The sequence below is a fragment of the Enoplosus armatus genome, chromosome 20, assembly GCF_043641665.1.
Source record: "Enoplosus armatus isolate fEnoArm2 chromosome 20, fEnoArm2.hap1, whole genome shotgun sequence".
NCBI lineage: Eukaryota > Metazoa > Chordata > Actinopteri > Centrarchiformes > Enoplosidae > Enoplosus > Enoplosus armatus.
Window position 1 is genome coordinate 4,789,028 of NC_092199.1, and position 144,179 is coordinate 4,933,206.

The 144,179-nt window shown below is 42.0% G+C and overlaps 2 protein-coding genes across 2 annotated transcripts; both read right to left on the bottom strand.

The window, feature by feature from the left end:
- Positions 1-13,982: 13,982 nt before the first annotated feature.
- cdc42ep4b (CDC42 effector protein (Rho GTPase binding) 4b) lies at positions 13,983-33,272 on the bottom strand. Its single transcript, XM_070926849.1, has 2 exons — positions 33,157-33,272; positions 13,983-18,067 (listed from the first exon to the last, which is right to left on the bottom strand). The coding sequence occupies exon 2, from the start codon at positions 17,876-17,878 to the stop codon at positions 16,868-16,870; it is 1,011 nt and encodes a 336-aa protein (XP_070782950.1). The 5' UTR covers positions 17,879-18,067; positions 33,157-33,272; the 3' UTR covers positions 13,983-16,867.
- Positions 33,273-38,845: 5,573 nt separating this feature from the next.
- Positions 38,846-111,375, bottom strand: sdk2b (sidekick cell adhesion molecule 2b). The gene is made up of 44 exons (XM_070926696.1): positions 111,296-111,375; positions 99,230-99,336; positions 96,780-96,927; positions 87,267-87,400; positions 84,693-84,804; positions 83,616-83,806; positions 82,327-82,410; positions 82,002-82,196; positions 79,913-80,029; positions 79,425-79,592; positions 78,878-78,980; positions 76,539-76,715; positions 75,327-75,463; positions 74,418-74,565; positions 73,084-73,224; positions 72,223-72,404; positions 71,522-71,637; positions 70,208-70,403; positions 69,700-69,798; positions 68,090-68,281; positions 66,503-66,624; positions 66,189-66,298; positions 65,028-65,178; positions 64,628-64,865; positions 63,657-63,772; positions 63,272-63,461; positions 62,954-63,052; positions 62,136-62,330; positions 61,174-61,375; positions 60,629-60,732; positions 59,639-59,709; positions 58,875-59,007; positions 58,157-58,213; positions 57,376-57,477; positions 56,231-56,346; positions 55,651-55,837; positions 54,070-54,207; positions 53,458-53,619; positions 53,245-53,370; positions 52,145-52,309; positions 51,858-51,998; positions 49,824-49,962; positions 44,915-45,044; positions 38,846-39,280 (listed from the first exon to the last, which is right to left on the bottom strand). The coding sequence occupies exons 1-44, from the start codon at positions 111,373-111,375 to the stop codon at positions 38,846-38,848; spliced, it is 6,456 nt and encodes a 2,151-aa protein (XP_070782797.1).
- Between the last annotated feature and the right edge of the window lie 32,804 nt (positions 111,376-144,179).

Genomic DNA, 144,179 nt, shown 5'->3' on the forward strand with positions numbered 1-144,179 from the left:
CGGTCTGAGAGCTCAGCAGTCCTAGTCTGAACCGGACCTGTGTACAAAAACGTAATCGTAATCACAGCGGCTGCACAGGAAATAAATCACATTGTCTTCTCTTGTCCTTAGAAGGTCTGCAGATGGGGAACTGTTGCATAAGTGTTGCCTGTATGAGGGAGGTGCTGCTGCGCTGTTTATTTGGTGTAGTTTATTAGCCGTGACTCGCTGCTATCCTGGCATCCTGTCCAGCCTGGCAGCCCAGTGCCCCCTGTCTGCTAAGGCAAACAAAGAGCTGCTATGTGTCACATGCACAGTTAAATTGTCTCACCAATCCAAACCCCCACTATGCTCCTATCTGCCAATGCTGAGCAGAGAAAATGATGAGCCCACCCGGCACTCTCCCACCTTGCAAATTGATGTCATGCCACCATCCTACTGTGGCTGTTATTGTGTTAGTCTGCAGAATCTAATAACTGCAAGTCACTTCAGTGTGTACACATGTTCAGTTCATTGAAACAGCTATGACGAAACGTAGATTTACCACATTACTCCTCCTCCCCGCCATCCCCTTGTCTGCATACGAGAATCCTGTGGGAGTGACTGCTATGAGCATTAGGGCTAAGAAGAGGCTGTAAGAACTTTTTGGAAAATTCTCTCTGTAGGATGGAAAGGGAGGAAAGTGGAGGGCATCCGTCCGGCTGGAGTGGGCTGATGAACTTGTGAACTTGAAGGGAGGGCGAGAATAGGAAGGCAGGGGTGAAAATGCTGAGAGAGGATAAGAAGGGGAAAGAATATGAGGCAGGTAGAGAGGTCAGAAAAACAAGAACTGTGTGAGAAAGAAGTAGGAATACGATCATATAAATAAGAGGATGTAGGTAGCAAATTGTCCGCTTGAGAGAAGGCCAAATATTAGATGAGAGGGCTCAAGTCACTGTCAGAGCACTGTATCCTGTCAAAGGCATGTGTCAGGCGCTCCCTGTTGCCCCCTGTATTTCATATGTGGGAATGAGTGGAACACTGTTCCCTTTGTCTGCTGCCCCCCTTGTAGCTTTTGGACTATTTCAGACACTGTAGGTGATGTAGGCAGGCCATCTCTGGGGCTAAGGCTCACGGCAAGGGTGCTGACTCATGCCTGACAAGTTGTGGCTGAGAAGAATGACCGGCTGCTTTTGTTGTCTGAACATTTTGGCATCGGACATTATGTAAGGAGTTAAAGGAGGGCAAACAGAGACAGCAGAGGATATCAATAGGAAGTATATACATTAGGAAAGAAGAAAGAGAGCACAGAGAAAGAAAAATGAATTAAAGAGTTGGGGAGATGTAAAGACAAACACAGAGGTTGGATTTGGGAGTTACCTGATCTTGAGTTACCTGGTCTATCATTAGAGCAGTAATGAGGAGCAGACAGGCCAGCAGCTCAGAGAGGGAACGCTACTTTCCCACAAAGGCAAACATTATTTGAAAGTCCTAAGTGGATAGTGACATGATGGCAAGAAACTTTGATGCATGCAATTCAAATGTCTCTGTCCCCTAATTAAAATGAGGTGATTTATCTGCACTTAGCAAATCCACGTGAACATAAACTCCCATCCTGCTCCTGACTGGGATTAAGATAAAAGGCAGCAGTTTTTGTTTTGCAGATTATTGTTGCTTTTAAGGGTGAATTATATTTATCCTCATCAGTGTTTCCAAACTGATGTTCAGCATGATAGTTAAAACAGAAGCAAACTGAGCAGGAACTAATCTCATAATCTCTTCCAAGAGAGTTATAGCTATATTAGAAATACAAATGCATTACTGAAGGCTCACGGCATGCATGGCCTCTGTATTCTGGCCTTGTTGTTGCTGTTCAAGCCAAGTTCAAAAGTAAAAAAAAAAAAAGCAGAATAACAAGGACAAAGAGAAAGTTTGCTTCTTAAAATCTCATTTCCTGGCTCGAAAGCTTGCAAATTCCTCAACTGTGCACATAAAACAAAAGAAAGGAAGTCACACGGCATCCTGAACTTCACTGTATATACTCACATACTGCACAGCATATGGCTCTTACACTTTTACCTCACACATGCACAGTTATATATGAATGTTTTGTTTCCTGAATTGCAGTTGAAGCTACAGTTCCGCTTTAGGCATTTAGCCAAAGCTTAATTGGATCTCTTCAGTGTTTCAGTGGTGTATGACTACTTGCCTTTAGGTTGTTGAAGATGTATATTTATACTAGTGCTTCTTAGTTTTGTAGGCTGTAGGATAACAAGAATGGAATTTATAAGTCAAATTCTTGCTTCGTTGAGTGCATTTTATCGTTATGAGGTAGATGACTTATGAAGTCAGACATCTGGAAGCCTGATATGATTGAAATTAAACTTTCTAGAAAAGTGAGATTTGGCCTTAAAAAACCCCACAGAGACTTAAACTTTCCCTACAGACTGACTGCTGCTCAGTCAATGACAACTCCATAACGTTTAACTTTGTGTTCTCCCTGTTTTATGAGCGGTCTCAAATCATTAAGCCTCAAGCTGTTGTCATGCATTAGAGTGCCTCTTTTCTGATGAAGTGTTATGAGACTAAAAATAAGTACAGTAGATGTTTTTATTTGAAACCGCCGACAGGGGAATGGAAACTTTGCATAGAGGAGATTGCTTCCAAATCTGCCTGATGTGTGTGTTTGTGTTTGAAATGAGAGAGGGAGAGTGAGCGAAAGAGAGAGAGAGAGAGAGAGAGAGAGAGAGAGAGAGAGAGAGAGAGAGCAGCTATTTTCTGGACATCTTAAAGAGGAAGGTGTTGCCCTTGTGACCTGGCATATACTAATGTCAGTCAATATAGCAGACACACCCAGTTACTTTAAATGCCAACAAGTGACTGTTTCTACTAAAAACTCAACATTACAACTGTTGGTTTGAATAGAATAACATTTTTGTGAAACAAAACATTTGAAGTTGAAAAAATGTTGTTGAAGCTGCTTCTTCTTTTGCGTCCAACATTGATAGCTTTAGGAATGCTGCTGGCCTTTATTGGTGCCAGTTCTGGTAACATCCAAAGCATCTGAAGCATGCCAGGCTGGGTGGGCTCGCCATTTATAAATACACCCCTCTAAACATGTCCGAAATTCACTGTGTGGTTTTTACAGCCACGAGGTCCACAGCTCAAATAATATGAAGAGGAGGCCCACGTGTATTTGCATTCATCATGTGCTTGTATGTGCATGTGTCAGGGCAGCCAGTCAACAAGATATCAGACAGGTCACCGCTACAGTAAGAGTCCTCATAATTTACACTCCCTGGCTGCATATTTATAACCAGTGAGAAGCTCTCCTGGATTCATGCAAATATGCTTCACATGCAAACACATTATTCAGTTGGAGTGCAGGATGTGTTGATGCAGTCACAGGTCACATCTACGCCTTAGCTGGAACAACTCAATCAATTTAAAGGAAAGGTTCAGGGTTTTTTTTCACATCTATCTTAATACAACACTCACATGCCATGTGTACCTTGAAAGAGTCATTCCTCCCGTCCATACTGGCTGTGAAGTGACACCTGTATAGACTTCACTGTGAAACATGTGGGACAAAGTCATTTCGTGCAAAAATGAATCTCAAAGTTTAGCTGAAGCTAATATAATGCTTCAGTCTGAGATTCAGACAGATTTGTTGTCATTGTAGAGTAAGGCAGCTGCTTTTTACAAAGTCGACAAACAGCCTTATCTTTGTTGGTAATTTTGCCATCAATGACATAGAACCCAAAATACTTCCAAGTACAGAAAGAAGTTGTGATCCTTATTCCATTTCACGTGACTACAGGGCAAGTAATTACATGTATAGTTCCAATTAATAAAAGACAATAAAATCAAGTTTAATAGACCTAAGGATGCTGCTCCCAGGGTATCATAGTATCTGTTAATTACTTACTGTCTTACTCTACATTCTCTTTAGACTGCCTTTGAGTAACTGAAAAGGGGCATTAATTAGGCTGCATTTAATGCACATAGAGGCAAGTTTTCTTGTAAAAAAATTAAGTAGATTTTTTGAAAGAATTCAGTGTAAGAAGACAAATATGCAAATAAATCCATACGGTCAAGGGCGTACAATAAATACTGTAGGGTTATAAGTTCCAAGCTAGTAAGTTTCACTGCTCTGCTCCAAAATAGCTGCTCAGTTTCCAAGCCAAGACATCAGCGGCCTCTTGACCTTCTGCAGCGCTGCTAGGAATGTGCAGAGGTGTAGATTTAAGGCTTCTGAGTTCGTCTGAGCAACACCTCTCTCAGGTCTGTCAAGTACAATTGCAAAACCTGTTCGGCACGCATTACTCATTTGTGACTTGTGATGGTGTTGCTGTGTGAGTGGAAACTTGACATAACGTAGATTGCAGTCGGTATTGTTCTGTGTGTGTGTGTGTGTGTGTGTGTGTATGTGTGTGTGTGTAGTGAAGCGCAGAGTGAAAAATGGGCAGTGTCAGGCTGTTTTCTGCAACGCTCACACCCTATCCATCTGACAGTTCTGTGATGAAGTCAGACATTTTTAGAAGCAAGGAGGGAAACGACAAGACAGAAGGTGAATTTCTGCCATTAGTCTTACTGTAGCTGAGGTTGTCAGCTCAACAGTCATGCAAAACAAGGAGCTGCTTGGTGCGATTCTTATAGTATAATCTTCTTAAAAAAAAAAGATTTTCAGTAGTTTTTTAACTCATAAGAGAAATTGTTTTCACATGTATTTGGTTTTTGCCTTCTTGATGGAGGATACATGCGGTGCCCATGTAAATAAACCCTTTACTTAAAGTGGAGTTGTGGGATTCCACTGTGTGTGGTCCTCATGCAGACGTCTTCGCCACTTGCATGCTTGACAAAAAGGTTCCAGGAAATGAGAAGGATTGAGGTTGATTGTCATGCTCTGTATCACTCCTTATTCATACCACCATGTTACTCTGGTTAATCAATTTTAAATGCTGTCACGCATAAGTGTTGCCATAAGTAGAACTGTCAGCCTTTTAAGGCAGGACCAGTGACTGTGCTCCTTCCAGGCATTCGAGGACTTTGCTGTCCGTCCTCTCTTCTAGTTCCTCAGCAAATGTCCTCACTCATCCACACATCAGAATCAGAATCAGAAATACTTTATTGATCCCCGGGGGGAAATTGTACTTGCCTGTAAGACTTCCTGTTCCTGCACCAACTTTCCAGTGTCCAAACGTTTTCAACTTAGGGACGGCCCTTTTTCCATTGCTCGGGAAAACCATCCAAAGAGCCAGCAGTCATCTGGTGATGCATGACCGAGGAGGCCAGCCGGAGGTTTGTGAATGGCTGGCTTAATGGCTCATTAATCTGCCAGTGGCTGTGACCGCTGTCAGTCAACATGGGGCCTGCTTGGTTTTGCTAGGGCTAAGTAAATGTTAGGGCATATGAATCAAGTCTATAAACGGTCACAAATGCTCTTTTTTCAAGTTTCTAATACAAGCTAATAAAAAGAAACTACAAAAGAAGGCGACGTCAGAAAGAATTCATTACCTTTCACATAACACTTCTTGCCTTTTATTTATATTGTTTGTCTTAGCTCATAGGTCTCTGTAGTGTTTTAGTATCAGCATTTCAAATCTAAAGCCATAATGTGGCGAAGGCAGAACAGTAAATTCAGTCCTGATGATGGTCCACCCTTTAGATGGAATGACATTTGGAGCAAACCCAGTGATTCAGCACTGCATCCTACAGGAAATCCCTATGAGTAGCAATGAAGACCAAATTCTCAGGCAGAGCTCCAAAATGCAGAGGCAGGTAACAGATGTGTGAGATTAACCAGCGAGACTCGAGAATTTCAATATGCCTCATTCTTACTGTCTTGTGTCTACAGGGTAGCGATGGTGAAATGGAGATAGTGGCCTTTTAGGCTATTATCTCGGCAATTTGATTTAGTCTATACAGCCCTTGACCTTTCACCTGAATCGTTATTCCGGCGACAGTCTGTCTCGCACATCACTCTCAGTCTTTAAACTACAGACCACTTTACCTTCACATCTCACTTGTAGTTTTGCAGAAAATGACTCATTTTTTAACCATTACAATTTTTGTTTGATAATGTTGGACCAGAACAACAACTAAACCACCCTTCAACATAGACAAAAGGTTTTTAAAGCTATGGTGTATCACAGCAGTCGTGAGCTGGCATTAATCAACAAATCAGGACACTGGATGCAGGATGAGGAGGATATCAGGCTCTTGAGTCCACAGGGCTGAAGAAAGTCCTGCAGCTTTGGCTGAAACCGTAGACCACCTCCTCGGGAAATGTTCAACCACACACATACATACATACTCTTGCACATCTGGTAAAAAATAAACACTAGAGGGAAAAGGGAGGTGCAGATGATGGAGTAGTGAAGTATCCGTCCAGTCCATTTCCTCCTCTGTGTTTCGTTGTGAAATCCCTCCCAGCCCCACCCCAGCTTTTTCATTCAGAGGGAGAGAATGTGCAGGGCACGCCTGCGTTTTCTGTAAATATCTTGGGTCTCCTCTCTGCCATGTCCTCCCAGGGCAAAGATGGAGCCAAGCCGTGTGCCCCCCCCCTCCCTTCCTCCCTTCCTCCCGTCCTCCCGCCAAGCATCCTCATGGGGAAGGAAGCTGACCCTCTCCACCCTGTAAGAGGTTAAATCCCAGAGGGGGGAAAGAGAAGGGTGTCGGCCTGGACCCTTCGACTGACAGCAGGAAACACTAGGAGGAAACTGAAAGGAACTGTGCGTCTGTTTTTCAATAGTAACGGACAGGATGTGTAATGTCAGAGTGGTGTTGTGAAGCGATGGCATGTCAGGGCTCTGTAACCTTACAATCTGCGAAAACACCCACTGTCTAATCACTTCATACCTTTCACTACGAGTGTTTTTAACTCTTTTATTCTCTTTTTTTCTTACAGATTGTTGATTCCAAAATTTAACCCCCCCCCAAAAAAATCTCTCCAAAACACAACGCTTAAAACTAAGAACTATTCTTTCAATTAAAAGCCAAGAAGCGATATTTGTCTTTCAGAAATACCAAGGCTGCTTGATCGTGATGAATACAAAAGGCTTTACACTGTATTGTTTACTCAAACAGGGGCTACAGCCCGGCCTTTATATCCAACATACCAGTGCGCACCACATTACCAAGTGCCATTATTATAATCACATCCAGCACTACTCCATGCATTCCAGAGCAGACCAGCATCCAAGGCCACACTGTACAATATACTTCTTCTGAGCCCTGCTGTTCTTTGGATTCAGTCCAAGCAAAGAAGCTGTCAGCAGTTTTCATACGTGTCCATCACCTCTCATCAATTAAAAGGCAGACACAGGACATTGCATTCAAAAGTATCCTGAAGCTCATGCATCCTGATACAGACTTGATAGCAAGACACAAATAATCTTGAGACATTTAATCATGTTTGAATGAATGTCGATGTTGTTACATTATAGTCAGGTGGGTTGCATATAATTCAAAATTACTATTTTTACTTACATTTGGGTTACCTTTTTATGTGACAAGATTAAGAGGCAGTCGGTATATGGGGGTAAAAATCCAACACATTTTGTCTCCCATGTCTGTTTATGAATCTTCTGTACTGTTTTGTTGCTTGTAACTGTCAAGAGGGTGATTTATGTGTGATTTGTCTGATATCTTTGCATAAGTAGGCCTTTAAGTTGGGTCCAGAAGGTGGGTGTTTTAAATTTGCTCACTCCCAATATCCCAAGTATGAAGAAAAGGTAAAAACAGGAGTTCAACAATTAATTGTGCCACCTGGACAAACGTCCAGTCTGATTTAAAATATTCTTGCCTGGTTTCTCGTTGGTTTGAGGGTTTCCAGAGCTTGAAGTCCACTCAAAAGAACCAGAGCTAGAGAAAAGGCTTCGTCCAGGCACTCAAACCTACACAACGGGGCCATTTCCGAACTTCTGTTATTCCAGAGTCCTCCACTAAAAGCCCTTAATGTGCGGCTGTTATCCCTTCACTTAAATATGCTTTGCTCAGCTGAAAATGACTGACATGGCCTGACAAAAAAAAAAAAAAAAACACGCCAGACTCATTAATTATAATTTATGAGTACCAGACCTTGGACCTTGACTTGATGGATAATTTCAAACAGCTTTCAAAGTCAACCTATATGTCGATGGAGGTTTTAAACAGAACAGTTTCAGCATCAAATATTGACAAGAGTCTTGAAACCTTTTGACAAGCAGAGGGAACAACTGTAGCTGTATCCTCCTCTGTGAAACATCTCTCATGTAGTCAGTCATTGTTTGTATGTCGTTTGCACTAAGCTCAGTCACAACTCGACGTACACTCGCACACTTAGGGGCTGGCTTCATTATGCACTCATCTTGGTTTGTTTGACCACTCTCTCATTTGAAAAGATTAATTGGCTGGCTCAGCCCGACTAAACTAAATATTTAAGTGTTTGAGGTGCATGTGGTTGGCTTCAGACCCCTCGGTGATGGTCTGTACTTGAACCTGGTTTGTTATTCTCAGCCCACGCTGCAATCACACCCTCTGCATGGCAACTCCCCATCATGTCCACATATAGAATAATATGAGAAAATCACATGCATATTACTGTATCACATGCGGGCTCAGGGAAGCACAACGTGAGCCAAAGATAACTGACCGACACAAGATCAAGTCATTCTAGTTTGTTATTTCTATGTAATTTTCTTTCTTTTTTTACTGCTTTTAATGTGCACAATTCCCCTTTACTGCTCGCTTGCAAATGCAATTCTGTCAAGGATTAAATAGTAGATTAGTAGGAATACACGCCTGCTCAGACTAAACAAAGGAAGACGTTATTGTTGATGAGTCTGGGAAAGATTTTCACTGTTCGTTCAAGGTGCATTTAAGTGATGCTACATTAAAGGCCTCCTCAAGAATCACTCTGGAAACACATGAACTGTAATCCTAAACCTCCGAAATGACAAACCACCAAGATCCAAATTCAGGTTATAGTCAGTCATTGCCAAGCCGCTGAGAAGAGTAACAGTCTACATGTGCTGATGCATGTAAAGATGAGGACTGTATAAATGTACAACATTTAAAAAAGAGAATTCAATTGATGTAATATCTGTCACACCCATGGAAGTATACATGCAAAATCAGTGATTTTTCTTGTTAAACAGCTCATTGTTTGTAATCCATTAAGTCCTTCTCAGCTTTTGATTTCACACGTGATTGATTATGTGAAATAAATACCAATCTGCGTGTGTCTAATTTTCAAGCTAACATTATAACAGAAGAACTTGATCAGCCGAGATGACCTCCACGATAGAAGAATCTATCGGCAAGCACCTTGAAGCAATTATTTAATCATAAATGGCTGTCACTTATCAAGACATTGAGGAGAAAATATGTCAGCCTCAAATTTTGCTTGTTCTTGTGCTTTTGCTCCAAGAAAAGCAAAAGAATGTGTCAGATGAAGAAAAAAAAAACTTCAGGAATGCCAACAACATTTGGTTTTGAAAGGTTTGTTCTTACAGTTTGAGAACATGAGTGTTTTCACAAAGACGTTCCAGGTCACGTAAAGTTAGTGCAACAATGATCTGTGGGAATAATAGCGCCAGGTGTAACAGCTGACACAATAATGTTCCAAACTACAATCTCTGATGCTTTGATGGGTTAATCACAGCAATCACACCATCGAAGAAAGTATAATGTTGGGTTGGAATGAGCAGGGTAGAAAGTGAACTCTGGGTAGAGAGCATATTATAAGCTATATGCTTTTATCACTCTTTCTTCCCGGCAGCTGCAGAAAGTAAGATGAACAAAAATTACACGTGCACGCGTACATGTATAGTATCATGTTTTAGATGCCATAAGAAAAAAACACTAGCTCCATCTACTGGTCATAAATAGACATTGTATATACAATGAAGTACACGTGTAGAACAAATTGCAGCATCACCTGAAATCTTTTTTTTTTTTTGTCTGTGCATTCAAACCTTGGCGTTAAAACATTTTACAGTGAGAAAGTAAAAAAAATCAAAGCATGTGTATACAGACATAAAAAAGCAATTTAAATACAAATTTCAATAGTTACTGGTATTAAATTATATGTGTCCACAATTACAACCTCAAAAATATAAACAAAACTCTGTTAATACATTGGTCTCAACAAAAGCTGCATTTCTCAAGATTCACAAATGTGGTAGTTATGGCTCGTCTGACATGGCTTACAGGTCAGTTCTCAAAGATACACAAAATGGTCTATGGTAAGCAAGTCAAGCTACACCCTTTTTCTGGGTTTATGTATTTATTTATTTATTTGATAGGGACAGAGCATGTTAATGAACATCAGTATAATAATACAAGATGTAAACACACAGGAGTTAGCAAGAATGCTAATTTACACCCATAGTCCCTATAGGCAGGTAACAGAAGCAGAACCATTACAAGTGACAACATGCAAATACAAGTATACAATACACAAGTAGAAAAAAGCAGTGTAAGTAAGTATGTAAGTAAGTGTATTGTGCAACATGTGCAATATGTGAAGGCCAAATCCTTTATTGAAATCACATTGTAGTTAATCTCTATGATAGTTATTACTTAATGATTGCTCTGCATTGTTAAAATAAAGTAAACCTACTGAACCCTACTGTACAGGCTCAGTGCTCCCTCCCTGTCACCGAACCGTTATTATTATTATTAAGAGCAAGAAGTAGATTTCTGCTGCCTTCAACAAAAGAATAAAGAAGCCTCATCGAAAAGCTCTGTCCTCAATAAGAAAACTTTATTATCCAACAACACACAGATTAAAAACTGTAGAACAGCATTTCAAGAAAGACTTGATGGAAGAAAATAAGCAGCTTGCACGATCTTACGTTCCCAGAGTTGATTAATCCAGACATTCAACGGATACATTAGACATCACACTGTATAGTAGATGGAGAACATCAAACAAGAGGGAAAGCAGGGTAAATATTTACAGCTTAACACACAGACTTTTTTTCTTTTTTCAGCAGGATATTTCATCTCACTGGCAAGAACACAGACTGTCCCACGTGGTCGCTCCAGTGAGTCACCATTCTGATCCAGCTATTTGTCCTCCTCCAGACTGAAACAAAGAAGAGACATTACTGAAAGCACAATTTAGAAATCCTCTTAGCACTGCATGCAAATACATTCTGTATGCTTTTTTCTGTATTGTGTAAATGACAAGCCATAAGGGTAGGATATTAGTGTTATTGGCGATTAGGAAACATTTGGTGGCTTTCATTTTGGAGGATATAGACGGGGAAAAAAATCATGTTATTCATGATTCTGGCAATGCGTAAAACAAAATAAGGGTCACTATTTCTGGAGCGCTAATGAGAAGTAACAAAAATAACAGTAGTATTCTGACCCAAATATACATTATTCTATATATATATGTATTTTACATTGATGTATCTTACAGTAACACACTTTTATGCTTATATATTTTGAATGTAAAACAGAATTGTAAAGAAAAAACACTAGAAGGTTGTACTTGAGTGCAAATAGGGATTTGGAGTTGGCTTTCTCTAGCTCACTTACATTTTCTCCGACTCCCGGGATATATCTGTAAAGACACAGAAACCTTCATAGAAAAATGTTTGTATTATGATGCAGGTCTTTTTACATTTCCCAGAACACTTTCACATTATGGAGGCTGTGTTTTGTTTTTATATTAGGTGACAATGAGGATTGAAAACCCATGAATAGTTTGTCCTACAGACCTGTCTGATGGATCAGCTTGAGCTCTGTGTATTTGCAGAATATCCCTTTTGCCAACATCAAACCAGCAAGCGGCAGGAACAAAACAGCCTGATGTGAATAACGCCATTCAAAGTGAAAAGAGGGCATGTTTGGAAGAAAAGTAAACTGAAATCCTTCATAAATATGGCAATGGATGCAGTATGGACACCAGGGAAAGTGGACTAGACTTAAGACCACCATCTGTTGCCATGATGTAATATTGCAGGATAATTATCGGATCGTGGATTACGTACAAACCCAGGCTATTTATAAATGAGTAAACTATATATGATTACACATGAAGATAACAAGTCTGTTGAAAATGTTTACATCATGCGTGGCATCTATCTGAAAGAAAACATTATTGGTGCATATGACAGCAGCAGAACAGTTTAATCTAAGCCCCTAAACTTTAGGCCAAGGACACGTGAATATATCCTCACCAGCAAATTGGGTCAGCAGAAAAATAATCCAGGAATTTAACTTGCATCAACATAAAAGTGACACTAGATGGCGATAGTAGCCCACCTATGAACAAGTATTTCCACAAGTTTGAGTCCTTGAGTACTGAAACCAAAAAGTTTTGTAATTAAGGTCACTTTTTTTATGGCTTGTATATAAAAGCTTTAGAGTGTTTTGCCAAAGCTCTCTGTTTTAATAGGTCTACATATAATCTGCCAAACCTGCTGCCAGTGAGGGCAACTAGACTAGCATTGCTTTAGGACAGTGGAAGAAGTATTCAGATCCTTTATTTACCACACTGTGAAAATACTCCACTACAAATCAAAGTCCTGCATTCTTACTTAAGTTAAAAGTATGTTAGTATTATTAGCAAAATTTACTTAAAGTATCAAAAGTAAAAGTTCTCATTATGCAGGAAAAAAAGGCCCCTGTTAGTGTTTATTATATATAATATATATGTTTCTGGATTAACATTACTGCTGCATTCATTTGTATGTTGTTTAAACTACAGTGATGCATTGTCTTCTATAAGATCAGCATGTGTTTGTAGCGTCACTGTCCTGTGAGAATCACGCATCTCTGAAAACCTTAAACTTTTCACGAGCTCAGAATAACAGCACTGTTTTCAGCTTTGTGACGATGCATGTTCCAGCTAATCCAAGGAGGATTTTAAGTAGTTTATTTAGTTTAAGAAGTAGGAGACTTCTCTCAACCCATAAAGGAACACGTAATCCTTCTGTTTATCAGAAAGATTCAAATTAAAAATCACCAAATTTGGAGATATGTGGTTTTCACTGGACAAGGAAGGGCATGAAAAGCTGTATGTGTTCATGTGGCCTGTCGTAAAACGTAGGCTAATATTTTCCTCTGCAATTTAGTTTAAAGTATCAAGTAGAGTAAAATGGAAAAACACAAGTGAAGCACAAGTACCTCTAAATGAAGGGGATGACTTCAGTCTGTGCAGACTTGCTCTTCAGAAATGACCCAAACAAAGCTCAGGCTCAGATTTTTCCTCTGGGTCTCTAATTCAAGTTGGTATTTTAACACTTCAGCTACTATTCTGAGACCTGAGATCATGAGGCTCTTCACAATATTCTCACATACTAATGTCCACCTGTCCTGAACACACAATGCTAGCTCAGACCCAGTAACAACACATATACGCAAGTTATACGTGGGAATAATGATGAGAATACTGTATGTCATCACGTCCAGATGGCCATCAAATTGGATTTATGCTTGAAGAAAAAGAAGAGAAAAAAGCTGTGATGTCTTCCATCTGTACAGTTAATACTCTTCTCTCGATTCATTAATGCACCATTTAAGCTGTTTCACAAAATGAAGTGGATCATATAAAAAAGTAAACATGCAGTCTTTAAAACCTGCATGTCAAGAAACACATGGTATGTCTGAGCGTTTTAAACATCTTCATGTTTTGTCAACCGAGCTCTAAAGCCTGTTAAGATCAATGTCAGGCTGGAGGGTTCTAATTAGCTAACAAGACTCATCCTGCCCGTAATGTGGAATATGTTAAACAGGTTTTATCTTTCATTTCAGGGTTATTTATGAAGAATAATCCACTCCAAGTGGGTGTTTGTTAAACTGTAGATGTGGCTGGAACTTTTTCAGCGGCTCCCTCAGTAAAAATTCTTGGGTCTACTTGAAGGTCAGATTTCAATGAATGTTCTGCCTATTTTGGAGACAGAATGTGAATAAACTTGCAAAAAAGAAAAGAAAAAAAGAGTGAAAATGTGGCAGGCTCCTGCAGTGACAGACTTATAGAGATGAAACAAAAACAGCTGAGCCATAGTTAAAGATTACCAGCTTTCTCTTTTATTGAAAAATATAGCTGTTATTTCAAAGAAAGGAAAGTGAGGAAGGTAAATATATTAATATACTGTAAAACCAGAATGAGGAATAGGAAAAGAAAACAGTACATACTTGGCATAACACTACAGCCACTGAAGAGAAAAAAAGAGAAAAACATTCTACAGCTGAACTTTGAGCCAGTTGTTTTTCGCAGTCCTTATCTTTTTTTGCCACTCACCAAACCACATCTGTCAGGGCACGGAAAACTTTTAAGCAGACCTGAGGCAGAAAGTATTTGCAAATTCCTTTTATATGGTTTATTCTGGCCTACTTAGGAGTTTCCCACAGAGAAACACGACAAATGCCAGAAAGTTAAGACAATTACAAGAAAGTATTTCAGCGTAATTTAGTATACTTTTCCAAAATTCTCTATTTACTTCTTCTAAACTCCACTAAGATTTTAAATCTTACTTGCAAATACAATTTGGCCACAAATGTGCTATTTAGTGTTAAAGCCACTAACATTCCTCTGGTTCTCACGCTATTACCACATAGTCACACTGCTGATAACAAAGATTGTTTTCTGTAATCATCGATGGCACAAAATACATTTACAATACTTGATTAAAACAACGGCAGATGAGGAGTGTTTTCGTTCTTTTCTAAAGTGTCCATTTCTTAGTGATGCACATGAAGGATTGCAGCTGCTCAAACAATCCACAAACCACATATTTCACAATGGATCAAAAGAAGCAAAAGTCATCTTAAAATTTGGGCCATTTACATCAAAATATGGTCTGATTCAACTCATACTGCATATCTACACATAAGTAAAAAATAAACAAAATCCAACATCCTGCTAACATTACCCAATAATATGGTTAAAACATACTTGGCGATTTCCTCCAGATTGCTTTTAATTTCAGAACTTCTAGCAACCTGTTCATGTAGATATGGTTCCAAAACATTACAACAACACAAGGCAGAATGGCACAGCATCCTGATTATATGTACACACCCCTGCATCAGGAAATTCAAAGCTCCCATTTGTCAAATGTGGCAATTAGTTTTCTAACAGAAAATAAAAAAAGGGCAGGCATTAATCATGGATACCGGAAAGGAAAGTCCACCTCTTTCTGCCTTATTCATGACTGAATGTAACCTGGAGGAGCCTACTGAGTGAGCCAGCATTGTAAAACCAACTAACACAAAAAAAGCCAAAGAGAAACAGCCCACCTGTCTGTTCCTAACCCTGCTGTTCCTGGAGCAGTTCCAGCTGGTTGGGGGCCAATAATCCAGCACATTTAATGAGTAGACTGGGAAAGGCCAGACGATTGGTTGATTTAATCATCTGTTCCTACTGTGTGATTCGGGTTGTATAGAGGAGGTGAATATTATCACTTGTGGAAAATATCTGCCTCTCTCACTACCCCGAGACGTACCTGATGCCCATCTATTAAGTAGCTGTGCTCTAGTAACACTTTGTACATGTTTTTACATCCTTTCTCTGCCCTTAGGGACAAGTCTGAACACATGTCTGGAGAGAGGAGATGTGTTTTAGATAGAGCCTTAACTGTTCATTTTGATATAACCATTTTTCTACTGCAGTAACTCCCTTTCAAACGTCTTTTATGTCTCTCTGCTGACCTGCTGATCCTACCAACCTCAGTAATGATGTGGAATGAGATGTGACGACAAGGAAATACACATAATTAGCCACAATCACCACTTCTGTCCTGGACGTACAGGACACAGAACACATACAAAAGGCCTCTTCTTTTTTTTTTTTGACAATTCACATTTTTACATTTTTACAAACAGAAGTCATTGTCAACTAATACAGCATTACCATGACAGTGATAGCACGAGTGATGTGATTTAGACAATTTTATGTCTACTTGAGTCATACAATTAAGTGCCATGTAGCAAACCTCTGTGGAATTTAAAGAAGCTGGCTCACTCTGTAGTACCATTAAGACGTTTTTGTAAGAAATTAAACTTATCAGAAAAACCCAAAATCAAAACTTTTAAGACCTCGCAGTGCACATTAAGAATGACCCATCCCTTATGAAAATGAATGAATAAATACCACAGCTGTCTGTGAATGTAAAGAATTAAGACCTTGCCACGGAGAGACAGCGGCATCAAACTCAAACACAACAGGCTCTACAACAGTAGACCAACTTCCAGATACTGTATGTACATAAAATTAAAAATATTTCAAAAAAAAAAAAAGCAGAAATAAATCCTTTAAGTCAGACGTGGACAAAAGCAACAACTACTTTATCTATTTAGTGGCTATGCCAAAACATTGTCATTGGCAAATGAAGCTCCATGATCACTCCCACACACAGCTATCTTTCACTTCTTGTCCTTTCCCTCTTCCTCGGTCAGAATCTGTAGTGCACCTCCACATCAAGTTTGTGACCTCACATATCCTTCGCTGTGATTGACAGCTGGGTTACAGTTCTCTAACCTTATGGTCACCCTTTTCTTCTTACAATGAAAGCTTGCTGTTTTTTTTCTTCTTCGTTAATGCACCTTTGAGGAGGACAAGGTCAGGACACCGGGGCCAGTATTATTTGAAAATGGAGAATTTCCCAACAATAATGAGTTCAGAACTTGATGTTGCAAAACCCTCTAGCAATCCACTTTGTGAACCAGTCTGCACTCGGCTCACATCTCCTTGCTGCATCACAGTGAATAAGGCTTAATTGGTTTCATTTATGATGTTGAACAAAGTGTGTAGAGATTAGATTGATCTACAAGAAGCTTAAAGCAGATGTGGCCCTGCCTCTAAATCCCTCCCCTGCCTGCCTCACAGCTTTCGATAGCCTCCCAATGCGTGGTCTTCTCCATTAGTGTCCTTCGAGACTGTTCAGGGCAGTGATACCAGTTTAGCCTAAACTCTAATCTCATCATCATCATCATCATCATCCATGAAGGTGAAATCTCTGTCATCCTCCCCACGTGGCGAACTATACTTCGCACTGTCCGTGTCGCCGTCATGGATGTGGTACTGAGGTTTCTCCTCAGTGACTGAGCTGGAGCTGGACACAGAGCAGCTATCCAGGTTGTGGTGGTTGTTCCTGGTGTGTAGCTCCGGAGTGTAGGGATCCACCGTGGCCTCCTGCTGGTACATGCTGCGAGGTGGCCTTGCAGGGGCCTGCTCCTCCGCATCATCATCATCTATATGGGGAATGAGGGAGGGTGATGCACGGCCCTCGCTACCCTTGCCTTCTTCGTAGCCGAGGTCGTCCTCCTCCCAGCCTTTCTTTTCCATCACGCTCAAGATGTCCCCGAGCATGGAGGGCCCCAAGTCAATGTGGAAGGACATCATAGACTCTGCGTGCCTCATTCCGCCTCCCTTAGGCATGGATGGAGGCAAATCTGTGAGTTCGCCGAAATTACGCTCGTCGAACTCCGCATCCAATGTTGCCATCGCTGCTGCTCCATTTACCGGCTTGGTTTCAATCTCCGTCAGCTTCTTCATGGGGCTTGAGGAAACGCTTGTTGGCAGTTGGTGTCCTCTGTTGGTATCCTCGTCGTTTAGGTAAGGAAGGGATATGGCATTTTTCACAAAGTTGGAGGAGCCACCAGAAGACCCCATCATATTGTACTCATACTTGTCCCCCCGATTTACTGACTGAGAGCGCTTGCTGCTTCTGAAGGTGCGGGACAGCAGCCCTGGTTTGGTGCCTGGGGAGCCCTGCTTTGTTTCTGGATCCCTGGGAGGTTCGCCTGATCTGGTGCTAAGAAATGAAGTGTCCCCAAAGGCATCTCCACCCCTGCCAACATGCATGGTGTGGCGGAAGTCCCCCAATGGAGCGCTGATCATCTCTGCGGTCAGGTCAGCCCTAGACCGTCGCTTCGACTGGTTAGAGTTGTTCACCAGCTGCTTGAGAATAGGCATGATGGCAGTCTGTGACTTATAATCCACAAAAAGAAATGAAACTAGGTTCTGCAGGAGTTCAGGAGAGTTCCTTCCAGACTTCTTTGGCAAGTGTACGTGATGTTGTCAAAGAAAGTATAATTCAAGGTGTTTAATTTGTGCAGCCATTCTGCTCCTCCAGCTCTGGTTTCATCTTACCGTTGGATCAGCCTATGAATAAGAATAGAGATCATTAAAGCCATATCAGTACTTATGTAAACCAAACCAAGCTATTCGCCTTGGCAGGCAATGTGGAAACATACAATTAATTAACCGACACAATTTTATTCAGATGAAAATGTAAAACTTTAAATGCTTCTCTCAAGAGCTATGTCTATTCATTTCTCATCACCCACTATCACATAACTCGCTCTGTCCTTAACTTCATCAAGTATGGAAACTTTTGTTGCCAGAGCCTCCTAATGAAGCCTCACTAGAGTGGTTCTAAACTAGCAATAGCTTTTATATGCAAAAGTCTGTAAGGGCATTATGTAATTGTGAAGAAAAGCCTCTGGTACAAAGTTCCCAGCAACTTCACCCTCACTTAAAACCAGTAATAATACCCACTGAAGTTCACCTTGGCAAAATAAGTTCCCATTCAAATGTGTCGGTGCAATTCTTCTGCTGCATTTTTTAGCTCTTTCTAATAATCCTTAATAGGCTGCTGTCGCATTCAGTTTTTCAAGTGGATACAGCGTCCACTGTAACTGCTGTGCTTTAGTTCCCATTTAGGCCCCAGACTGTTACATAACCAGGAAGACACAGGATACTGAGAGCCGGAGCAGTTCAAGCTGGCAGGAATAAAAGAATGAAAAAGAAAAAAAGAATGAATTGGAACAGAATTTCCTCAGCACGGATCAACTTACAGCACAGATCAGAAAGTCCAGATCTGCTATGTTTCCACCGCTCGTGTTTTTCTCTCAATTTTCTCAAAGTTCTTTAGCCTTGAAGGCGACATTCGAGCACCTCCAACTGAATATTTTGCACCGTCTATCATTTTATCTGTTTTTCACTGAACGCACATCAATGGGCAACTCCCAGCAAATCTGTCTATCAGCTCTGGGGATGGCCAAGTCATAGATTAAAGGCTTTTTTTATGTGAGGAAAGCAGGCTGTTCTTGATATAACGCAGGTCACTTTGATCCTGTACTTGCACTGATTATCTTCGACTCAATAAGCAGATAATATGGCTCATTTCAGCACTTAGACCAAACTGTCCTTAAGTCACCAGTGACTCAGCCTTGAAACATGATCTTCAAACAGAATCTGGCGGAGAAGAGGTTTAAACACCCACTTCTGTGCTAGCTACGGTCCACTAGCTCCATGTGTTACTGATATTAACAAGGGTTCCAATTGTTTTAGCCAGACAGCAATCCCATCATTCTCAGTGTTTTCAAACTGTAGCTGAAGCCCACGCTCTAGGCCTGTATGTGTATCCCACTGTGAATGAATGGGGGCTTCACTCAACAATATTCCAAAGCAACGTCATCCATGCAAACATTTGCATCTCTGACAAGAACCCATTCAATTGGAAAGGCAACTGTAGCACTAGAGGGAACAGAGGGGGGTTTGATAGATGATAAAAGCTGGTGCTGTTTTTTTGTCCGCTCCTCTTTCAAAAGAGAGATCATCCCCAAAGGGAACTGAATTCTATCCACTGCCAAGGTTTTTATCATCTACATTCAACAACTTCATTCAAGATTTCATCAGTAGTTGTGGCGGTGCTAATGGGAGTGCACTGTACCCACAACTGATGGCACAAAAGAAGGCCTAACAAATAGCAAATGCATTAACAAAAAGGTACTTGAAAAGCTTATTTTCAAGTTCTATTATAAAAGCCATACCAAGTTCAAGTTCACACCCTTATATGTGACAACCGGAATGGGCTCACTGTTACGAAAGCTATTCAAACAGCAACTGAATGCCAAATTATAAGATTATAGCTTTGAGAAAACAAAAGCCAACGAAGTCCCTCTGAGCAGCCTCATAGTTGTTAGATTAATAAAAGTATGATCTATCATTAGCAAACCCTTTATTACTTCAAGCCTTGTGCAGTAGCCAATTGGTATCTGCTGCACAAAAGGCTGCTGAATGTGTGACTGGCCACTCAAGACAACTCATCAACTGATATGTTCCTCCCCGCTGCCCATAGTTTTGTATTTCTCTATGGCAACATCAGAGCAGAACAGTGGCTACCAAGCGAACTTCCTGTCTCTAAGCCGGCCGGAGACAGAGAGAGAGAGACAGATTTTATCCCCTACATGGAGAGATCAGCTCATTCGGATGGATTAGCCCTTCCTGGTGGCCACATGCAGGGCAATAAAACAATCGTCCCAGTGCTATAGCTAAACGGGAATGCCTTTGATGTGCCTTGTCATTCGAAGACATTCAACCTTAGCATAAAATATGTCAGTGGGTGCTCAAATATCAAAAGGTGCAAACCTCACACCTTAAGCCATTCTAGGAAACAGCCCATTTTAGGTCTTTTGGGGCCCCTTTCGTGTTTGATGACGAATTGTTTTAAACCCCCCCAGGATCATCAAGACCCCATTATTGTGGGCATGACAAAAGATAAAGTACAGTCTGCAGGCAGTCCTGTCATATTCTGTTCTAGCCTTTCAGTACTTTTTAAAATATCAATCATGAAGAATGGCAGTGTCAAGTGCATTCTACTGTTACAAAATAACACCACAGAGAGGGATTTAATGTTCTGCATATAAAACTGTAGCTGTGTTAAAAGTTCTTTCACATAAACAGGGAGCATGTTTGCATCTTTTCTCAGTTGTTTTGGGAAATCTATCTATGTTGTTAGGTATTGAGGTTAACTTTAGCTCCTTCAGACCACGGCAAATTCCTTGTAATGTATGTTACTTGGCAATAAACAGTTTCTGATTCTGATTCTGATTCTAATGTTTCATTTTAAATGCAATGTCTGATATTATTCTAGTTAATAGAAAATGTTAAATACAAAACACATTTACATACAGTGCAATCTTGGAAGGAAAGTCTCCTCCTATGTTTAGGCGATTCATTGATTAGTTCTTACCACTAGAAAAAAATAACCATATAGAAACAATTGTAGAGGGGGTGTTGAGGCAGAGTGGAATATGTTTGTGCTTCAATGCTTTCCAATCATGTGTGAATCTAATATCTCAACCTTTTGGACTTTTTCCTCTTCATGTTATTATTACTATTACTGGTAGTTTTTGCATAGAAAGAAAGGACTGAGTGGACTATTCCACCATTTTACTTTGCTGTATTTATGTTTTCCTTTATATATTCATTTTTGAAGGCAGGGAAAATATGGATCGGAATGGATATATGCTGGTGTCTGTTTGAACGTAGGGAGGAAAAAAAAAAAATATATATATATATAATAATATATATATATGACTTACTCATAAATAAATTAAAGTTCATTCACTACAGTGTCTAGACAAACAGAAAACATATAATCATAGCTCTGTGTTTGCTCATACATTGCACCGAAGTCAACTTGGTGACCAGGGATTCCAGTCTGGCCTGTATGGCTCGTAAAATTACATAGCACTCTTTTTACAGGACATAGCTACCAATATAGACACAACACACATATAGCTGAACATGTTTGTGTTAGAGCACTAAGTATCCCCAAAGAGGTAATAAGTATGATCTTGTTTGTTTTAGTTGAGAGTTATTGCCTCAGTCATTGTGCCAGCCAGTGACGAAGCCTTTATGTAACCGAGCACTCAAAGTGCCACATGACTCCAGCTCAAACTGAGGCAAGTGGTGACAGGGCCATGAATGATTAAGAGCATCTTATGTCGCTGGCAGACTCTGATGCGCGCAGAATGACATCATAACAACCACCATGCTCATCAGCGTTCAGTCTCACTCTTGTAATCCTGTGGATCACAGGCGCCATACAGTCCTCAGCTATCCCATGCCACTTTCTCTCCTTCCACCCAATGAGCAGGGGAAAGAGGCTTTGGCTGCTTATCCAATCACAGCTCGACTAATGTCAAGTTAAACCAACAGGCACACACTGGCTGCGATCGTCGGTTCTGGTTTTATTTTTGACTGCGTTACATTTTTAAAAAGGGAGACAGAAAAAGATTCTATCATTTATTCACAAGGTGGAAGCCTCCATGGAAGAGCTACAAGGAGTCACATAAAGCGTTGTCACACAGCAGTTATGAGACCCCAACTATTGTCCGGCAGATTACCTTGATTTCTATAAAATATAAAAAGGGGAATATCATTTTAAAAAATGTGCTTCCCAGTTCCTACCAATGACAATGGAGAGCTTATGTATTGACCCAAAAATGTTGTCAATAACAAAATAATCTTGTCATATGAAGTCAGTAAATGGTACAGAACATGCAAGAGTAACAACACTGCCTGTCATACTCTGAGCTTGTATTTTTTAGCAGTCACTTTGTGATTTTAAATACAATAAGTGTATTTTTACACAAAACTCTGGCCTCGTCTAGCTTTAAGTCCTCAGTCTAACCCATTTTTGAAGATATAATGTTGAACACAGAGACAGCAGTAAGAAAACCTCTGCTTTGTTTACCCTTGAACTATCCAGAATCTCCACCATTGTTCAATCCTATTGTCAGCAACATTGATATGCAAATGAATATGCGAGTCAGCCAACGCCATCTATGACATTGCTAATCAATTAATCAATGGAGCTGCATAAGAATGGAAAGTTCTTAACTCTGACAAAGAAGGTCGGCAAACTTCATTTGCGCCTACTTTGTGAGGCCCATAACCTCCAGCCCAAACATCTGATTCCCACGGGGGGAGAGGAGGCTGACAGTGTCAAAAGCACTGAAATACCAACATGATGTTTGTCCATCAGTAGTACACACAATTCATTACATATCTGCTAGGATGTAATATATACATCATAATATATTATCTATAAATTTAATTTTATCTACAATTATTATATTATTATTATTATTCTCAGTGTCTAAGCACAAAACTGTTATATAAATACAGACAAAACTATTACTATTAAAATGCTAGAAATGTGCTAAAAAATTAAGGAGATGGGAGACCTCATCAACTATGTATGAATGTGATTTCGCCTAACATCACGTAGCTGTAGCCTTGGTGTGAGCTCATTAGCAAAGCCTCCATCTCACCTCACTGTGTTTTTCCACGCGCCTCAAATTTCCCTCCAGTCCAACGTCTACTTATTGTCCCGAACACACCGCACGGATAATTATGAAGAAATACTGTTTATGCAGCATATGAACACAGCATTGTTTCACATAACACACCTGAAAAGTGAAACAGCGGGAGCGTCTAAATGTGTGTGACTGATACAGTAACATAAGACATTTGATGTGAGTATCTGCAACAGTGTGCTGACCTGTTACCGACACATAACACTGTGCAGTAACCTATTCTTTGCTCTTCTGTGCTACTGCCTGCTACAGAAGTAACCAGTTCTTCCTGTCCAACTTCATATCTTGTCACACAGCTCCAAGGCTAACCCTGTATGACAAATGGCAAAAATATCTTGAACAGACACAGAACAGACAACAAAGAGAAAATTCAGAAAGAGAGGGTGCACGGTCTCACCAGCCATGTGTCGAGGAACATGCATATTTCACACAGGTGAAACTCGGGCTATTACAAAGTAGGATCCCACTGTAAACAGATCCAACGCATGTAAACACCCCTGGAGTGCTCTCCGCGCAAACAGTAAAGGCTGGACTTTAGACTGTTGCTCCTTCTTTACTGACCAGAGACAAATTATGACGAATAATACTCAAAAGGCAAAACACATAACTGGAACAACTGAACACTTTTAAAATGACACTGCATTTAAATGTCCACGGGGTTCTGGAGCTGCCTAATGTCCCATAATAGTCACAACGGCCAGCTTTGTTTTGCTAGTTAATTCAACATTTGAGCTAATTGAAAAAAAGATTGTGGTGTTTTTGAGCAGTAGTTGTTTTGCAGAGCATGTTAAAACACTAAATTCAGCATAAAAATGAATTCTTGATATCGGAAGTCTTAAGAAGTCCTTGCTTTTTCCAGCATCTCCAGCCACACCTCACAGTCCTCCTCAGCTGGGTATATTATCATTAATCAATTATTATATATAGTTTTATTATATTGGTTGAAGGCTTCTAGAGTATTTGTAGAAATGCGTTCCACATGTTTATTCGACCTTAAGGATGAACAGTATGGTTTTGGTGAGAACGGTTGGATGTAAACAAAACCTTATTTGATTGAAATGAAACCTCCTCAGGGCCTGTTTAATACCTTAATTAGCAAAATGTTCAGTGTCAACAGACTTGTCCTCACATAACACATGGAACACATAAACTCTGCACCCTAAAGCGCCAAGGAGTTACAGCAAAACATCAGTTTGTCCTCAATAATATGCAAACATGCTAACGACCTAATTAGAGGGTACATGTGTAAAAATAAAGTTATATCATGTGGGACGCATTATGTCACATTATGCCCTGCAAACATGTGTAATACTAGCCGGTTCTAGCCACTATGAATCAAGGCCTTCATATCTTTTGACAAATGGGCAATGGTTTACATCTTACATCAGCTTAAAGGTAATCTGAAACATGTCTGGATTCAGACAGAGGTGAAGAGTTCTGATCGCCCTGTTGTTGAGTGCTTTATCTGCAGAAAAGTGCTGGCAACATGGCGAACACTCATCACGTTCATGTAAAAAGGCTTTGGGAGCTTCAAACAGCTGGGCCGGGAAAATATACCTACATCAGCAGGACTGTTGCCCAAATACTACAGGCCCTCTGTGTGTGTGTCCATGTCAGTGTGTAAATTGTAGTCTATCAGCCTCCAGGGCCCCAATGCCGCACAGGCAGAAACAAAACCACAAGAGGATTAAGGGCAGCGTGTTCAACGTGAGCAAATAAAACCAGCATGCCTGAGCCGGCCCTCTGCACTGTGTGACAGGAGCTCAGGACAGCAAACACCACACCTCTGTCCGCTCAAAACACACAAGCAAACCAACCTCCCAGCCAGCCTTCCTCTGACTCCAAATCATCTTCTATTGCTTTTGGTGTGTTGCGCAGTAACGCAATCACCACGTGACCATGTTCACCATTTTTTTTAATCTCTCCAAATCCTGATATCCAGAACAGAGGACGGGCTTCCAAATGATTTCTCTGTGTTTCCAGTCTAGCTGGCCTTTTCTAAAGCTGTTACTGCATAGCTGGATGAAGCGTTTGGTCGGATACTGGGGGGAGGCTGCCATGCTGTGCTTCAGCCAAAGGGGGAAAAGAAAAACAGATAACAAGCGTGTTCCTTGATTATAAAATAAGCCATTGAACAAAACAAATCTCCCGAGAGTTTGTTTCGGGGAAAAATGCTCCTCTTGATGTATGAATAATATCCTAAGTAAAAATGTGAAGGGGCACAACATTTCCCATGTGAAGCAACAATACCACAGGGACTTTCGCAAAAAAGGAAAGGCACAGATGGAGGCACTGAAGAGAAACACACCCTCAAAGGGGCGGTGGAGGGTGTCACCACATTGGATTCACTCAGTCATGCCAGCACGGTGACAGACGTTCTTTCACAATGTCCTGCATGAAATGTACCCAAACCCTCATTACGCCTACAGTGGAGGGATTGTGCGGTACTGTGTGTGTGAGTGCATGCACATGAGAGTACATGTCTAATTAATCTCTGAAATCTGCCCCATCAGTCTCTGACAAACAGACAGCATTCACGCCTGGTACCAGAGGGCAGGATCTGAGCCAAGCGCTTGAATTAACCGTCCAATAGTTGCTGGACGACAAAACAAAGCAGAATTTCTACTGAGGATTGTACTACAAGAGACAGAGAGGGAATACAAAATGCCCAGTTACAGCCAGGATGCCAATGTCACAGTTGGCTTGAATTATAGTTAATAAGTTCAAATTGTTTACTGGCCATATTGGCTGCTAGTTCTCCAAAGGAGGAGGGTCAGAAGCACTGACAAGTTACTCAGAATGAGACCTCGGGGAAACAGAACATGCCAAATCACCACAATGATAAGCCAATGCCAGTGAGACAATCTTTAAACTCTGGAAAAACAGGACACATACAATCACACACACGTACAAACTTCTCCAGAAAAGAAATCAGTAGGAGGGATCGCAGTGTGACTGGAAGACAAGTTTCTGCACTGTGTCAACTTCTCAACGGCTCCTGGCCTTTTTTTTTTTTTTTTTTTTTATCAGCAGCCTCCCCACTGAAGCCAAACACACAAATCGGCTATAAAGGCCTCAGGCACTGAGCCCTGACTGACAACATGAGTTAATAAACCCCCATGGTGTTAACTTTAATGACACCAACGGCAGACAACAAAACACAAACTGACAAAAGAGAACACACAGGCCCACAAACACGGCCACTTCAACCTGATAATAGAAACTCACAACAGTTGACAAGCTGAACAATCCCATAACAGGGCTGAGATAAAGACTGCAGCTCCTGCCCTCCTAAAGCACATTATTATTGCTTGATTTACCTACATCCACTGTGAAACAGTTAGTGCTGAGGACATACACACTTGCTGTGAGTGAGTGAGTGTGTGTGTGTGCAAGTTCTCCCTAAAGTGACTCTTTAGGAATGTCCAGCTCAGCACACATGGATTGATTGCATTTCAGCAGCTCGGCTCATTGAGACATAGTTGATCAGTGTGCATGCTATGATCTAATATGGGCTAAATATGAGCATGGCAGCTATTCATATCATTAAAGTCAAATAAGATGTAAGACTAGTACTGACACAGTTAGTCAATGAATAACTTTTGATAATCAAGTAATTGTGTAAAGCAAACACATCAGACATTTACGGCTTCTTGAATGTGAGGGATTTCAGTTTTTTTTCTGTTTAATATTGTTAATTGAATATATGTGGGTGTTGGAGAGTGGGTCAGACAAAACAAGCTATTTGAAGATGTCACCTTGAGGGTAAAATTAATTGGAAAACTATCGATAAAGAAAAGACTGACTACAAAATAAAATACCAAAGGCCTGGGTACATCAGACATCTTAAAAGCCACAACATTATATAACACATGGCTCTTCTAAAACTTGTAGATCTGTTGGCCAGATGAGAAAAGTCCCAAATCTTTCAGGAATCACCACCTGATTATGTCAGGAAAGTCTTTGAAGTATCATCAGTGTCATCTTACCTCAATCCATCTGTCTTTGATTTGGTTTACTTAAAAATAGCTGTCCCGTTTGGCAAGTTACTTTGACTTGGCAATCAAGAAACAACTTTGATTTCCTGGAAACTTGAGTCTGCAAGCATGATGTTTTCATTAGGGGAGCGCATTCAGATACTCTGTTGTGGCTGTGCTAACGTGTATGACCTATGTGTGTGTGTGAACAATAAGTTTGAAGTCCATCAACGGTTCGCATTCAAACTGCCGTATATTGGTTCAAGGGTCATCAGGGAGAGTTGGCCTCTCTTCGCTGAGTCATACAGCATACGGCTCAAAAACAAACACACACACACACACACACACACACACACACACACCCTGTTGGTTCCCAAATGGCAGACACAATTTCTCTGTAACTGAGGAACCAGCAATGTCACACAAAGTACAATAGAGGACACAGAAAAAACAACAACAAAGCAGTACGGAGGAAGACAGGAACCAAACCCTTTTGGCACACCCAAACCACGCACATGCACCTATAAAAGGAAAACAGATAAAAGTATGAACATGCACACACAAAAAAACCCCACACAAGATGGGGCTCAAAGGTGACCCAAATGAACAACACCCACCATTTGCAGTGATTCTCGTTCATTTAATACAAAGAGGCCTGAGATGCGTATCTATCAAGGTATTGTAACTTTTCACTATTGTCCATTCACAGCACTGGATTGCTGACCTGAAAATGTCCTCTAGAGGCTTGTGGCAGGAAGAAATGTGAGTCTTTATTCATAAGGAAACCAGCAATTCTCACAGGATCATCAGACAACCACGATAAGGGCCCACAATAGCTCATGTGACTGTTCCCATCTCCTGAACTAGTTTCCCGGCATGAATTTGTCATCTAGTGGGCACAGAGGTGACCACGGTTACGCCAACAGCCGTCCTTTGTCTTTTCAGTACGCTTGAGAGATAAACCACCTGTTTCTGTGTCCAGAGAGAGCCGCAAAACAATGAGGGCTCACTGGACTGTAAACAGGCCAAAGCCTGGACCCCAACGGCCAGCTGCACGTCACCAGTAATGTGTGTTTTCAGTATATGACCCAGCCGTTGTCCAGTCAACATGTACTGCACAGCCGTGACCCTGCTGTTAAAAGCAATATTGTGTCAGTGACTAACTGAGGAGGGAGACTTAAGCATTTACCACATATGATTGCATTAACTGTGTATTGAAGCCAGCATTAGTGCTGCTACAGATGACAGGCTAATGGAGTACTGGTTGCACTTGGACGTTGGATTTTAATAGAAATGTGCTACAAAGAAAGGCAGGTTCACTGAGTTTCTTATCAGACTGTGTAATTTACACAGTTCAGCTGATAAACCTGCTATACACATGCACCGACTGCTGGGTTAATAACAGCTTCAAACCGTGTGTGTGCAACTAAAGACTGTATAATTAATTCTGTTACATGGGGAGATTTAACAACAATTTATGCTGCTCAAGAGGTAACTTTCAATGGTTTTCTAAGAAAGCACCTTTTTGTATTTTAAGGAAATCCTGATATCTGTCAACTTCAGTCATATTCTCATATCTTTTGGCTTTTATGTCTATTGGTCATGGTAACATTTTTATCATATTCGGTGGGGTCTACCATAAACAAGAACAAGTTCGACCAGGGCAAGGAGGGCAGGCTTCCTACAGCTTTCCAAAAAACTAGTGTGTTCTGTGACTCTAAAGGGAGCTTTCCAAGTCTGGAAAGATAACCCTGGTGGTGTTATTATGGTTATCTCAGCTTGGGCTTGGAGACTACAAACTTAGAACAGAAAGCCTGCAGCACAAACTGTGGCTGTGGAGTATCCTTGTAGCTGTGGGGATTCATTTCTTTTGGGAGGGGGGGGGGGGGGGCTGTAAGAGGCTTGTGATCCCTGTGAGCCATTCAAAGTCTGATTTTCCAAATCTCTACAGGTGGAGAGTAAAACGTTATGGAATAACAATATATGAGAATATATGAGGTTTACCAGATTTTCACTTTAAATCAGCGCCACTGATGTCAGCATACCACCAGGACCTCGTCTGCAAGATCTAAAAGGTGTGACACATGTTCCAAAATATGTTTGTGTGATCACGTACTGTAATAAGTTAGGATTCCAGAGGATGTGAGTTGGACAGGTGTGCCAGTCGATGACGGATGCTGTTCTGTGGTGTCCTTGTACAAAACAGAAACCACAGAGGATTCTTGGCAACTTTTGCAACGTGAGAACAACCCACCAAGCTGGCCATGTTCAGCTTCAATGGAACTGCCTTTTACCTCAGACATGATAATTATCCAAACTGGTTTTACAGCTTTAAACAATGCAATTCAGAGCACAAACAATAACAGGTGCTGAAAGAGTGGCAAAGATGTGCTATAAAAACACAGTAAATATTTGATAGTATTATATAATGTTATTTTGAAACACATGTTTAGGATCTGTGGACTCAAACTGTCGCTGGTGTTTTCAAGAAGGGAGTGAAATGATGTTATCAGCAATAATTCCTGCTCAACTGGTTATTTTTCTCCACAATGGTTCACCGACAGTAACCAACACAGGCACAGATCTGAGCCATTAAGTGTCAGGTGAAAAAGAGAGAGTTGGCCCCTTTTCCTGGGAACAGCCGTGATATGTTGTTGTTAAATGGGAGTTACCCAGCCTTGCACCAAATCTTGAATGTCGCTTTTCAGGGGGTTTGGCCCAAAACAGCTGACGTAGTTTTGACCCCTGAAACAACACTTAAATTGTGTGGTTCCAAAATAAATCATAACATACCTTTTCTGGAGAACAATAATGAACATAATGGTTGACGTAGTGGTTCCCTACCAAGGGGCCGCAAGATGATGAACAGGATAGGATAACAGCAAAAACATATTTTTTCTACATCAAATTATGTTTCTTTTTTTTAGGTTATCCTCAACAATATGCGTTTTTTCTTGTGTATTACTGGATAATTTAATCTCTAAAAACTATTCACATAAAACGCTCTGGTCATATCCCAAAAATCGCTTTGTTTAAAGGCACCACAAGCCATAAACGTTAGGAACCACAGGACTAAAAAATGGTATTTTTATAGGGAACCTCTATTTTACAGATACTGATTGGTGGACTTCTGGTTAATTTGTCTCCCCTGTTTTCGAAGTTTAAAGTTAAATATATTCCTGAAGACAATGACGTTGGATTTCGCTTCCACATAAACTCTGTTCAAAGTTTAACTCAAACACCATGATTTCTCTTCAAAGTTCAAAGGCCTCGCTGCTGTCTTTTCAGGCGGGGTGAATCCTGTAATTGTCTGAGACAAAACAACTCTCCTCGGGGAGCTCAACATAAGCCTTGCTGCTTTCCAGTATCAACAGCCGAAAAAATTACACATCCGTCACCTTTGAAGTGATTAATACTCCACAGAAATTGGGAAGCTTCCACAGCTTCGCAGCTCTGGTGTGTGTCCCTGAAACACTTCCAATAACGTAATATTTCAGTGAGTGATATTTTACTACATATTACAGCTGCCATTCTGAATTTGACTCAAAGTTTTATTTATTCATTTATAGTGACGACTATAAAATGACCTTTTTCCATAGGCAAATTACCCTCTTTGTGCTGTTTCTGTTCACACCACAATCATTTTCCCATCGAAAATCAGGTCTAATCCTCCCAAAACACGACAACAAACAATAATACATATTGTTGGTTTTCCCCAACTATATGACCTTTTGTGCAGGCCATGTAATTGTAACAAAGAAATACAGAGGACCAAATGTCAAGACATTCTCCTATCATTCACTGCTGATCTCCTATGAAGCATGGGATAAAGGTGGGTGGATTACTGAGGCCGCGAACAATTTGCTGAGGCATTTTCGAAGGCATGGGAAGCAACAAGAACATGCAATACACTGTAAGTTATCACATCTGACTCCACTTAACTAATTCGGATTTCTTCTCTCACATAAATGACAGCAAAAGGTTTATACTCCATACATTAACCCTTCACATAATATGGAATCCAGACGCAAATAAAATACTGACTCAGTGTTGACTCACAAGGAAATTAGTTGCCTTCCACTTTAACTAACTGCATGTGAAACTGCCTGAAGTTAGTGTTTTCATGGGAAACAGAGTGCAAATGAGTCTAACTGCCTCTCCCCAACCCCCACTCCTCTTCCCAGTATAAAACTGTAATGACCTCAGCACAGTCAGAGTCGGGCAGGTAGCCAGCTTCCTCACTACGCAGCAGCGGTATCCTCCAGAGCAAACTGAAATAGCCTCCATTGCAAAAAAAAGCACAGTCAGAGATGACACACACACATGCTCCCCTCCCCTCTGACTCTGCAGCGCAACACAATAGATCTTGATGGAGAGATATCTGCCTGGCAGCTCTGGAGAAGCCCATACAATAAGGATCTGAAAGGCCTGAAGTGTGTGTGTGTGTGTGTGTGATAATTCATCACTTTTGTCACTGGAAAAGATACAAGCAGAGCCTGACCTTGGCCTAAATCTCTCCGGTCAACCTCAAGGTGCACATTGAAGCATTTTGTTTCCAATTTCCTAATTTCTCTTAGTCACAGAGCTACCAATACAGTGTTGGGTAAACGATTTATCAAGCAAAATGACGAATACCAACCGACCTTAGGGCTGTCGTTAGGGGTGTGTTTGTGCGTGTGTGAGCGTAGGAGGAGGTCAGAGGGCAACAGTCGTACAAAGACAACACCAAAGCCAAGCCCATTAGTCAATATGTCCTCCTACTTCTGTCCAGACTGGCGGTTTACTGACGATGAGCGTGGAATAATGAATCTTAACGTTATAAAAAGGGCCTGCAGACTTTATGGTCAGTGTAGTTAAAGTCAAGCAAACACACTATACGGCCTCCAATCAGAGGGTGATGAATGAGGCCGGGCAGGTATACAGACTCCGTTGCAATCCTGGAGTAAATTACCCAGTTCATCAGGCATGATGACCACAAGAGGCAAGTGCCAGGTCTGTGAACACAAACAGGAACAACTCGCTAATGACACGGGAAGGTGGACACGTTTGGGGAGTGAGGGATGAGGGGAATGCAGCCGTGCAGTTTGTTGAGCTGTAGATTTTTAGCTATTTGACTGCTTTGTTTTCCCACAGCTGAGTATCAATGTTACATAACTCTCAGTGAAGAGAACTGATGCTTCTGAGTCCATCTGCCCGCTCTGATTAAACCATATCCTCCCTGTAGCTGAAAATAGTTATTCAGGACACTTAATTTAGACTCTGCAACCTGCTTCCACTATTGGGTATCTATGAACTGAATACGTATGTAATATGTGAGTCCAGAGGTCTGTGGACCCTTGGAGACTCCTAATGGGGATCCCAAATGTGGAACAGTTTACTTTCACTGTTATTTAACCCAGTTAATGACTCCTTTCATCGGCTTATTGAGGTTTTGGCCTGGCCTCTGAAACAGATAATTATGTAGTTTCACAATCAATTATACAATAGCAGAACTCCTTACAAAATGGGTGCTGTGTGCCCAAATTTAAATCGGGTAAGTAATCTAACACTTCTATATTTGGAGATCACTTGACATTAAGAAGAAAAGTTTGAGGAGCTCTGCACAACTTCATGGCCATGATCCAGACTGAATGCATGACTAAAATCTATTACAACAGCGGACCAAAAAGCAAAGTTTCTACTGATTAAAAAGATAAAGCAAGCCATGTACTTGTATAAAAAAAAACTGTAAAGAAAGAAAGAAATTGTAAAGCACATTTTTGAGGATATTTCCTGAAGTGAAGCGGTGACTTTCACAATGTTATGGCAGGACTTTTTCTTTTCTAGTCTTCACCAGGCAAGAGGGGGCTCACTGATGTCCCTCCAAGGGGACAGCCAAGAGCTGATTGTCCACAAGCAGATTTGACATTCAAATGAGATGCAGATTTCACACCGTTGGCCTTACTTCAACCTACGTCTCTTCCCTGACCCCACAGAGCCGTCTGGAAACTATGTTAGACACACTAATAATCACTGAAAGTCGTCACCCGCAGAAGTAGTAATACAGCCGCACATTACAGCTCCCTCAACTCTAAAACAACAGTCACACATGAAGAAACCTTACCTCTCTTTACGGTCCCAGAGGGGGCAAGTTTCAGGTTATATTCCGCTCAACTCTTCCGTAAACACGAGACAACAGCAGAAGTCGAGAAGCGTCTGTGTCACTACTATTCTGGTCAGTTTCCTCAGCGGGAGAGTTGCGGCAGGACAGTCCCCTTGTTGGTGCTCCAATGTCCGTTTAGTTTGCATCTGTGTGGCGCACAAAGCGGGCCTCCCCCTCCTCCTCTCCTCCCCTCCTCCTCCCCTCATGTGCCGGAGAGCACCACCTCCTGCTGCGGTTTAAAGGGACAGAGCCCCATTTATTCACAACATAACAAAAGGCAGAACTTCAACTTGGTGGGGCTCCCATCCCCAAGCCATCAGTCCAGGACTAATGGCGATGAAATAAGATCTTCAAAGGGTTCAGTGAAAAACACACAGCGGTAGGAAACGTTGGACGTTTAAAGGAATAGTTCGATATTTTACAAAATGTGCTTATTCACTTTTATTTCTTGATGAGTTACATGAGAAGATCAATACCACTCTTCTGTTACCGTAGGCTAAATATGAAGCTACAGCCAGGAGGTGGTTAGCTTAGCTTAGCATAAAGACTGGAAACAGAGGGAAACAGCTAGCCTAGGTTGGACGTTTCCTTTAACTCCTGGGGACTTGCTTTCTAAACTGATTGTTTCATATTTTGAAGTTAGCATTTGAACCAGCAGAAGTTGATCAGCAGGACTGAACTCTTTTCACTGTGTTTCACGTTAAACCCAGTGTTGTTGCTTTATTACATCTTCTGAAATAATTGGTAGACCTGCAATAGTGAACTTGTATGCCTCTATCTTGTATGCTGTACAATAGCCATTCGGTTTCTTTCTTAAATAATGGTAGATTTGATAATACTTTAATAACACTTTAGAAATTTGCACTAAAAGTAGGTAATAAGTTATAAGGAAATTACCAATAAAACAACTCCTTCTTTCTCACGCATGCAACGCCACACAAATACAAACTTTTACATAGTATCAGCATGTAATAACTGTAATAGTACATTCTGCTTACTGCGTATTTATTCAAAATACTCACTAAATATTAGAAATGTGCTGTCTGAGCATGAGCAGAGTCCATAAAATTCAGCAGGAATTAATGTTCTTCCCACTTATGATTTGTAGCATTAGGGCAAATGTACTGCAAAGTAGCCCATTACTATAATTAAAGGGCCAGATGTATTGATTTATAATATTACTAACTCATAATAGCCAGGAAGGTAATTAGGGCGGTCTTGGTGCCCTTTACTCCAATTATTTTTGACAATTTCCAGATTACATTAATGACTGCCTTTAATTTCACACACACAAAGCAAATTTACAACCTTTGGTGCACAACACATTCAGGTTATGCAGAAATGTGCTTGAGCCTGTGTGGTTGCAACAGTCATCTGGTCCTCAGGTGTGAACTTTAACTCTTGTTACGCCACTGACACCCACCTGTAAATATCATCAGGTCTTAAATTATTGCATGATGGACCAATTAGTGGTGCAGAGTTTTATGGGAAGCTCTGTTTGGGTCCTTCAGAACTTTTGGGGGAACAGTGAGGGTATGCAGGAACACAAAACTTTGATGGTGCATTACCCTGAAGCGGGCCCCCTATTCAATTATTGCTTCCTTGTGTGGCTTTGTGTTATATGTTATATAATGCATACAGCCTGGAAAGGCTACAGTAAGAAACTGAGACAAGAGGGACTCTCTTTCCTAGTGGAAAGCTGTCAACTGGACAAACCAACAGGGGTAAAAATAATTGTGACCAAATATGACTTCATCCAACAATTTCAGCAATTTATGTCACAATGTTCAGTCGCCTCAGATCCCTAAGTAGATCTTGCTTGAACCATACCCTGTGGAAAACTAGTGTCCATCCAAACTGCAAGAAGAGTGAGTGAGGCTGGCTGTGGCAAAGGGACTTACCAAAATGGCTATGGTCATTTTTGTGCTCTCCCATAATGCACATTAAGTCAGAAACCAATTTAAGCATCCACCAAACAGTACATTAGGAAGGCATTCATGAAAGGCACTCAGGGAACATCCCCGTTCTCAAATTAGTATCCTTTCTCCAACTGCCAGTATATTCCCTTCAAACCCCCAAACCACCCTCAGTGAAGCTCACAAATGAGGCAATTAAATTCAGGGTTTCAAACTCCTTTGAACTACACCTTCTGTCTGAATCCTTTAATATTCCAACTGTGGGTTCTCAAAGCTCATCAGGGCTATTTAGTACCTTGGGCTCCCTTTTTAACAGGGACCACCAGCTCACTCTTTTCTGTCATTCATTTCCTGAGGGAGAGCGAAAGAGAGACAGAGGGAAATGAACATTTCAGCAAGTGAAATACCTCCTGTCTGTGATCCTTTTGTCGGAGGGAAATTTCCCATGTGTTTTCAAAAAAGAGATTAGCGCTCTGGACGCGCTCGCTCCAATTCCCTGTTCTGTCCTATCCCATCTAATCTCCTCTCTTCTCATGCCTATGTGTTTAGTAGGTTAGCCCTGGATCAAGTTGACTGTGATCCAATTAGAATCCAACACATCTGACACTGTACATGTGCTTCTTTCATGCAAGGGTCTGTCTGTAAGTTCAGTTTCTTCAAATTCAAACCCATTGCTTATGCCTTAAATACATATAAGTATCACTTTATGTGCAGTGTGATGGGTCTAAAGGACCAACTGAGGCACTTTAGTCGACCAAGGAACAGATGATGAGCTAATGAAATGTGGGAGCACAGATGAAGATGAAAAAGTAAGAAGGGGACATTTGTAACCAGTTAACAGGATTTCGCAGCATCTACACTGATCCAATTTATTGCTGCCAAGAGTTAGACTAAGGTTAGGTGGAATTTCATCAACAGATCCTGCATGTGTTTGCACACAGCATTTATACATAGAGCATTGTTGGCAGTATGTACACTCTCACATTTGTGTATGTTTTTGATGTTTTTATGATATGTCATTAAAAGGTAAGGTGCTTTGTGTGACATGATACAAACCTGGGAATTTAATACGTGCACTGTTGTACCTGAAAATACTAATTAAAGCCCTGTTCAGACTGAAAATAGCCCTTCGTCAAAAGAAAGCAAGGGGTTGCATTGGTGTGTTGCTACAGGTATCACAGAGAAGAACCAGGATGTCCAGTTTGAGCAAATTTGAAGGCTCCATGAATTTGAGGGCTCATCAGATGCAACACCACTGCTCTCCTGTGATATTATACTTCTTTGAGGCAGGATTTTACAACTCCTAAAATGTATCATGGCAGTCTCAACAATTATGAGTTAAACAGAATGAGCACAATGCCATACGCTACAAAGACCATAAAATACACATGATGCATTAACTCTGTTGCAGATAAGAGGTTGCTGAGCTTCTAATGTTCCAAACAGTGCTTATGTAGGCCTACTTTTGTACTGAACTCAACAAAACAGTTAAAATCAGCAACAGACTGAACTTGCTTGAGCTGAATTTAACAGCTATCTTGCCGTAGATACTTACTAAGTTTGATTTAGTTCAGCGTTGGATTTCACCTGTTGATAGCACCACTAGACAGATGTACTGTACGTGATCAGGTTGAATCATGGTTTATTATTTTCCCCACAGTATTTCTGTTGACATTCTCTCATTTAGAGGCCGTGTAGGTTGTGGCAAAAGTTGATTTCTGGATGACTGCCTGTTCTTTGACATGAAAGAGGAAACTGTATTTTGAAAGCTATTGTCAGTCTGAATGTAGCTTTAGACTGGGCTGCAATAGTCATATGATTTGAATTTACCCATCAGCACTTATAAAAGTGTAAATTTTCATTTCCATGTTTCCTCTCCGCCCATCTCCCCTGTACAGTTTGCAATTGAGCACCAGAAGCGCTAACATTCAAAAATAATTTATTTCAGAAATGTACTGTGATCATATATTCATTCAGATTCTGCATGATAAGCTTTTGTTGCGTACAATGAAATCACCCCACAGAGAAAAAAAGAGTAGATGACATTTTTTTTCCGTTTTTTTGAACTATGGAAACTAGGAACACACCACTGAGTCTTCACTATAGCGTTATGAGTGCGCCTGGCAGGAGGCTGGACGGTGCCAGCCCTCTGTGGCGTTACTCCAGGCAGGTTTACAGTTTGCTGCAGGACAATCTCTTTATAACCAGACACACAGTGAATGATCTGTAAAGCTTACGCACGAGTAGTGTAATCACACGCACACAAACACATGCACGCGTGCACGCGCATTAGCATTTGGGACAGCACAGTCCCAACACACACACCTGAATATTACAGAGTGGTTGATTACACAAAAGGGAAAGAGGTGAGGGGATTCAATGACATCATCTCTTGGCGCAGGCCCAGCGCTGCCCCGTGATAGTGATCAGTGACCGAGAAGAGTTATACCAGCAGGGAAGGAAACAAGAAAAAAAAAACCTATTTGTTTCTTATCAAAATCACACTGTTACTATTTTAGCAGAACCAGCAGCTGTGCCCACATGTGAGTGTCCCAGACTACTTCAGACAGTTTTGACACTCTTAGGTTGGATTCCAAAGCATCTCAGTAGACATATGCAGAATGAGACTGATGTGTGCATATGTGAGCCAGCAAAGGGTGAAAAAATATGGGTTGTGTATGCAAATTTATTCACAGCCCACATCCGTCAGGATTAAAAGATGGCTCTCGTACCGCGAGGCCAGCCATTACGACGCCACAGTCAAGGGCACCGTCAGCAGTTCAGGAACAATTGGTGCCAGATATCATAAATAAGTGTTTCTCTATCAAGGCATCTTTGATCCACTGTAACACACTCACAAAAAGACTTAAACACTTTCACTTTAACAGATATACACTCATTTCATATATCTGCAGGATCCTTCAGGCACAGCACAGTCGTTGACATTTGACCTGCCATGGCCAAATGTTGTCAGACTTTTCTATGTAATTATGTGCTATAGGCCATAGAGTTGTTTCCGTGGAAACGCACGATTGTTTCGGCAATGTCTGCTTAAAACTCTCCCGGCCAACACACTGAAATGTGTTCGATTTGGCATGAATTCCACATCCACGTCTGTCCTTTAACATTTCTGTTTTTTTTGTTTTTACATCCAGTTCATCCAGTCCAAACAGACGTTTGTACTTTCACTTCCACAGTATGGCTCCACCATATTGTTATTTCAGTCTCCATCAATGCAGACTCTGCATTGACTTGATTTTGTCTTCTAGGTACATCTACTATATATATATATATATATTTATATGTGTGTGTGTTTTCAAAGATTCTTGTGACTTTGTACAGAATCAATTAGATTACCATTTGAATGTATTCAAAGAAAAGTAACAAAAAGAGGAGGAAATAAAGTCATGCAAATAGTTCAACTAGCAAAATAAAAGTGAAAAGATGTTGCAGACAATTTTATCAACTGCTGAGAGAAATTAAAGTCTACACTGGCACACTTCCACACATTAAACAATAAAAGAAATGCTCAGAAGAGTCCCATAATGTTGTTCCGCTCATATCCAGGCTGACAAATAAAAAATAATACGTAAAAAAAAAGAGAAAAAGAAAAATAATGAAAAAGGGCAAAAGGCGTAAATGAATTGATTGAGTTGACTGCGCGTTGCTTTGTTTTCCGTCAACACAAGTTGGGTTGATATTTCCAGAAATTTGTATGTCCATTTCAGCATTTTTCACACAAAGGAAGAGAAGCCAGCGATTGGGGCCCGCGAGCCAGGGGCTAGGCTGCTGGGGGGCCTGTAGAGGGTGCTGTGCTGGCTGGGGGGGTTGGAGCTCTGCTGGGAGGGGGTGGGAGTCCGACTACCTTTGGGCCTGAACAGGCTGCCTTGGCCCTGGGGCTGGCCCTGGGGCTGGCCCTGGGCTTGCTGAGGCTGGGGGCTAGGTGAACTGAGCTGGGGTGGCAGTGGAGGTAGAGGAGGCAGCGGAGGCGGGGCGCAGTGATCCGGGTCGCCTGACTCGGACTCAGTGTAGCTGTAGGCCTGTGCCCGGGATATGCCTTTCTGTTGGCGGCGCCAGGAGTTGTAGTAAGTGGGGTCGCTTATGTAGTGGTTGACGAAGGAGTGGGTCTTCTGTCGGTTAGGATCCACCTCGTACTCGCTGTCGCTGCCCTGTGAGAGAAAGAAAATAAAGAAGAGACATTGATTTATGGAGTTAGCATGGGACGACTCTGCAGTGTTTCCATGTGGAGAAGTTAGAGATGCTGAGGCTATAAATGTAAATGAACATGAAGTTATTGAATTATTCTGAGCAAATTCATCAATTCACAATCATCCGTCTAACCAACACACACATGCACACACACTGACATTTACAACACTGCACAGGAACACATGGACACCAAAAATGGTCAAAGCATGATTATGGAAGGATGACTTGTTACTGAAGCGTGCATTGTAAACGGACCATCAACACAAGATGGCAAAGGTCAATTTATGTTCAAGACTTAAACCAATCAGTCACTGGATCAAACTACATGTTCAGGATCTAAGATCTTTGTAGCCACACCACGCCAGCAAGACGGGGTTTGGTGTTGTGTATAACAGTGTACCACATAAAACCTTGAATGGGAATCTGAGGGAGAAGATTGGATGGGGACTAGCAGTAGGAACCAGTCACCTATCAGGCTAAAAACATTCAAAGCAGGCAGCCACAGGAACCTCACCAAATGCAGTGGAAGTGTATGTAGGCCACCTGTCCCATATGAAAACACCAGCGCCTCCTATGGGTGAACAAAACAATGGGTTTTACAGTACATCACCATAACAGAATGATTAAAATGGCCCAGTCATGATGATGATAATATCATAGATATGTTATACATATATAGATCCTTTGTGCCATTCTGTGTGAATGGTGTGAAAAGCTAAAAAATAAAAAGCAACATAAGTCGTGCAGTGCATTCTCATACATAGAAAGTGTGATTTTAGGAAGTAGAATTATTTTTTCGTCATTCTTTAAGTCAGTTTGAATTCCATGCAAGCCATCTGTTAAGAAATGACAATAATCCTCAGCACATTCTCCACACTGACCCTCCACCTTGCTGCAGGCTGGGCTAGAAACGCTATTGTATTCATGTCAAGTAACATTCCATGTGTCAAACTAAAAGCAATGTGATCATTGGACACTTAGTGGGGATTGCTCATGGTCAACTAATTGCCACGAATGCAAGATGCCAATTGGCTAGCTAGCCTGTGATTAATCACCTGGCCACAATGAACTAATGCACAGTGGACTTTGCCAAAGTCGTCACTGGATCATTTCCCAAAGAAGCCGCTTGGAGTTTTAGGCACATTAAAAAAGTAAAGCAACAAAGGCCTGTTCTTTTCAGAGCGGTGCACAGCAGAGATGGTGCTGATAATTGTGACTGTCTCAGGGGTCTTTGCTCTCTCTCACCCCACATATTATCATGTTCAATCTTCTCACACAGAAACATGGCTGTTGGCACGCACTCGAAGGATACACTCCAGAGCACAGCTCTCATGCTGGATATTGCACAGCACATATGTGATACATATGGCAGTAGGCTCAGATTTCCCGGAGCCTCAACATGGTCCGTGTCTCCTATGCCAAACCCCTATACGAAGGCTTTTCTTTTTTAGTTGTCAGCAGAGTTTATAAACAGACAATGCTTGTGTTGAATTAAAGAAATAAATCCAGCTTTTTTGATCCTCTTTGGTTCTAAACAAAGGAACCTGATCCCCTCCCCCCACTCTTATTTTTCCATAAAGTAATCAAAGGCAGACATTGTGCACAGAAAAGTTTGGTTCTTTTATATTGTTGTTCCTCTCAATAAGGAGAGAAGGGGTGTGAGATGCATCAGCGGTTGTGTGTTTGTTGTCCATTTGTAATATTGTCACCTAGTCGTAAACACTTGAGGCCAACCAGTGTTGGAAAGCATTCCAGTCATGCCAGTGTGTTTAGCAACACAACACAATAGCAAGATCCATTCACAGTGGACCAAAAAGACATACTGAGCCACTTCAAGTGATATTACCTCACTCTAAAAGAATTAACACTGCATTGAGAGATGAAACACCACTCCAATTGTGTGTGTGTGTGTGTGTGTGTGTGTGTGTGTGTGTGTGTGTGTGTGTGGTAGTGGGAAAGAGCGAGTGCAGACCAAGTGTTGACACAGTGAATTGTGTCCTACTCCTACCCACCTTGGCTTGGTGTGCGCAACAGATGTTCTGACTCTTGAAATGTTCTGCCTATAATACAGCACTCCAATCTGTCCTCCTTTTGCTTTTGGTTCATCACCAGTCTTTAACAGAAATAACTCAAGGATCCAATTGACAATTTGCCTCTGGGGCAACGCGGCCCGTGAAACAGCTCCTTACTTCAACTCATTACAAGCTAATTACTAGAGCTGAATGCTGAGAAAGAAGCAGACTTAAGGCATGAAATGCAGCATTGCACCTCAGCCTCAAGGGAACCACCATCACCTTATTTATGCAAGGATACGTGAAAGACAGACACATACCAGCCTGCCAGTGACAATTATTAAACATTTTTTCATCATTATGATGTTAAATTAGGCAGAGAAAGAGATTAAGGAATCTATCCAATTAACTGGTGAAACCTCGTGACAGTAGTTTATGTTATCATCAGCATAATAAAGTTGCCCTGTGTTCCTGTTTACAATTGCTAACAACGTAGGAGGGAGAACAATGGGGGAGAGGGAAAAATGTGACAATGGCTTTGTATCAAATACAGGCCAAAATTACGGCAAGGTGTTCAGACAATCTATCTCAAAGAACTTTGACCTTTGACCTCACTAAGAGTTACCTTGTCATGTTGGCGCTTAACCTAATCTTGTTTTTATCTATATTCTATATAGCACCTTATGATTAAAAATGCTCTGTAAATAACTTTTACTTTCCTATGGTTTATATAATGGCCTGAAAGTGAAACAAAAATCTCCTCGCAAGCATGGTCACCCCCCCCCCACACCCCCCCCACCACCACCAAAATGAATTCATACCCCAATACCACAGAGTGGGTCAGTCCTTTGTCCTCTAGTTATGGATTATTGCAAAGAGGTGGAGGAGAAAAGGGGGTCTGTCTATGTCACTCTCATTGATGAAGTGAACACAGCAGGGGTCCCCAGAGACAAAGACAATAACAGTATATGTGGGGCTGGAGGGGGATTAAAATGTCCGGAGACATTCATAGTGTATACATTTTTGCGTTTTTTAGCAATTTCTGTGTAGAAAAAAAAAAGATTAGAGTGGAGGAAAAAAAACGAATGGGAAGATGGTCTCCTTAGCAGCTCCAATCCCTCTCACTACTATAATGTATGTTGCTTTGTCTGAACAACTATAATCAAGGGATTTGAGATTTTGTTGAGCATTAGTGCCGTCTCAGGCCGGTGGACTCTCACTTTAATGAGAGTGATGGGAGCATGTGCTTACACTGTGTGTCCCTACTTATTATAATGCTTTTCTGTAATTTGTCACCCATCTGTCTGTAGTTCAATGGAATGTATGAGTCTAGTTTTCATCTCACGCTTCCTCCTTTCACTGGCCATTTCTGGTCTCCCTCCACTCTCCTCTGTCACGTACAGACGCCATAAAATTATTAAGATTAAAATACAATTTATTTGTGTAATAAATGTCCCTGTTGGTTGTGGGTTATGACATCATGCTTCATATTGGGCCAGTCAAAACAACGATCCAAACATTACAGACTGTATTCTCGGTTGAGCCTCAGCCAAAAAAGCTACAGTAACCACAGAGACATGGAGTGGGAGGGTGGAGAAAGAAAGAGATAGACAGAGGCAGAAAGGAAAGACGGGAGAGAAAGCATGCAAGGGGACATTTCATTTCTCTCCCACGGAATACCACTCTGCCGAGAAAGCATAATCTACAATCCATCTCTGACTCAGAGATGAGGTCATCTGTCTTCGACCGGTTTCGGCCTTAAATGACACACAAAGACAGCGTCACAGAGACAACCTTGGAAAATGAGAAAGCCTATACTCTAAAGGAAAAAAAGTCAATAGGGCTCTACCTGCAGGGGAGCAGAGCAGTAATGGTGGCCTTGTTGCCTTGCCAAGTCAATGTTAGCTTCCTCCAAATCCCCTCTTGAGGAGGAGTACAATAGTCAACTTATACCTGCTGGTAGAGGCCCGGGGGATTAAAGAGGACAGACAGCACAATGTCATACTGATAGCTCAGAGTTATCCGCTCAATAAAACTTCAAAGAGCATTCCTGGATTTCTCCGAAGCACCATTGGGTGCTGATACGGTGGCCTGTCAGGGGCATGGCAGAGGAGCCCTGGGGTAACAGGCAGGGCTCTGTGTGTTTTAGCCCATCAAAGCCAACATCAGCCCCTCGAAAGTGCAGTGTGGCAGCAGGCAGGCGTCGTCATCTCAGGCTGAGGGGGCAGTTACTGCATTAGGGCCATGACAATACACAAGTGCGAACGGTAGATGTGTCAGACGGGTGATGAAATGACGAAATGATTCATTTGAGGGGATGTTATCGTGCTGCGACAGGTCCTGTCCGTAGCGATTCATTGTAGGGAGATTTTCATTTGATCTGGAAATAGGACTTAGGTCCCGATAAGGCCAGGTGGGGAGAGATTTCTGGCTTGCGGAATTCACACTAGGGATGTATCTAGCTGAGAGATGTTCCAAGATAATTTGAGAAATGTCTAGAGTAAAGCATTCCTAGATGAAAGAAGGCACTGAAAGCAAGGGAATTCAGGACCCCCCCCCCCCCCGACGCTTTCATCTGACTTGGATCAAAACCAGACTGCAAACCGCAAGATGGTTCACCCAAACCACAGAGAGCCGGGGAGGGAGGTCACATAAACAAAAACAGAAACAACATATATGCATTTAAGACATAGGGGAAGAAACAAAGTCAGGAAATCAGAGACATGAGGGTGGGCGGAACGCAGACTGATCAATGGAAAGATAGAGAGACAGAGAGAAAGTCGCACCTTATCGATTAGACTCACTTAGTGGGCAAAAGCTGTTTGGCTAAGCACAAAGCAAACACCACAAGTCAGACATTCTAGCAGTAGTTGTTAGGCATCTACCTGACAGTGTCTGCTCAAAGGGAAATTCAAAAGAGATTCAAAACTATGATTTTTTTTTTTTTTACAGCTCTCAACGCTAATGAGGCTAGAAGAAGAGCCAGGGAAAAAAACAAACACAGTATTCTAGTTTTCCTCTGAGCTGATTTTTACTGACTCTGACCTGACTTGCTGAAAACTCAGTCGGAAACTTTGATAGGCTGCCTGGCTGGAGCGGCAACTTCCAATACGTAACTAGCACTAAAATAAATTTTGCAGAGCGCATCTGCCCTCGCCGTCTTACATAACAAGTGCTGTGGCTGAGTGCAGTGGCCTGGATCACAGGTGGATGTTTGCAGAGTGACATTCTCCACAGGTCACTGCCTGGTCTAAAAACTGCTTTGCCGGCAGCGAGCAGAGTCATTAATCTCTCATCTATCCCTGTGCATTACTGTGGCTATATCTTATGACCTCTGCGGGCCGAATGCATTCAGGTGAACGACAGAGAAAAGACAGCATGTGGACACTATGAACTGACACAAAACGTTGTACAGCCGACAATGCAAAGCTGAATTCCTGAGGAATTCAAGGAGATGACAGTGTGCACACATAGACAGGTACAAACATATAACAAATACACACTTAATGCAGAAAGAGAGTGGACATTTTACATACAGAGAAGACACAAGATATAGTATAAAAAAAGGAGTTGTTACTGCACCTGTGAGTCTGAGATTTCGGAGGGTTTTTCAGTCAGACTGCTGCTCTCTGCAGGGATCAGGTCATTGTACTTTGTGCTGACATCCTCGTCTGAATAGTTAAGACTGCCTGGACTGGGTCTAGGGGGAGACCTGGGCAAAGGATAAAGACAGACTATCAGAATAATTCAGTTGGTTGTTTCGTCGTTTTTGCTAATCAAAGTCATTGCTGTGATCTGGGAACGCGCTGACACAAAAAAAGTCAGATGGGCCAGAAATCATTAGGTCAAATGATCAGACGGATTTGAAACAAACCCCCCTGGTGAGACAAGGGAAGAGAAAACAAAGGTAAACTGTGAAATTATTACCAAACTGTCCGGTATAATGAAATTATTACAGACATTTCTGGTGTGCTCACCTCCAGGTTCAGATATTCTGTCTAAACTGCTTATGGAGCGTCCCTGTCGCCTAGCGACCTAGGACTCTAGCATGGACCCTTTGATGAACATCATCCCATCACCCTCTCCCATGTTTTCTTTCTGTCTCTACTGTCTTTTCTACTGTTTACCTTGTGATTGTTGCAGTGAAAGATAAAAGAGTTGCCACTGTGACAACTTTCCAGAGTTGTAAAATCCTGTCTCTTAGTATTACAAACCGCCGTGCAGTGTTTTGGCGTGTGAGAAGCCTTCAAATTCACAGATCTGTCACTCAAACCGGACTTCCTGGTTTCAGGACGGCTGCTAACCACTCCTGTTTCTCCATCGCACTTTGTTGTATTGATGTTCCCGTGTTCCTAGGTGAGTACAATACTATCATGGCCAATAGAAACTATGACCGAATTTGAACGAAGTTGTAGAAATCATTGTTTAAAATTCACTGAGCCGTCTTTGTTGAACTCAGACATCCTGTTAAAGCCGTTTCTGATAAACAAGCAAATCAAGCCATGCAGTGAGTCCTTCATTCTCACTTACGTCTGAGACACTACAGAAAGCGCTTCCTTTCAAGTTCACATAATATATCACTGTCTGTGTGTGCAGAAGTGCAGCTTGATGAGAATCATGGGACACTCATGAGATGGCTGCCTTCAGCCAGTCTCTCCTGGAATGAATAATTCCCCCTGATTCAGTCCTCACTGTGGGCTGTGGAATGTCAAACCACTGGGCCCTTGTGACTAAATAATAAACTGAACTCTTGCAGCACTCGCGGGGTCATCAAATAACTGGCAGCCTCAGGCTTTGCTCTAGATGATACATGAATGATGGTGCAGATTAAACCGTCAGCGGCATGCTGCGGCGATCAAATATGTAATTCAAAAGTAGGTTTAAAGAGTGAAAGTGATGGGGCTGAGCAAAGCGAAGATCCTTAAAGGCAGTGTGAAGGGAGAGTGGGGTCGAGGAGAGGTGTTGAGTGAACCTCAAAGCTGAAAGAAAGAAGGAACGAGGAAAAAGGAGGGCAGAGAAAGATGAAATACTGGAAAAACATCTCCTAAAATGGTGTGCTCTAGTCAGGGGTTCTTTAAGTAAATATGAGAGGAAAAAAAGCTCTTGGTGCCTGAGCTCCTCCGTACTTTCCACTGTCCCCGGTCCTGCTAAACAAACACCCATCTGTTTCTGCTGATTGGTGCTGGTTTGGCTGAGACTACTGGGACATACTGACTCCTGTTGACTTTCCAGACCATAGTGTCAGCCGCCAGTGGTGCTGCTGCATCACACACACACACACACACACGCAAACACACACACACACACACACACACACACACACACACACACACACACACACACAGGCGCTTTACACGTCGAAACCACGTTTGCATTTTTCCAAATAAATATATTTTGAAAGCATTTCAAAAATGTTGTGGGTAAATTCCAGCAGTTTTCACAAGGGGTGGTATTTTGAGTGTGGTGTGGACAAAGTGGAAAACTCCACAGGGAAATCTCATACTAAGCTGTAATTCAATTACGCTCCATGAGTTATATTAAACTAGATTAGAGTTAATTCACTTGAGTGGAGGAGTGAAACGTGTACAGTAGAACTACTTATATAACAGTTTTGCTAATTTGTCTGACATCTCTGTGTATGTGCATGTTTGAGGATGTTAAAGAGAGCTCAAGTGTCTCAGTCTGTGCAGACATATTATATGACTGACAACTTACAATGCTGGGAACTCCTTTTCTGATAAAGAATGGAAGAATGAGAGCTGCAGTACTCACTACTAAGAATAACTACTAAGAAAACTCCTGGAGTAAGCTAGTAAGTGAGTAACGCTCAGTTTTCATGCATTACGGAAAGCAATTAAAATAAACCACATAATATCACACATTAGAGCTGCAATGAATAATCATTCTCATTATCAAATAATATCCTGATTTTCTCTTCACAGATTTACTTTACTAGTAGTCAATTGCTTGTTTTGTGCGATTGTTTCTCTTTATGGTTAAAATTGGACTTTTGTACCTACAACTTTTAAAACATGATGAATTGGGGGTTATGAATGCAGTAATGATCTAATTAATGACGTAAATTAATGGCAATAAAGCATATAAAACTTTGACATTCATAGTTGTTGAGTAATTTTCTATCTATTGACTAATTGATTAATTGACTTGAATTGATTGTTTATTGTAAAACACATTTCTGAATACTTTGAAGTGATTGACCAAGCTAACGGGTGCCAGATCGTCTTTGTAGCAAGATAAAAAAAACAAATGATTAACAGTGTTTACAAGCCGTCTTTGACCCAGCTCTGCCGTAACATTTTCCAACATCCTTCCATAACACTTGACACGACATTTTACAGGTCAATAAAATCACTATCCCCCCAGAGATACAATTTTTGTAAGATGCCGTCTAACTTAGAAAAATATTACAACAAAGTCTTAACCACAGCTCTGAATTCCTATCTGCACTTATTCCCAAAAGGACTCTTCACGGTAACCTTTACCAACTCAGCATTCCTCAGCAGTCTTGCAGCGAGCCCCCTTATAACAAAGAGCTGGAGCCCATGTGAAGAAATGCTATTGAGAGCCCACTGGGACATTATGATAAACTGCCTGTTTAAAAACATTGAGGAAGCTCAGCCCACTTTCACCTCTTCTCTTTGACTCTCATACGCCGCTGAGTGAGGCGTAAATTATTTATCAGCTCTCTCACTTGGATAGAGAAGGGTCCACTTAATCCTCTCGCAACAAAATTCAGTTCAGCAGTGCGTCGGGTAAGAAATGGGAACCAGGGGGTGAAATCAAATCTGCCCCCGGTCTTTACTCATTATCAGGCTCTCCTCCTGCTACAATCGCCTGTAGGGTCTCATTAACATGTCTGAAGTGTTCAAGAGCTTTGTCACTCAAGAGTGTTTAAAACCATGTTAATCTACACTGAATTACTTCACCAAGACCTCCTTACACCCCAAACCAGTGTGTCAAAGTACGTTTGAAACTACTGAAAGAGAATGATACAAAGCCACACAGGAATGATGCTGTTAATCCACTCCTCTTTATCAAGACAGCAGTAAAACATTGATCTTCTGGATGTTGAACCTCGACCCGAAACACATTTGGACTCCTGCGTGTGAATCCGAGCAGGAGTTTGTGCGCCGTCAGAGTGGATTTGGACCCCTAAAGTCTTACATAAACCGTAGGGCCACATAATACCTAAATTGTTTCTTTTTTTTTTTTTACCAGAATCAGCGATGTGTCTGTAAGTGTTACTATTCTACTATCCTTAGCAATCATTTTAACCTCCTGACAGTGCTAAAAAGGTGTATTGACAAATTAAGGCAGTCACCAAAAGTGAACTGCATCGACTTCCCTGTGAACGCATTCCCTGGTGATTGAATTTACTGTCAAGCATATTGGCCCTTCTGTTAAACTCTCCACACAGAAAATATCCATCCAAAATCAACCGTAAATGGCATTTGCTGTCTGACACAGCTCTGAATTAGAATGAATACAGCGGGATTAAGAATGTGTTTGATTTCGGATCCTGGTATCAGACAGAGGACTTCATCCTGTCTTTGGTACTTTGAGACCGGAGATCAAGATGTGGCATTAATCTATAATCGGAGGCTCAGGTGTTGGGATTTGGATTCCTCCGCTATGGGAGTTCAAAGACAGCTGATTCTGTAAGTACATCTGTGCATTCTTTCACTTCAAGCCGGAGACATAATGGGAAGCTGCCTGGAAGCTCCTCAAAGACCTGGACCCGCTTTGATCTGTCCTCAAGGCCACACTCACATGCACACATACAAATGTACATACCCAGTCAAATTTCTCATTCACATTCCCATACACCAAAACTATGTACTCTTCACAATATGGACATGCAGACTCATGCACATGTGCACACACAGGGGAGTGCACCTGTCTCCTCCGGATCACATCGCCCAGTCAGTAACACTGAACACTATGATATCCATATGTACAGTCACTGCTCCCACAAACCTTTCCACTGTCCTCAACGACATGGCTGCAGCTGTCTCTAAATCCACTTCTCACCTAAACAGGTACTAATGGTCCGATGCAGAGCATACAGTCGGATCCAAAATTGGACTTGTAACTCCAATTCCCTGCAGCGTTCTTAGCACATGTGTCAGTCAGAGTGATTGGTTTTAAACAAGTTCATGGTCTCAGCATGCCGCACGTCTTACAGCAGGGATTCACTGAAATACAGAAGCTCATTAAAAGAGAATCCGTAAGTGTGTCAGTTTATATGCTGCTTTTAAATAGCAGGGAGAGTGGATTTAAGTCCAAGTTGTCAGGAGGAGAGTGTTTTTTTTCCCCCACAGAGCTTAAAATGTTTTCAGGCATGAGGTTAAGTTTCCGTGGATAACCCAATTATTTTACCATATGGTTATTTAAATTACGCTTCTAGTTTAAATATCCTCTGCACTTCAAATGTTCTGGTAGATAAGCTGTCTGTGCGTGGATCACTGACCTGGTGTAGACGCCGTTCTTCCGGCAGAAAGAGTTTTTCACAGACAGCCGTCGGTTGTTGAGTTCCAGAGCGGGGAACCGGCCTTCATCCAGGCTGACCATGTCTCCGTGGGTCAGGGCGTTACAGTTGGAGTTGTTACCTGGACACACGTACAGAGACACTGTGTGACCACAGGCCAGACGGACAGCCAGGTTAGTGTCTGGGAGGGTGAGTGGAACTGATCGAGTGAGTGAACATAATCAGGAATTAAAGGATGCTGTTGCTAAATGTAAACATGGACGGATGAATGAGTGAATCGGAGAGATGTTGTTATGTCTTTTGGGGAAGGTCTCAAGTCCTCATAAGGAAATGATGTGCCAATTGCATGTCTTTCAGGTCTTCAGAAGCTGACCATTAAAATAACATGGCATTAGGACATTTTCCTTTCAAAGCTGTGTATAGTGTTAATTAAGTTTACGCAAGTCCAAGTAAACTAATTTTGTGACTTAAAGCGATCGTTGATCATTTTGGGAAATATGCTTATTCACCTTCTTGCTGAGCGTTAGATGAAATTATCAATACCACATAAGATGTCAGCTTTGCTTACCATAAAGACTGGAAACAGGGGGAACAGCTAGCCTGGGGTGTTAATTAGTGAGTTTTAAAGATGCTGGTAGGTGGATTTTGTTACTTTCAGACAGAGCAAAGCTAGCTGTTTCTCCCTGTTTCTGGTCTTTGTTTGCTAAGCTAACAGGCTGCTGGCTGTAGCCTTATGACAGCAGACAGACTCAAGAGTCGTATTGATCTTCTCATCTCACTCTCAGCAAGGAAGCCAATAAACCTATTAACTATAATGTTGAACTATTCTTTTAAGAATGACTCAACTCCATGTCTCAAGTCTTATGTCAACAGCTTTGTTCCTTATGCTGTATGTCCTCATGACAACACACACTGGCAAAGGAAGGGGACTTTCACAATGAGGTCAATAATACAAAAATGTGAAGAAGAAATTAATAAAAAATGTGAAGAAATAATACAATACAGTGTTTCAGGTTAGACAGTACATTAAACACAGAATAGAGACATTTTATGTGCATTCCTTTAGAATATAACATCACAAATTCAAGAGTACAAATGACACATGTATATACAAACTCATAGAAAGGCATGTACAAAATACTTCAGAATATGATAAATGAGGGTGCCTCTCTGTGTAAACACTGTCTGTGGATCACACATGAATGGGCAATAACATAGCTATTTTGCATCGACTGCATGTGTCCCTCATGATTAATCAGACAGCAAACACTATAAACTGAGAGTGACAGACTTGCCATGCTCCTCTATTGTAGATTAATGTCTGGAGGGGCCGTTGCTCGCCATGTTACAGGTTAAAAACACTTTAAGTCATCCTAAGACTTATGGGGGAGGCCAGGACCTCCGTGGTTGCTCCAGGGCTACTTGAGGTCAATTGGTGGTTACGCAAACACACAGAAAAAGAAAAACCACTGGGTAGGTCCAGTGGCCTGGGCCAGATTCCTAGAGGGGGATATGGAGGCTTTTGAGAGCGTCTTTGTGCTGGAGTGAGAAGGAACCTCTTGTTTTTCATCTGTCAGTCAGAAAGATGGGCAGTGACCCGCAGGGACCCCCTCCCCTCCCCTGCCTGGCAGCTAAACAGCCATGGCAGAAGTGCTGAGCTGAGGAAAATACCCGCTGATGTCAGAGCTGCACTGAATGGACAACTATGCCCCCTACTCCTGCTTCCCTACTTCTCTCCTTCTCCGCCTCTTTGTTCCCCTGCTACTCAGTCAATTATCTGATTCATTCAAAATTAGAACATAGCGCTCTCTCAAAAACGTTCCCTCAAGTTCACTGCTCAGTATTTGAAAACTGCAAATCATTAAATCCACTTATACAGTCTTATGAAGAAAAAGTGTTAACAAAAAGTCAGGTCATCAGATTCGTGGCCCTCCCTGCCATTGGGTAGGAAGCAAGGTACAAGGCTTTTAATAATAGTTAAATGCTGTATTTAATAGTGCCATCGTGTGCACTCACCTGATTCAGACTTCTTGGCATACTTCTTGCTCTGTCCTCTGATAATGAGGATGAAAACCAGCAGCAGAATGAAGATGAGCCCCACCAAAGCCACCACAACCAGGAACCACCATTCCTCGTAGAAAGGAGCCACTTTCTGGGCTGGATAAAACACAAAAAATTGGAATTCACAGTTGTTAAAAACAACTGGCTGTAATTCTATGATACCTGAATGGCCTTAGGAAATTCAATTTAGTTGGAAAATTAATGTAATTCAAATTTCTATAAACAAATACATGAAAACTCACCAGATATAGAAGGAGAGGGTAGACTCGGGGAGCCGTAGCCATAGTCGTTCACACCAATTACCCTGAAGTCATAACTGACCCCTTGCTTCAGGATATCCATATTGAATGTATGTGATGTCACTTCCTTGGGGATGTCCTTGATTAGGATATCCCACAATCCCTCATCTGTAATGGAGGTTTAGTTGCAGTTTTAGGTCAGAGGAGACAACAAAACATTTGAACAATGTCAATATGTCTTTGTTAACAGGTTGTTTGTTTGTTTGATATAAGGCTCTGGTCTGGCTGGCAGCTCCCAGGCTAATTCATAATTCCTACAAATATTACACAATCCATCAATTTCACTGCTCACGTAAAAATTACAGCAACCAAATCTACATCATAAATAGTGGTGCAGCCATATTTCAAATGAAGCAATGTTAGATGGCTCACTGTTGCGTTGGAAATCCTGCCAGAGACCATTTATTACACATTGCTGCTTGTAAACATCACTGTAAGTTTGACTCTTTTAATGAGGTACGCAAACATAAACAAGCACCAGAGTTCATCTGTCATGTAGCTGAACTTTGGCAAAAGTTAGAACAGCCAATGTAATTTGATTTGACAACAAAAACAAGTCATCAAAGTTATATGATACTGCAGAGGGTTATGGCCCTTGGCATATGGATAAGAGAAGATGAGGGGGAAGGGGTGTGTGTGAGGTTGGTTTAACCGCCTCCATCACCCCCTGGACATTAACCTACGCTATATATTATCATCAACAGTGCTGCTAATCCTCCTTAAAATCTAGGACCAAGTTTTTCACTCAAAAGTGGTGAAACCCCCCCCCCCCCCCCGTGAGTCACCTACATCCATCACTATCTTAACCCTGGCAGGGCCTGTCCATCACCACTGAAACTAGATGCCAATTGTCTCAGCGGCAGTGCCACGATCAATAACCCATTAAAATACCAGTGACACAGACACTGGGGCAGCAGATGTTGACACTTTACACCACTTTCCTTAATCAAACCATCAAGGGGGCTAACATAAGGCAAGGTTTACAAATCCATGACTAAAGTGGTGATCATCTGGACGTGTCTTTATGCAGCTGAGGCACACACCTGAAGGTCTAGCCTCGATCACGTAGCGCGTGATGGGAGCACGTCCTGGGTCCCCGCTGGTCCAGTGGATGGTCAGGGCTGAACCATAACGTGTGATAAAGGGTTCTCCAGGGGATCCTGGGGCTCCTGAAAAAGAATAACAAAGTGTTGAAGTGAAGCTATTAAAATGAAGAATTAAAAACATTCTCGATAGACAAACATCACAGCCACTACCTTCTCCCGGGCCGGTGGTGATGTTGGCCTCCACCTCTGGCCCGTAGATGAAGGTCTTGGCCCGGATGCGGAAGTTGTAGGTGATGCCGTCAGCCAGGTCTCTGAGCTTCAACCAGAGGGGGCCGCTCCCCTTCACGTCCACCGTCACTGTCTTACTGACGCCTGGGGGGGAGGGGGAGTGAAGACAGTCGGCACAGGCCACTGAGGACTCTAGACAAACAAACCACATTTAGAGCAGGTCTTACACAGGCCAGGCAATGTGGGAGCACACTCAACACAGGAAAACACACACACACAGAGTAATGGAATTAGTAGTGGGAAATATGTTTGCATTTTGGCACTGTAGTCACGTATCATTTGTGATGATAGTAGATATGTAAAAGGTTGCAATGACATACAAGCATTAAGGTCAAGGTGGTTGGATGGTTAGCTTACAGCCCAAAAAATGCACACCACAAGATTTTGACCAGGTTGAGTTAAAATGATCTAAACAAAAGTCAAATTCTATACAAGTATAATCCTAATAGATCTTGTAGTGTGCATGAAGCTTTTATACAAGCCAGGAGCCATTTTGAGCAGAGAAAAGTGTAATGGGTAAGGATGAGATCTTACCATCTACCGGCGTGCAGGGTTCGTAGACCAAACGGTAGCCCTCAATTATGCCATTAGGGAAGGTGGGTTCGCCCCAGGACACATTGACCGAGGTGGTGGTCAGCTCACTGAAGTGGATGAAGCTGGGAGCACTCGGAGCTGGAACACACAGAGGTCAAAGGTCAATAGACGCATGGAAAAGAGTCAATACATTATGGTAAGGGATTTTGGAGGTTTTCCAGTGACAAATCTTTGGACATGTGGTGGTAAAAATGTGTGCAAATGTGTGTGGGAGGCCATGTAAACTAAAATTCTGTTTGCGGGAGAGAGGGCTCATTAAAGAGCCTATAATAGAGTTTAGCTACAGCTAAAAGATAACCGTGTGACTGAGGGTCAGCATCACAGATTTATATTTGTGAATTAGCCTACATAATATATGCAAATACTTTAATTAAAATTTAAAGCTGTACAGAAGGAGACAGATTTTCCATAAAGGACATTAAGTACATGTTTTGAGAATTGAAACAAACTTCTGTGAATGATAATTTACATTTCGTGAAATACCTCATGGAACTGGCTTTTAACTCGCTTGCGGTAATGTCAACAAGAAAACTTGTGAAGGTCACCCCCCACAGGCAAACAAAATAATAGGTGTGGAAATAAATGTAATGAAATATTACAGATGTCTTAGCAAAGTCTACATCTGCAGATCTAAACTGCTGCTGCAACTTCTCTCACTGCAGATCCAGGACAGCACTTCTGAAAACTTGTAGAGCAAGAGTTGAGACGCTTGCAGGAGACAAAGCCCCTTTGTCTTCTAAAAAGACAGGATAACTATCTCCACGGTGCGCCTCCCTCCTCCCCCATCCAGCTTGTCATCTGCTTCCTCCTCTCATGACAGTGACCCATTAGGGAAACCAAGAAGCGGTGAACATCTTCTTTTACTTCCTTTTTACTGGGCCAAGTTACAATATTAAAATGCAGCGACATTGTAAAAATGGCTCCTTTTACACAGGGGTTTAAGACAGAAAGAGAGACAGAAAGAGAGAGAGAAAGAAAGATGGGTAAGGGGCATGGGGGAGGTTTGTGTGCCTGCAGACAGAAAGCTTGCTCAAAGAATTTTCACACCATCTACTTTTCAGACAAAACAGGAGATTCAGCAAATGAGTTCAGAGTGGGTTTGCTGATTAGGAACTTATGCTCAGTGTGTGGTTCCGCTAACATCGTTTGGCATGCTGACAGCAACGATTAGCATCATCTTCACAACAAATTCTTTCCCCATGGTTGACTCATCCACTTTGAGAAAACTCTCAGGGTTCTCCAAACTAACATCATCAGCACCACCAACAGCACATAAATATGACAAATGAATGAACATGGCTGTACGTGCTGTAATTTATCTGCTTTAGTCATGTCACCCCGTTACCTCATTTGTCTTCAGCTTGTCTTCCATTTCTCAGTACCTCTCCATCATGTGTTCGTACATCACATACAGAAATATTTGTTTTACTTTATTGCTTGATTGCAGTAGTTCTGACTGTTGCACTCATTCATGATGAATAAAGAATTTGCATATTTATTGGTATCTAGTTGTTGACATACCTGCTTGCTGAGTGCGTCCCCTCGTCGGTGGGCTGCGGGGTCCGTCCCCGGCTGCATTAAAGGGAGCTACACTGATCATATAGGTGGTGTAACCAGTCAGGTTCTTCAGCTTCACCCCTCCTTCAGGCATGAACAAAGTCCGCAGTCGCTCTGTCTCATTCTTACGCTGGAACTCCCAAAAGTAAACCTACATGGATTAAGAGAGGCATTAATAAATATTAATGTATGTCTACAGATGCTGTTCAGGGAATACAGATACTTCTGCTATAAAACTCCATTTCAAACTCCCTCAAGGGAAAGCAATTTCATTTTATTCCCTGTAAATGTTTTCTTGAGCAGCAGACTAAACCTTTCATTGAAAGCCCCGCTGGAAAACAATGTTCGCTAAAAGTGTAAAAATGTGCATTTAATGGTGATTAACATCAAATAGGTGTAGTCTCTCGTGAACCACAAAACATTTAACAGTTTATATAAAGATAAAAGCAGGAGACGATATTGTTGCCTTATTGAGAAGTAAGACCACAAAAGGTGGTAATCCTGGGCCCAATATGGCACATGGTTTTGAGAGTAGGACTCTGACCTTGTAGCCCTGGATGTCTCCATTCTGTGCATCCACAGGGGGAGGGTCCCATGTCACGTCCAGCTGTGTGGCTGTTGCGGACTGAATAGCCACATTCTGGGGTGGAGCTGTAGGAACTGTTGATATAAATGAACCATACATTAAAAGACAAGAATGTTTTTTCTTTGTTATGTTTAGTTTCTGGTATCTTTACCATACTCATTGTGTTGACAGGCAGCATTACAGCTTAAAGCAGACAACTGCTCAAGCTAAACAGAACAGCCCTGAGATTTAAGAAAGACACCTGGGGCCGTATTCACTCGCTCCTAACTTAGCCTAAAACTTTCTAACACGGAGTCCTATCTTAGGAGTGATTCAGGAAAATTCTCAGAGCAACTCTGAGCAAGGAAGGGACAGAAACTTTTACCTTAGTGAGGGGGCGTGGTTGGCCCTGTTGCTAGGTATGACAGTCTTTTAAACGGTGTGATTGGTTGATCAAACAAAAATGAGGAAATAAAAGCGCACTCTCAGTGAAATCCATAGGCCTAATGTATGTAAATAAACCAGTGAACCAGCATTGGAAGCACTGTTGCATTTTCCCAGTTGCCAAATATCTTTGTGTTGTGATCCCTTTCATTTCTGGCGTTACAGCATTATTGCGTTGGGTGGGAGATGTGAGCGCATCTCTAATGAGATCATCCACAAACATGTCCCTGCACGAGCTAATCTGTAGTGTTTCATTAATTTATCGTCATTCTTTCTTTCTTTCTGCCATTTTCTCCTCTGCTTAAGAAGCCTCTTAAAAGTCCTCTTCCCTACTCCCAACAGTTTTTCATCTTAGGAGCTCTCTTAAGGGCTAAGACGCTTTGTGAATAACTTTTATCTCTACCAGGATCTAGTCTTAAACGTAAGGGGAAATTCTTAGAAAACGTCGTAAAACTAAGAATATTCTCAGAATATCGTCACTAAGAGCAACTCTTTGTACTAGGAAGCTTTATGAATACAGGCCCTGAAGTCTTAGCATGCTTCTAAAGGAGATCACCTCAACACACGGGTCGTCAGGAGCGGCTGCTGTATGGAAAAGCCTACTTCACTTGCATTGAGGGTGGTCAAATGATTTGTGCACTTGAGACTTTGTTGACCGAAATGACAGGAAGCGTACATACCTGCTTCTCCCACAAACACCTCCTGTGGCGGGCTGGTTGGCCCCTCTCCCACGGCGTTGTATACACTCATGCGTATCTCATAGCGCTTGTGTTTACTCAGCTCTGCAGTAGAAGTAAACAACCAGGGGTATAAAGTTAGGGATTGTATTCAACACCAAAGTGTGAATTGTACTATTTAAAAGATTAATCCCCATTGGCTACCAATTATGTAACACCCAATTTTCCTAGCCGCAAAGGTCGTTGTCATTGCTCCACTGTTAACCAGGAGGAGGTCAGCTGACATCTCTGCACCTCCCCCCTTGAGGTGCCTCAAACAATTAGTGTAAGTCGGTACTGCAATAATAAAGATATGATCCCTGACTTGTGTACCACCCACCCACACAACACTGCAACTGAGAATTAAACACTGATTTTGTGCTGTGTTATATTTACAGGGTTACAGGAGAAATATGTGGCCATCTGCGTTTGTAGTGTTTAACCAAATAAGCAGACATGTGCAAACCAAGGAGTGTGTTGGACTATGCCTATGTACTCACTGTCCAAGGATTTCTGTAGACAGAGTGCGTCCATTGGCCTCAATAAAAGTGTTGAATATAAGCAGCCAAATGTTGTGTTCATTTGCCCGACACTCTGCTTTTCCTGTATCACTATTCAAGGCAGCATTGAGACATATGTTGAGATCCAACAGAAAGATGGCTTTTTGTGAACCTAATTAGCTTTGGGGATTGGATCATTGAGTACACGTGTGTTTTTGTAAGAGAGAGACATAACAAAAACTTACTGTCCAACTCATACTGGATCATAGTGGAATCACTCAGATTCCGGATGCTGTAGGGGGCTGCAGTGCAGAGGGAGAAAGAAAAGGTGATAAAAAAAAGAAGTGAAATGAGAGGGAGGTAGTGGAGAGACGACTGTATTAGTGTCCAAAATCTGCTATTTTCGTTGTTGAGAGGGGCATCACTATTGTCATAAAACCCCCCACACAATCACAGTGATCATAGCTCTGAGTGAGGCCCACAATGACTCAACGAGAGTAAAATTATAGGATAAGTTACAAGGAGCTGTAGAAACAGAGTGACACCTGAGTAAACCTAATAATAGCTTGCAGCTGATAGCTACTGATCACAAGATGAAATGTTTTGCTGTGAAGTGTCAAGACCAGCGGCGAGATCTTGGGAACAGAATAGGGCTGTGTGAAAGTTTCCCTCTGATGGAAATAATGGTGCTGCTGACACATAAAGACTGTGCAGGATTAATCATCCGTGACAGTCTCATAATTGTGTAAAAATGCCAGCTGAGAAAATGGCACTGAATTTCGTGCAATTTCTGCCCTTGGTTAATTTCTTTAAATTCATGATGTAGCATTTAAAATGACACACTGAACATTTACAATACTGCAACATACAACATAATGACAGTTGTTCTAAATGAAAATGTTATACTGCAAAATGTATTTGTGTAAGAGGTAGAATACGACAATAGCTGTAGTCACTCCTCACCGGTCAGCTCAGCCCAGGTGGACGCACTGTTGATGGCATGAACAGAGTAACTGCGGAGGCGGTCATACAGCAGCTCGCGATATCGAATCCGAAAGCCCAATAAGATGCCATTGATCTTCTCTTCAGAGGGGGGCTATAAGGGAAAAGATGGGGGATTAAGGTCTAATGTAGCAGATCTCTGCAAAACTGAGGCCCAGAAAAAGCTTAGACTATTGCACTTGACCCAGTTTTTCAGTTTTAATGAGGTCAAATAAATTCCTAATTCCACCTTAATAAGCATTTTACTTGTATGTTTCTTACTTTTTTCTCTCTAACGTACCGTCATTGAAGAGACTTACAGTAAATGAAACAGAAAAAATCCCCTCTCAGACTGAACTCATCTGCAGGTGAGTCACATGGAGAAATCCCCCACGGTTGAACATGACAGAGCAGAGCCAGAGGGGAGAAGCAGAGAGAGAAAACAAGTACCTCTCTATCCTTATAAACTCTACAAGTGTTCTCCATAAAAACAAAACTGTGGCTTGGAGCCTCCTGTTTTCCTCTTTATGACCTGTTAATTCAGGTGTGAGTGTGGGAGAGGGTGTTTTCTGTTAGACACACACAGTGGAGGGTGTGTGTAAAAAGTGTGTAGCATCCAGTCTTTAAGTATAGGCCTACTCTGTGCACTGTCATGGTCTCTCATTAGAGGCCACTTTCTCAGACTCATATGGATTTTTCAAACAATGAAACATAAAAGAAAGCCCAGTTATACTGTCTCCTCTTACCTGCCAGCGGATCAGCACTGATGTTGTTGTGTGTGGCGTGACAGAGAGGATCGTGGGTGGTTCGTCGGGCGCTGAGGCAATAAAAGTGAGATAAATGAGCTAAATTGAGCTGAAAATGTGCACAATTCAAGATGCCAAACCTATCCGTGTGCAGTGGCATTCATGGAGCATAAACACACAATAGCTAAAACAGAAAAGCCTTGACAGATGAGTCTCAAATAGCAGTTGGGAAGATTAGTAGACAGAGCATTTCTTTAGTTGGTTAAAGCACCACTGGGCAAAGCTTGGCAAGGTTTTAATGCTGCCCTCTTGTCTCATAGTAACTGCAGATGGTGCGCACATGACATCACCTGCTGCCTTTGCCAGTACTGTCTGCATCAAAACAATAGGATTCTTCATGCAGACCTATAAATACCTAAGTATGTGTACATACAGTATATTTGACACATTACCATATTAAACATACAGTACCTTACAAAAACTTTATCTTTTAAAGTGATAGTTTGACATTTTGGGAAATACACTGATTTGCTCTGCAGGACTATTTCTTGGGCGCAGTGACTTCCTGGAGTCTTGTCAACACTGTGAGGTTGCCTGGCAACCAATGGAGACTGCAGGAAGTCACCGCACCCGCCAAGAAATAGTCCTGCACATAACCCCCCCATGGAACCACAACATGCTGTTTTTACACTTGATACACGTGAGCTTCAGAGGTGCTGGTAGGTGGATTTTGTTACCTTCAGACTGAACCAAGCAAGCTCCTCCTTTTCCAGTCTTTATGCTAAGCTAAGCTAACTGGCTGCTTGCTGTAGCCTCATGTTTACCATACAGACATGAGAGAGTGGTATCAAACTTCAAATCTAACTCTCAGCAACAAAGTGAATCAGCGTATTTCCCAAAATGTTGAACGATTCCTTTATGATCAAGCTAATTTACTCATCAAACATTTACGCTGTGAATAAAGATGATTTCTCATGATGTCACTCTTACCATCCTGTAGAGTCGTGATCGCTTCACTTTCCTCGCTGTACTCACTGTCCCCTATGTCATTGGTGGCTTTTACTCTGAACTGGTAGGATGTGAAGGGCTTCAGCCTTAGGGATGGAAGCACAGGAAAGCACATCAGTCTGGATGATAAACTACTGCACTGGATCTTAAACCTTTTAAGCCACAGACATCAAAAGAGAAATGGAGTCTCACTGGAGCTACAAGTTTTTCAACCAAACTGAGACCTTAATGCTGACTGCCGCATTTGCTGAATTTCTTTCCTAACACCCTAAATGTTTGTGGCTAGTTCATACCATTGTTTATGTTCTTAACCAGACTGTAATACCCTGGAAACATTATTTCATATAAGGATATTGTTGATCTGCCAACTATACAACAGCCGAGGGAATATTTAAGTGACTTAAAGTGGAGACTGTGTTGTTTCATTTAGTATTATCCTCTACATCTAAAGAGAACAAATAGAAACAATATTTGTTGTAACAAAGGGGAAGAAATGTTCGAAATAAAAGCTATAATGTACACTCTACCTAGATACTATGTAGGAGGTGGCCTCATGGTTGACAGAGGCAGAGTGGACTGTCCAGTTTCTCTCAGGAAGCTCTCTGAGCTGCACCGTGTAGTAGCGCACAGGGGAGAGGCCGTCGCTGCCTGGCTCCCACGACAGCAAGACGTGGCGGGCCTGGACGTCTTTCTGAGGAACCATGGGACGGCTGGTGGGCTGGGGACGAGCTGGAGGGACGGACACACAGACAGAGGGGGTAAATGACGGACATTGGGTAACAGAGGGGTTGGATGAGAGAAATTAAAATTGGGTGTCAAGGATAGAGTGGGATCAGAGGATTAAGGGAATGAATAGGAAATGGATGTTGGTTGGAGGAATACAAGGCAGGATGGAGAATTGAAGAAAAAAGTTCGAGCTCTTATAAATGGTTTTGGAAAAAAATACACTTTTTGCTTTTCGCTCACTCATATTTGCATGGGCTATGATGCACAGACAAGAAAAAAAAAGTGCGATTCTGATGAATGAAAAGTAGCTGAGAAATGAAAGTTGCAGAGTAAACAATCTACAACATGCCTTGAGGGAAGCAGATGGACTGATTCGTTCTCACGACTGCATCAGAGCGCTTCCGATAAACACCCACAGGGCACAAACACTCCTTTAGAAAACACATCTGCTAACTGGACTGTTAACTGGAAATGAACTGAGTCCAAAGAAGGCTTAGCACAGCTCTCTACAAGTTGTGTCATTACTGAGATCACACACCTGCGTCTGCTCTCAGAATTATGTATACAGCTGTTACTGTGTTTCCTGTTTGTCAGTGAGCTACAAGTTATGTTACTATTACACTTCAAAATACCACTTCACTTTGCAAAACACCATTAGAGATAATGACTTTCTTTTCATGTGCTCATTCAAATTGTATAATCATCCGCCAAATATCCAGCACTAGTATTAAAATACACCGCACATTCAGAGAGTTACAGTTACCTCTTTTCTCCGTGGTGACCACCAGTGCCTCGGCGGCCTCTCCCCAGCCCTTCCTCGTCTGCGCTGTGATGCGGAACACGTAGACGGACTCCGGCTTGAGGCTGGTCACTGTGTACTGGCGAGCGCTGGGGCTCAGCACGTCCACTATGGCTGTGTTGCTATTGGTGGAGTTGAGGTGGTATGTGATTTGGTAGGCTGGAGAGAAAAAAAGAGACAAACATTATCTTATTGGACGTGTCATAAGGCGGTCAATGGTAAATTAAATCTAGGCTGAAAAATGTATTTGAGGTATTTGAGGTATTTGAGGTATTTGTTGTTTGTGTTGGTTTTCCGAACAATTAGAGGAAAAGCAAACTGTGCAACAAGCAGCTTTGTCTCCTCTGAAATGAGGACATCTGTTCCTGCATGCTACTGTGCGGGTCTGTCATACTGTACAGTTTAAAATAATCTATCTGACAGATGTATAATGAATCAAATGCTCACAAGGAAATACACAATTAGCTTGCAAGAGAATCCATCTCCCTTTACAGCAATGCCGGACAATAACAACATTTGATATTGTGCAGTCCATCAAGATGAAAAAAACATTACAAGAGTATGTTGAGAGTCGTCAGGAACTACACCTGTGGGCCTGCCGCCACATTAAATCTGCAGTATTTGTTAGTTTCCAGGTCATTTACTAATACTGCTGCAAAAGATACTGATGTTTCTGGACTACATTGTAGATTTTCTTTAGTGAAGTTTCAACACATAAAACTGAGATATAAGAAATAAAATAACATCTTCCCACACAGAAAAGGATCTTGTATGTTACTAACCAAGTATAATGCCATTGGGCTGCGAGGGGGACTGCCAAATAAGCCGGACTGAGGTGGTCCGCACTTCAGGGAACAGGATACCCACTGGAGGTCCTGGCACTGCAGGAAGTTGACAGAAATAACATATAATACTTTAACAACTCAGAAGTTACTCAAGATTCAAATGTGTAAAACTAAAGATATATCCCCCACTTGAAGCACAAAGGTCACCAAGATAAATTTACAGTTTTCTTTTATGTCATTTGGTTAAAATTATTGCTACACCCCTGCTGTCAGTGCGTCATTTCACGTCATAATGTCATAATGCTGAGTCTGTACCATCATCCAAAGTCCTCTCCAGGATGGGTGGAGAACTGGGCCGTCCATCTCCAATCCGCGTGAAAGCCAGAACCTGGATCTCATAGAGCACATATTTCCCCAGACCGGTCAGCTGGACACTGTGGGTGGCGTTCCCCTCCACTGTCCAGAAGTGGACCGCGCTGTCAAAGTCCTTCTCTTTGTACACCACCTGATCCAGCGAGGAGACAGGAGATACAGAGAAGTTGGGGGAAAAGTGAATTTGGAAATTAAGCAAGAGAAATGGCCTCTCATACTGTCACCCTGCTGCTTTGTAAACTGCCTAAAAATAGATGACATTTCTTAAGACTAATTAGAGGTCTTTGACTGCTCTGTAAATAAATAGTGAATAACAGCACAAACAGACCTTGTAGCCCAGAATGAGGCCATTTCTGTCGGGCTCAGGAACTTCAAACCAGCGCACCAGGATGCTGCTAGAGGTGGTGGCGAAGGCAGACACATTGGTGGGTCCACAGGAGGGGACTGGAGAACAAAGAGAGCAGAGAGGCGAAAACATTATGCCTGAATAGTCCATTGTTTGCAATATATTCTCTAAAATTAATCTGTCATGCTCCCTGTGTGTATGTGTATATACTGTGGGTGTTTGTCAGAGAGGCAGTTTGAGTGATCCGTTATGGTTATATCATGTGTGTTTGCCTCTGATATCCTGGTACACCCTCCAGGCCTGCTGACAAAAAAAACACTCAAGAATAGGCCTTTTCTCCTCCTTGGCTCTCATCCCTGGACATAATGCACTGATTCCTAAGAATTTGCTGGAGTGAGTGGAAAAAAAGAGCACAGGAATGCCACATTCGAGTCCATGTGTTCTCAATTTCCTCAGACTCCTTCCTTCACTCCTTCCATTCCTTACTACCCAGCGTCTGGTGGGCGATGTGAAAGAAGAAGCGAGGAGGGAAAAGAAGTGTTTTTGCTTAAATAGCAGTGAGCTGCTAAAAAGACCAGGAAACAGTCTGCTCACACTTAAATGTAACATATGGCAAAGTGTAAGTGCATGTTTGCTACTTCTAATATGACTAATAATGTAGATATTCCATAGAGATGTTGAAATAAACATTAGAAAAGTAATCAGGGTGCTTTCCATTTCGAGAAAATCAATGAAGATATGGTTATGGTACAGAAATGTGCATGTTGCTGTGGGTGATTGGTTACAATAAATCCTCATTTCATTGTTGTTTCCTGGCAACAACTTGACACTTCGCGAAAAAAACAAAAATGAGCAATGCTATGGTATTACTGTAAGATCATAGATCATCCGATCTTCATGCATCAGAAAACCAGTGTTTTTCACTGATGATGACAGATGAGGTGCAAACTCACCAGACTCCCTTGTCCTGCCTCTGACCGGCTGGCTCCAGGGCCCCGTCCCGATGCCGTTTACAGCCTGGACCCTGACCTCGTACTCCGTCCACTCTTCCAGGTCCTCGATGGTAAACTCTCTCTCCAGACGGTCAGCAATGATGTGGATCAGCGCCCGGCCCTGTGAGCCCGCACGGGAGTACTGAACCCTGTAGCCCACCTGCTCTGCATTCCCGTTGTATTCCCATTCAGGCAAAGGCTGGGCATGAACATTGAGAGGGGGGTTGGAGAGAAAAAGTGGGTCCAAACAGGCCAGACTCCTTAGATTGAGGACGCTTTTCTTATTGCGTAACGTCATAATTAAGAAATGTAATGGATAATTCAGAGATGGTTTGCACATGGGAAGCAGATTCCTACTTACCATCCATCGTAGCCAGAGGCTGGTCTCGCTAGCGGTGCGCAGGGTGACGTTGGCGGGGGCCATGTCAGGAGGGGCCGGCAGGGTCTGGATCTTCCTGGAGGGTTGGCTGGGAGGACTGATGCCCACTATGTTCACCTGACGCATGCGGAACCTGGTGTTTGGAGTTAAACATTATAATGCAACTTCTGCAAAAGGACGGTTTCGTTTGAACTGAAATCGCAGGATCTGGAAACTTGAAATGAAGTGGCAGCATTATTGTAGTGCTCGCTGTGTGCATCCTCTTACATGAGGCTTATTGCACTGGAACTGAGATCAGAGCAGTGAATATGAATGCAGTATGAACATGAGTGGAGGGCTTATTTGTGTTACAGCCTGAATATGCAAAAAAACTAAATCCTGATCTAACGTGAGCTCTAACTCCACTGAAATGTAAAGTTGCAGCACTGATGTTGGAATGATGTGAACTATAGCTGTTGTAGGTCTTCAGGGATCGGCTCAGTGAAATATTCATTGGTTATATTGAATGTGATCATGGAAAACAAGCAGACTGCGCCGAGATAACGATCATGTGCACGCTGAAAAAATCATTTTAAAATCACACTCTCCATAACAAGCTTGTATCGAAATCAAAAGGAATAGAGAATAAGACAAGGCTCCGGGGATAAGCTGAAATTAGCCGACAGACTGAAACGCAGATACACCTTCATCTGTTGTTTTTCACAATCTGCACATGCTTACTTTCTATGTTATCTGGCATTACATTATAATGGGTAAAATCATGAGCAGGTGCATCCCTAATAAGGCCATTCTATTACTACAATAATGCACTATGCTGCGTAAGTCAACAGTACAGTGACAGCAAATCAACATTTTATGTGTTTTGGGCCTTTGTCTTGTTCTGCTATTGGAGAATATGTACTGAGCCACATGTGTACTTGTTTGTTGTTGTTGTGCTTTTGTATATATTTACTTAGTTATAACTTTTATTTATTTCATTTGTAGGGAGCCTGGCAGGGGATATTGATTAAAATTAGACATCTAGGCTAAGTCTGGGCCCATTTGCAGGTTTATCGTTAACCAAACATTGGCTACATTCAGATGCCCATTGCAGATAAATGGAGGCAAACGTGGTGCAGCAGACACAGGTCCCAGTAGGCTAACCTGTAGAAGGTGTAGGGGTTGAGACCTGGCACCTCTAAGGAGCGAGCCTCGGGTTCGTTGGACACCTGGTGGACCATCACCCAGTCCTCGTTTTCTCCTACCACACCCACCTGGGACCAAGACAACAGAGAGCATGACAAATACAATAGACACCACAAGCACTGCGAGGCCCTCTATCTGAAGAAGTCAACGAGATCTGTAGTGAATCTTGAAATCATATCTGTGGCAATATCTTGAAACAATCCAATATAAGGAAGACGACACCAAAAGCAGTAACACATGATTAAGGAAATTGGAACTTAAATCTGGTTCACCTGGGCTTCAACCTGCCAACGGGAAATGGAAGTTTTGCCATCATAGCCAGGTTTGAACTGCAGGGTGACAGAGCGTGGGCCGATGTTGGAAATTGCCATGTTGGTAGGAGGGCCAGGAAGCTCTGTGGAGGGAAAGAGCCAAAGTTGGACAAAGAGAGAGAGACAGAAAATGACTGAGGGAGCAAATAACTGATGCTACTATAGGTGAGTTTTGTCTGGCTGCCTCTCACACAGGGTGGTTTTGGTTTGTGGACTTTGCTCAGGAAAATCTATCTACCACGGCGCCCTCTTATGGCCGTACAGATACTGCACTTATTTATCTCCCTCACGCTCCAAATCTCAGCTAAGACAGCAAAAGCAGATTAGATTTGGAAGAGATGCTTACACACAGTACACAGGCGGAGACAATGCCATGAATGTCAATTACACTGCAGTTTTCTGGAGATACCATTCTGATATCCCACTGTTTATACTTGAGCTGAGTAAACAATAAGAATGGATTATTCCCAGGAAATCCTGGAGGGGAAACAAATCTGAAAATGGTGAATTCAAAGAACAGCAGGAGGGCATTTTTGTGTATATGAATATCACTGTTTGTTTGTGTGCGTAGGGATGTTTTTCTGTGCTTGTGCATCAAATAATTTATAGTTTACATAAATCCTAGTTGAAGATATTAACGTCAAACTGTGGCATATTGGAGTGTGGGCAGTGGCCTAACATTAAAAAGTTATAATCACTCCCATAGGCACACTAAGCAAGTTTTTTCCAAGATTGCTTAAATGCGGATGTATTCAACCCTGATGAAATGCAGATTAAGCGTGGCATAGTAAAATTACCACCTCTAAATCATTTGCATGACTGATTATTGAGGTGGCTTGTAGCTGGATTGTTACGGTACAGTCGCAGGCACGTTGATGTTCTCTTTACATACAATGAGAGTAATCACCGTTCTGGGGACTGTAACTGCTGGTTCACAGGTTTCACAGATGTACAGGCTCTGAATGCTGCTCTCGTAATTAATGTGGGCATTGTACTTCTATTACGCAATTTTGCAAAAATGAAATCATTAAACACTGTAATTGTCCGTAATGCTCTCGTGGGAGCTATTATTTTGCGGATGTGGGGCAGATACGGGTATTGGTGTTTTTCTTTTTCTGTCCCAGCTGAGGTGACTGGGGTAGGATTTCATTGTGTCTGGCGCCAGACAACATGAAGTGTGTCCACTGAGTTTAATGTGAAACAGTAAATATGCAGGAAGGGAAGGTTCAATAAAGGTTCCCAGGTGTTGAACAATGAACCCTGATAGTCTGCATTATAAACTGGAGATGTGGAGTTTGAAGGAGGGCATTTAGGAGGCAGGAGGCTCTAATGAAAGATGCCATTGAGTTGCATTATGGGAAACGTAGGATCCAGTGTTTTTATTATCCAGACAATAAGTGGAACATTGTTTCTGGAAAGAGATGTCAATATTGTTTTAGTGACGTGAACGCCACAAATGTACCAAGATGGAGGCAGAAATCTCCGAGCCGGGCATCTCTGAGTGAGAAAAAAACGCATTTGGTCTATAGTGATTGTTTGGTTACTCACCTGGTGGGACACCGGAGGAGATGGTGGAGGAGGACAGCTGGCCCTGGCCTTTGGAGGTCATTCCTGCCACTTCAATGGTGTAGGTGGTGAGAGCAGTGAGTCCAGTGACCCTGTACTCTAAGGTGACATTTGGCAGGTAGTGGGTAACTCTGGTGTTGGTTCGGTTGTACTCCTCCCACGAAATTCTGTAACCTGACGAGCATCAGAGACAGGTTGACAGCAACAGACAGAGAATCCTCTCAGGGAAAATTCGACAGCAGTTTTACTATAATAGCGGCTCTCAGCTCGCATGCTACGGGGCAAGCTAACAGAAATATTAAATTAACTTCATCAAAAATTGAATATAGCAAATTAAATCAGCCTCTGATTATACTTCCCTGCACACACACATCCTCCACCCACTCCCATCCACACACACACGCTTACCCTCTCAAAGTTAATGCAATTTGCTCCTTGGCCAGCAGCTCTTTTCATGTGATTGCATAAGGCATTAGGCAGCATTTCTTGCCAAATCAATAATTTCACATGGCATGTCAGTGTTTGTCTCCTGGGAGCGTGCAGCACATTAAAATGTTTTGGGAAAACACTTTACAATATGCTGCTAAATCTCAACCTTAGTAAACACTTGAATATTAATGTCACTGGTGGGCATTTGTTGTTTGCTCAAAGTTTGTACAGAATTAAATAACAGCATTATGTAAACTGGAATAGAAGTAACAGTGGCTCGCTAGAAAGATATCAAATTAGGACATTTTGCATGTGCATCCCTTGAAAAGTGAGGCGAAATCTAATTTTTTTAAAGATGAATTTACCTTTTATTTTTCAAAACAGGTTACAGTATCATTTCTGACACTCAGCACAAATTGTTCCTTTTGCGTGAAGAAAGACCAAACCTCAAATCTCATAAAACAGCCAGCGGAGAGCCTTATGAGAAGCAACACTTAACCAAAGCCAAAGATCTCTTTCTGCACTGTTCTGCTATACTATATATATACATACTACCATTTGCCATCGAAACAGGTAGGTTTAATGGTCTCCCTGAGGAAGAACGGCTTTGTCTGTTAAGTCCAATTTGACGTTTTATCGCTCTATAAACAGTATGATGATTTAAGAGCAATACATTTCTTTAGTAGAATGCCCTTCATCTCTGCTTTTTTCTTCTTCTTATTTTTGTGACAGATTCTATTTGCAGAGCTTGGGAGAGGAGACAATGTTCTTTGTTTGCACTGTAATGTTTTATGTAAGACGTTATGTTATTTTCTGACAAGAGTTGTCTCACTGCTGTAATGGAATATTTGATGTCTTATAAGCTCATACGGCCTAGGCAGTAGCATGTCAATGACGCAAATGAAATAAACAACAAACAATAAAGTAGCTGTCTGAAGTGTACCCACATTAAGAGCAACATGTGCTGGGCTCACTAAATGAGGTCAAACAGTTGTTAAAAGGCAACCCAAAACAATATCTTCCAGTGTCAGTGTCACCTTAGTGCTGCCTCCTGTGATTGGGCTCTTTCAGTAGAGCTCTGACAAATACCCCCTTGGACATGCTGCTATTTTCTGCCTTTCTAACCTTACTACAAGTATAATTTTGGAGTGAAGGGAATGTACCTGTGAGAACTCCATTCTTCTCGCTGGGCTCACTCCAGCTGACTTTGAGTGAGGTGTCCAGGATCTCAGTGAAACTCAGGTGACCCACAGCACCGGGGGCTGCACAGGGACAAATAAGAATAATGAGCAAGGCCAATGGGCGAATGAGACACTTTGCATAAAGTATAAATCCATTGCTGATAAGTTGGCATACTGGACATAGCCACAAATTGGTGACAGCATCTGCAGTCTAAATGTGTTTGCAAGAAAAATCAAGGTAATCGCTGTCGTCTGATGACAAGTTGAGGGAAATTAAACCTTTTTAAAGCTTAACTAATAATCTCTAAGGAAACTAAGTCCCAATTATGATGATCCTGGCTGGATGTAGAATATACTCAGTCATTAGCTCTTCTCTACAACTTCGTTCTGCATGAATAATAGATCTTGCCCGGAGGATGTGTTACTGTGAGACGCTTGTGTCCCCTCGCCACCACAGGAGAGAGAAAACTGCGGAAGAAAAGTCACTTACTGTCCTCATGTGTCCTTAATGCTCTGGGCGGGCTGCGGGGGCCGTCTCCGGGCGTGGTGAAACACAGCACAGAGGTGTAATACTCTGTGAACTTCTTCAGACCTGTCACATATCCCACGTGGACACTGTCCTGGAAATTCGGTCGCACTGTTACCATAGCAATGTCTTCGTCTTTGCCGGGTTCCCAGGCCAGCAACTAAAACAGACAAACAAAAAGTGCGAGGGAAGAAAATTACCCAGACGGCAGAAAATAAAGCAGCTAACCTTTTTTTTTACTGTAACAATTATCACACATTTACTCTCATAAAACTAACAGTAGTGTTGTCGTAGTCCTGAGCCACTCGGAGGACTTATTTGGCATCATAGCTCTGCCAAACATATTTAGAAAGATGCCCTGAAGAGGTTTTGACTGGAAGGAAATGGCTCAAGAGAGGCATGATAGCATCCCATCATGCATGTTGACTGCAGACCATATAGCATCTACAAATTGGACTTGGATCGACCAATTAGGTGCTTAGGTAATGAGTCCCAAAGGCAGGTCTATTGGGTTTGTTTCCAGTTTCCAGAGTGAAGGACCTTCCAGTGAAGTAAAGAGTTGGCAAGAGGATGTCAGAGGGAAAGATGCCTGACTGTCTGCCTCTATGCTGTCTGCTCTCTCTCTCTCTCTCTCTCTCTCTCTCTCTCTCTGTCTTTTTCCACCTCTCTTCTTCCTTTGCCTCACTTTCACTATCACCTTTCACACCCTCTAACTCCCTTTTGTTTCTCGATGCAGCTCGAGTCTCTCCCGGGAGGAAAATCAGTTTTTTAAAATTCAGATTGGGTTTGTACAGTGACCCCTCCACCCAGCTGAGTAAGGCCTGCGGAGCGCTATTGAACTGACAGACAAAAGGGAAGGAAGAAAAACCCCAATGACATAATTAAGCCTCAATAGAATCAACATAAAAATAAAACTGCCATATGGATGTGGCATTATGATTCCCTGTGGGCTACATTTGTTTCAGTGAAGTGTACACAAGAGACAGAGAGATGGACTATATTCAAGAGCCCATGACAAAATAATGAAGTCATTTATCATTACGGGCGCAGCTTCACAATAAAACATACGAAAAATGGTTGCAAAGATGAAGAGAATGACCCCTGACTGACAAATGGGTGAATAAAGTCCATCTTTCACGATGGCACCAAATATCTTTTTGCCCGTTGGCTTTTCTCTCCCTCTTGCTACACGAGATATGTGATACTACAAGTTCAGCTCTGACAGTTCTGTCAATGGATGAGATGGCTGGTGGTGATGGCACTGCGGCAGCTACTGACCCTGTAGCCCTGGTTGATGCCGTTGATGAACTGAGGGTTAGGGGCCGTCCATGTAAAACGGAGAGTTGTCGAGTTGACCGCCTCGGCCTGCACATTGCCTGGGGCGATGGTGGGTACTGGGATGGACGAGGAGAGGAAGACAAAAGGGGAAGGGGAAGAAGAGTAGGGAGAGACAGTGGAGAGACAAAAACAAAGGTGTGAGTGCAGTTTTCAGTCGACTGCTGGAAGTCTGCCTGCATCTATTTTGATGTCAGTATTGATCGCTGCTGCACAGGTCAGGGCAGATACTGCCATCACTCTCTTTCTGATGACACTTACAGCTAATACCAGCGCTCTCTGTGGGTTTGTTTGTGACTGTGTGAGCTGCTTATAGCTTACAGGGGGGTGTCACACCTTTGTGTGGCCCTTACAAAGAAGAATGAATGCTAATGCAGTTGAACATCAGTCACCACTGGCTTTTAGTAGATGATTTCAGTCAGAATTAAAAATAAACTGTGTATAATAACACTGCACTTGCAGGATGTTGCATCCCAGCCTCATTAATCATGAATAATCATCATGCTTAAAAGAGCAGCTTCCTTAAAATCAACACAGATAAACGCAGACTCATTGAAAACGAAACTTTCAATAATTAAGAAAGAAATTAGTCAGCATATCAGCTTTGTTCTTGGATCAATAACATTGACGATATGAGTGCTCACCTCCCTGCAGAGTCCACTCAGTGACTTTATGGCTGAATGTGCCCAAACCGGCCCCATTGTAGGCCGCCACCTCGATCTCATAGTTAGTCCAGATGATGAGGTCTTCCAGAAGAAGGTTGGTTACATCTGGACTGGAAATGTTCTTCATCTGGTAGTCCACAGGCAGCCCAGTCAGACGGTACCTGAGATACACATACATGAACTTTGAATGCTGGACCACAAACTAAAACCATGAGAAATCTGTGTTTGCGGTCTTGTTTGCACCCTGAATTTGACATTTTAGAGGGTTCACTGACAAAGAGGGGACATTCCAGCACTTCGTTGCTTGAGCCATGACTTGCAGTACACTAGACTCCCTGCTAGGGGGAGACAAAGCACCAGCAAACAAGCAATTAAAAACCACTGACAGCACTGACTGTTGTCTGGAAAACACCTGCTGTTTCATTTGGATGTAATGAATAAAAAGCCTGACAGAAAACCAAACTAATTACATGTTTACAGGGTTTGCAGTCAGTTTGGCATATTGCTGACTCTGCTTATAAGAGTCGCTAAAGTTTTTTGAAGTCAAAGTCATTAAATTGGAGTTTTCTCTCAGACTAAATTATTTTTTAAATGCAGTGTTAACTGACACTGTAGGGGCTCTCAAGTGAAACATAATGTGTGTGACTTAATTCCAGCAGCTTACCATAGGACTGGAAGTTCAGTTAAAAACTATTAAATGGATCAAGAACATTTTGGTGGGGATTTTAGTGTGTGACGGAGTACATGAGAAGGGTAGGCTTTTATTTCACCATGTCTTCACAAAGGTCACAATGTCACAAATTCAATATGAAATCAAACAACTAAGAACAGGGAACTTACCGGACGGTGTAGCCCCTGAGGATGCCGTTCTGGTGGCTTTCCGGTGGAGGCTGCCACTGAATCATGATGGACTGGTTGGTCCTACCGCTAGCAATGACGTTTTGAGGAGGAGCACTGGGGGGCTCCTCTGGGAGAGAGACACTGCAGTACACACACACACACAAACACACATGCATACATGAAGAGCGAGGGTAGTGAGAAATAGGATCAATTTCTTTCTGAAAATCATCACAAACACAGCTTCAGTTTATTTCAAGCTAAAAACATCAAGCTTTGTAATAATGTAACAGCTCAAATGAAGCATATCAATTTAAACCTAAATACCTGTAGAACTTCAACTGACACACTTTCGACAAACCTTCTTTTTCTGTCTCTCCACTGGTTCTGAACACTTTGTTGCCTTTGTTAAAAATCTTGAGCATCCCTTGTGTGCTTTTGCTCCCCAAATTATGCACAGTGCCCACCCTTAATACCACATCTGAGGAAGCCATAGGAAGCCTGGGCTATTCATCCACCTGACCGCTATATATTTACCGTGATAAAACACCACGAGTGCCTGTGGAGAAGATGCGTGTGAGAGATGGAAGTGAGATCAGTGGTGGTGACTTAGTACCAAATGGCGTCACAGAGGGCTCTGTGCTAGCCCCCCTGGAACACACAGTCGGGACCCCCCGTGGCTCTCCTCTGGCTAGGGAGCTGGCAGCGTGAGGCAGCGTGACAGACTGATGGAGGGAGGGGGGGGGTTGGGAACAGGGGGAGGAATGAATGCTTGAAGTTGTGTGAGGCCGCAGAGAGGCCAAACATAATGTCGCCTCAAACCTAAATCCCTCCTGCGGCTCCCAGAATGTGAGAGCGTGTGGGCGTTTGTGTGTGTGAATGTGTGTTTACATGTGATTGTGCATGTTTGTGTGTGTGTGTGTGTCTGCTTTGAACGGCTTACACTTACATCCCTCTTCACTGACTCTTGACTGAAGGGATCAGTCAAACTGGTTGTCTAGGAAACGTATTTCATGAGCACAATGTACTTTTTACTAACAGCCACAAAGTTCTGCAGGTGACTCTTGTTTTTTGACAGATTTCTCATTACTATTGGCAATTAAATGGTGTTCTGATAAATCATACTATCATAGAGGAATGTTTAGATGGATTTTAAACCAAAAGAATAGATAAAAAGATTTTTCATGGTATAGCTTGAAGCCCCCCTACAAAAGAAACTGTTTACTTGCACTTTGTATTTCTCTATTTTGGAAAAACCTGGATAAAAAGAACAAAAAAACCTGTTACAGTGTTGATGTGGAGTGGTAGGATAGATATAGGATCTGGCTTTAGCTCACCGGTCTGTCTCCTTGCTGAACTGCCCCTTCCCCACATCATTAACGGCACAGAGGCGGAACTGATAGGAGCGCGCCGGGATCAAGCCATTGACCGTCACTGCTGTGGACTCTGGCTCAATATTGGTCAGCAGGATGGCCCAGGGAGCGTCTAGAACAAAGAAAACCTTGTTACACCTTGTTCGACACGTACATGCATCTCATTCATTGCTATGGTAACCATTCACCTTAACATCCTGAACAATTGAACGTTTTTTTAAGGAGGGAATCGAACATTTCTAGCAAGTTCTCTAATATTCAGACGGGATTTTCACTTTCATGCCTGCAATCATTTTGTCAAAGCAGATCACAATTTAAAATTCAAGTTCAGTAAATAAAACAAGTCATGCTGAGAAGAAAAAGAAGCGAGAAGACAGAATAGCAGGAGCACAACGTGCTGGAGATTAGATGTCCAACACAGTTCTACAGTACGTCAACTTCAGTTGAAAGCGCTTGTTACATGCAGAGCTGTAAAGTCAGACTGTAGTGTAGCTTACACATCCAACTTGGGATTCAAAGCAATGATGGACATTCTTAATTAGTCTTATTGATCATGCTTTTAAATTCCTTTTCAAGTTTTTTGCTGCATTTGCTTTGCACTTAAGCTCTTTGGGAAAAACACTGAGATCATAGAAGCCTGGTTGCATGGAAATAAAGAATCTAAACAAGCAACATTTAACAGCTTTTTCACTCGCTGCTGCAATGTTGATGCCCAAGAGCCAATTTTCCTCTCCCCAAAACCCAACTCATTATAAATAATTCATAGATGTTAAAGTTGTGTAAACTGATACAAAGGGTACACAGCACATGAGGTAGAGAGGGGTGCAATGCATGGATGCATGACTGTAAAATACTGGATATTATGTGACTTACTATTCTCAGAAACCTCCAGGATGTAGCGTATGAGGGGACTGTTGCCATCAAAAGGCTTGGCCCAGGCCAGGTCGATGGCTCTTTTTTCAGATGTGCTCAGCACCACTGTAGGGTTCTCTGGGGCATGGGGCAGCTGCCTGCAGGGAACATCGGGACAACTTCGATAAATAAAAGAATCTCTCCTATCACAGCAAATCCTCCGCGGGGACAGAGAGTTACCGAGCATTTCTGTCTTCTCTGAACGTCTCTTGTCTTGTCTGAAGCAAAGCTGAATGTTTTATAACAGAGAGATCAGTTAGACAGGTGATGAAATGTGGCAAGACAAGACAGCAAAGATGGTTCCTTGTCAAGATGGACACACAGGCAAACAAAACGAGATAGATATCACCAAAGGGGGGAAATGGATTGAAAGGCATAAGGAGACAGATAGGAAGACAATTCACAGACAAAGACGTGAATAAATGAGGCCAAAGCTGGGGATCATTAATTCCTTCAGCCATAAATTCAGATAAGGACAGACAGATTGGTAGATAAACCTTATTGCAATGAACGGATACAGACAGTAGCTCAGTCAAACGAGACGGCCGATAGGGGGGAAAAGAAAGACATAAACAATCAGTCAGTCAATCAGTTCGGCAAACGTAAAGTTAGATGTCTCATTCATATTCAAACTTGCCGCAGTGACACACTCTGTGCCAAAGTACAACAGCAGGCAAAGTTTTGGAGCGAGAGAAGATTTGAGATGACAAAAACAATACAAAAGTGTTTGTGGGAGTGAGAGTGTGTGCCTGTGTGTGTAGTCTCGCATATAGAGAATGGGGTGGGGGGGGTCCCCTGGGGCTAGAAGTGTGTCGGGTGAGAATGAGGACAGGGGAGATGAAGAAGAGCAGGTGCCATTTAAGTGGAAATGAGTCAGAGGTGTCAATAGGAACAGGCAGAATGGCAGGGAAAGGTTGGTGGTGAAGAGCGTGAGTGTCTCTGGCTCTTACGTGTGTGTGTGTGTGTGTGTGTGTGTGTGTGTGTGTGTGTGTGTGTGTGTGTCTGTGTGTGTGAGTGTGCACATATATGTGTGTGTCTGTGTGCGCATTGTCTTGCTTCAAAGAGCATGTTCCTTCCTGTGTCTCAACACTGGAGAATATTGGAGAGACAAAAATGTGAGAGAAAAAGAAGAAAATAGAAACCCGGGCGAGTGATGAAGGCGAGCGTGGTTACCTGACGCGGAGATGTGCGCTGCGGGAGTCGTTGCCTCCAACGGACGTGACTCTGCATGTGTACGTGCCGATGTCACCTGACCAGGTTTGGGAGATGTGGAGGGTGCCGTCTGCATCCAGACGCAAGCGGGGGCTGGACTGGACGCTGATCATCAAGCCCTCTTTTTCCCAGACATGCCTGGAACATAAAGTCATCCGTCAGCTGGCCTGTTGTTGGTATTGTCATTAAAGTCATCAGTCATCATCATCATTATCATCGTCATCATCACCATCGTCATCGTCACCATCATCTGCTGCATCTTCGTTCCTTCAACAGTATCACTCAGTCAGTTTAAACACACTAACAATTATTAGTTGCACTAACTACACCTTTTTAAAGGGAAATCTGGTATTTGTCAACCTGGGTGTTATTCACATACACAATACACTGTGTTTCTGTTACTCACCGCCTCCGCTTTAGAGATTTGGGAAATGTGTACTTGGGCAACAACAACCTCAAACAGGGCAATGAGTGCAAGCCTGCTACTATTTTCCAAAAAAACTTTAATTAAACATGAATCATCTCAAACACTCGTCTTTGAGTGCTAACAAAGAGAAAGTAGTGCAGCCAGAGTCTGCAATCCCCAAATCTAAAATGTTATCATGACTAACAGTCATAATGGACATAAATAAATAAGAGGTGAAGTGAACTTTAGAGCCTGATTGCAAACAGAGTCGACAGAGAGTTGCGAGTGGGCCTGAACACAACACATCTGTTCACCCTGAATTTACCTCATTATCAGTGCATTAAAACGTAAAAAGTAACGAACTGAACAGGTGACGACAGCAGCTCAATATATCACTCACTTTGAGTTTTCATCCTTAAACTGTAAACTGAGACTTGCACAGTTTCATGTGCTCGTTTTCAGCAAAAAAACAAACAAAAAACTGGCGTTAATATAACTTGTAGTGCTCAGTAACTTGCTTAGTAAGTAACTCCCACTCAGTCAAAGAGAACAGATAGTTGTTGCCATTACTTTTCTGCTGAAAGATTAAACTACAGCCCAGGCGGACAGAAACAATCGTAAGATATCTTTTATTCCACCACAATCCGAGAAGAATATGTCACTAGTCAGGTATTTCATCTTTCTCCCCTCTGTCTCTTCAAACTCGCCATCAGAGCTGCCCTGCATGCATATCATAGCGGCTGACGGCTGCATTTCAAACACTCATCAAAACTGCACAGCTCAAACGTAGCGTCAGATGTAGCCTTCTCTTCTGAGTAGAAAGGGACAGAATTGTCTATTGATCGCTACTGATGTCGGTTACAAGTTTGGAGTTCAGTGGAACGGCTGTTTGGACTGCAGTTGTAAGCTGGAGGTATGCGAGAGCGACTTTCTTGTGATGACATACCTGCACAGCGGTTATCAACATGTTTAACAAGCAGAGGTGTTTGCTTTTGTACGAACTGCATGTCTAGGTCAGAGGTCTGGGACACAGCTTTCTGTGTTTGAGCAGTGTTTACCTTTCAGTGCATTTATCTATGTGTTTGTGAGCATTCAGCGAAACCCTTAACATTCCTGCGGGGGAAGTGGAGCATAGCAGCAGCACAGAATAAGAGAAATAAATAATACTTTTATAATAATACTTTAATAATACTCTTCCTGAACAGATCTATAGGCTAAATTGGCTCAGGGAGGATAGCAAATACACAGAAATGTGTTAAAGTTAAAACTATGATTTTCAGATTGTGAAACTCATTTCCTGGACTTTTGATCTATGAATGTTGTGGACACTTTAAAAGGATAAGGCTGGCGATATGTTATATGTTTCTGACTATCAAATAATCCCATGAAAAGATCAGAACAACATGTATCCTACTAGCACGTATTGCCTCCATAGCCAAACCCTGATGTATCTTATTCCTCTGTGCCATAGCGTGGTGATCCCATATAGTGCACACAGTCCTGCTACACACTAGTGCACGTGTATTAATACACGGCTGAAAATAGTCCCCAACAAATGCACAATTTACACTTGCTTAAAACTATAGTGCCCTGCTGTTTCAAGAAATAAGTGAGCCTTTTAAAAAATGAAACCATTGAAATTATTGAGAGGCAGCCTAACACATTGTTTATTTTAGTCTTTTCTTGACAATAAGAAAAATATAGGTTAACCAGCCTTATCCTATAAAAGGCCTGATTAGACTCCCCTTTCACTCTTTCATGTGTCTGTACTTTATCTCTGTTGCTTTTGTCTTTTATGGTGAAGCACTTTATGACATCTGTCCAATATAAATAATGCTATGTAGAATAAAACCTAACTTACTTAATACTTCTATGTTTGTGAATGTGTCCTTACCTGACAGTTACACTGGGGTCATGTGTGACTCCACAGGTCATAATGGCCTTAGTTCCTTTGATAACACTCTGGTCCTGTGGGGGGGTGGTAATCCGGGTGCGAGCTGTGAAGACAAAAAGAAGACAAAGACAGAGTGATGAGGAAAGTAAGCAAAGAGAAAACAGTATACAAAATGTCCTTCCTGCGAAGAACAATAGTAGGAAGAAAACATGACAAACACATCTCAGAAAACTCATTTCAGTTGAAATGACATGCTGGTGGTTTGTATTTTATTTCTTGATGGTTTTTGCAGAAAACACCTCGATGATGACTACAAACTGGCAAAGAAGAGTGCTTTTGTATTTGAAGGAATTGACTTTCCATACAGCACGGCCTCGTTTGCCAACCTCGACTAAACAGACATGCCTCTCAATCAAACTCCTCCACTTCCTGTTTTTGCCACATATAAATGAATGTGAAGGATTGCTTGGGCATTTACAGCACACAACATCAGGCATGTGTGTGTTTTTAAAAGGATGTCCAAGTCCATCTGACCCTGCACACTCACCCCAGACCACAAGGTCAGCGGACGCCTCGTCGATGCCCCTGGAGTTGCTTGCCATGCAAGTGTAGGTCCCGGCATCTGAGATGTGCGAGGGGGAGATGAGCAGGCTGCCTGACTCCAGCAGGGTGAACCTGGGCAGCTGGACCGAACCGCTGGCCAACACACGTTCACCTTAAGCGCATGAAGAGGCAGACACAGATGAGAAAGCAGATACATAAATAGAGAAAAAGGTAGAAAGTGTGGAAGGAAAGAGAGAAAAAAACAAAACATTCAGGTCCAGAATAGGAGTGGAAGGGGATCATGAGGAGAAACAAGGCCAGTGTTTTCCTGCTCTGACATTGGGATCTAAACATGAAAAGCCTGGTGCAGAGTAAATCCTGGTAAAGGAATCCAATCAGGCTTTATTTGTTAAGCTATGGAAAACTATGATCCCATGCGTAATAGATAACAGACATCATAATCCCTAGGTGTGTGTGTGTGTGTGTGTGCACCTTTCTGCCAGGTGATAGCCGGTCTTGGAGCTCCAGAGGTCTCGCAGTGCAGAATGACTGACATGCCGTCGATCACAGTGCTGTCGGAGGGTCCGGCTGTGATATTCGGGGCAATGCCTGAGGGGAGACAAACACACACGCAGAATAAAGCGAGAGCTCAGTACAGTAAAGCGAGAAGGTAAGAGGGTTATGGAGGTGAGAGAATAACTGTCTGTGGCAAAAACCCCTCTTCAAACGTATTTTTGTAAGCGCCAGTCTGCTGCATCTCAGCGTTTAGTCGATGCTTTGTCCCACTAATTCTTCACGGATTGACACAGCCTTCACCCTGGTGCCACAACTGTCTGTCTGATAGTGGATACAGAAAGAGGATGGAGGAAAATGACTGAGGGAGAAGCACAGACAGGAAGAGAAGGCAATATGTAGATAGCGAAAATCCCTATTTGTGATATGCAGTAAATCAAAGCTTTTATAGGATGACAGAAAACGCTATCACTCCTGAGAAGAGAGGGGGAGCAGGGAGTTTCTCATAGGAGGGTGTTGATCTCAGGACACAGGGAGTAGGACAGAACAAGTGAGGACATGAATGTGTTGAGGAAAAGGGAGGTGATAAGATGAGATCTGGAAGGAAGAGAGAGAGAAGAAGGGGAGCGAAAGAGAGGGAGAGATAGCGATGGAAGCGGTGAGTTAGCGAGAGAGAATATCATGAATTCTGATCATGTTGTGCAGCGTGGAAGGCAGCAGGAGCTCAGACAAAGTGAAGAAAATTAGATGTCAGAAAGTTGCCAAGCAGATGCACAGCAAGAGTAAAATTACCAGTGATTTTCAAATTCCAGCAGTGGCACACGCTCAGTTCACAGCCACACAGGTGAATAGAGTTAGGCAGCAAACAAGTAATCTAGACTTAATCAGTGTAGGCCTAATTGTCAGTTTATATAAGAAAGTCCAGACAATTCTTAACCACAGAGAGAACGCAAAGTTATTTATATATGCAAAATAAACAATAAGATAATGTAAGAGAAAGACGACTGTACACATTTTCCCCCAGATATCTTCAGTCAAAGTGCTGCTTGACATCTTTACTGATTCCCACCTTTTGAAAATATACACTCATCAGTGTTTTCCTCTATTGCCAAAGTACCAAACTGTGTAAGAAACAAGAGGAGGAAATGTCAGTGTTACAGTAACATTCACTGTTTGTGTCTTTATCACATAAGTGCAGCTCGTCAAGTCAAGTCAAGTCCTCGTGCGGCGAGTAGGAGTTATTTTGCTGACGTATATAAGCAGTTTCAGGTACATTTGTAGATTTGTTACTGCAGTATTTTTGATATAATAATAACATAATTGCTGTTAAGTGTAGTTTGCTGGCACACGTGATGGACAGCTGTGAGATGTTTATACTTTGCATTGAAGATGTTATTTGTAAAACCTGATGTTTTTTTAATAATAGATTCTCTTGAGTTTTTTTCTGTTAAATCTGATGGACAGCATTTTTTTAATATAATAAAAATAACAAGACTAAGTCAAATTTCATGGAAATCCATCAGATAGTTGTCGAGACATTTCACTCTAAAAAAACAAAAGTCCTCCTCATGGTGGCACTAGATTAAAAGTCAGGGGATCACCCAGTAGTTGGTAGACTTGGTCCTCTGGGGACCAAGAATGTCTGCATAATTTCATAGCAGTCCATCCAGAACATACGGGTGAACCAACCGACCGACATTGCTAGCATGGCTACAAACAAATGTTTTCCTTAACTTCTTTGGGGGCAAAAACGTTATTCAGATTTTTATGAATTCTGATTTTAAAATTGACATTTGTATTATCCTCTATTAAGAAGAAGAAGAATTTAGGCATTAAAGTGCTCCTACTCTCCTCTCTACTTCCAGGTGGGAATTGCTTTCCATTTATGTACAGCTGTTACACCTGGTCTTTTCTGAATCTGACGAGGTGCTTAAGAGCTGCGTAAGGACTTAACAGTATTCTGTGGAAAAAAAAGATTATGTCTGAGTTTTAAAAAAACACATTCTTCTTGAATAGCATTAATTATCTTCGGGAAAATCATTTCCTGAAGAGCTGCTGGAGCACTCACTGGTAACAGCCAGGTATGTGTTGGTTTGAACTTCTCCTGCCGAGTTTCTGGCAAAGCACTGGAACATCCCGGTGTCATCAGGCAGGAGGCCGTTGACCTGCAGGCTGCCTCCCACCAGCACCCTGTACCTGGGCGTCTTCACCGGGTCGATGGGCAAAGCATCCTTGTACCACACAATGTCTGGCTGGGGCACTCCTGCAGAGGGTGAGTGAGGGTGGGGAGGGTGGGGTTGACAGACAGTAAGTCATGCTTCCTCTTTTCATTGCCTTTTTCAGTGTAATTCAAAATTGTTGAACACACACACACACACACACACACTGCTCACCTCGTGCCTGACAGGGAATGTCCACCACCTTCTCCATTTCAGCTGTGATGTGTTTCTCTGGTTCCTTGATAAACTGCGGTGGTTCTGAGGGACAGAGTGAAAGGAAAGACAGGATGATAAATTAGTCAAATAAGACGCAAGACTGCGAACCTGCAGCTGTAATCACCACAGCTTACAAAGTACATTAGTGATACCTTGTGAGATCTTTAAAAAAAAGAACTGACACTTTGATCTTGTACATAAATATTTTTTTGCTTTAAAATGTATTTCTCATGGGGGGGAAACTACTCATAGCTGAGCTGTAAAATAATGTGATTATACGGTAGTTTGATTAAAGAAATCAGTCATTTGTATTCTGTAATGGTTTTAAATGTATCCTTCAAACTCTTGGGGAGAGGGTACGGCTCAGTTAGCTGTATCAAGGGAAAAGTTCACCACACCAGGTCCTTTGAATCACATCACAACTTTGAAAACATCAAAGTGTTTCTGTGGGATGGAATGAAAGTGACTCAAGCAATGTTATTAAACAGTTTCTTGAGGCCAACCATTAGCTTCTCCCTTTTAAATCAATAACACTTTCACCTCAATGCCTCATGACTTCATAGCTTTGCCAGATTCACATGAGTGAGACTAGTAATATTTATATCAATTTCATAACAGCTCTTTAGTTTGAACTTGCAAATCTAAATGCTAAGTTCACTCACACACATTTGCCTGTTGTATGTAGCTAAATGCAGAAACATTGTCATGGTGATATGAAAGCACATATAGCAATTATGCATTATGACGAATCACATCATTTTCTCTTTACCTTGAGCACAATAAAAGGTTCTAAAAAGATCTAAAGGAAAAAAAGCACAGAATGAAAACAGAGACATTAAGGAAATGTGCTGCAAATCCTGAATTTCTGAAAAAATCAGAATGCAAACAAAGCAAGGGCAAAAGGAGTGATAAACCTATTTTAACTTAGCAGCGGCAAAGATACTGATGCTTTCCCATCAAGGCTCACAAGGAGCACATTTCCTTAATGTTTGTGCTTTCTCTCTTATATGTGTTTTTGTCCTCAGGGGCCACTGTAAAAGAACGACTCAAATAGTACTTGCACTGCAGTGTCTGATTAAACCTGCATGGACTCGGTGATAGGTAGACATCTGCATCAATGTCTGTGAATGGTGTTTTCATTTAAATACTAAAGAACCAAAGAGGCAACAAGTGTAAACGAAAGATATTGTCACTCACAAATGTGCATGTTTATATGCAATGGGCATATTTCAGTTTATAACGCTCACCTAGTACATGCAGATACGCCCCAGCACTGACTGAGGGCACGCTGCTGCTGCGGAGAATGGCCTCACACTCGTAGTAGCCGGCGTCGCTCACCACAGGACTGAGGATGGTCAGCCTGCGGTTGAAGTCGCTCAAACCGCTGGTCACCAACACACCGTTCTTACGCCATGAGATACTCAGCTTGATAAGAGGCCTACGGAGCAAAAAGCATTGTTTCACATGTGTTCTAATCTCACTGTCCCCATGCAAATGTATTTATTTGTGCATGATGATAAAATGACTCTGGTCCTGCAACACTGGTCCAAAGTTTATTTTTCTCACATATCCATTGATCTGTTTAATCTGCTGGAGCTTCGGGTATTGACATATAAAAAATAGATCTGTTTATGGGTTGAGATGTTGCCAACTGTTTTCAATTCAAACTGACTATTTCATGAATCAAGTGATGTCATTAGCAGAGTAGTCTGCTTCACTACTGCATACTCCAAGATACAAGAACACTTGTGTGTACAGAGACAGAGACTACAATTATCATTCAACACACATAGAGGATTTAATTTATTTTGCAAAAGAATGTGACAAATAATTACTTGTTAAGATGGGTATTTGTGCAGTGCAGTGTACTTTATTCTTGTTAGGGTACCATGGGCACCAAAAATGTATGAATGAATTACTAACAAACTAGTATCAGCATCTAATTTCTGACTGATACAGATTTGGAACGTACACCTCAAGTGTATACACAGTGGGTTAAAGGATCATTTCACCCAAATGGGCTGGTAAAAAAACACATTTTCTTTTACTACTAGTCGTATTTAGCCCTGCACACAGTTTTATTTGTCCAGATCTGTCTCTACTCTATTACACAGGAATGGTGTTCACAGCAATAAAAAACTATTTCTCTTTCCAGAATAAGTGTCCCCGTTACTCCACAGAAAATGTTGAAAACAGTTTTCATTGGAACTTTTACTAAAAAAATAGTCCCTATGAAATCTCCTGTTCTGGATTGTCCTCAGTGATTTGAGTGAACTGACCCCTAAACAAGCTGATCTATGACCCTGCAGTTCCAGGATGTTTACCTGGCATTGGCCACACACTCCATTGTGACCTCTGAGGTGCCTGTGACCACGCTAGTGTTCCTGGGAGGGATGATGATGGTGGGGGCAATGGGGTCTGCCGGACCTCCAACATCTAGACAGGCAGACAGACAGACAGATCGCCACACACACACGCATACCAACAAAAACACACATACATGGAGAGGTTAAGAAGAGAGCAGTGATCTTGATAGATAGATAGAATTAGATATCTTCATTAGAGACAGAATGTGGTGAGTCCGCTCAAAGATTTCGTGGGGTATCCTATACATTTCATTTCCACCCAGTGGGCTTTGTGGGTGCTCATCGACGTGACATATTGAAACTGACCAGCGCGTGAACTGTATCCGAGTTCTGACAGAGAGATGGGCCGAAAAGAACGAGACAGTGCACTGACTGTGTATAATAGGATGTCTTCTGGAGAACCAGGAACAGGGATATAGAAAAATACTGCCTGACAAACATGAAGCTGAAGGGGTGAATAGGCTTGTGTGTGTGTGCGCACGTGTGTTTTCGTATGTGCATAAAACTCTGTGTGTGTGCTGTGAGCATCAGAGACAGACAGCCCATGGCACTGAGAGCACAGTGTGTGCGTGTGCTGCTTGAGATGTGTCATGTCTGTGATAAACTCACACTGATCCGTCAATCCCATCAAGCCCTGGGAGTGTGCTTGTGGCTGCACATGTCAGATGTAGCTACAGGGGCTGTCATGACTCAATCTTACCAATCTTGGGTCATTAGATGCTATATACAGGCCATGTGTGCACCCATAAACACACACACACACACACACACACACACACCTTGAACAACATAAAGGTTTACCTGCCAGTCAGCGGGAAACCCGGCTGCATATTTCAATTGGACAAACCAAAAGTGCCAAAATTCTTAAAATGAGTCATGTACTTAAAGGAATAGTTCAACGTCTTTCAAAGAGTAAGATCAAAAGATTTATACCAATCAACATGTGTGTGTTAAACATGGAGCTGAGGTCAGGACATGGTTAGCCTAGCTTAGCATAAGACAAACAACAATCTCAGGTCAAGTCGAAAGATGTTTTATTGTCACAATGTATGTAAGGCCACTTCAGAGGTGTTATGCTTATTATTTTTATTATTTTTTATTATTAAACATGTACTGACCCAGGATCCGTACTCAATCAATCAAATGAGTTTAAGTCCCAAAATGTTCAAGTATTTCTTTTAAAATCTGTTCTGTCGTGAGAGAGGTGAAGACAATGTCCATGATAAACCAGCGTAATATTTTGGTCCTGCTGAAGTTAAAATCTACTTTTTAAACTTCGTCCTGTGTATGAAAACTGTAACACGAGCAACACTATTCTCCCCAGAGTTCTCCTTGACCTTCGCTCTCACCAACTCTGAGGCAAGTTCTGTCGGAGCCAGGAAAGCTCAGGGGAAATGCATCGTCAGAGGCGTCGCTGCAGGAACAGCTGCTGTAGCAGATACTGACTGATACACGTGAACATGCGGTAAAATGCAAGCACTCACTCACTCACTCACTCACTCAAACACACACACACACACACACACACACACACACACACACAACTCTCAGTAATGGCTCTCCCAGCAGCCTGTACATCAATGTGCGTATATGTGGGTGTGTGTTTGTATGTGCCCATGTGGAGCATGTGTATGCCACACATGGTAACCTGAACCAGACTGTGTGTGTGTGTGTGTGTGTGTGTGTGTGTGTGTGTGTGTGTGTGTTCTACCACTAGTATAATCAACTCTGCCTCTGTTCTCCACATGTGCCACAGGCTATTTCTGCTCCCTTGTGTTGTCAACTGTAATATCTTTCCCTCACCCTCCTCATTCACTTCCATACTGAACTCCAGTCTACCATGTCATAAGATGCTGTCTGTTAGGTTTCCTCTTATATTTCACTCTGCTGAGCTGAAGCCAACTGAATTGGTTAGATTTGTCTATCTTGTGTGTGTTTCTTTGTTGTGGGAGCTAAGGATGCTGGTGAATATTAAGAACTACTTGGCAGCAGAACAGTCTGTCTGTGGCCCTGTCCCCGTAGCTTTCTCTTCCTGTGTGTGTGCATCTGCAGCAGTGTGTAAATATGGCTACAGACACACACTTCAGTACAATGAAATCTGATCATAAAAGTTGAGCTTCGTAGATGTCACAGGGGTATTCAAATATTTTGCTTGAGTAAAAGTTGCAAAACAACAATGTAAAAATACTCCATTATAAGTCAAAGTCCTAAAATTTAAAAAGTGTAAATGTACAAGTATTATCAGAAAAATGTACTTCAAGTATCAAAAGTAAAAATACTCAATATATATTATGGCCCGTATGTTACATCGTCATACGTTTTTTGCAGAGACGGGATGTAACTGAGCACATTTACTCAAGTATTGTACACATTTTCCACAGATAAGTAGAGTCCTTGAGTAGGGGCTGAATATGCTTGGTTGCTTTCCAAAATGTATGTTGCCAGATCTTACAGTGCATCCACACACCTGTCACCTGTCCTGGCACAATCGGTTGATTACAGCATGTGTGTATTCAGTATGTGGTTACTCACTCTCTACTGACAAGGTGATGGGCTGGCTGGTCTTGTTCTCTCCGTTCTTGTCATTTACTGCTTGGACGTAGTAGCGCCCGGCATCTGGTGCCACCGTGGACAAGATAACCAGCGTGTTGTCAAGAGTGATGGCACTGAGGAGGGAACAACCAGACAAGCAGAGCGTTTTTTTAAGAAAACATTTTAAGATATTTTTGTGTCTAGAAGATAACGGGGAGGAGAAAGGAAGATAGGTGTGAGGAATCCAGCGAGACTGACAATTTAAGTAACACACACCCCTCGTTCAAAGTGAAGAACTTTGGAGAAAGCTTCTTACACAAAAATTATACATTTTCAACCTTCAAAGGCAGCGCAGGACTGCCTAATGAGATCTAAATATGTTTGAAGTCTAGTTACGTGTCCACACTTGATCACACGGCTGAAAAGGGCAATAAACATTTTAACATTTTAATTACACTGTTCAAGCCGCATTAGGTATATCGATTTTCAATGTGTAAACAATGCGCTGGTGCTGAGTGAGCAAGGCAGAAATATTGACAACCTCTCCTGTTTCTACTTCTCCGTATGGTCCGTTCTGAAATATGATAGCTCTGCGTAATAACCCAGAGCTTTTAATTGGCTATTTGTAGCCCTCTGCTTCCTGTGGCCTGCGCTTTGGCAGCCAACCACTTTTGGCAGGAAACAATAGCGTCTTCCTCGTCGGCTGCTGAAACGATGCCTGAATAAATAAACAGTGATCCATTTTTTAGAAGGTGTCCTATAGGGGCTAATACCTGGTATCCTGTTGTCTCTATCAAGTCCTCCCACGTCAATGTAGCAACCAGTGAGGGAGGGACCTTCCTCCCTCCTCTCTGTCGCCTGATGTTACAGCCCCCTGACTATGTTTACAATCAATATTTTCTTATTATCTGTGCCTGTTCAACAATCTGGAGGCAGATAGCCCGTTCCAACTGGGTGCCTTCCTCCACATATATCTTTTCCTCTGGCTTTATCCCTCCATCTACTGTTCCGTCCTACTCCCCTCTCTCTCCTTCAACCCAACCATTTCCCCAGGAGCTGAATGTGGTCATGTGTAGAAAGGATATTTGGTTATCTGTCCCGACAGACACACAACTACCAAACCACATTTGGCAACAAAATCATCAATTCATGAACAAAAAAAAGATGCACATTTCTTACATTTGTGACAAACCTGAAGACACACAATAAAGAACAAATGTCTCACATCAGGAAACAAAACACAGATTCAGTCACAGGCCAATCTGGAAGCCTGGTCTTTCAGAAAAATACTGCTGTCAGAGAAACAAATCAATATCATTCAAATGGTTGTGGCTCCGACCCACCCTCAGTGCTCTGTGACATTTCTGTTTGATTTTTTTCTTTGATGTTTTCTTTAAAGTTCCCAGAGCTATTGGTGCCGCGAAACCTGGAAGAACAGCTATCTTAATAATCAATAACCAACAAAAAATCTTTGATCCCCTGCAAGTAATGGCTCTTCTATAAAAGTACTGTAATTCTTGCTCCTTGTTGCACATGAGTGTAAAAGCTACGACCCCTGTCGTGTACATTTCAGCCATGTTTCTGTTGCACTGCTGATGGCCTCTGCTTTCTCTCCTTTTTCTGTCAAACCCACTCCACTTCTCCATCCACCCTGACCTTCAACTCATCAGTGGGGGATCTAAGTACCTGCTGTGCCTTATCAAGGGAGCACGAGAGCTGATGAGAAATAGGGAAAAAATATATACAGGTGTGAACACACTCTTTGTAGCTCCAGAGAGGCATGCAGGTAAAGCATCTGACACAGCACAGAGAGTGATATGCTGTGTATGGTGCATAGCTACCTGTGCTGTTAGCATTTACAGTATGATGACTTATGAGATCCATCTCCAGGCTGGTTGATTGTCAAATGTCTCAAAGCAGCCACAGCCACTGGGCTCATTTGGGATTCCCCGTACATGCTGAGACTGAAAACAGTCTTCCTTAAGGGGCTGGCAGGCCTCAATGGCTGCAGCTTATGATCCGCGGTAAATATTTAATGCTAGCTCGCTGGAGCGGTGACATCCTGGACGCACAGCCATGAATTATGGATCCCTTCAGGGATGTGGGCAGAACGGAAGTGTCCAAAGCGCTGAATGAATCCCAGGTGACTTTCCAGGACCTTTGTAAAACGGGGACACAATCCAGGGCTTAACTTCTTTACCTGTCGCTTAAGAAACTCTTGAAGATGAATATACAGGGTGGTGCAGCTCAGTTATAGGAGGCAGAGCTTTATAAGACCTGGAGGAGACGGCCTGTTCTCTCTGTGATAATGTCAAGCAGTGTATGAAGTGACCCTACAAGCTCTCTCTCTTTTTTTCTACATTTTGTTCCCCTCCAAAAACCACTGACTACTCAATAACACCGTCCAATCACCTGCCAAACCAAGTTTTAACTAATATTTCACCATCATCCACCGCAAGTCCTGATTTCATCAACGCTTGTGGGAGCAGGAGGCAATTTTTTTCCCCGGCTAGTTGATTTTAATGTGCTCCCCTGCTGAGCATTCTCCCTCCTCAGCTTGTAATCAGGGGTGCTGCAGTGGGGGCCAAACAAAACTTTGTAACACGCGTTCAGCAGATTTAACCGCTCCCTGTGTTTGCCGGGCCTCAGGGATCAAAGACCACATGATGCAGGAAGAAAGTAAAAGTAAGCCAATTATCAAGCGAGCAGGAAGAGGGAGATAAGAATTGGTTAAAAGAGGTAATGTTCATTTTTTTGACCAGCCTCCTGAGGTAATATCGTGTTTTAGCATGCTGCTTATTTTTTATCTATCTCATTCTCTGTCTGAATGCGTTTTAGTCATCCTTATTCAACTCCCCAGTCTCTCAGTGGTGTGTGAGCAGCTGTCTTAGGCTTGCTTGTAACGACGGCTTACCACGTATCCGGCACGGTGCAGGGATTTATCAAGCCACAGAGCTGAGAAATTTGGACAAATCAGATATGTGTGAACATGTCTCTGTCTCTGTCTGGCTTTTATGTTTATTCCTGCATCTTTGAATGCTTTCTCGTTTTATTCCAACCCAATTTCCTTTTCCATTATTATTCCCCAGAAAGAGCTGCAGTCCACAAGAGAGCCTGGCAGGCTGGACAGCTGCTCAGAAACATCTTGGCCCAGTGCGCAGATTTATGTGCAACCCCAGTTCAGCTTGCAGCAAGAAGCAGTATTTGTCTCATATGCAATTACTTTCTTGTGGATCAATTTATTTATGTTTAACGTCAAGGGTGGCTTTTCACTGACTGCCAGCCTTATAATGACTCTGTAGCACTTTAATCAATAACAATGATGAGGATTTGTGTTTGATTGAAACAGAGAGATGGAAGTTTAAATGTTTCATCTGCCACTTGCTGCTTCCCTTCTCTAATTTCCATTATTACTAATAAATTACATTACAGGGAAATTAACTAAACAATGATCCAGGGTTGCTCTCTTTAATTAAGAACACATCGTCCCTGGACTCTGTATTTTCAACAACTAGCTCAAGAGCGTATCTTTGTATCTAGTTCAACCACTGACTTTGTCAGTCTCTATGCATATCTTATCGCGCTAATCCAATACTGACACAGTGTGACAGAGCTGTGCCTGTTCTAACACACACGCACACGCTCGGGAGTGTTTTGGCATCTGTCGTGGCTGTCCCTCTCCACTGGGCCGTGAGGGGCCTAACCTCGCTCCACAGCCTCAGACCTCCATTACATGCAGACAAATGGCCCCGGTCGGCTGATGGCCTCCCCCTGGAGAGGGAGAGGGGTTGACGGGATCAAGCAGCTCACATGGCTGGCTAAGGTGTGAGTCAAACTACAGCCAGCAGACAGACGAAGGCAAAAGAAAGCTAGAAAGAGAAAGAAGAGAGAGAGCAAGCAGGCTGCATGCCCAACTTCTCAATAGGCCTGTGATGAAAAAGCCACAGCTCCTGGGGATGGAGAGATGGAGGAGTGAGAGAGATGAGAGGAATTAAGGGAGTGTTGCTCATGAAAATTGCCACTTGTTTTCTCACCGGGGGCATGAACTAGAGATTTGTGGCTCACTGTTCACTTTCTGGTTCCCTGTTGCTCACGGTTGGTTGAGGGTTCAGAAAAAACAACCTGTGAAGAAAAAAGGATGTCCCAAACACCCTGCGAGGTCAAACAGTGACATATGAATGAACGAGAGGCCAATTCTGATCTGCCTTCATCTGCCGAGAAACCAGAGTGTTTAGACAACAGTCCCTAAATCCAACCACCACTGAATCTATCTACACTGGAGCTGAAAAGATTAATTGATTCATTGGTAGACAGAAAATTGATAGGCAGTTATTTTGACAATCAATTAATCATTCGAGTCATTCTTCGGGCACAAAGGCCAAACATTTGCTTGTTCCAGCTTCTCCGCTGTGAGGTTTTGCTTATTTTCTCTGTTTAATAATTGGGAGTTTTGGTCTGCTGACTGTAGAAATCAAAACATTTTATAGACAAAACAACTAAATAAATAATCAAGAAAATAATCAACAGATTCATTGATAATGAAAGTAGTTGTTAGTTGTAGCCCTAATCTTCACATCCAACATGAAATTTTGATATACATTACCCACCTACAGATACCAAAACAACACTTTTTTCTACACCATAGGAACGCTCACTCAACATGCGGCACATTTGACGATGTGTATTGTTTTTTTTCATATAACAAAATATGTCCAGCTGCTGATCAGCGGTAAATATACATTTGGCAAAATGAAATATAGCGTAAAGTCAGAGAGGTTTCCTAATCTAGATCAAAGAATAACCAAGCCAGCCTAATACTCCATAATATGAGCCAGCATTCAGCACGCACATTTACCACTACATGTTTCAAATGATTAATTGCTTGGTTGATTAACAGAAAATGAATCAACACTGCTGATAATCAATTTCAAGTGATCTATTAAGCAAAATATATTTTTTCCAGCTGCTTGAATCTGAAAATGGGCTGCTTTTGTGTATCATGGTACAATAACGGTAAAGACCAATGAATTGATCAAGAAAATAATCAACAAACAAATAAATAATAATAGAAAATTGTTCGTACTGCAGCTCTAGATACATGCATTCCTGCAGGTGCATGATGGTGTGTTGTTATCTGTTGTTAGAGGTGCTTCTCCTTGACATCTCTTCCCTTTAGACCTGCAGATTGTTGGGATCATGACTAGTGCTGGGTAGTTGGTCATAGGGAAATGCAGAGGAAGGGCTTGGCTATTCGCTGGCCCTCGTGACTAATGGAGAATCCATAGCAGACTGACAGGTCCCGTGCATCACAGGCAGGGGCCATTAATTGATCAGTAGCTACAGCAGATTACTCAAGGGAATTGCAATGTGTGTGTGTCCTCCCACTGACTCTTCCATGTCAGGGTCCTTTGTGTTCTGTTTTAACAGACACCTCTACAAGGTTGTTTCCAGTGTAATGCAGATAAATCCATGCCCAAGTGTCAATGGAAAGTTTCTGGGAGAGAAAACCAGGTAGTGGGTAGTAAGTTTCCGTCAGAGGTGAAATAGTGAGAGGACAGGCCCCACTGTTATATCCAGCAGCAGACACACCTTCTAGCCAGCAGCCCCACAATTCCTGGCAAATGTGTTTACTGAAGGAGCGTCTGATTATACACCACATTAAGTCTCCCAAATAACACAACACATCACGCTAGCTGAATGGAAAAGACCCTGCCAAATTCATTCCCTTTCAATAAGGGAAGAATAATGACTGTTAGTGCTAAATAAGTTCTTTTTCTCCTTGCATCCTGCTCTACATCACAACACAACAAAGACGGGAGGACCCAGGCTGAACCAAGCCATTGCAGGGCAGCGAGACCAATGCCTGGCTGCACATTTCAGCACTGAGTCAAACAAGGACACAATTTCTTGAAACTAGACAGTGAACAAGAAGAGCAAAGCAAAGACCATCAGAGAGAAACAAAAGTGAATCCGAAAGTTTATGGGTGTACTGTGAGAGACAGCACAGGAGCCTTCGCCTACGCCAAGAACAACAGCTGCAGAGGCCACATGGCAAAGAGAGAGCCGTCACAGTGCCACAGTGAGACGCTGCCTTGCCAGGGGGAAACTGGCAGCAGGGAAGCAAAAATGCAGTATTCACTAAGTTTCTGTGGGATTCCTCTACACATCCACGGCGTGGTGCGCTGTGTTCACACTATACTGCATATGGGTTTACATACATCCCTGACCCTGAGGGCCAGGTTCCAATAGCCTGTTGAGTTTTGGATCCCTTTCCAAGTTGATAAAATACTGGATTTGTTAATGTCAGTCTAAGAAATCCCTTACAAAATCACTTATCTCTTCTCTTTTCCTTTTATTAGCCAAGGAGGGAGGTACAAGTTGTTCAGCTGGTCCTTTAGCTGAATAATAAATATGTAATCTATCTGGCAAAACATTGCTCTTCAAGTGCTACAATCTAAAAACAAATACTCTAAAATAAAGTTATTTATAACATTTGTAACATAACATTGTTGAAAGCTAGGTTACTGCACCAAGTGTGTTCATTCTCAACTGTACTGTCAGTACACAAATGAGTTGAGGTGTTGAGGAATCAAGGCACATCTGTGTCCTCCCATGATCAGAACCCTGGATACTGTTATGATAATGGAAACAGGGAGATGAATAACCAGGCTTCTCATGCTCCATGTAAACACCATATCCTGAATATAACCAGGATAAGACTCCAACCAAGGATACTAATGTGCATGTAATAATACTCACCATCTCAAGCCAACCTGCTAAAAGAAACTGTCTTCTCTGTCCCTTAAACAAAAAGAGGTATTTAAAGGATTTGCATTTGATAAATGGATTTGAATTTTTCTTAATACTATCAAACCCTAATCCCAGTGTTTTGCTGATGTTTGCAGCTCCAATAATACCTACTGTGTATTTTGAGGTGTCTAATTGTGATCAGATCAGATGTAGGGTATTTGCTGAGTGTGCACAGGACCTGTGAAACAGTTCATCTCCCAAAAGTCCTTGCAATCAACAAGTGTCATCCTGGAGTAATTTCCAAGTAACGAGAGCAAGACAAGACAAGAACACCCCCTCCTACTGTATGACGCAATTTGAAGGACCAACTCCCAGAATTTCGACAGACAGTATAGGCGAAAGTGATCGCAATGTGAATGTAAATACAATGCGACAAAAGATGTAGTTCAAGCACAAAAGCCTGCAGAGAAGGTGTCAATTTTATCAGCTGTTAGTTAGATTGGTTAGGCTAGGTGATTACCACAGTTATTCTGGGTCAGGCTGTTTTTCCTCTCTCCTCTATTGCTGAGGTGTGATTAAGCAGAGCACAGAGGGAAGAGGCAAGACGAACCCCTAGAGAGCCTGCAAATTAAAGTTATGACACCTGAGGAGGGATAGCAGAAGCAGGGGACAATGAGGGGAGATAGAAAAGAGGGGAGTACAGAGCACAGAGCGGGGAAGTAGGAGGTATTGTACATGAAAGAGAAAAAAAAAAAAGTCACCATGGTCGTCCATGGCATTGTTTTTCCAATCCTCTTCCTCCCATCACTGCTGTTCCACGTTGTAACTTGGCCCATGGTGGAACATGAACATCTGACATGCATAGATCTTGCAGACGGTACTGCCAGTCTCACAATGACTATAACATTTAGGCATAGAAGTCCATGTGACAATGTTTAGAGAGACCACACAGCTGGAACTGACTCTGGAGAGTACCGGTCCTTGGAAAGAGCCTTCATCAAGGTAACGTTTGCAGTTCCACGCAAAACTCTCTCTTTGGCGTTCCCTCAATCTCCCCCACTAGTGAGACTTTGATGCCTCTGCAGAGTCAAGGCTAGTGGCACGAATCAAATTCAATTAAATGATTTTCAATAAAAAAGGCTGCCTGTTATCAACGGTGCTCATTTGCACACACTGACCTTGGTAGAGCGCGTGGAATTAGCATTCTCAGAGCTAGAGGGTAGGAAGCGAGGATGAAGAGAAGGAAAGTACACAGTAGGTGGCTGATAATGGAGACAAGAGGAGGGATGGGGTTGGCGGGGGGGGGGGGGGGGGGGGGGGGGGAGAGAGAGAGAAAGAAAAGAAGAAATAAATCAGACAGAGAGAGAGAGAGGAGAAGGGGCTGAATGAGAGAAATGTGAAACAAAAATGTGATCATTCATCAAACTTTCATAGCAATATCTACCAATATCAAATATATCAATACCAACTTGTGGGATCCTTACACACACTGAGCTGGACATGTCACTGTTGTTTGACCTTTTTCTTAACGACTTCTCAAAAGTAATCCAGATTTCCACAAGACAGAACAAAATCGAAGCGAGCGGCCTACCCACGGCCATCCGCAGCCTTCAGCTTCTCAGTCAGTTTGGGCGCTTGTCTCATTGTCATTCTAGGTCAGGGTATGATTACTGATGATGAGGAGTTGATAAGAAAGATTCACTCTAACCAAGGGCAAGGTCACCTCCCACTGCGAAGAAATGCAGATGTGATGAGATGGGGATAAGTGCCTTTTTAACACACACACATCCGCAGGTACACACCCACAAAATATTCCCACACAAAGACAGGAACATAGAGATTGTGTGTGAAAAAAAAAAAACCCATGTACACATGCTCAATCAAAAAAGCCAATCATTAAAAGAGAAAGAGAAGCACTGTCACCTTGACTGAAGATGTGCAGTATGTAGCCTAATAGAGGCTATAATGTCAATATGCATGTGTGATATTCTTGGAGGCAATTCAGTCTGTTCCCTCTGTAGCCAGGATTTTAGAAACACTGAGGCATCGTGGTTTTGATCCTTTTGTGTATAATCAGGAGTCTGACAATGTTAGAGGAGTGCAATGCTCAACTGGCGGAGTACTCTTTTAATATATAAGCTTGAATAAATCAAAATTGGAGCATACAGAAACAAAACCCAAGCAACTAAAGTACCAAGATTGGCCACTTCTTCTTTCTTGGAGAACACCTCTTCCCCAGTCCACCTCTCCATTTGCACCCTTCCATTTTAAGTGAACAGGATAGGAAAGCAAAACAACAGGCTGTCAGCAGCTCCAGCGCTTGCTAGCCCCATCAGGTACTGATGGTGCCGTACAAACGGCGCCGCTGCTAGCTGGCAAACAGTGATAGGTGACCTCAGAAACATAGCCTCCCACTTTGAGACCACAATATAGAGAGACAGACACACAGATAAGCTGAAATAAAAGTGGTTGGTTTAGGTTTTCTTTTCAAATATAAATGAAAACAACAAAGGGGTGATTTCATTTCACACAGTGCCAGAACTACTTTGGTCTTGGGCTTTCTTCTGCAGGAGAAATTCAAAGTCTCCTTTCACACAAAATGTAGCAAGATGAATGACAAAGGACAGGTAGGAACAGACGCTCTCAAACTAAAGCACTCAAAGACCCCCAGGAACAAAAAAGGCAACAAAAGGTATTCATAGAATCAAACACAAATACAAAAAAGACTCCATGGGAACAAATACAAGTGAAAAAAGGACTTACATGCGACTGCTGGGTGGGATCTTGCGCCCATCTCTGAACCAGGTGACTTGTGGCTGGGGGAAGCTGCGAATGCGTGGCGCCGGGATAACGGCGCCCTCTCCCTGAGAGACTGACTGGGTGCGTTCACCCTCCTCAAAACTGCCCATAACTACAGGAAAACAAACAAACAATTCAACAGAAAAACACTGAGAGAGTAAGACAGGAAAAGGGTACCGAAAATTACAGGCACCAATTTCCCTTTCTTTCTTGAATATGACTTTTGGTGCCCACAGAGCTTTTGCCATCTGCTTTCTGTTCTGAAATGTTACATGGAGCCACTTTGATGGACAGTGCAGTGTTGTTGCCATGGTTTCCACAGTGCATCAAGAAAGGCTAGAAGGAACCAAGACGTAATGACTCACAGAGGGACACAGAGGGGATATTAAATAGACTCGTATTCATATTTCGTATCCTCCTGTGTGGATGCATCAAGGGCAATCAATCTTGATCACACTCTAAAAGTGTGCATTACTCAACATAGTAGATGACCAGCGCTGCAGCTATTCTATTATCTCCTAATACATTTCATTTGTTATAGCGCTTTTATTCCTCCCCTGCCTCATTATATCTTTAAAGCTGACAAAAATACTGGGCTAATATTCTTGCTCCACGCACTGCCTACTTGTAAGTGAGATCTATGGGCAGGTTTGGAATTTTTGATGGATTTCACGTCGATCAGCCCTAACTTCAATTGTTGTTTCGATCTAAGCTGTGCAATTCTCTGCTGCAATCATATTGGCTGATGCTGACTGTAAACCTTTATAGGACAGCGGTAACAAGCAGACTTAGTCTTTTCTTCCTTCAGTGCTGTCTTAAAGAGAAAGTGCAGACTTTGGTTTTGAAGAAGTGACAGCTGAATACCTTAAGATTGTTTTTATAGCTCCATGAGAGCCAAGGGAAGGATAATATATTTCTCGCTTCAATCCAATAGAAACAATAAAGAAAACCCTGCTGAAATCATTTGAACATAACATCAAACACTCAATTAAGTTCTAACACAGGTTAGAAATAATAATATCTTTGAAAAATGTAGGGATCAAGGTATGGGGCTTTGAACTGGGGATGTTGGAGTAGTTGTGCTTCGATGGCAATCTTATTTCTCTCTCTCTCTCGCTCTCTTTCAAAGAGAATAAAAAAGGTAATCTGGCTTTGCAGTGCAGCTGTGGTGCTTAGCTTAAATGAAAATCTGGGTGTGCAAATCCCGACTTTGATCTGCAGTTTCAGCGATGTGATGTCCTCCTCCCCTTCCCTAAACTCTAATACCTCGGCTTGTTTCCCTTTCTCAGAGGTGTGTCTCTGCAATCCTAATTGTGCAGCCTCAATGGAATAGCTTCCAGGAGAGATCTCCCCATCTCTCCCATTCTATCTTTTCTTCTCTCTCCCTCCCTTGTCTATCTCATCCATCTCTTCTGCAGGTGTCCTTAATTCTCCTTTCTACTCTGCCTCACCATGCATACCCCTTCGTGAGGGGCTGATGAGGAGGAAGAAGAGAATTATGGAAATGGGAAGAGGTGGGAATAAAGACAAACGGAATAACAGTGGGGTGGAAGCCAAGAAATAAATAGAAAGCAATGGTGGCCAGACAACAGACAACGTCAAGAGAGAGGAAGGAAAGACACAAACAAAAAGAAACAACAAAGGGTCAGACTGCTGGAAGAGAGAGCAGATGCAGAAGGAAGCAGTTGGCTTCAGCAACAGTATGTCTGCCCAATACTGAAGAAGTGGACCGGTGGGACAGTTAGGCCCTCTCTCTCTCCCTCCCATCCTTTTCCCTCTCACGCCTGGTTGGCTGCATTGTTCAGTCAGGTACAGCGGCGTGTCACATCCACTCAAATGTCGCTGGAACAAGAGGAAGCCAATGAACCTGGCATACCCTGGGAAGGTGGGATAATGGGCGTAGTTGAGCCTATGGGGGGTGGTGGGGGTGGATTCGACGTGACAACACTCCAGACACCTCTGCGGCACATCTGTAATAGCTCGTTAACAAGACGAGGGAGATGAGCAGCCTAAAAGTGGCGCTGGAAATTTACAGAAACTCTGTGCATCTGAGCCCCATTTTCGCCAAGAAACGACAGATGTTGTTGACAAAAGAGAGAGAATGGAATAAGCGGCGGTCATATTGAAATGAAGCAAAGTTAAAAACAACCACGGCAACAATATCAATCTAATGAGAATGCTGAGTGGAACAGCTGTCTGGGTTGATAACACCCCGAATGATATGCAGGTAGATCTTTCACCCCGCCAGCATCTGTCCCTCCCTAGTCAGTCCTTGATACAAAGGCAACCAAACACAGTGTGGGCATACTGTGTACTCTGCAGGAAGTCAAACACACACACTCTCTCTCTGAATCTATCTATCATCCGTCCTTTTATTCATCTGTGTTTCACCCGCATCCCGTGTGGCTACTTACAGGCCACCTGCACCTCTGTGCGCCTCTGTAGAAGGGCTCCCACCCGATTCCTCACGATGCAGCGGTAGAAGCCAGCATGGGAGCGGTCCAACGAAGGGATTAGGTACCTTTAATAAGCACAGACACACACAAGACACGAATGAGGATTCTCTTAAATTGCAATAAACTGGTAAACTAATTAAGACAAAGGTAGAAATCAAAAGGGTACTTATGTATAAGTGTACAAACATGGGCATTTGCAAATTTGTAAGCGTGAACGTGCTGAAAAAGCACACACACACACAAACTTAAGACCATCTAATAGAGGAACAAGGGCACAGAGGACATCGGAGCTTAGCTGTTGTTTATTCCAATGATAATGGAATATCATTGGAATACATCACAGAGAAGCCTTCCCCCAAGACACACACACACACACACACTTATATGGACAGGCAAGACAACAAACACTTGCATTAAAATTTCTTCTATGCAAACACACACACACACACACACACACACACACACACACACACACACACACACACACACACACACGTATGCACAAGATCCCCTCCTGGGACAAAGGTTGAAGCTGTATGTCTCCAGCAGTTGACACTCTCCCCATGACCTTGACTCCAGTGTCCAGCTGTGGTGGCAGTACTGCCTCCCTGCCATATGGAGGCAGTGTAACATATACTTTATAAAGCTGCTGTGTGTCAGGGACTGTACTGTGTTTGCTAACTACTGACTTGATGTATGTTGTATCCTGAGCCACAGCTGGTGGTACAGCTGATGCCAAAAGAGGCAAATGATGCTGGCCCCCATTTATTTTACAAAACCTCCACTAAAACTATATTAAAATTTATATTGATCTTAATCTTAAATTGCCATAAATATACTGTAAATCACACTAAAGCTACTTGATACACTACATAACTTACACAGGCAACAATACATGTACATACAATTAAAAATATACTTAATATGTATATTAAATTACAATTTAAGTTATGTTGTTATATAAGTATGTGAATTGAAATTGTACTTTAATCACACGTACAGTGCTTAACAAATTTATTAGACCACCTGTCATAAAAATGAGAAAACACAAATATTTTAGAAATCTGTCAAAAACTTGTTTAAAACTAAAAATTGTACTGTTATTTATTAGGCAAATAACAAACTGGAACAACTAAATAGTCCTTATTGACATACATTAACCAAAAATCTTAATATTTTGTATGACCTCCTTTGGCCCTGATAACAGCTTGCATTCTTGCAACCACAAAACAAATTTTTCTGTTCAGGAATGCAAGTAAATAACAGTAATTTGGCATCTCAATCAAAAAATAATAATGTGAGAGCTTAAAAGAGCTTGGCTTGCACATACTGGTGGATTAACCATTACAGAAACATCAAATATTTTGGCAATATTGTTAATTTAGGGCAGCGGTGGCAAACACCTTACATTGGGTGGTGGTCTAATAAATTTGTTAAGCACTGTAAATCATATTAGTAACAATACACCTTTAAATTGGTAAGAAATGCACTTGTAGAAACTTTCAACACACTTAATTTTTTTTAAAAATTACACTTTCAGTACTGTACTATTTTTTCACTTGTGTAAAATATAAAAGTGTCAGAACGTGCAAACGATGGGCTGTCGGATTGTCTGAAACCCCCGCTCTCACACCAGTTCAACGTTGGAATTCGGGGGCGGAGTACACCCACTTCATGCAGTGATAGGTTTGATTGTGAGCACAACTGAGTGCAACAACGGGTGTTCACCATTATCACCATTTTTACGGTTCATTGCATTGAGACTAAAAAGACACGTATAAGACGCAGAGCTCCTGGAGGGAGATCAGGGAGTGTGATGCAGCCAGGAGGTGGTTATGATGATTTAAGTGGCCATTCAATTTGTCATTGCTAAAGACACAAGTGTATACTGAACCCCTAATGGTCCTGTATGTGTATGTATAACAGCTTGTAGATTCCACTGTTAGAGAGCATCAACCGGTCTATTGGCTTCAGAAATAGACTGCTGTAGATACCAATCAGTGATCAATGTTTGACTGCGTGCATGTGCCTTTCCGATATCAGCGATACACCAGGGTATATCTGTGAGAGACAGCACGGGAATACAGAATGTATTTTGTCCATTTTAAGGCATTCATGTTATTAATTTCAGAGATCAGGCATCCAGACAGCTCTAAACGCCAGGCATCAACTTCTTAACAGCCTTCCAATAACTAATAAATGGTGGTGCAATGGGAGATACGTGGAGCAGCCAACTGTTAAAGTGGTTGCACAGACAGTCTCTAAAGGCATGTTAGATGGCAGCACAACATGTAGAAGTCGTGAATTAGCCTACAGTGAGTTGTACATGTTTAATCCGAGCACTCATGCTTCTTGTGGGAGGTGAAACAGTTGCCACTAGTGAGTGTGCTTGCCATCTTTGCCGTCACATTCCCGCATGATATGTGCTCAAGAGTGCTTAGCGCACTACTAGGCAGAATGTCGGAGTGTAACCTTCAGTGATGGGTTGCACAGGTTTCAGTAACCACATGCAATTTCTTTGAAACGTTCTCTGTGATTTCACCTCTTGTTAAAAGAGGGTTTTTCTTTTGTTTGCATGAATAAAAGTTTGGGAAGTGAATAAAACAGGTAAAAGCCATCATAAAACCTCTTCCTCTATATATGATGTAAACAAACTCTTGACTCTATATATGCATTACAAATATACATTACTAAAAGAATTTAGGCAAAAGTTTTTACAGAGTGCTAAATGCTAAATAGAAAAAAATGCAACATTAAATGATAATTTCTTAGTGGTTGTGCAAAATTAGCAAACCAAACACAGTTTACTGAAAGAAACCTTATACAAAATCTAAAATATTTTACCAGACTTGTCCACAGAGAACCAGAATATCTTTTGAAGTCCTTGTGATTTTAATCAGGCTGACATCCTGCTTTAAAGTAGGACCCGGCATCTATATGCCTTCAGGGTTGTTCAGAGTAATGTTGCGTACTGTTACACTGATCAAATATACATATACCGATGGGTGACAAATTAAATGAAAATCCAACATCCAAACAGGAGCTACCAGAACAACTTCAATGTGCTGTGGTAGAGATTCTACAAGTCTCTGAACTAGATGAAACACCATTCTTACAAAAGATATTCTCTCATTTGGTGTTTTGATGATGGCGGTGGACAGCGCCACTACTCATACTCATTAAACCATTCAGTGCTCTGTATCAGTTCAGGGTTTTCTTTAATTTGTCACCAGTTTGCATGCGTCATATACACTATGTGTCAGATAACGCAACTTCTGGCCACATTTCAACCTGAAAGATCCCTGACTCATTCATAGCAGCCACCTGTTCGTTTGCTTTGCCACTCACATGAAAAGGGAACATCAATGCTAGTGGCCTGGTTGCAGACCTCCGATACAGATTCAAATAGGTCTGATGTTGTGCTTATTGACATCTATTTCTCCCAGTTGGAGACACAGTTGACCAACCAGACCTTTGTACACAGAATTAAGAATGGGGATGTCATCGTTCTATATAGCAAGCTAGCCACTTAGCTACATCCATGATAAATGGCGACAAAATGGCCTCAAGTGTAGATGAGATTGACACAGCTGCACAGATTTGGAAGTTGATTAGCAGAAATAACAACTCTTGAATATGCATATTTCTTATACTACATGAAAAATGTTACAATAACTGCACGTAGCAATGACAGCAATGGAAAATGGACACATCACTCACTACTACTTGTTAAGGGAAAAACAAAACAAGACAATTTCCTTTCCTGAACTGCAATCTTCCAACATGAACATGCTATCAGGCTCAATGAATATAGTGAAACGAAATTGGCAATTCAGTCTGATCATACGGTCAGTCAGGCTCATATGCTAGATTATGCTAGATCAGTGCAAAGCAAAGTTTCACCTTCTGATACCTTGAAAACGTCCAGAAAGCTGCCTTTGTGCTTTGAAAACAAATGGAAGTAGTGCTGCAATAACAAATGGTTGGGTGTGTTGGAAGGCTGTTAATATCTATAACAAAAAATGAAGCGGTATCAAACCTCATTAGCAGCAGCGTCAGTTGGACCCGAAGGACTAAATGAGTTTCAGCCCTAAGTCTGTTAAGGCTTAATCAACTAATCAGGAGACTCTATTAATGATGTGTGACTCCTTTCATATGTTCCATCAACTGAATTAATACAATTATGTATATGTGTTATGCATAGATGGAAGGGAGATGAGGTGAATAGAGAGTGCAAGAGAAGGGAGTGGCAAAAAAGTAAAAAAAAAAAAAATGTTAATCACGTCAGAGTTTGGGTGGAGAAGAAGCAGACATTAAGAGAGAGATAGCTGACAGGTGGTGTTGGTGCTCCAAGTTTAACCTCGCCCAGGCCTACCGAGAATTCACCCCAGAGCCAGAACCTTCAGGGTGACTTTAGGCAATATTCTCTCTCCCTCTCTCTGTCTCACTCTTTTGCTCTGTCCCTTATATAATGAATACAATTAACCTTTTGCGGAGCTGCGTTGGCAGCAGGTTGGGGGAGTCAGCGGGGGCTCACTGTGTTGGACAGAGATTGATTGATGTTCCTGTGGTCAGCGCACTCCGTCAGATCCCCTTTAATTAGCCCCACTCAGGAGAAATGATTAGCTGGAGGAGTGGCAGGGAGACGGATAGAGGGACATGAGAAAGAGGGAGGACTGGGTATGAAGTGGATGGAAGAACGAAAAGATGGAAGGATAGAGAAAGAAGGAGGGAAAGATGACGGGAAGGTAGGGGCTGATTGGCATAACGATAATCCTTGATTGAAGAAGGCTGCAGTGCACTTTATAGTGAGTGTTGCTATAACAACATCATACCTGTCCCGCACAAGGTTAGCTCTAATAACATTTTACTTAAATTGCTAGTTAAACAGTAAGATTATAAAACCTCATACACACCTCTGGAGGACATTATAATTATACCGTAACTGCATGACAGTAAATCACGATACATCATAAATCTGGGATGAGCTGGTAATGACACTCGCATCTTTTTACCCCTCGCATCAACGCATTTGCTATGATTTAAGATTTCCTTCCTGTCATTTGGGTTTATGTTCTTTCTCTGCAAAACACTGCAAACAATTTGAAACCTGATCTAAAGAAGTGCGTCTTTTACATCACGTCATGCAACAATTATTTTACAAGTCATAATGAAAAGCAGACGCATAGCACAGTGTGTCACGGCTCGCTTGTAATGATGTTTTTCATTCTCATCAAACTGTTTGTAGCTTATGAAAAGGTCATCCCCCTCTCATAACAGTTTGATGTCACTTTACTTTGGTTAATGAGTTTACTTACGGCATCGTGGCGCACTTAGACTTAAACAGCTTGCTTGTACGTTCAGCAGCATATTAACAAAAGCAGTAACAGTGGCAAATTATTACTTTTGACGGCCTAATTACTTTTTTTATTTTTCATTTATTTTAGAGATCATGATGGATTGATGTGTGTCATTATTCTAATGGGATGATTATATGCTTGTGCAGTCATATCATGACTTAAAATATTAATCACACAAAGAATCAAGTCAAGCCAAATACATTGACACTCAATCGAACATACACATTTCTAGTCTTCACTGAGCTATGGGGGATGTCTCTGAAAGCAGCTCCTCATCGTCCAAAGCAAATCAATAATGCTCTATATATATATATATCTCTATTTCAGAGGAGATGTCCTTTGGAAGTGTATTGAATCATGTCTTGAGATCATCTTCTAAATTCTACAGGATGGGGTTCTTCATCCTGATCTTGCTCTCTCTTCTTAATACCCATAACATACAACACATGACAAGTAATGGGACTTCAGGCTTAAACTACTGAAAATCAATGGAAATGGAATAACTGGAAAGTAATTCGTCTACAGGCCCAGAGGGACAGCCTCCACATGCTCTCTGTTTTCTAAGGATAAAACTGATGGATAGCGGTGATGGAGACAATTTACGCAAACTATCGTCATCTGTATTTGTTCACTCCTCTTTATATATGAATTTGTCTGCTTTATCATTTGTTCTCTGTATAATTTGCCTCGGTCCCTATAAAAGCCAATTTCCCTTGAGCTGCACAGACATTGCTGTATACAGTCCTTAAAGCAGTGAGGCATTGGTTTGGTGTTCACATATCACAGTTGATTAAAGCATAGACTGTTGTATTACAGATACGTGAAAGTCCATGCATCTGCTTGGATGAAGGTTAGTGGGTGGTTGAGCTTGCAATGCAGTCGCACCCACTTACTGGCCAGGCTGGGTGTCGAACCGCAAAGCTTTAGCACAGTCCTATATGTGTCAATGAAATTGTATACCAGATACCAAAAATATCAAATGCTCTGTCATATTCTGAGTCTTGTTTGTCTTGTTTGGTCCGATATGGTATGATACAATACAAGCAGCCACACATTTTTGTTTTTTTTTGGATCATTGTGTGGGTCTGTTTAAGTCAGAGAGAAGCCTGCTTAGAGACACCAGCACCCCTGCCAGCCCCCTTTGAATGTAGGTCAGCACTAAACGTTTGGGAACCTCACCAGTGTGCTTCTGTCATACCATATCAAACAGTAGACACAACATACTGTGTTAACACAGTCGTAAGTATGATCATCCTAACAGTTGACGGAAACATAACTACATATTATCGTACACCCTCAAGTATTCATGGAATCAGAGAAAAGTAATGTGAGTGGGTGAACTTTCAGTCTGGTTGTTCATGTAATCAGATGTCCTTGTGCTTATACAGAAGTGTTTCATAATACTGGCTGTGGATCACCCATTAGAAAAACAGCCGTGCCTGCAGACAGTGCACTGCCACTGAAACTCATTAAGACACACATACAATCATACACAAACACAGTAAATGTGCGTAATAAAGTGTGTGTGTTTTTTTCTCTCACTTGCACTTTCTGACTCACTCACTCACTCACTCCACCGAAAACAAGGCGTGAGCGAGTGCAACGGGGGATAGAGAAAGGTGAAAAGAAAAATCCATTGTATCTGGGGGCTGTGGAGGAGAATGCCAGGGAGATAGAAAATGGACGTTTTTTTAGTTACAGAGGGGAATCCATTAAGGTCATCCAGAGAGAAATGCTGCCTGGCTGGCTCTGCCCGAGCCCTGCCGGTCCCTGACACGATGTGATTCAAGTACAGACCCAAGTGCAGGCAAGTTTTCTGCCTGTAATTGGATGTTACTGCTACTCTTCTCCTTAGCAGGAATATCACTGATATCATTAGAGCTAACATGGTGACAAAATGAACAAGGATAACAAAACCAAATTGAATCAAATAATCTTGAATTGAATTGATTCAGCCAATCAGTTGAATCACTCAGTGGAACAATACATGATCAATTCCTGTTGCTCATGCATTGAAAAGTCTGTTAACTCACATTCTGCTAAAGTCTACCTATCCATTTATTTCGAGAAAATTACACTGCACAACTATGAATAAGCTGGCAGTTTTGTTTTTTTCAAGGACACTCTCATTTCATCCAGTGAAGTGGCTCTACATGTTCTATCATTTATTTTATTTACCGTTCATTCATGGCTTTTATTCACAATGTGCCACACAGGGCTCATAGAAAGGCCTTCAACAGTGGACAAAATAGAGCAAATTTGGAGGAAATGCATATAGATTGAGCAGAAAGAAAGTGTCACAAACAGGCTCAACATTTTTTGTGTGTAAGTGAGCAACAGCAGTGGCAGCAAGAGCAAGGTGCCCCACTGAGAAAAACAACACAGAGGGAGGATGCAGATGGAAAAGAGAATGAAAGTGAGTGAACGGGCGACTTTGAATCTCAAAAGTCTTATTCGATGCTTTGTTTATTCCCCGTCCCTTTTTATTTTCCAAACATGCACCTTAACCCTCTTGATCTACACACATACACGGGACCTCCAGCTGGTTGCAACTTGCTAACAAGCACATTTTTTTGGCTGTGTGTTTAAGTTATTTACGGGGAAGGCGAAAAGGGAAATATGAAAGGAAGACATTTTAACACTCCAATCTATCCGGTTCTGGAGGACTCCGCTCTTTGGGGATTGTTTATGACAAATTACTGTTCATGGCAGCCAAAATCAGATGAAAATAAAGGTGGTTTTTGCTTTCAACATAATTTGGTTTCTGTTCTTGCTGAGATTATATTTATACTTGTTTGCTGTGATTATAAAAACATAATTAAGAGTTGGAACCAGTAATTCAGAAAAACAATCAATAAACAGAACAATGGAACAATACCCAATACTGTGTTGTATTTCAAGTTACATTTATTCATTCAATTAAATGGTTTGAAACTCCATCATGTGTATCACATCATCAGAACATTTGTTGGTGTGCGGGGTCTAAAGATAGATAGATATAGATATTCTTTTGCGCACACACACAGAAAACATGTTGTAATCTACCGCTACTTTGCCCCCTGCTTTACCTTCATCTCCATCTAGTTAGCAAGCTGAGCTCGTCATCTCGTCCCCCAGACATGGAATAAAATTGTATTGAACTTGTGTTAATTTGTTCAGAGCCACCAAGAAATTATATCTGTGAAAAAAAAAACTATGGATGCTCGGTGGTAGTTCACGTATGAGTGGATTAAACTGAGGCAGGATGAACAAAGAGGGAGGATGAAAGAGAGATCAAGAGTGTGCAGAGAAGTGGGAAGGTGGAGTGGGGATTTTAAGAAAATACACGACTGCAGTTTAATCTACATATCTATCTATAGCACCTGTCTATCACTTAAAAAAAACATCTTTTTGTAAACAATATAAATGTGTTACTGGCCTATTTCTGAGACCGAAGTGACACTCCATTATGATAGCTGTCAAAATGTTAATCTCATTTTGTCTGTTTGTCTTAATTGTGAAAACCAGGGTTGACCAAGAACGCACTTCTTCGGTTGTGATCGTATTGTTGGAAAATCTAATTTTCACTCCTCAAAAGGGACAGTAAGTACATAGAGATGGAAAGTCTGCATGAACTTTGGGTGCTGAGACTGACATGTTGATTACATTACATCTACTTTTCCCCCCCGTGTTTGTGAAGTCCTTTAAGACTTGTCTGGCTGTCTGTTCACCTCATTACAATATAAAAACTGGGGGAAGTTAACTATTCCCTACAGGAAACAAAGGCTACACTCCACCAACCCAGCCAAGAACCAATTGACAAACAAAAATGACCCTTGAGGTTTGGTTAATAATTGACTCGCGTAATGAAGTTGCTAGGTTAATTGGCAGCACAAAGACTGGTGGCGTGCCCGGTAAGCGCCCCTGAGGTTTCGGTCATGTGATAGGAAGCCGTGGTGCTATGCTGTGTATTTATAGACAGATTGATCCACTAAAGCATTGTGTGCAGGATAATTCACTGGCTGATGGGTTCAAAAATCCTTAATTGTATTGGAAATAATCTTCAATCTTAATTAAGTAGAATTTTTAATTTGGAGATAAATCTTTAAAATGATTGTTTGGGAACAAAGAAAGCAGGATGCTGGCCAAATGGTGTGAATACGTGTGTGTGTGTGTGTGTGTGTGTGTGTGTGTGGCTGGTTGGCGCTCAGATACTACGTAGGTGATGTTGCTGTTCTGTGACAACAGTCAATGCTGAACCTGTTCTCTCCCAAGTGTGGCCCTCCCCTCAGCAGATCACTAAAACTGTACCACTAGCTTACCTCTGCCAGCACTCTCTCTCTCTCTCATACACACACACACACACACACACCTACATGTTGAATAGTAATGCCCACACACACACGCACACACCTTGCAGTATTGATCGGTTGCCAGGGGACACAAGGTCAAGTCGCATGGTGTCAATATTTAAAGCAGCACTCAGCACTGGGGACCTCTACCGTAACCTCATTAATATGGGGGTCTGCTCTGCTCAAATACTCTCCTGGCATGGAGAAAGGCCAACTTGAGGAATGAGGAGGACAGCATATCCGCACACACACACACACACACACACACACACAAACACCCTTTCACAGGCAAAAAGCTGCCGGAAATTACTACACACACTACACACTCTATGTTAACGAATGTTGCACTTGTTTTATGTGATGTATTTCCTATTGAAAGGATGTTGCGGCAGTAGACAGCACAGTGATGGATCACTCTGAACTGTAAACCAATAGGATGTCAGTTAAGCACAGAACTGTTGGACTGTTGGATTCGATATAAAGGATTTGAGGGAAATTGTTTTTTCCTTATTTGTTAGTGTTTAGGTTTAAGTCTTTTTGTGCAGGATATTAACACTATATATATATATATATATATATCACTACGAACGATTCCCTGATTCACTTTATTCCAACGGCTGTACCCAGTTGAGTCAGTATTCAATATTAAAATGTTGCGGCATGCGCCAGTCGAGACGATCCAACCTGGCGGCCAAGACTGGTGCTGACACAATAACCGAAACAAAACAAAAGCACCTTAAAGTTGAATAATGGTCAAAGGTCAATATGTTTTTCAATCATTCCATACATAGGTGCATAATTACGGACTGTTGTCGTAAAATACTGAATAAAAGCAACGCTTCAGCTGCTACATCACCAATACTGGATGTTGCATTAGATGTCTCATTTTCTGTTTGTCGGGGAGCATGTTATACATGATGGGTAAATGTATCACTTTACTCCACCTACATGATGCCTGAGCAGGAGCTGAAAAACAAGTGCAACCACTGTTTTCGAGAAAAGGTCACACTGTCTGTGTCCATTTCAACTGGTCTTAAATCGTGCTTTTATACAGTGTGCACTCACTCACTCACACATACAGAATCCTGCGCAGCTTTGTGCCTGGCTACTTGTTTAATCACCCATTCTATCGTTCAATCACTCACCCAATAACACAGTCAAAGGGGCCCTGAGGCTCCAGCAGACAGTGTTATTCTCAAGTACAGTCCATTCTGATCAATTGTTATAGCATCTGCGGATCACTTCTGCCCTTCCTTCCTAGCCTCCTGTTCCCACTCTGGTCTTATCTATCTCCAGAGATTGTCAGGAGAAAGGCCCAGCTCCATCAGCAAGGCTTGTACGTTCACCCTCTGTTGTTTTCACATGCACACTCTCTCACATATTAACACAACAGTTCAGCTAAGATCAGCAAAGCGTGTGTCAACGAGCTTTCTTCCAATCCTCTAGTGTTTCATTTACACTGGTCTCTGCACACACACACACACACACACACACACACACACACACACACACACACACAGAAACACTCGGTGCAGACACACTGCTCTCTGAGATAAGAGCAATGTTTGCCACGTTACAGATCTTCAAGTTACCATTAAAGACGGTTTATCTTCCGCCCTAACCCTCATTCACGCCTTTCGCTCGTGTGCTGCATCTCTAGAGAGAGTGATGGAGGTCACAGAGCCACGAGGGGAACGGAGAGACGCAAACGCGAAAAAGACAAAGAGAGCTATTTCTTTATTTAGTAGGCTATTCCACGATGAACCTAAGTGGCTGCGTTGAAGGAAATGTACATGCAGAATGCTGTACTGGCCAACAGGGACAGAGAGCAACAACTTTGGAAATGGTAAAGGTGAAGAAAAGGGTTTTGAGCCTTCACTTTAACTAAATTTTACATTTTATCTAAAAAGTTGTCACAAAAGATCTAAAAAATGCAGATACTCTGAATGTAATGTAAACACAAACAGCTTAATGTCACCAAGTCACCAAAATGTGGAAAAATGGAGACAATCGCTGAGGTGGCAGTTACTGCTACACTGCTAACTAAGCTAGGCTAACATTTGTAACCTTTTAGTAAGACTAAAGTAAGACTTACTTTTTTCGAGAATTAGGGTTAGGGTTAGGTAACTGCTATACTGCAGTTTGGCTAGGATTTTAGCTAGTTTACTCTCTGTTGACCAAATGTTTTGGCTTTGTATGACAGTATACTGGTACAAATATGATAGCGTTTTGACCAAATTAAAATTTCCATCCCATGTACTGGACCAATAGCTGTATCCGTCAATCACTCAGTCAGTAATACATCGCTCTCCTTAATCTAAGTTTGTCCTCGCCTGTACTCCAGTGAGAAGCGGGTCAGCTCCGTGCTGTTGTGGATCCATTTGAACTCCAGCGGCCAGCTTCCCTCAGCCATACAGGTCAGCACCAGCCTGTTGCGCTCCAGATGCAGCTGGCTACGCACCGGCTCTGTCTTGAAGTAGGGAGGCACGTCATCTGTAAAGAATAAAGAAGGAGAGTTTGGAATTAATTTTCTTATTTTTTTTTATTTTCTTAAATGAGACATCTCGCTGCTAAACGGGAAAATACCTCAAAAGCATCAAAATAAAGAACACCCACTCTTAAATCCCACACAAACATTCATGAACCCAGAGGCACAAATGTGCACATGAAAACACAGACTAAAGAATAAGGAGAAGAGATGAGAGAGAGGGAAGCATGTGAATGCATCTTTCAACCTGATAAGTAGGCATAGACGAGGGGCAAACATCGAGTTGCCAAACTACAGAAAAACTGTTGAATGGGAAGACTTGAACAGAGAGGTAACTGCAGTTGATGCTTACATCTATGACTGTAACAGACCGTAGATGGTCAGATGCGAAGATCTCACCTAGGATAAAGCAAACTCTGCCGTATTTGATTATCACTGGCATGTCAACATCAAGCTGCCACACTCCAGATGGAAAAGCCTCTCAGATCGTGTCCCATTTGGAGCTAATCTCCTGTGAGGCACTGTTGCTTGTGTTGGGTGATCCTGACTTGCTCTGTGTCAGAGATGTCTGGCTAACAGGCAAGAGGAAGCAGAGGCATCAAGTCATGAAGGATTGCTCCTGCATCTCCTGCCCTGTGTATTTGTGTGTCAGTAACTCGTTGGCACAGCGCACCACTTTCCTCCGAGCTAGACAGAGCAGACAGGAGAGAAGTAAAGCCGAGGAGGAGGCATGAAATCCTTTCACCATTCGTTCGCCTCCACTCCGTTTCGCTTTGTCTTTCGCTCTTTCTGTGTTTCTTGAACACGCTCTGTTGAGTGTGAAGGAACGGATTGAGGAAGACCAGCAAGAACCGCTCCGCAGGGTGATGCACATACTGAACGTGGCAACAAACACACTGATTTTTATATCTCAATCATGAAGCCACACGCACAGACTGTCAAGGTCCCTTGTGGTTCTAATATCTCACCCTTGATAAATGATGCAAAAATGGAGAGCGTACTTGATGATCATTGTAAATATAGAACACATTAATTGGATGGTTGAATAATATAATTATCAAATTGACTGATAATCAGGCGTTGAAATTAAACTGTCAAAATGATCTATAGTGCTGATATTTTGTTCTTCAATTTCAGCTCGACAAATTCACTGGAGGTAGACTGATAAGAAGAGGTATGGGGAGGGAAATAGGGGATGAAAGTAAAATAGAGTGAGAGAGCAAAGATGATTTACAAGCTTTTCATTTTCACTCACAAACTCAGATTTAGGTTTCTGGAAGTATACACTTCATTTGATGAGCAGATTTCTTTGCAGGCACTATTTAGACTACCAGTATAGTGTGAGGTATAGTATCTTATCATGGAAGTACACAATATGGTGATCAACTAGGCTGTTTATGTTGTTGTTGTTGTAATATTTAATCTACTCTCATTTAATCTACCCTCACTCCAAAATGACCATAACGTTGAATCAACACCAAAACCACAAAAGTAAAACAATTTAAACAAAAACTGAATATTGTAACCTTCATGAAGGTACGATTTCTTTCAGGGCTGATGCATAAAACAGTTTTAGATAGGCGTATCTAATGAACTGATTGTATACTTCAGAGAACTTATGAAAGACGCAGATGACTAATCATCTTATTCCAATGCATTGCAGATTGAAATGTTATTTTAAGTTATCCAAGGATATAAAACGCGGTACACACAAAGGTGCATAATGAAGAAAATCAAGAGAAATTACAAGCATATGAAGAAAAGTGCATGACATATCTCCATAAGTCAATAATGAATATTTGTAAATCCCAGCATCGTCTTGATGCATATTTATAAACAGCACTTTGGACTGACTTTCGAGAACCTGAGTGCGGCGCCAGCCTGTAGGCTGGCCGACGTGAATAAATATTTATACCAAATACAAAAAGACAGAGGAGACTCAATAAAGCACCACACAGTATTGATCTGTCAGATTCAACTCACATCACTACCTAGCATTTTTCAAGTTCGAAATTGTGCCCCTTGCCATCCTGACTGTGCTGTGTTCTGTTAAAATCTGATCCCTTAAGCTAGTCAAACATGAAGAAAGCCTCCACACAGCAGAAGCATAAAAAGCAGAGCCAAAACACAGACACAGCTATTCGGAAAGTCACACTGTGAAGTGAAGTCCCTGTCAGTGCAAAGAAAGAATACACAATGAACCAGAAGAAAAAGGGAAACTTAGGTTAAGTGATATAAGAAAAGAACGAGTGAAAATTGTATATGAGAGAGCAGCATGGCAGACAGAGGGCTTAACAGATGCAAAATAGAGATAAAATGTAAAATAGACTCTGAGGTGCATTTAGAGTTGGAGTGCCTGGGCATTTCCCAAAGCAGTGTGGGTTAATTCTGTGCCTGGCACAGAGGAAGATAGGCTGCAAAAATGAAGGAGATTGAGATGTGCAATGGTGATATGAAATGGCCGAGACTAATTGTTCCCCGGCGATGTGCGCTCTGCTTTTATCTACGATGGGGAGATAAAAGAGAACGAGGGGGGAGGCAGAAGAAAGAGGGAGGCAGGGAAAGAGAGGAGAGAGACAGACAGCGATGCAGTGGGAGGGAGAGAGAGGGAGGTGTGCAAACAAAACGTATCACCCGTACACAGATACTCACTCACCCACAGGAAGGTGTGAGGCCAAAGAAAACATTGATCACTGATGAGTATCTCCAGTAGTCCCTCTCATTAGGAAGTCATGAGAGCTCATCAGTGGTATCTGACTGTGGAATCATCACACGCAGCAGAAGAAAAACACTCTGGGGACATGTTCTGACATTGTGGCTTAGGGGTGCAACTAATGATTATTTTCATTCACGATTAATGTGTCAATTATTTTCCCATTAATAATTTATTATATAAAAGTGAAAATAATAATACTACTACTACTACTACTGCTGCTACTGATGAACCGACAGATGATTATCAACAAACTCTGCCGTGTCCCGCAGCTCTACAGAGCACTTTAGCGTCTCTCAGCTCACCGTTTTTGGTTTTATGGCCTGCGATTTTATTTTTTACTTTTATTTGGTTCACTCTCGCTGCTCTCATCAACCTCAGCAGCAGCAGGCAGCCATTTTTAGCAAAAAAAAAAAGGTCTGATAAACCAACTGTACTCTACCTGCCCAGCACCAACTGGCAGTCTGACAAAGGTAGCAATTAGCTGGTGGGTGGGAGAAACTCTTTTCACAACATGTGTTTACAAGTTCACCGTGCTTTGTATATGGTAATTACCTTAAACAGGGGGAATAGTGAGGGTGGAGGGATTAACTGACCACCACACAGCTCTCACCTTCACTCGTCTGTATTGACTGAGGGAGAGGAGCGCTGCGATCCCCACTACTGGACAATTAACCCACACAGACAATTGATCAGCCATTTGCATCACTTGCTACATACTCTCTAAACTTACCAGCACTTACAGCTACATAACTATAACAACAATTAAATGATAATTGAATAATAAAAAATGGAATACTGTAAAAATATAACTGCAACAAGTATGAATTTATCTTTTCTGAAACCAAAGTCATTCTATCGCAGAGGGAAGTGTTCGTTCGTCACACAACCAGAGGGAGTATGAACATGTAGTTGACACTTTTCAGAGGCAAAAGTGCTTGAATGTGTCGGAAGGAGAAGATGGCTGTGTAGTGATGACACTGAGAATTGAATCATCTGCAGGAGACATACCAGCCATTCGAGATTTGACCATCACATAACCAACACCCCTCACCCTAAGTGCAGCGTATACTGTAAACTACAAACAGCCATTGGTAAATGAGGCTAAGGTAACTTACTCACATACATACTCTATCGCCTATCTTATGGCACAGCCATGGCTGGAAATGCAGAGTCACACCCACAATGACCAATGAGTTCTTCCAATGAATGTGAACATAAAAAACAAACTCAACCCAACTCAAGCTTCCACGATGCAACTGTGTGCTTCCACGATGCAACTGTGTGCTTCCTGTGCAATACTAAGCAATTACTGTGCGATAGAGGCCCCTCATTTGCATACGGCACAGCTCCATGCCAGACGATGCTCCCTGGAGCCACAGCCCAGGTCGACTCAAAGCTGTGGTATGTGAGTATCTGTGTGTGTGCATGTGTGCGTGCAGGTTAGTGTGTCAGATGGATGCTCACAACCCAGTCTGCAGCACACAGTCAATTAAATCAGCTCTCTCATTAATGAGAACAGTGCCAGGTACAAATGCCTGCCCCGGGGTGAGAATTCATAATTGAGAAGAACTTGGAGAATTCATTTCTAAAATAACAAGAGCTATGGTAGGGGACATTTCTCCTATTTTCCTCCAAATGCTCAGCTTAAAAAGGTCAAAACAACCCCTTAAATTCCCCTTATCACCATCAGTCTTCAGGCTCTAATGTCACACACGTTGGAACATATTTCGAAGGAAATAATTATGCCAACACATTACAAAATACTTAATTCAATCAAGTTTCTGCAGCATTTGAACCATGCAGTCTTCCCTTTGTATTAGTTCACTGCTGCTTTCAGACTTCAGGTGAAGAATTTCGGATGACTCATTTATGCCACTTTTGCATTGATAATACCCCTATGACCTCAGAGACAGATTGTTTTTCCCTGTACTCAGGATCATCTCTGGATTTTATTCCATGGTGAACAAAAACACATTGGACTGAAGGATGAATAGTGGCTAGATGTGTTGAAATAATTTCGCCAGTTTAATCTCTTGTGTTTCTTGTCAGGGACATATCCTCTAATAACTTTCATGAAAACGTACCTGAGTTCTTCACAATATGTCTGAGAGCTCGCCAGCTTTGCAGACAACAGTTTTCTCAGCTTTAGCGAGCCTAATGCAAAACACATGGCTGAGTTTTCACAGATAAGTCGGGCAGCCGACGCACACACAGGCTACTTTCCAGTTCCCAGAAGGCTGTGGTGCTGCGGTGGCAGCCATGAGTAGCAACCTCCCTCCTAGCTCAATCCTCTGAGGCCCGGTGTTCCCAGACACAGCATACATATTTCAGCTGCAGCCTGGGGGCCCCCACACACAGACAAACATACACAGGTGCATGCTTATACTTTTTACTCTTGCATATCAAAAACTTACTCACTGGTGTTGATAATAACAGCCCTTTATCACAAATGTTTCATGTGCACGTGTTTGGATGTGAATGAGTGTGTATATGTATGTGGATGCCTGTTTGGGTCTACTTGTGATTTGTCTACACAATTTGTGCATATGTGTCAGTCTCTGATGGCAGGTGTCTGGATGTGTTTGTGATGCTGATGAGGATGGAAGTTTGCTGGTGGTCTAACTGAGCTGCTAATGGCCCCGCTGGGTGTGAAAATCTGTTCTACTGTCTGTCTTTATTTAGCACACTGGTCTGGCCCTCTTGCTGAGGGTGTTTGTGTGTATGTGTGTGCGCGCAGGACGGGAAATGGAGGAGCTCCAAAATGTGTCAGTGCATGTATGTCAGCACAGAACTGTACAGTTAGTATGTGTATCTGTTGTGTGTGTGTGTGAGAGAGTGGTTTGGCAGACATGTGCGTGCTGACTGATATTTCACTCATCCCTAAGAGACACTCAACCCAAGGCCAGCTGCTGATTTCCACTAGCCTGGAACTTGTGTGTATACACAGGACACACAGATATGGCATGCGTATTACACAGAACCAATCAGCTGTTTACTATTCTGTTCACTCACACACTCACATGTCTATAACACATCCACACATACACATACATGCGCACACATCTTGCCCTAGCGCACAGCTTTTGGCATGTCTCCAGCACATTGCTGTTGGCCCTTTTTGTTCCATTCATGGCTCAGTGACGCCTCCTCCTCCTCGCCTGCAGCACTGCGTTTCCCATGAGACCATGCTGCCAGCCATTAATCTTTACTCTTGCTGGTCTTCCAGTGCTGCAGGTCCAAAGACCCCTGCATTGTCCAGGAGACTGACTGTCAGTGGGCAGGAGAAGGTGACCCCACAAGGTGACATGTTCATTTGTGAGTATTATTTTCATTTATTTGTCATTTTTAACTTTTAACTTTCTGGAATAAGAGTTGATCTGGTCAGACTTCAGCTTGTAATATTCGCCACATCCACATCCAGCATACATTAGATAGGACGTTGCCATGGTGTTGAGATTTCCATTGTAGTCATTCTAGGGCGCTGTTCCCAACCTGTGGGCCAGGTAAGGGGTCACAAGAGGATTCAGAAAAGAAAAAAGAAGACAAAGCAAGCATGTGTCTGCTACATATATAGATTTGTTTAAGATATTTCAGTAGTCTTTACTTTTTCCTTGCAAAACATGAGATACTTTACTTCTCCAGGGCATGGAAGGATCTAAGAAGAGTCTGGTTGCAGAAACCAAGATGAAAAAAGGTTGTGAATCCTTGATGTTAGATATCAAATGAACCGTCAGTGAGAGAACAATACGCAATACGTAAATGTAGACAACAAAAAAGCTAATTAAATTAAATTAGCTTAGCTTAGCAGGCATCAAATCTGAATCTTCAAAAGTTTGAAACTGATATGACTCATATTTCTGTTCTCTCTTCTTTCTCATCTCCTCTGATGTAGGGATAAGACAGCAGTGTCTGGCCACAATCAATCAGAGTAGCTCAAACATAAAAAGTGTCTACCTCTTTAAACAGCCTGGGCAAAGAGGGACGGCAGTCGTAAATCTATGAGCTAACCTTTAGCCACGACAGGCTAAGCTCTCAGCTTGCATGCTTACCTTTATCACTTACCCCACAGCAATCCTTTCCCCACCTGCAATAATGACTTGCAAAGCTAGACTAAGCAGCTAATGCCGTGAAACAGAGCTACACAAAGAAAAAAAGTTTTAATACACAGGTGTGGGAAAGATTATGTAGTATAAAAATGAAAGAAAATAAGATTTAATGTATGCCAATACATGCTTCTCCATTCCTGTTACTTTGGTGTAATTGCCTTTTTCTTCCACACGCAAATTTGTGTGTTTAGGAATGTGTGAGTGTGGTTGCTCAGGAGCGAGCCGGTTTAATTTCCCACAAGATCCAGAAAGAAAAATCTCCTTAGTACTGAAGTGTGGAGCACAGTACACTGAGAATATTATGCTATTATGTTTATGGAGGCAAATCAATTCTGTATTATGGGACACAGTAAAGCTGAGAAGCATCTCATGTGTCAGGATCATATGGCTAAAAATCCTGCAGGAAACATCCCTGCAGATAACCTTCGCTATGCTCTACCGAGGTCCTTGTACACTAAAACAGGCAGGATTTAAACCCCCATCTTCCATTCAAAATGAAATGTACTGTAAGATTTTATTCAAATTTATGTCAGAAGAGATTTTTTACATCAGGTAAAATAAAGAACTGCATAATTCTAAAATGGTAAAAGCATATGAGGATTGTTAGGGCTTACTATATGAAGACTTTTAGACTCTTGCTCAGATAGCGCTGTATGAGGAAATGTGTGCAGTCAGAGGAAAATAAATGAACAAACACGCAGTCGACACACACACACAACCATACAAGACAGTACGCATCAGTGGCCTGACTAACCCACGGCTTAGGGATGGGGTGTGTCTGCAGTCCACCCCTGGCCTGCTGAAAAATTAACGCTGTGGAACAATGTTCTTCAGTGCTCAATAATGTATGGGCAGGTTACAGCAGGGGAATCTTAGACAGAAGAAAAGAAAAGAGGAGCCTACTTTTCCTATCCATCACTTCCTCTGTAGACTACAGCGGCTGGAAAGTAAACGGACAAACTTTACAACTGCCCATGCGGGCTGTTTATCGAGCCAAGTTTGTAGTTCAATGTGAGAATGAACTGAAGAGTGTTGCTCATGTGTTGATGGCATGTCAGCCACAAAAGTAACACATTTCTCACTCGTCTTGGCCACCAATCATTATATCTCAGTCAGCCAAATCACGTGGAAGGGATTTATTATTATCTGAACACGGTATTATCAGTGAATACTCTGCGCAAATACAATACTCTGTGCAAATATCACTGATATTTGGAGAGATGCCAAAAAGCTATTCCCCAGGGCGGGGGGACTTAATCAGCGCCTACAGGTGAATGCAGCAGTGTTGCAGCAGCAGTACTGGCAGAACAAGAGCGGCCAGAGTGGGCACTGCTTTGTTGCAAAGGGTGCGTTTGATTTATGCTGCAGAGACAACTCCAGCTGTCTGCCTGAAATGGCTCGCAGGCTTTACACATTCAAAACAAAGGTTCTAAAGATGGAATTCCCAATGCTGAAAGTAAGGTATTAAGATTGGTACTACATATCCAGTCAGGCAATTTGGTAAACGACTATTACACTGGTTTGTTAGGGGTGCCAGCTATAGCTAAAATATTATAAATAATGTCCAAAACCGATCTTGGTTAAGTCACAGAATCAGTAATTTGTCATGACGCTATGCCACAATAACAACAACTGCATGTGTAAAGAGTAAATAATCATGAAACATGACCACTGAAAACGTAACATTCACCATTCATCTAAAAATAAGTCAAATCAACCCGCAATCCCGCTACTGTACAATTTCCCCCCTTGGATCAATAAAGTATTTCTGATTCTGAATCAAGGGCACTCATAACAAAAAGCTACAATGACATGCACAGCAGCTGTTTGCCTGTAATATTGTATTGTACTTGATTGTTACATACTCTCGGATTACACTGTTTTAATTAGTTCATCAGTTCATTTCATTAGAAGGAGTTCGCTCAGTCGTCACCACATTCGGTCACATGATTACAGGTGGAAGTAAGGTGCGGATGAAAGATCCAGAAAAAGCAAGTAAGTAAACCTTGTATTATGTTCTGTTTCCATGGTCCAGAATGAACTTTCACTCCCAAGTGCTATCTAATCTAATGTAATATAATCAGCATTGCATGTGAACACATAAGGGTTAAAACTTTCTATATTTTCAATTATCATCTGTGGAGAAACACTCAAGTACCAGAACACTAATTCAAAGTCAGACCTGTAATTAATACGGTCAGAAAAGTTACATGTAGGGCCTTTAAGCCTTTTAAAATCTTCCAAAGATGAGCATGGGCACATTGTCCTGGATAATATGAATTCTTTTTAAAAGAGTACTTGCTTTAAAAGAGAAATCTGGGGGATAATTGTCTAAATTGCCACTTAGTGAAAATGATTAGTGCAGGTCAATTCGCACAGCATTCGATAGCTGAGGTAGTTTGAAGGAGAGGCCATTATCCAGCATCTCTCCCGATTCAACACTTGTTCGCTCTGGAGTGCAGCAGGAAACAATTTGAATTCATGGCCTTGTTAGAAGGCTTTTAATGTACTAGAATGGGATTTTTAGTCAGTCTTTGTTATTGCCACATAGCAGCTGTTTGTTGGATAAAAGGGGAATCGAGATGCCTCAATAGATGTTGTTTTGACATTGGTTCCTTTCTGATAATTTTTTGGTCTCTTCTTCACCCAAATTGGTAGCTCTCCTCTTTCGGCCTTTCATTCTTGAGTGTCTCTTATAACAATGGCACAAAACTCAACCTGAATGGTGAATGTCATGCGTTAATTTATTGTATTGTTTAACTGGAACAATGCACAATACATTTATTGCATCAGATATTGCTAATGTGCGTGCATCCATCTGTAGTAACTAAGCGGAGGCCACCAGTGATGCACAGGTTGACGACGTACAAGATAACAGTCAGTTGTGTTAATGTGTGTGTGCTGATCGTCTGTGTGTGCACGCATGTCCATGTATTTGTATGCTTGTGCGTATGCAGTATACACAAGAATGTGCGGGCGTCCATCAGTCTGTGTATCTGTGTACAGCCATGCATGCTTTAATGCAAACAGCAGGTGTGCACTCCCAAGTGAATGTCTTTTCTGCCCACACACACACACACACACACACACACACACACACACGGTGTGCCACTGGGATCTTGACAAAGTCTCCACACATACAGAGCTGCATGCGCACACACGTCGCCCACCTCATCCATCTCATCCCTGTCTCTGTTGGCGCCTTTCTGCTCATCACACTGCGACAAAGGCATATACATATAAACAAGGAGACCCCCCCCGGTCCCCTTGCGACACAAGCAAACATCCACACACACTGTCGCCCCCCCCCATACCTCCACCTCCACCTCCCCGGGATAAATGTGATCATTGCTCTGCCCCCTTTGTACTCACCTAATGAAGGGCATGTCTAAATAAAGCCGAGGGAATGGATGGGGCTGGTTTGAATGCTCAGCAAGCCAATTAGCTCCTTCTTACCTTATGCCATACATTTTTCTTTGACCTCCTGCCATGTTCTCTCACAGTAATCTTGGTTGGTTTACCCCCTTGCTTTCCTTTCCCCTCTGATTGCTTCCACTGAGTACCTATTTATATGTGTGGAGCAACAGGAGGGAACACAGTTAAGTGCACTAAATGCTGTGGTATGTCAAGCCATTTTCTTCCATTATATTTCTTGCTAAAATTATTCTTATTCTTTGTTAGTAATAGAGTAATAATTCTTAATTAATTATGATTTAAATATTGGCACAAAAGCTCATCTGGAGTCTTTCGTACTCCTGCAGGGGTCGATGTTTGTTTCTTTTGTGTTTGGTCCTTTGTACTGTACGGGCACAGAGCAAAAGCCCACAGTGCAGAGGAACCATAATCTTTCATTAATGAGCTTTCAGTTAGGTATTATTTGTGATCGGGCCACAGAATTTTGTGCCAGAATACCATGTCACAGGAAAGAATGAGAGAAAGTGGATGAAGCATAAAAGAGGAGGATAAAAAGACGAAAGTGGGTTGGAGGAGCAGAGGGATGATAAGACTAGAGGTACAAAAACACACTCTGAATGCTAAACTGTATAATAAAGTCCAAGGATTACGTTATGGGGGAAAACAAGGGTTTTATTTACATCACTGCACACAGAAACTCTTAAAGCCTTATTGATGGGCATTAGGGCTGGATATTTTGTTGCAAAGGGGCTCGCAGGCAGTGGCATGGTTGCTATATACTACTGCCACATGTCGGTTTACTGTTAACTGAGGCCCTATACTGTGCATGGCACGTCAAGGTAGCAAGTACCAAGGAGCAAATGTCTTAGTGAAAAATGCACTGGCTTTCTGGCTTCTAAGCACAAAACTCACAATTCTTTATTATATTTAGGAATTTTCCACAGTGTCCCAACTCCTCCCAACCCACCTAAAGCATTAATGCGCTCTTTGAAGTACATAATAATAATAATTGGGATAAGTAATATAGCTTGTTGGAAATCTGATGGTCGACGCAATCTAGTATGTGTGTGTGGATTTTAGATTTTTGGATTTTGACTGCAGGATGTTTTGAGAGATCCAGTTTTGAATGTCCAGGTTGTCAACTGATAATACTTTGTTTTTGTGTTTTCAATCATAAAAGTCTGGAATTCATGTACAGCAACTTTCTTCCAGAAACAGTTTTGAAGCTGGTATGAAAATGTTTATTATTGGGATTCAGTGTTGTTTTTTTTATTCAGTGGAGGCTGAACTAGAACATTTCATTTCTCAACACAGAAGCAGTAAGGACTGTTTGCAGTAAATAACCTCTTTTGAAACCTAAAGAGAGATGTGTCTGAAGGGCAGGTGGAAAGTTTAATCTTGTTTTCTTCGTACTTTCTGTCAACATGGGAGTAGAAATGGGATTGAAAGAGGTTGTAAGTTTTACTCAAACTGAATTTCTGTTGGCGTGATCTCCTCCCCCTAATATAAGATATTTCTGAGTAAAATAAAATGCTTGATTGTGAATGCTACTGAGATCAAGAAACACAAACTGTAGTAAAATAAGACCAAAAGATACAACGTGAACATCTATTGGTCACTTTCTGTATTGCCATATAACCGTAACTCAACAGTAGAGGAAGGGAAACTTTTTCCTTCCAATAACTAGTATCTCTAGTCTCCGCTAGTTGCTTAGCAACCTCACAGTGACAAGACTCCAGGAAGTTATTGCACCCGTCCAAGAAATAGTCTGGCACATAACCTCTCGTAAAAACGGTTTGGTTTTAATATGGATTGAACAAACAAGTTGTAATGTGTTAATTTGTGAGCTTTGCAGGTTCGGGTAGATAGATTCTGTTACTTTCGATCAGAGCCAGGCTAGCTGTTCCCTCATTTCCAGTTTTTGTGTTAAGCTAAGCTAAATGTCTGCAGGTGGTAGCTGCATATTTACCGTACAGACATGAGGGTGGTATAACTCTACCACCACTCACAACTCTAACTCTCAGCAAGAAAGTGAATAAGTGTATCTCCCAAAATGTCAACCACTTCTTTTAAAACAACAAAAAAGAACAGAATAAAATAGCAAACAAACACACCTAAAGCTATGGCTGAATTTAGGTGTCTAATTCAATAATGTTTGCTGCAGCAGCAAAATACAATACAATAACTATCTCCAACAGCTGTAGGTAGAGATTTCAGGAACAGTCTCGGAGAAGTGGCAGCTCTTCTCCTTCCAGTTTACCAAATCATTTTCTCACCCTCAGCTTCCTCCAACCCTCCTGCCCAGTCTCTCTACCTCCCCCTCTCTCTCTCTCTCGCTCTGGTGACAACGGTGCCATTACTGCACATCTCAGGTGACTGACAGCTTCCTCAAATGGAAGCGTATTGGCTGCGCTGTGATTGACAGGTTTGCCTCCCACCTCTGTAACCATGTCTGCCATTGTTTGATGAGCATCTGTCTAAAAGTGGACACTCGAAACACACCCTCAGCCACTTCACTGCTCTTAGCGAACTACTCTCCTCCACCACTTTATAAAAAAATAGTTTTCCCATTCAATTTATGTAAGATGCACTCCAGTTTACAGTGCCCATTTTCCATCACACTGCATAATGTCCCAACAGTCCTGAAGAAACCTCAAACACACCAGACCTACCAATTGGGTAAAAGGCTGACCTGAGCCAAAAATTATATTGCTGGGTGGCCATATCTGTGTTACTTCTTGAATGCTTAAATGATTCTCACTGCACTCATGAAACAATTTTGCACAGTTTGTTGTTGCTTTTTTTTTTTTTTTATAAATCACATACTTGACTCAACTCTCAAGGCTCAAGGCTTTTTATTTATGTAACGCTTAGTATTAAACTTGCTGCAAGCATTACATTTAGTCCTGAAAAAAAACCCAAAGCAATGTATGATTTGTTAGGATCCTAATCTGCCTTAAGCTCGTAAAAACCACAGAACCCCCCCCCCCCCCCCATCACCCCCAACCTGAGGGTTAATGCCCATCAGTGAAAGAAATGAAAAAAAAGATTTCATGTCATCTGTGGCACTCGTGTGCTTTCACAGCGCCGTATGACGCTACTGTTGGACCAGTTTAGCTGCCCTGCACAGAGAAAATTGGTTTGCCCTATTGCTCTGTGTCTGTGCTATATAGTGGTATCCAATTCACACTGGAGTAAAAAGAGGGGGCTTCACCTGTCCTTTACCCATCCTAAACTCGCTCTCCATTTTCTTTTATAAGTGACCTGTTGCCCTCGCTCTTAAGTTGTCCAGCTATCCTTCCTGTTACCTCTGTGCTTAACTCAACTTTCACTTATTCCCATAAATAAACACCTACCATTTTAAATCCAGAGCACCTTACTTTACCATTATTGTATATGCAGCTGAAGGAAAACCAGGGTTTATTACAACTTGGCTTTTATTTTTGTAGCACAGTTACAGTTACAGTTTGTTGACTAGCTTGGGGGTTTGTTAACAACCTGTCTGATCATCTCACTGCTTGTGCTTTTTCAAAATTCTCTCTCAATTTCTTCAACTGCTTTATCATTCTTTAACCCACTCACTCCCATATTCTTCCACTTGCAAACCTCCTGCTCCCTTTCCCTCACACATCTATGGTTTCAGGTGGGCGTGGCGTCCCTGCCTTCAGTTTTAACATGAAACAGCACACTCATCAGGTGACATTGAACCCTGGGTATTGAAAGGAGGTGGGTACGGCCGGTCGTCTAAGAATGGCAAGAGGGAGGAAGAGAGGGAGAGTAGGAGAGATTCAGAAGTGTAGTCTAATTGTGCTGCCTTGCTCCCTTGTCACTGCTGAAGGTCAGTACCATCCCTCCCCAGCAGCACCGCCGTGACAGATGAAGCACCTGTGATTGACATCCTATCAGCTGTCTCTTTCCATCGTCACACATGCGGGAACACACAGGCGCACACGCTCGGACTTACACTATATAGGCCTGTGTTACACAAAAGCACACGTGCATGCACATACATTATCTGCACAAAAGCAAACACCCTACTGGCCACACTCTTGCGCACACTCCCTTTCTTTTCCTAACACACACAAACACACACTCCGCCTGTCCAGCGTCATATATCAGATGGCTGTCCATTCATTGTCACAATCTCCCCACATGGCACTGATGAGACACACTCCATTTCTTTCCCACCTCAAGCAGTCACAGATCAGGTGCGGACCAACATGTACTCACCGTCACATCACCACAGCACATCAGTCTCTGGCTGCCGTGAAGAATAATGATTCCTTTTAAGAGTGTATGAAGTGCTCTTTGCCAAACTATTGAGCAAAATGGATACAAAGCGGGTGCTTGAGGGAACAGTTGCAAAGTGCCAGGAGAAGCTCTGAGTCCTTGAGTCTAACTGTAGTATCAACATTGCATTATTATGTGTAAAACACTGCTGCGATATATTGCTTTGCATCTATAATACCATGGCTCATGTCTTTTCACTATTGGGAATTCATTCATGTCAAATTCTTGTATCACTCTGTATCAATAAAATGGTGCAAGATAAATGAGTCTAAAGTGTAAAAAGAAGTAAACCCAATCCCATGTTGCAGTTGTATCGAATTTGAACAACCATGTATATGTACCATATATATATATATATATATGCACACACACACACACACACACACACACAGGTTTAAAACCTGTCTGAGACTAATGGTTCGTGCTCCGTCTTCCGACTTCTTTCTGGTGATGTTGCTGTATTCCCAGATCTTCCCAGAAAATCATTTGGTGAGTATAATGATATTATATCAGGTGTGAACGATGGCCAAGATAGGGCAACGTTGTAAAAACTGGATTTAATTTAATTTATTACCAAAATATTCAGGAACAACTTCTTAGTTATTTTTTTTTTTGATTTGTTCCCAATTTGCGAAAGTGCTCAGGCTTTATTTGTAGCTTATTGTAAACTTTTACCATGTTTTCTATATGTTATTTATTTTTCATTGGCCTTAACAGTTCAAAAGCCAATTAAAGTCAAGTCATTCTTCAGCTCCAAACTAAAAATCTCTTAAGGACAAGCTCTCTTTCTCCCTGTGCCCTCTACCTGTCTAGACGTCTAACAGCAAGAAAACCAGGCTATCGTCCTTGCTGCAATTAGCTTGGCCTGTCCCTTTCTTACCTGCAGCATCAGGCTTCTTTTATAATGCAGATCAGAGCCGAACAGCCCTATGATGCATTGTTCTGGAAAGAAGAGTGTTGTCATTGTAAGAAAAAGGGCAGAATGGCCTTTGCCACACTGGGCGGGCGGGATGAAATGAGGGCTAAGGTCTTTCAAAAGCAAGATACCAGAAGCCGCTTGCCTTTGCCATTTATGTCCCAGATGGGGGTCACACAATGCAGCCTGTTTTGCTTCCGCTTTATTTGTGCTCTCCCTCGGCTCACCTTCTTTTCACTCCATCACTTTGTTCTTTTTCGTGACCAACTCCCACACTCGTCTTTTTTATCTTGCTTAGGCAAGAGAGCAGGCAGGACCCCCTTGGAGTGGCTGGGCCTGAGAAGATGTGTAATAAATTGCCAAAAAGGTGGAAAGTTACATAAATTGTTTTGTATAAGTGTTACAATTCTGTGGGATGAGGGATCGACGTAGAGAGAAATAAAACATTAAACCTTAAAATGATCTTTCTCAGAGGAGAACATAATTACAAAGCTGTTTTGATTGGAGGGTACAGATGTGCTACAGTGAGCGTGGGTGTGTGTTATGACAGCACTATTTGAGCCGACGTGGCTAGGAAAGTCAAACTATGCTTTACATTGATAAGGCTGAAGAGAAGCACTTCTGGAGCCAATTTGAATGAATGTCTAGAGCTACTCTGAGGTTACAAGTGGAGTGGAAGTGTTCATTAGTCATTTCAGGTCTACAAGGAGACTTACACCTGGAAGAACAGCAGAATCCTAGACTAAATGACATGAGATGTTAATTTTCCATTTTTGCCTTTTTCCCTTTTTCATGTGGATTAAATGGTAAAACCCCTTAGCACAAAGTTCACTGATAGATTCAATTAAGACCTAACATCATCATGGGGCATTTGGGTACATTTGGGTACAATACAATAAAGTGGCACAGATGAGAAAATCCTGTCTGTGAACAGTGTACACTCAAGATGAATATTTTTAAATCAGTAGCCTTGCTTGCGAATGTTTCTTTCAAATTGCATGTTTACTCTTTGGTTCAACCTCATATATTATTTCAGTCACTACATCCTCGTCCTATGTACCTTTCCAATCGTGTGGAGGGTTCACCATCTTATTTAATTAGCAGTATTTATACAGGAGATCTCAATCATAAATGAGGTACATTAGCATAACATTAGCACACTGGATGTTTTATATGTAAAATACGATGAAAAACACTACATACATAATCAGAGCGGTTAACAGTAGTATACTCTCTGGTCTAAATTCTCAACAATGCCCAAGAGTACTTATTTCATCCACTCCATGTCCAGATACTCAGCCAGCAAAATCTATTAGCAAGTCAAATGAGTAGGCAAGTAGGACAGAAAAGCCATATATGCATAGTACAACCAAAGTACAACCAAATATGTAATTATGTTTGTGAGGACCATCACTGGGAAAATATCACTGACTTTAACATTAATCTTAAACCCAAGCAATGACCACTTGTAAAATGAAAATATTGTTTAGTGAAACTTTCTTACTTGAGCTTAATGACAACTAGTGTAATAGTAACCTTGGTTGGTGGTGTGTGCGTATTTGTGTGTGCTTGTGTGTGGCATTTAATGATAATGCAGCATATCATAACGAGAGAGGCTGTTCCTGAATGGAAGCCCCCGGTCTCACACTGCTCAAGGTCATTAGTGCTAATTCCACGGTTTTTGCCATCTGCTGAGATTGTTTACACTTGCCTAGATAATTAGCTCCTAATTAGTAGTGGATGGTGGGGAGTATATGCTCTGTCTGCATGTGTGTTTAAGAGATGGTGTGTGTAGTGTTTCTTTTCAGTAAATATATGATGGTTATTGAGAAAGGCAGGTTGACCTGAGCAATTACAGATCTGCTGTAGAGAGAGAGAGAGAGAGAGAGAGAGAGAGAGAGAGAGAGAGAGGTTTGAATGTGTATGTCTGAGTGCATGTGGCATCAAGCTACAGCATGGTACAGTATTGTATTCTCGCGAATAAAAAGAGCCTAAAATAAGCAGGATGCATGCCATTCCATATGCTAACATATGGGCCAGATCACCAACTTTTTGCCAAAAGAATAGCAGACAACTGTCCATATAATTGTCTGTTATACAACTAATACCCAGAAAACCAAAAGCCATCTAGGCAACATTTCAAACTGCCACAAAGTGGGATTATATCATACCCACCTGTGTGTGCGCCACACATGGCCGAAAGACAGGATTTGCAAAAAAAAACAAAACGTAATTTGAACCAAAAACTGGCGTCCACAAAATAGCTGCACAGAGAGCAAAAAGCACAGTGCAACAAAGACGTGGGAATCAAGTCCAAAGAAAAAGTTTGAATATTTCTGTTTGCAATGCAAAATGTTCCGATTTCAATCTGTTTGTGTTCAACCTTCAAATATTTTGCAAGCAAAATATACAAAAATATACATATATACAAATAGTTTTACTTTTAGGGAATCAAGTTTTCCTCTAATTTAATTAGTATTTGATATCAAAAAATGTTTTTTTGCATTTGATTAATATTTGTTTTCATTACAGTGCAAATGGTTTGCTATCACCCATTTAATGGCATTCCCTGAAGCTGCCCCCTGTGGAAGGATAATGTGGTGCAGCAAGACCACAAACACATGGCACATGTATGTAGTGAAGCTGTTGTGAGCTGGAATTTTAATTAAAAGGCAAGAAAAACCACAGTCTGGCCCTCGAATCCAAAGAAGCACAACACATACAGACTGCGCCTTCTCAGCATTTTCTCTTCAACAATTTCCTTTTCTGCCTCTTTGTTCTTCTGTATCGAGAGAGAACACAGATTCTAATCACTTGATGAGATTACATCTTGTGCCCATGTGTTTGTAACAGAGCATGTGGTTTCTCCTATAATCTCCATGAGCCTTTATAGTAAAACAGATGTCGTGGAGGGAGATGGCCCTAATCCAGTGATGTACTATAATCCACAAGTGCTCTGAATGGTATCACAGAGGATATTATGTTTCCTGGTTCAGCAGTTGTTATGTGAGGGGAAAGGGCGACTGGTTAAGGGTTTGTGTTGGGGGCTGGGGGTTGGGTTAATGGGTGCAGACAATGAAGTCTGTGCTTGAAAACAATTTCAGTTTAGATGCTAACCAATACTGTCCTTTTTTTTCAAATATGAGACTCTTTGAGAAGAGGTCAGAGGTCGTTTTGCTGGTTTCCCAGCTCCTGCATGTCTCGGCAGAATCAACTAGTGCACTGCACCAACAGACCTCTATTTCAATTGTTGAGAAAACACGGCACACGCCTTTGTTTTACAAAATAAGGGCCGAAAGGGAATCAGAGACCCAAAGCTTCCTTGGTGTTGGGATATTTGCTGGCATATCTGACGTGTAGCCTGGGGCCATATGAAAAGTTGAAGACGGGGCTGTTTGCTTCTTTTTCTTACAAGGAATAAGATGTGACAGCCATGGGTACGGAAGAGCCGGAGCTGAGAAAAACAGTGCAGCGATGCTGGGGGTTCATCTCCACAATTTTTTTTAGGGCTGTGCCAGCGCTGAAGAAAGGTCTGGCTGAACCCGTTATCATTCTGGTACAGGAGGAAAAAAACACACTGGCTTGTTTGTATTTCTTTAAACCAATCAAAATCATCTTGGGAGGCAGCAAGCTCAGGATGCAGCAATGGTGCCCTTGCAAAATACATTGTGGTAGATAGAGGAAGGGGAGGAGAGTTCTGAAATAGTCGGCCAATGGCAGACTTATACCCCCCATAGCGTACTTCCTGTGAGTCAGACTAGACCTCAAGTCCACACTGTCAGATCTGGCAAGAGAACTTATTCTGTTCTATTAAACAACTTGAGTTGTGAGCCTCTATACAGGGTCTGTCTGTACAGTGTCTCCATGCTGAAGTACTTCTTCCAGACGTTGATAAGATTAATCTTGACACCAGATGATTCAAATTTTGGAACAAACTTGAAACGCTGACTTTTACAAAAAGTGTGGCTGAAGACCAAGTTGGATATTCGGGATCAAATGATAAACGTGTACTTCACTTCTGACTTACTTCTTACTCTGCATCTACTGTACATCAAAGTCTACCCAGTTATCTTTATTATCAATCTAGGCTGCCGCTGCCTGTTGACTGGTGTAGAGTGCTGTTTACTTTACACTGGATGATGCAAACCCATTCCTAGCTGCGTTTAGCTCAATAAACCCAGAAAAACACCACACCGCATGACACTGGTACGCCACAAAAAAGGAGTCGATTTCACACTAATCACTCATCTTGGGTAATGGAGTGTGTAGTCCACGGAGTATGAATCTCTAGCAGATGGCAGATGATAATTCAGCCTCTCTATTGTTGATAAGAGGCTTGAAAATTGAGAACAATGTAACAATGAAAAAAAAAAAGGATTTCAATTTGGGGAAAGAGAAATAAAAGCATGTAAGGGTTTTGGGAATTTTAAATTGTGTCTTGCAAAGACAGTATTCTTATTCTAGACATGATAAATATTATTGTGTAATAGTTCAAGGCAAAGTGCATCACTTCACTCAAATGTAAAAGATGTAATTTTGGTTAAGAATAACATATTGCCTGGGGCCCCCTAGAGGCCCGAGCCAGCACTGCTCACAGTTCAAAGATGTTATTGGCCTCCATGATCTCCTCTGGACTGGGACTGGGAAGAAGATCAATATTTATGTTTTTGCCAGATCAAAGGATCACTGTTCAAAAATAAACACTCTGTCCTCTGCATCTGCTGCCTCCCTCCTCCATCACTCACCACTTCAGTCTCAAATACTTTCTCATCTCAGAAAATCATAGTCTTCACAGCTCAGCAATGTTAACTAAGTTCCAACTAAGTTAGGCGCAGAGGATTTTTTGATCTCGTCTCAGTCGGTCAACACTCAATTGGAGGCATTGTATGAAAAGGTCAAACTCTTCTGACGCTCACCAGGATTGGAGAAAGTTGATACCCTCGGCTGGGGGCTCTTCAATTGGAGCAAACGTTTCCTTCAGCCTTTCTCTCACTAAACACCTCCTTGTGTGCTCTTTTAACTTTGCATTGTGTTCTGCATGTCAAAGAAGGCAATGTTTTTATCCTGAGGAGAGATGTAAAGGCGAGGAGCGAGGTTGTGCAACTGTCGGAGAGAAAGAAAAGGGCACCGGGGTTTCGGAGGCGAGAGGTTTGCAGAGGTGACTGAACAGAAGACGAAGGCTTTTGTTTTTATAGCAATGAGCACAATGAAAGAGCACCAGCTATTATGTAAAACTTCAAATGTGTTTTAATGTTTTTGCAAAGTACCAGTCTGTGCAAACCTCTAGTCATTATTTTTCGACATAGAAAAGTCATAAAAAAATTCAGGCTGAAAAATGCGGAACCATTTCATTACCTAAACCTCAATGTTTAACATTTCCAGATAATCAATCAGACCTTATGAAATGCATAAAGTCTGAAATCACAAGTCATCCCTTTTTTAGGCAAAGAAAATTTTCAATGCCAAATCTAGCTTTGGCAAAGGTTTTTGGAGATACATCAGAAATCTTCTTTTGGCCTCCAAGCTTCTGAGTGAGCGGGTCGATGTAAGTGTTTGAGCTGGCGGGGGCACAGAGACACCATGTAAATGAGCATGCGCTTTTAACTGTTGGCTAAAAAGCCAGACTGCGTGGTTTTAAAGGAATAGTTTGACATTTTGGGAAATAAGCTTATTCACTTCTTTGCCTAGAGTTACCTGAGAACATTGATCCGACTCTCGTGTCTGTATGATAAATATGAATCTAGAGCCAGCAGCACTAAGATGTTTCCCCATGTTCCAGCCTGTATACTAAGCTAAGCTAATTGGCTGCTGGCTTTAGCTTCATATTTAGAGCGTGGTCTTCTCATCTAGCTCTCGGCGAGAGAGCGAATTCCCAACCTGTTCCTTTACAGAATGAGGACTAGTTTCAGTTCTGCAAGCCAAGTTCCAACACAAGACCTGTGTCCATGCTGTGGATCTTTTTGTGTTGTGTTGGCTGTAAGTCAGTGTCAGCAATAGCCAATAACAGAATGGTGATGTTATTGCAATATGCAAATAAATGAAATGCTTTGATTGGCTATAAAGAATTATATATAATTATATAATTAATATCCAAAGACCAAAATTGAACAATGTCTCTTAAAAAAGCAAGTGATGCACTGATTCCTGAGAGGTATCCCCGTCGCCTACGAGTGCACTGTTTTAGCTCGGCTAGTGTGAGAAAAGTTCTCATCAATCCTGCTAAATGAAACATCAGCGCGACACAGCAGAACTAATCCCCCTATGTTTAAAAGTCCACCATTACACCAAACTCACTGTCCAATTATGCTGAGACAGGACACTCAGGCATCCACACTTACACACACGAAAGAAAGAAAGAAAGAAAGGAAGAAAGAAAGAAAGAAAGGGCTCAGTCCCTGCATTTCCTGGTGTAAGGTGCAGGAACACAACGTGGAAAGAGAAAAGAGAAAGAGAGACAAAAAAAAGTCTAAGCAATTATGTCTGCCAAGGGCAAAGCAGTAATGTAATAAGACCCTGTATCACGGAAAATGCCTTCCCACGTGAAACATGGTCGCTGACACAATGCGTAGATCAATAGTCGCCCACTGAAGCTCCCTTCATATGTCTAATCAAAATAATAACAGTGATAATAATTGTAATGGCCTGGTCACACTAATAATGTCCATAACAATTACAATACATTATACGCTGCCCGTTGTGAAGCTCCTAACAGTCATTGTCCATTTAACAGAATTAATGATGCTGGGAGGGAGGGGGAAACAAGAGTATATGTTATTATTGTGTCTGTCTGTTGCCCAGATAACTGACACAAGAGAGAGATGAATAAATACACGTATGTATGTATGAACAATGTGTCTCATCTTCAGTTGGGTAGGGAAAGGTCTGGGTCTCTCATCGGGTGGAGGGATGGACGCAGAGCGAAACCAAAGTCCATGAGAGGGGGTTACGAGGAAAAAAATGCTAATGGGCTAGGTGAGGCTTGTAAGGGGAAAGTAGCATTAATACCCATTTAATGGACTGTGGCGAGCGCTGGCTGACTAACTGTGTGAAGATGCAAGGGGTCTGTGTGTGTGTGTGTGTTTTGTGTAAGACGGAGGCTCAAGGTTTAGCGGTTCTGCTGAGAACCATTGTGTGTTGGTTTAAGCCTCAGATTTAACCCTGCTGCACGGGGAGCAAGATCAGCTATTACTGTCAGCAAAGTTATTACAGCTACACACCAGTCGTAGGATTACTCTGTGTGCCTGAGCGAATGTGTGTGTGTGAGTTTACATTGTTCAGTATTGTGACAGTTTATTATATGTTGTTTGTGTGCTACTGCCACAATGTGCGCATATGTGCATGATAATGTGTCAGAATGCATGACATGCATATGTCTACTTACCTGTCAGAACTAATCCATTGCTTTATGTATGAGCTGCTCTCTGAAACACCATTACAGCGTAGGCATATTTGAATGGAACGCAGTTTCACTGACATTGAAAGCATGGATGATTGGATTGATCACGGTCGACAATCACCCATTCTGATGGATGAAGGTCGTCCACGTGAAAGTGCATGTTTTTCAGTTTTAAAAGACTTAGTCCGAAATTAGACTTTACACCGGCTTTAGGAGAAACATTTTAACGTTACCTCCAGAGGATAGATGTGAAAATACTGTATAATACGCAGCCATAGCAGGTAATAGTTTTCAGTCTTACTTTGCTAGTATATGATCAGATGGAATGATCCTTTTTGCTATAAGGAAACCTATAACGGCAGACTGGATTCAGAGAGAACATGACGATTTCATGGAGCATAGGCTGGTGGATTTTGCCGTCCATTTTGTTTTCCACAGTTGAAGTTTGCCATTAATGTTGGAGCAGCTGATTACAGTCAAGTGTTTCAATGGCAATTCAAAGACTATATTTCAACATTTAGATAAGTTTTACAAAAGCAGTGACGAAATTGAATCCTATATATACACTGATCACAAGTGAGATGTCACTGTGGTCAAGGTGGCTTTGATTCATAAATGAATACATATAAATGTATGCATATCTGTGTGTGGGGCTCTGCACAGCAATGTGTGTGTGTGCACACTGTGTAAGGTACCTTCTGTGACTGCGTCTGAGAGACTGAAATACATTCCACTGAAGATGACCAGATGACCACTTAACCATTTTACTGCCAAACCTCCTGACCACGGCTATGTCCTTCCAACATACCAGGAGACAGACATCACAATCACACAAATACAGCTCAGACACAAATCATCCATCCCCAGCCTCTCTCCTGACAAGCACTCTGCCTCTCAGAAGCCAACATAACGAATCTCCTCCTGAGCTTCCAGGTAAAATGGACTAAACTGTCTTGCCGTTCCATCTCCCTCTCTTTTTTTCTTGTCTCTTATCTGCAGATGTCTCGTCTCCTGCGGAACCTCCTGACTCTTTTCAGAGGTTCTATTTTAAGAGCCGAGTTGCCCCGTTCGATCACGCTGTCTGTCTGTAGATCCTCCAGACGACAAAGGGAAACAAAATCTGTCTGTGTGTACAGTATGTCTCTGTGCGTACGTGTGTGTATGAATGTGAATCCTTCTAACACATCCCCAGTTAAAACACCAGACCCAAACAGAGTGTTTCCAGATGGAGACACTCTGTAGTGGCCCATCCCTTCAACCACGAAGCGCACACACACACACACACACACACACACACACACACACACACACAACCACACACAGTGGAAGCCTGTCCTGCTGGGGCATACCATATCTCACTCTCCTGCTATGTTTATCTCTAGTGACAACTTTCTAGGCCAGGCTATTGTTTCACTGTTTATCTGAACCTCAGGCTCCCAAACCAGCAGCACTATGATTCAGTTTTTCTGCTCCCTTTTATAGACTGCGGGTACGAAGTTGGAGGGAAAGCGGTTTGGAGAGGAATGAAGTGAGGGAGGCAGCATGCTAAGACATTTTGTTGAGTGTTTTGTTCAAGGTCTCTCCAAGGTCTCATCATTCAAAAGTTATCATAGCCTGACAGACACTGATGAGACTGAAGACAAAGTGGTTTTAAAGTGGTTTCACAGGCTTTACCCAAATAACAAAAATTAAAACAACTATAAGGAATAGTTTGAGGAAGATATGCTGTCACATGAGAAGATACCACTCTTGTGTCTGTATGCTAAATATGAAGCTAGAACCAGCAAGCAATTAAGCTTAGCTTAGCATAAAAACTGAAAGCAGGGTGAAACAGCAAGCCTGGCTCTTTCCAAAGTAAAAAAAATCCACCTTCCCGATCCCCTAAAGATCACACATTCACACATTATATTGTATTTATTTCATCCGTACACAAACCAAAATGTAAAAACGAACAAAAAGTTGTGGTTTTACAAACATATATGAGCTGGAACTTCATTCTCGGCTTGACATCAAGCTTAGGTATGATAAGCTAAGCTAATCAGCTTCATATTTAGCGCAGAGACATGAGAGTGCTATTAATCATCTCATCTAACTCTTGGCAAGAAAGCAAATAAACATATCTGAACTATTCCTTTAACCCCAGTAGTATCTAGTTTCAGTAGTTTCAGTTTTATATGTGCTGACGTTTTGAGATTTCCACCTCTGTAAGTTCTGCCGCTCAAGTATTGAAACATTTTATTTGAAAAACAGAAGGGTGTCTTTCCAGGAACATTGACGGGTTGGGCTGTGGATAATTCACTGACCTTGCTGTCTACAGTTTTCTACTGAAGACACTGACCCAAGTTCACTGGAACTGCTTTCTGTGAGACACTATATTGTGATAGAGACAAAAAATCTGCAGGGTTACAATAATGAGGCAACAATAGGGCTACAGCAAACTTTTTTGCTTTAGAAATGTATTTGTTATATTCTCAATTTTCTTTGCTTCTCAAATTTTCCCTCTCCATTATCTCCTGTCATTGTCTCTCCCCTTACATGTTCCTTGACCTCCCTCCTCTTCCCCGCTCTCCCACAAGGCCTCATTGTGGTCGGTAGATTGTAGAGATGGTGCTGTCCTTTGGAATCTCCGAGCTGAGCCAAGGACAGCCTCATCGAGAGAAACTCCGTAAACAAGGACAAACCACTGCACACAGGAATGAGCACGTCTCACAACATGCAAACATTTAAAACGGCAACAATGAACCATATCTATTAATATGCCCTTTGACAACTTCATTCACAAGCGGTAAAATGTTAATAATTAAACAAGGACAATGTAGCTAATGAGAAAACAGCATTAAAATCTAAAGAGGAGAGAAAACAGAATGACTGCTCTCATCCTCAGTGGATGGTAAGCCCACTCTCTGTTCTTGGGGAGTTCTGGTAAGCTTAGAGCCCATTTTGGTCTGTTTCACTTCGACAAAGCAGATGTCCTGAAAATCCCCCCTTCACTCTACTATAGCGTCCACGGGTCTTGCTCAAAGCCCCGGCACTGACTAAGAACCCGTCAGAAACACCACACATTCTTTTTAATCCCCTTCTCCTGCAGCTTTGCTGTTCCTCAGTGCAACTCAGAACATGCAAGTACATTAACTTCCTGCTCAGGCACTCGGTTTGGCTATTAACTCTGTCCAATAGGCCAACACATAACAGAGATGGCTTCCATTTGTAAACCGTTTTTTGATAATGAAGCCAATTTTGTCACATATTTCTGTTCCTTCCCATTCCTACCCACAGAATGAGGCAGATTCTGCTTCAGGAGATAACACTAAACCAATAGGCCCCTGAAGCTTAGAGAAAATTCAATCCACTTGCTATACCTTACATCCTGCCGGCATGAGTGATTCATATCATATACGAAACCCTCAGAGAGCTATCTATGTATATACATCAGCAAGTGACAAAGGATTCATATAGCCGCCATTTCCTTTGGCTTGAAGCGATTATTCTTTGCTGCGTAAAGCTGCAGGGGGGTTTGATCGATTGAAGCAATCGCAATGCAGCGGCATTATTCCAACCTAATTCTCGTCTCATTTGTGGTCTGATAAACAGTAAATTCATCAAATTCAGTGCCCCATATCACTATTTTCCAAGATACGTTGCTGCATCTGTCATATGGCGTCGAACACACCGGCAAGAGGATGAGGCGGTGTGTGCTGTTCTCTGAAGCACTGGGTGCTGCCCTCCATAGGCTTCCGGAAATTGGCCAATCAGAAGAAAGTGGGCTTTTAGGGAGGGGGGGCCTTAAAGAGACAGGAGCTAAAACGGCTTGTTTCAAACAGAGGATGAACTGAGCGGCTGCAGAAATGGCCAGTTTAAGATAAATACAGCTTTTTTTAAACTGTGAATCATGCAAAGCTACTCTAGTGGAATCCCAGAATAAAAATGTAGAGCTGGAAATAAGCGTAATATGGGACCTTTAAGCCATTTAACAGCTCAACGTTTCAGTAGATCAAAATGACATCCAAGATACATTATAGATGTTATTGAGTAATGTAAAGAGGCCAACAACCTTGAGGGCTTTTTATTTATAAAACCATATAATAATCCACGTGGTGAGTACATAAAGGCAGAGGATGATCAAATTAGAAATCTAGAGGCCTGTTTATCTGCTGTGAAATCCTGGATGTCACGTAATATCCTGCTCCTAAACTCCGATAAATCTGAGATGCATGTCACTGGCCCTGCTCAACATAGACACCAGTTTGATCAAGTAACTGTAACTCTCGACAACTGTGATCTCGACAGCCAAAAATCCTTGGTGTTACGCTTGATCTTACCCTCTCTTTTGATCAGCACATTAAAGAAATCACCAAGATCGCCTTTTTCCACTTACGCAACAGCTAAAATTAGATCTGTCATTGGCTGACACAGAGATCTTCATTCATGCCTTTGTTTCAACCACATCAGATTGGACGTTAAGGTGCTTCTGATGACTTGTGACTTGCCCCTTCTTATTTATCTGATCTCATTAAACCTTATGTCCCATCCTGTGCTCTCCGCTGTTAGAATACTGGGCTCCTATGAGTGTCCAGAGTTAGACAGAAGTCAGCTGGCTGCAGGGCCTATTTCTCTGGAATAATCTTCCTGCTGACATCAGACAGTCTGACTCTGTTAAATCTAAAATAAAATTTTGCTTTAACTTTAGTTGATTATCCTTCCATATTTCAGGCCACTTTACCTCCGGCGGGTCGGCCTCAGTCTCAACATTAGTACTTATAGTCCATGTTTATCCTGCTGATGAGAATTCAACCAACAGACAGCAAACTTTTTGATATCGTCTGCATTTCTCTCACTGCTGTTTTTGTTTCTGTGGCCTCCCTCTCCTCTCTTGCACTCAGGCTTCTCTGTTTTGAACCGTCGGCCGTCCTGGAACCCCTCTCTCTCTCTCTCTCGGCTGTCGGTGCCTCATCCAGTCGCTGATCTTGATCTTCGTCCCCCAGGAGATTCAGGCTCTCCCCTTCTCTCTAGTTTGCATGTTATGTTTGTGTCTCCTTTCTATGTGAATGCTGTTGTCCTCTTTCCAGGTCTCTATGGTAGAGAGGAGGTGTGTGGCTCAGACCCTGTTGTGAATCTATTCTGAACACACAACATTTATTGCATGTCTGTCCGTCCTGGGAGAGGGCTCCCTTCCTGAGGTTTCTTCCATGTTTTTCCTCGTTCAAATTGAAGCTCTAAAGACAGACCGTGTTCTATGCTGTGGAGATTATAAAGCCCCTTCAGTCAAACTGTGATTTGTGATATTGGGCTATATAAATACAATTGACTTCATCTCGTAGTGGATGTCTGATTTCCAGACTTCAAAGGCATTTACATGCAAAATATAACCCTGTTCCATTTAAAAATTAATACAAAGGAAGGATTTTAGTACAGGCTGTAATACGTTGAATAATAAGTTGAAATCCTTTGCCACTTGGGAATGTGTGAAATGGAGACGGACACTATGAGAGAGAAATAGAGAGAAGAACTGTAAAACGAGAAAAAAAAAAATTGACCTCTTCTCTAAGTCCTTGTTAGTGAGGGCCAATAACCTCACAGTGCCTCCATCCCACGCTGCTGAAGACTTGGCAAGCTCAAAAAGAGATGCTGGCACCACAGCCGCAACACAAGAACCAACAACCAGTACTCCTTTTTCCATTTGGCCTCATGAATATGCATGCCAATAATCTTTGCTGTAACATGCCGGGCCTCTCCATCTTTTCCAAACACCAGGGAGCGCCCTGAGGTGTAACAGTCATATTAACACACTGGGATAAGAGGCTAAATGAAAATACAGAAAAAATGCCTGGAGGGGATTTGCCCTGCCTAGTGTTGTGTCTAATCAACGCCATTAGAGCCCTGTTTCTAAAGTCTAGCCACAAAGGCAGATTTGTTGGTGTGGGGTCTCAAGCTGATCAAACTTCTTTGGATGAAAACTCCAGCTGAATCACAATAATGAAAATAACAGGGCTGAGCACCACATTCGCTCCCAATAACGCTCAATCTGCGTGACCACACCATTTAATGCAAATGCATCCTCGATATGAAACAAATTCACGTTTCACACTCATTCAAGTAGTGTTTCACACTTCTGGATAATTGATAAATGCACAGGAGATCACACAGTGTCAAATAAATAGGATGAGAAGGATTTACCTCTGAGCTATGTCAGCTCCCACCCTCTTTCATTCCCTCACGTTCAATCAGATCCCATCATCTGCAAGAGGTAAATAAGTCTCCTCCAGGCAGCTATTTACATTTCATGAATCTGTGTGTCTCTAATCCTTCCTACGGTTCTACTAGGGTGAGATCCAAGTTATCTCAGACGGAATAATTTTCATAGACAGGATGATGATGCCGAGGCGAAGGGGTATCCTGAGCGTTCTTTGCAGCAAATGGCCTCTGAGTTTCAGGCTTGCCCAAAACACTTAAGACCTTTATTACAGGCACTTAACCATAGGGCCCCTTCAGTGTTGGCGATGGGCTCTAAGTCACAGATAATGGGCCGAGACACGCACAAGTACGCACACACACACACACACACACACACACACACACACACACACAGGTTATGGTATCATTATGGTATCATCATCTGTTCTCAGTCAGCAGTGTAAAACTACCACAGTGTTTGACGCAGTGAGGAAGTGTGTGTGTGTTTACTGCGCGTGTGATCGGTGTTAGAGTGTGTTTATTGTGCTCTCTGTAGTCCTTGCAGACTCCTTAACAAGAGCCTTATTGCTGCTATAGTATTATCATCAGTATGCACAGTAACTATGCAAAATATTAGCACATAGGATAGCCTCAGAAGAGGAAGTGAGTGTGTTTATGTGTTGTGCACTGCATGCATATGTGCGTTTACACACATGTCTGCGGGCTGATTTAATTTCTTATTGCTTTTTCCAGCGGTTGCACAGTACAATTAGCATTCCAGTCCGTTCCCCTGGTCTCCTATGAGATGTCTCCTCATTTGAAGATGATATATCCCCTCAAGCTTGTGTGAGTGTCAGTGTGTGAGAGGGAGTGAGAGAGACAGGGTTGAGAGACACTCTGTTTATGTTGGAAGGTCGACGTAGGCGAGCTGAATATGCAGTATTCTTCCACAGTCAAGGCTTTGAAGTGCAACGCTAACCTCAACCCTGACCCTGATCTAAAAAATGTGGCTTTTGCTTCTCAATCTACAATGTGGGCCAACGCATAGTTAGGTACAAGAAGCCAGGGACAGGTTTTATCTGTATATAACAGTGACACAACAGAGGTCACACACATAACATAAGCACAGAAAAATGCAAATGTGTTACAAACCAATTACACACACTTTAATACATAAACACACCACACAGAAACACACAACAATATGCACTGCACACACGTATCGACCCTTTCTCCCATGAGTCATCCACTGCACCCTCATTTATCAATATTAGCACTCCACACACATACATACACTTTTCCAACCTAAAAGGGATACCGGAGAAACATGCGCACACACACATTTACCATCCTCACAATTACTCCGCAGCTTCCTCTATGTGAGCCAAGTAAATGGGCTGAAGGAGGACGTTAGAGGAGCAGAGGACACGGAGCTGCTCTGCACTTTCTTGCCAAGCAGTTGACTTTTAAGGAACTGGCACCCGTGGCTCAAGCTTTTTCTGATGGAACCGAGCTGATGTGCAAGAATTTGATTATTTCTTCCTAGACTCTCTCTCATTTATTCATTTAATTTTCTCTTTTCGCCAGCAACTTGCTATTTGTTTTTTTTGCTCTATAATCCCCTTGCTTTCACTTATATCAGTCCGTCTTACTTGTTCTTCTCTCTTTTTATCCCCCCGCCCCCCAACCTTTATATTTCCGTCTCTCTTAGTGCTTCTCTTTCCTTCTCTCTATATTCTACAAGCTTATCCTCCGGTTTCTGATAAAAAAGTAATAAGGCTTCTAATGGCTTCAATTTCCTTCCCTCTCCTCTCCTGGCAGCCCTTTGAGTATTGCATTCCTGAAGATAGCCTTTGTTGTTTCTAAAACAAAGGGCAAATGTGTGTGTGTGTTCTAAAGGATGCTCGTGACAATATTCCAGATATAAATGCGGGTAGCTGTGTGTGCATCAGAGTGTGTGTGCAGAGAGAGAGCGCTCTGGTCTTTGCTTTCCAGTGTTTGTGCGTGCACGTGTTCAGCATTTGTCTCTGTGTGTAGTTCTCCCCTGTGATTCCACCACCACTTAGGCCAGGGGTTTAATTGAATAGTGGAAGTGGTTGGCTGCTCTTGGCTTCACTGGTAGACACTACCCATAACCCCCCTCGGGCCATGCCAGGGGCTTGCCCAGGGCTATAAAACTTTCACTGAAGCAATCACATACATGCTCTGGTCATAGAAGTAGAGTGTGAATAAAAGTCTTGATATGTGTGTGTGAGGGAACAAGAGAGAAATAAAATCACTGAAGGTCAGTGTCCTTCTCCTCATCTCCCTTTCTTGCCTTCCAAGACCATAGATCCGCTTTTAATCTCCCCTGTGATCTCCCACCGTGGTGAAAAGAGACCCAATATGGGTCTGGGCTTTGGTCGTATTGTACTCCTTGACTCAGACAATGCCTTGTCCCCCCGCACAGGATGAATGGGCCTCATAAATACTCCAAGTGAAATGGGATCCATTCACAATCACTTATATAAGGCCAAGAAATAGAACAGGACTGAATATATTGTATAACCTAAACCTTATAAAATGCATGTCTACTAATACAATATTTTATTTTTCCACTGTTTTTAGTTTTTTATTTACCCTCCTTTTTAAGCTTTTACAAGATACTCCTTTACAGTATTTCACAGATATTAAATATGTCCTGTTACGTCTCAAAACCTCTGGGGCTGGTTTGGATATGCATTTTGTATACCCTGAGATTGTTTTGTGTCTGTATATTTCTGGTGGAATGCAAGCATGTAACGGTGAGCAGCAGAATTACATTAATATTTTGTCTACAGCAGAAGAAGCAGAGGCAGGTGTATTAGAAAAGTCCGATTTCATTAGCCTTTATCACCTCTTCTCTTTTTCGACTTGTCAAGCCTTCCACTTCATTCCAACATAAAAACATTTGCAATATTTTGCAAAAGATGACACCTTTTTAATGTACAAATCAATAATGCCCATAAAAAGCAGGTGTACGGAGCTGTACCTTATGTTATATTTTTTTGAGTGCTTCACAGCTGAGGTTACAGCTTCTTGGTGTATCTTAAACGTGTCCATGCATGTGTCAATGTCTCCATGAACACATGCAGCGTTTAATTCATGTTTTTTTGTTTGTAAGCCAAACATTTGTATGGGGAGTGACTGGCACAGTTCGCTAGGATTTGTTGGTGAATGCAACACAAGAAGGGGAGACAAATCTCTCGCTTTAAAAGAGCCAGTCTGGATATTTTCTTGACAAATAACGCCGTCTAAATGAGTCTAAAATGGATGTCACCTCTCCAAAACACTGACTGACCCCCTGCTCTTGTTTCTTTTCTGTATCCGTCTGGGAGCACTCCCAGCTGAGATGGCCATTGAGAATGCTCTCTCTTGACTCACCTCTCCATCTCCCTCCCTCTCTGTTCCGTCAACTATATCCTCAAAATGAGCTGAGAATGAGTGGGAAGAGAGGAAAAGGGGCTATGAGTTAGACAGAGAGAGATGAAAAGAGGAAATATATTAATAGTGACAGGGCAGAGCTATTGAGAGCCTGACGACGATACCTCCGCCTCTCTCTGAAGGTGTGGGGACGAGGTAATGGGTTGATGGTGACATCTGGAGATGGAGGGATGGAGGTAGAGAGTTAGATGAAGGGCTAATGCCTATAGATTGTGACCTCTGGGGAGTGAGACGCCATTATCCTGAGAGGGTTGGGTT

What these genes read in the sequence shown, in the direction of transcription:
- sdk2b (XM_070926696.1), bottom strand. Translation starts at nt 111,375, where the DNA reads ATGGCTGAGGGAAGCTGGCCGCTGGAGTTCAAATGGATCCACAACAGC. An exon ending in GAGTGTGTGGCCAATGCCAG is followed by an intron (nt 83,807 to 84,692) that starts GTAAACATCCTG and finishes TTTGCTCCGTAG; the next exon opens with GCCTCTTATCAAGCTGAGTA. An exon ending in CACCACCGGCCCGGGAGAAG is followed by an intron (nt 53,371 to 53,457) that starts GTAGTGGCTGTG and finishes ATTCTTTTTCAG; the next exon opens with GAGCCCCAGGATCCCCTGGA.
- cdc42ep4b (XM_070926849.1), bottom strand. Translation starts at nt 17,878, where the DNA reads ATGCCTATTCTCAAGCAGCTGGTGAACAACTCTAACCAGTCGAAGCGA.